Raw genomic sequence first — 144,179 nt, forward strand, 5'->3', positions numbered from 1 at the left:
AGGCAGCTACACACAATTCACAGTACCACCTCCTTATGAGGCGAGCACACCAGCCTCGACCAGCCCAGAAATATACCCAGTGCAAGCAGCAGCTGTAGGATATAGTAATCCCAGGTATGAATCCCCTGATGAAGAAAGTGATGAAAATAGGAAAAGGGGAAAAGTGGTAAAAGGAAAGGCGCCATTAGTGCAAGTGGAGAATGAAGTATGGCACAGCTCAGAGACACAGTTAAGGGATGAGGAAGAATATAGAGGGCTACATAGCTTAGAAAAGCAGTTAAGTTGAGAGGCATGCAGATAGATGGTCACCGTGCAAGAAGCATACCCATAGTTAATGGGGATAGTGGAGAGACCATGATGGAACCAGAGAAATGGGTGGGAGGAAGTATCTTGTTCAATCTCGATGGGAAAGGCACTGAAAATAGTTATGTGAAGGTAGTGGAGTATGAAGAAATGAAGGAAGTAGCCAGGGAGGAAGTCAGAAGGGAGACGCAGGAAGAGATAGAGCAAAATGCACAAAGGGGGAAGGGGAGGGAACAGAGAGAAGCAGCAGAGAAGATGCAGAGAGAAGAACAGGAAAGACAAAGAAGGAAGAGGGAGGTAAGAGAAAGGGATGAGAATGTGAAGAGGCTAAAAGAGAATAACAGGAGAATGACAAGAGAAAAGGAAGAAATTGAAAAAATGAGGAAGGGGATGAACAGAGGTATGATGCCAGAGCTGTTGGGAGAAGGGAGTGGGACAATAACCCCAGAGACCAAGGGCAGAGATATGTTCTGCCAGAGATAATGAGTGGAACATATGTAAGGGGGCCTGTTAAGCGAGTGAGTTTTGATCTCATACTTGAGGATGACGAGAGTGGGGAAATTGACAAGGAGACAGATTGGGTAGACATGGAGGGTGAAGAGGGGAGAGAAGAGGCAGCGCAAACCCCACAAATGGATACCACGGGACCAGGCATGGAAGAGATAGCAGATTTACTGGGGCCAAACTTAAGCATGTATCCACCCCTCACATCAGTACTGCCCATAAATGAAGACCATAAATCACCATATTTCTTAAGAAAATTGCCAAAACACCAGCAACACCGTGTAGCTGAGACATTGAAAAGGAAAACTCACGTAGCATCACCTTTGCGCAAGAAAGGAGTAAGACAATTCCCAATGCTCCACAGGGGATTAGGGTAACCCCACTATACTCCATGGAATCAGATAGACAAAAATAACTTGATGGATAAGCTGCCATTACTGACAGCAGACGAGGACCATTGGATCTACAAGCTAGAGCGAGAGACAGCTGGGATAGCATTAGCTATAGGTGACATGAAAAGCCTATTTGCATCCATATTGCATGACCAGGAAGAGGACGTGTGGAAGCAAGCTGGCTATTTTGCAGTAACAGAACATAACACCACTAAATATGACGAGTCACCATTTAATAATTGCAGAGCTAATGTATGGAAGGCACTGAGGGAGCTATTTCCAGATCAAGCTGACGCCAATGCCATAATGACTAGAAAGATGGGGCCTACTGAGGACCCCACTGCCTATATTCAAGACATTAAAGAACGTTGGCGTTTGAAAACTAAAGACAATTGGGATACAAATATACCAGTGTTTTGTCATATTGTATGTCAGGGCCTACCTGAAGAAGTACAGAGACAGTTAAAAAAGATTGTGGGGATTGAGATTAGACCATGGCCAGCAATACAATTAACTATTGTCCATCACTGTAGGTTAAAGCAGGAGAAGGATCAAAAGAAAGTAAAGGCAAAAGGAGGAGGCAACATTGGTACAGAAGAAATTATCCAAAATGGCAGTAGAAGGAGCGATATTGATAAATGCAGAAGACAGGAATAATGGACAGGGAGTTATCATGCCACAGCAGGGCATGGGTGGTTATTTTGCAGGAGGAGGGGAGAGTAGTGTTTACCCCAGAGGAGGCAAAGGATTTTTTCACAGACGGAGAGGATTTGGGTTTGGTGGGGGGGCAGCCCCACTTTGGAGCACCTGGGGGAACTGGAACAGTATGTTGGACATGTGGGAAAATAGGCCACATTTCACGAGTGTGTAGAAGTAGAGAAGCAATGCAGCAAGGTGCAATGCAGTATGGGCCAAGAGGGGGATGGCATATCCAGCACCGTATGGTGCACCACAGCAAAACTATGAGCACTATGACTACACACAGTATTCACCGGATCAGACACAAGCACAGCAGGTGCAGCAACCACAAGGGCCACAGATAAAGCCACAGATAGTGCCACGACAACCACAGCAGACATTGACACAGCAACAACACAGTGCAGTGCAATCACAACAAGCAGTGACACAGTGGCATACCATTATTCTGCCACAGACACCATGGATAGGAGGAGTGACAGCGGTTGGGGGGAACACTTATATAGGGACAGGATTGAACATGTATTCCCAATAGGACAGCACACAGAATAGCTTGATATGCCCTATCCAATCAGTAACCACAGACACTGAACAGGAACAGAGGGTGGAGGTATCTATAGGAGATGAGACTCTTTCTTTCTTAGTTGACACTTTGAAAGCAACATCATGTGACAGTAGGAGAGTAGATGGTAGCTAACCCATTCGTATATTCCAAGAAGACACCCGTTAACATCTTGGGAAGGGAAGAGATGTTATGGCCAAACATAATATGTCAATATCATTAACGGAGGACAGCATAATATGCTCTACACCAGGCATATATTTTCAGACAGCAAAAGAATACATACAAGCCTTGAATTGAAAATAGAGTATACAGAGCTGCCACATCAAATAATGCTAGCTAGAAAAGTACCATCATTTATGGAAAAAGATTTGGCAAGGGTACCTGGCACACTATGGAAGACCAGTCCATATGCTGTGGGGGTGTTAAAAGGAATTGAAAGAGTAACAATGCAATTAAAGAAAGGGGCAATTTTAACTTGAGTGAAATAGTATCCAATCTTCAAAGAAACTGATGAGGGTATTTATGAAACAATAAATGTGATCATTAAGCAACCATCAGAATCTCCTTGCAACACTGCTGTATACATAGTGAAAGAATCTCAGGGAGGGTCGTGGAGGTTTATTTATTTAGTCTACATTTATAAAAAAGAACAAGACTCTCAAGCATCACGGTTAGCGAAATTAGCAAGATTGCCCCTGAATCCTTATGAGTTGGTGACAGGTCGTAGGATGCATGTACCCATTACCTCGCCAAAGCGCACGCAGACAGATGCCCAAAAAAGAACTGCGACTGTGTTTGTAAACATGTTACATGACTATTTGATGTCCATACCTAAATACCTCTCTTTTTCGGTACTTGACAGGAAAGGAAAGGCGGAGAGGAATCGCTAAAGGCACAGAAAATGACAAAACAGAATTGAATACTACTTTAGTTGTCAACAAAAAAAATTATATGGTTCAACATAGCCAACATAAGACGATAAAAGAGTGCTGCCTCCCTGCCCTGCTACCGCGATCCCAAGGGAGAAGAGAACGAAACCAGCCCCAGGACAAGAGCTCAAGTGCATGCTGAGAAGGAAGACCAAATGAATAAGGAACTTGAGAGTGAGAAAGATATAAATCACATTGCACCACTTGAGGAACACTGATGCAGACCTTTGCGGCTGATCTTTCACTAGAACAATAAGAAAGGAGTTGGTGCTATGACTTTACTTGACTGAAGGTGTTTTAAGATTTCTAACGCACATATCCCAAAGGAAAAAAGCGGCAAGCCACAGCTAGGTGCAGATTTAAATTACAATATGCAGAGGACCTTTTGAATACATCACCAACATAGTATTTCTGCTGCAGCTGATACTATTTTTCACAAGGACAATCATCTCTAACAAACTATTTTCTCTACTTTCCTATCTCAACATTGTATTGGGACTCTCATATGCAATTTTTCACAAGGACAATCATCTTTAGCAAATTATTTTCTCTACTCTTCACATTGTATTGGGACTTCTTTATTTTTATTTTTTCACAAGAGCATATATCTACAACGGACTGTTTTTTTCTACTTTTTTATCTTACATTTTTTGGGACTGTTTCTATTTTCCAAATTTTTTATATTTTTATGTTTTTGTCAGCACTATTTTTATATTTTTCAATGAACCACCTAATAGTGGAAGTGGTTTAAAAATCATCAATCAAATATCGTATTATTTTCATTGGATGCAAAATCTTTTGAACAAGGTATATACAGCTTGCCTCACTCCCTTGAAAAAAGACTGATTCATTTTGCCCGGTACTAAGCAAATCGTACAAATGTTTTCATATACTTATATACCTGACATCTTTATAACACCCTGATCAATACACCACAGGACACCTCTACAAACAATTGACAACATGGCTATTGCAGTACTTCTGTTTTCCCTTTTCTTTTGTTGTTTTATTTCTTATTTTATCTCACATTACATTTAACTGATAACATAAATGTGTCCCTATGGTATAATGTTAGTGAAGAAGGTAGAAAGCATGTAGATTTCCAGTTAGAGCAGCAAATGGTTTTTCCGCCCAGGTGTGGAGACATTAAGGGCAAGGAGAAGTATTACAGATAATGAGTATTTCATGAGAAGGTATTTTGATAATTCTGTAGAGGAGGAGCCAAGTACCCCCACTCCAACTGCCCCGTCCATATTATCTGCCTGCTGGAAACCAGAATATGAGACATCCACAGAGCAGTTGAACAGACAAAGAGCAGAGTATGGACTCTGTGCAGTACCAGTGAAAGTACCAATACCTAAGAAGATCTGGGAGGCAAGGTACCCATTGAGAAAACCGTACCTGCATACAAGAAAATATGATGGCCATTTGAATGAGATTCCTGAAGAAGCAGAGCAGATAAATGGCAAAGATGAATGTTGACGTCACACAAAATGGAGCTGACGTCTGTAGAAAAGATGCAGAGATCAGAGAATGCAGATATTCTATAAGGCATCAAGAAAGTATCAAGGATAAGTGACATCTTGGGATCAAGGTGAAAAAGCGTATGCCATAGAACAAGATGAAGATAGTAAGCTAGTTTGTACGTGTACAGATGCAAAAGAAAAGCAAGCAGAAGGTGTAATCTAGATGCTAGATTTATAGTAAATAGATTGCGGCAAGTGGCAATATATATATATGCATATGGACGAGTAAAGGATGGATGTTTCCACTGTGCATTATAAGCAGTGCTGGACATTACCAAGAAGGCCTCAATTAACTGTGTCTCAGTTAAAAAGCAAATTGAATTACAAAATGAATCTCAAGCAGAAGGAGTTAGATGAGCCAAAGAAGCCAAGGTCTTATCAAACTGGAGTGAACTGACATTGGATACAAATCATGTGAAAGAACAGAAACTTCTGTCCAGAAGGCATGATCAAAACAAAGGAAGTCAGAGGACTATTATAAAATAGTATTTAATACACTAAAAGCTCGCTTCCATGGTCTCCAGGCACATGGAAGGATGAAGTTGGACAATCGAGGTGGTCATACCTACGCACAAGGGCAGAGTGTGCCCACACTCCTTAAAATTTCTCAGAGCACAGTACAAACTCAAGGCTGTGTTCAAAGCCCTAATTGACATTGGACCATTGAAGTGATGATGGATTGATTTGCTAATTGGTGGGACGCAAGTGTTAAGACAAGCTCACCAGCACCTGGATGTTCAGTCTGCAAGCTGCTAGACGTAGGTGGAAAAGTACTGACGGGGGTTAGAAGCCAAACAATTGTAGAGGACCACGTAATTAAGGGTCCAATAGTTTGTGTAGTCAATGGGACGTTGTATATTTAGTGACGTTCATAGTGGCCATTTTAGTTGCCCCACCTGATGTTAAGTACCCTATCACTTTGCTTCACTGTTATGTACTGATATGGAACTTATACTCAGATATTCACTTAGAGCCTGTCACTTCCTTCAATAGGTTTTTGTAGTTTGCCACAGAGGGTGGCGTTAGTAATGACGCAGGTCAACACACCACTGATGATGAGTTGTTTTGATTATTGATGTATGAATACAATCTGCATCCCCATCCATCTCAAGGGTAATTGCTACTCATCAAAGGGGCTGAGATATCCAGTTCAATTCCATAAATACTGAACTCATAGTATAGGTCAATGGAAAAGGTGGGAAGAGAGAGAGAGATCAAGGGAAAGCTGTTTTGTTTGCTCACTTATCCCCTATGCCATGACAACCTCCCAAGCATTTATACCTCAAGAATTACAGAGCACACTGGTTGGTACATTTCGCAGTATGCCAGACCAGAGGACAATTTCAGGGACAATCGGCCATGATAAAGTATGTCACAGGATCAGAATTCCCATACGTAGACAACTATGTAAAAGAAGCACATATGATGGGGAGTATAAGAATGAAAAGTAAGGTTACTCAATTACATACTATCAGGTCCAAAAAGAGGAGATGTTGAAGTAGTGGGTCACCAAATATTAATGTGTCCAGATGTCCAATTTAATTTGATACCTCAAAGTGCCGGCAGACCACAATTACAAATAAAGTGGAAAGTATATTCCTCAGGAGGATGGGTTGATGGAATAATGGGATGCAAAGCAGAGGCAGTATGGACTGCATCAATAAAAGTGATTAAAAAAAGCAGGTAGAGTGTGCCATGAGGAATGGAAAGAAACTGCAAAATGTTTAACATGAGTGGAAGATGAAGCAGGACCACTACCCATAACCAAACTACAAGCAACAACATTATACTTTAGAAATAATGGTTCAGTAAAGCTTATTTAGTGGTAATGGACCATTACTTGTACTGCGGTGCAAGAGCTCATATGCAGCTTACACCCAACTGGAGTGGCATAGGTACCCACACATGATGAGGAGAATGGGACCTTGATAGAGGCCATATACTCCTTGAAGGAGCTGCATGATGTAATGGAGGAGGAAGTAAATGACATTGAGGATGATAGCTGGCTCAGTTATCTATTCTCCAGGATGCCTTCCTGGCTGACAGATGCATTAAAATTCCTGTTGGCAATTTTTGTACTGGTTCTAATGGCTTTTTGCATCTTGAGAATAGCAATACGCCAATGTAAAAAGACTGTCAAGCAGGCACTCCAAATGACAGTAATGGTTAATGTGGCTGACACTGTACATCAGTACACTCAAACTGATGATGAAATTCACTGTGTACCCAATGGGGCCGCCAACTAGACAACCTGGAGAATTGTTTAAATGCCCAAAATATACCCATAACTACAATGAGCACTGGATGAAATGTGACGACAATGGTGAGTGCTGGCTTATGACATGCAGTCCAGCAGAATAAGTAGCACAAGGAGGTAACATGAGGGGGTTTACCATAGTGTCACTGCCAAGGATGGCCATAATATGATGAGAAAAGTGAAGGTGTGGTCGATAACTCGACCAGAGGGGGGAATGTAGTGGAGTAATTGTTGGCTAGAGAGCAAGTGCCCCCTGCCTTCCCCAGAAAAAAACTGAATTACAAAATCAGAACAGACCCATTGGAAACTGCACTTTAAATCCTCCTGGAAATGCAGCTGGCACAAAGAATAGTTAGTTTGGCTGCACAGGTAGGGGCCAATGAGGCATTACCTTGCACAATTAGAGTGTTTCTTTAAACAGAATAGACTAGGGGACAGGTAGGCATGTACCCAGGATAAGGGATTCACGACACAAGTAGGGCAGCATTTCTATAGGTAGGAATGAGGTTGCAGAGTACCCATATGTAGAAATGTTATGTGGCAGGGATGCACCGGGACTCAGTAGACAGCAAATAAATGCAGAGCAAATGTGTCCTGGAGAAGAAACATAACGTGACAAGATGCCATTTAAAAAATTGCACCAGCAGAGAATTCAGCTTTGCTGCTTTAAGAAAAGTCCAGTTGAGCACACTTGAACAAATCAGGAAAAATGCTGTAGCCGGCTAGATGATAGCTACATTAAAAGCAATGTCAACAGCCCGTGGCCTTGTAGAGGAGTATTGCATAGCAGAACAAGAATGTATTGTGTGCGGTCAGCTGTCAGATAAATTGAGTTGCGAAGACATGGCAAACCATTTCAAGTTGATGGGACAAACTGGGCATCCCAGAAAGTTAGAAGGAGTTGGCAGATTAATGTTTCTACAGTCGGGTGGGCATGATAGAAGGACGCAAGAAGCCACTAAAGAAAAAACAACTAATACAGCAATAAGATCTTAGTAGGGTGAAAGCAGGATGACTCACAGAAATCATGAAAGTGTCAAGAGCAGGGTGGCAATCACTGTTGCGAGAAACATATCCTTGGGACTCGGCGATCATGGCATGGGAGATAAGATGGGCCATATAATTTAATTTAAATAAGACGATACACTTGTCTCTCTCGCTCTCTTTCCTACATAAATATGTCATCATGCAGCCATTTCATGGATAGTGTGACCACATTTTGACCATTGAAGCTCATGTTTCTTTTTTCACTGCAGAAGTAAAAATGCAAAAATGCATGTTGGGCGGAAATTGGTCCTATCATGACTATAAGTGGGGTGGACACAGGACCCCCAATACCTACAGTGTTTACTATGCCGTCAGAATGCTGTGTCAGGGGAAACTATGAAGCCTTTTTTTGTGAAGCATAATGCCACTGTATCAACCAAACATTAAACCTTTTGACCAGCAACAATGACTCAGCATCATATGGGGCTGCAGGATCATTCAATATAAGTGGTGCAACAAGCTCAGAGACCCTATGGCAATCCTAAACATTGGTCATAAGTAGTGGCAGTGGAGGCGGGGACATTGCCATCCTGCTTGGTGCAGCTGGCTGTCTGCCTCGATCATCGTACTAAAACCGATGTGGGAATTCGGCTTTCCAGTGCCCAAATTCTTTACAATAGTTGCACTGGTCACTGTACGTGTTTGGGTAATACCATTTAGTAGTATGCCTTGACTGAAATGACTGAGGTGCTCCTCTCTCTCATCACTGTCCCCACCCTCACCCTCCAAGAGCAGAATGGAACCCTCCCCTTCCCTAGGGAGGTTGTAAACTCTGCATTTGCAGCACCATGAGCTTGGTTGCCTTTTGTCTCTCAACCTTCCCATGGAAGTGCTGTGCAGCTATTAAAATGTCTACCAACCCCTTTCCTTCCCATCCTATCATCACTGCCTTAATCCCTTCAAATACCTTGGGTTACAACCCCATAACAAACTGAACCACCATGGCTTGAGGCGCTGTAACCGCGCCATCAACAATCTCAGAATACTGTTCAAAACCCTGTTTTAAGCATTCGAGATATTCCACAGGGTTTTCTCCTTTGGCGTGTTTACACGAAATCATGTTGGCACAGTTTGTCTTATTTCGAGAATATTTTGCATCAGTCTATCAGTGAACGTTTTCAAATTCCTAGCAATAGCAGGTTGTTCAGCTGGCCAATTTGCATACACCTTAAACAAAGCAAATGTATCTGTAAGCAGTACTGCTTGTAACAACTAATTCAAGTCAACAGAAGTAGGGTGATAGCAGTCGACGATGATCTGAAGTTCCTCCTGGAACTTAACAGGATCTTCTTGTATCTATGGGAATCTCTTAACCGTATTAAACACACCAGTGGCTCTCAATGGGGCATGTACTGTAACTAGAGTATCGCCTCCTCCCGAGGAGATGTCTGAGAAGATATGCACCAGTACTGGTATTGGCTGTCGAGTTTGGGAATCCTTTGAACGTGCCTAGGCAGGTTGAAAACTGGAAATCTGAGCTCGCATTTCAGGAGTAAATGAGCCAGTCATCGGGTTTATTTATTTAATATGCGCCATATCCTGCAGGCATTAGGGTGCACAAAAACACATGAGACACACCCTCAAGCTTGGGACAAACAGGAAATATGAAGATGGGCAGGCAGTTTATTCAAATATAAGCATTTTCAAGTGCTTCCGAAAAGGCAACAGACTTCTTTCCTGTCATAAAGATGGGTCTATAGAAGAAGTTAAACTATCTTCTATTTTGACACTACAACAATAGGAGTAGTGTAAATCTTTGCTAACTCAGTGTTCAATCTCCCCTTGCTTTCCTTCACCCACTGGAGTTTCATTTTGTGCTTTCTCTCCCCTTGCTCCCCACTGACCCTGGCTTACCTCCATGCTCTGCTTTCTTCACTTCCACACCAATCCTTATCCTGGGTTTGATGCTGGCATCCTGCTTTTTATGCATTACCTTCTGTGAGACAGATATAGTATCAAGAGAGACACAGACTCAAAGATGATGATTCAAAAAACCTTTATTTACTAAAGTTCCTGCGTTGGTTTAATGCCTAACTGGCCCTGCCACTTAAGGGATGGTTCCTTTTACTGATGTTTCTAAGAGCCTTCAATTTTACTGGCGCGTGGCTTGCCGGAAACAATGGGGGATTGCAACGCCGGTGTTCCGGGAAGTCAGCCCCCGTTAAATGTAAATCCCCATTCTTATGGGGACCAGGGAAGCACTGGCACCATTAAAAACGGTGCCAGTGCTTCCGTCAAACACTGAGGGTGGGTGCCGTTCCACCCGGCAGGTCATACTTTGCTGGTCTGGTAACAACGGTGCCGTAGGCTTACCAGCATCATTATTACTAGACTGACACAGTCTGAATGAGGCCCAATGTCTTTAATGCCCTGGGGTTCCTTCAATAACACACTGTGGTAGGACTCTTAGGGTTCCCTTCCCCAAGGTTAGGCCTCTTCCAAGTTCAAACACAAATACAATTCTTGGGCTTCTCAGGGTTCCCTTCCCCAAGCTCAGGCCTCTTTCAAGTTCAAGGACAAGTCCAGCTCTTAGGCCTCTCAGGGTTCCCTTCCCCAGCTCAGGCCTCTTTCAAATTCGAAAATACGTTCAGCTTTTAGACCTCCCAGGGTTGCCTTCCCCAAGCTCAGGCCTCCTTCAAATTCAAACAGAAATTCAACTTTTGGGCCTATCAGGGTTCCCTTCCCTGGTTAGGATACCTTCACAAGTGCAGGCGCCTCTTGTGCTAAAAAGAAAATACAAGCTCAGTTTGTCAGGATGTACCTTTTCCTTCATATACAGTTCTTTCAAAGGGGATGCATCAGAGACTTTTGAAAACGCCAGGTTGTTTGATCCTCTTAAGCACGACCGCTCCGTGCTTGAATCCCTCTCTTTTATTTCCCACTCTTAACCTTTTCCTTCAGGGGCTTTCTGCACCCCTTCTTGTTCCCCTCTGTTTTCTTGACTTTCTTTCTTGTGCCCACTTGCACCTTTCTTCCCTTCCCCTGCACACTTACCCTCTCATCTTTGTGTCCACTGGCACGTGTCTTTCCTTCTCGTGCACACTTGCACTTTCCTGTTCGTGCCCACTGGCACCTTTCTTTCCTTCTCCTGCACACTTGCACTTTCTTGACCTTTCCGTTCCCACTGACACCTTCCTCCTTGCTTTTCTGTGCACACTGCACTTGCTTTACCTCTCCGTGCCCGCTGGCACATTTTTTCAAATGAACCTCTTAGAAAACTGATTCAGTAGCCTAGTTTTTGCATAAACCTGGCCATATTTAATGGGCCATAATTAATTACCTCAAAAAACAGCACACAAAAGAATTATTTGTGTTTATATATAATTATTCATAATTTATTACGTAGACCATGAGTCCCACAACTTCAACCATAAAAATGCTAATTAAACCTGTTTGTAATTTTACAGCTAAAACAAAGCACAAATAGATAAAACACTGAAAACGTTCCTAGATTCACTCATTACCTATATCACACATCACATATTTTGCATTTAACAATAAACTATTTACAATCATATCACTTTTTACAGATTTATGAGCGAAGTGTGCAAACGACGGAGAACAAATCCCCAGTCTGGTAATATGTACAGATATAGACCTAGGGAAACCCTCTTAATCCCTAAAGAACCCTGCAAAGAAGAAAAGCTGCTGTACACCACTCACACCTATGCGGTCAAGAAGGTGATTAAGGTGATTAAGAAATGTTGGCCACTTGTCAAGTTGGAGCTAACAGGTGAACTCCTGCCATTGTTTGTAATCTCACTAGGCAGAAAAATCTCAGGGATCTGTTTGTACATTGGAAGCCACAGACATCCAGGAACAGGACCACCGGGTGGGATCTTCGCCCACCGGTTGGGCACTTCCCTTGTGGAGGGTGCTCGGTCTGTAGATATAGTAAAAAATAAAGGAGTTCGAAGTGAGAGACAGAAAATGGAGTATACGAGCACATACCAATTGCAAGACATCAAATGCCATCTATGGTGTAGAATAACCATGAGGCCTAAAATATGTAGGTCAAACATCTGGACCTGTTCGCTCAAGAATTGTTGACCACAGGTCTCGCATTAGGTGCAAGAACATCAATGCACCAATGTTATCTCAGTAAATGGGGTATGGACACACATCTGAGGATGTGACTTGCTGGGTTTTGGAAGCCCTTTCTAAGAATGCATGTACATCTTGCAATTTGAAGATTTCAGAAACGAGGTGGATGCACTGTTTGGACACCATAGAAAAGTGTCTCAATTAAATCAACCTACAACATTGGTAAATTGAGACATCAAGTTTTAGAGTGTTGGATATATGGCTATTTTCGCTTGCCCTGGTGATTAAATAGTAAAGTGGAGTCTGGGTTTAGGTTTCTTCACCCATTCCTTTCTTCCTCTCTGTATTTTCAGAGTGGTTTAGATAAGGTTAGGGTTGAGAAGCAGGTGCAATTTTGCCTCAATATATCCACATCTCCAACCCACAGTAAAAGGAAATTAGAGGCAAGGGGGTATAGAGTATGGAGTATGATACCAGTGTAATGATTTGATGGTATACCTATGGGGCTAAGATGCTATTTACAAAAGTGGGCTATTTATAAGCTGTAGCCAATATAGCTACACAGATAGTATGGGTAATAGGTTTTGTCTGAGTTCTATGGCATAACAATAAGAACATAGTTATTTGCCGTCTGTGTGGCTTTTATGATAAATTGTAGTTAGGGATACTATCCATGGATTGAGGTTAATTAAGCACTACAGGACCACAATCACACCCAGGAGACCACAGATGAGGGAGAAGAGCGTGTTTTCAGTAAGGATGTAATCCTATTTTCATTTCCATTACTCCCGCTGATGCGGGCTCACGTGACCGCTATGTTTGTTTCAAAAGCGGCTCTATGACGTAGAGTTCGGCTTTTGCATTGCTCAGCGCAGACGGTCGGGGAAGAAAGACCTGCAATATCTTTCAGGTAAAGGGACTTTATATCGCCTCCGCTTTACATTTTCCATTTAGCTTTAGTGGCATATGAGTTTTGCACTATATGAAGTGTGTACAGGCTCATGTAAAGAGCTCTATGTTAATAGAAGGGGGCTAGTTTGCTATGCATCGGCTTCCGCATTAAGGAACAATGTGTCCGTTTCGCTTTGTGTACGGTTGAGTCGCCTATTGCGAGGTAGAGCGGGACGGGTCTATAACATGTGGCGACTGGCAACACCCATTCCCCGCATGCAAATTAGGGCTGTCCTTATCATTATGTGAAGTTCATGTGTAAAACTTGCAGAAGTGTTTTTACTGTACCGTCCACATACTGCTAAGTAATTAGTGTCGAAATATAGCAAAATGCAGTAAGAATGTATCAATGGAGAATAAAGCAAGCTCCATTGATACATTCAAAAATGGCCTGGAATTGTATACATTTATTTGTGACCATGTCGCTTCAACTGTGGTTCGGTCCATATTAATGGACTTACCCAATGGGATGCTATTACTACATCCTTTTCAATTGGGGTGAGTAGCAATTTGCCCTTCTATACTCTAGTAACAATGGAGGATTGGAATCCTGACCGCTGAGAAAGAGAAGAGCTTTGTATATTAATATGCATGTGGTCTCATGGATCTTTTTTACTCTCAAATAAGAGATGAGATCTATGGAGTTGACACCTATTAAGCAGCAATTTTTCTGAGTCCCTCCACTGCGAGTGCACAGTAAGTTTTTTCCAACTATTAGCTTTTGTAGAAAAATCGGCTGTGGGCACTCTTGGGCTGTTCGGGTGGCACGATGGTCTCGCTGGCCTTCACTCCCTGCAACACAAAACTATTTTGAGGTTTGTTCCTTTCTTCTTTTCTGGTGATTGGCTTCCTTTGATATGGTTAGGAAATTTAGGTAGACATACATTGTTGGCTGGTATAAACCTTGGTGACGGCACACTTTATGGGAGAAGTAGTTTGTTTTAATACTATATTTAATTAAAAGGACAACAAATGTTAGTGTTTTGTTCCTTTCTTTTTTTCTTTCTTATTTGTATATTTCCTACTTTAGTATTTTAGATATGGATTTTAAAGGTTGTTCTTTATATGGTAGTAAAATATACCATATCACATCCACAGAGCTCCATTTCCCTTGGGGTCCTGATTAAGGCAGTGTTATTTTCCTCCTGCCGAAACGTCCTTTCTACAATACCGCGTCATCAAGCTCATCAGCCCGGTTCAACATCGATACTGGGGACGCAGACCTGGGATGTGTTTTTGGTCTTCAATAATGGTTTTTATACTTAGATTATCTGGCACCGGAAAATCGAGGATGTTTTGATCTATTAGATAGATAGTGCTAGTAAGATAGGATTCTACTGTGTCTCCTCTAATTGGATTTATCCATTGTGTCATCTATGTATGTGCCTACAAATTCTATGTTTTCATTTACTTACCAGACTGGGGATTTGTTCTCCTTCGTTTGCACACTTCGCTCACAAATCTGTAAAAAGTGATGTGATTATAAATAATTTATTGTTAAATGCGAAATATGTGATGTGACATAAGAGTGAATCTAGGAATTTTATGAAAAAACTAGGCAACTGAATCAGTTTTCTAAGTGGTTCAATTGGGGGACTCCCCTTTGTGTGTTAGGTGTATTACTCATTTGTCCCCTGGATGCCTTTTGAGTGTTTATCCCTCATGTGCAATAGCTTTTTCCACTCTGCCAGGTCGCTTGCACCCTTCTCTCTTGTTTCGGGTCGCTTGCATCCTCTTTAATATAGTCCTTTTCCTTTGCGTCCATTGCACGCACTGCTTTCTGACTTTCTCTCGATCTCTTCACATTTCTTTCAATCTGCTTTCTTTATTAGTTTCCTTTTCTTTCCTCTTTTCTGCTCCATGCTGCTTTATGAATTTCCTTTTGCCCGCCCGCTTCAATCAGTCACATGCTCCCGAATCTCTCTCTCTCTCTATCTCTCTTCCACGATACCCACCCGGGCAGCAGTGCAGTGACAAATGGTCCCCCATGGTTGTGCGGGCCTCAGGTCTGGGTCTCACCACCTGCCCCTCAGGCACCCTTGGGGCCGGCACAGGTCCCATGGGAATGAGCAATGTTCCAACCATCAACACCAGCCAGCCAGGTGCTTCACACAGGCTCTCTTAAGACACGGCTCCCTAGCCACGCTACAGCCACTCAGAAACACCAGGCCAGCGTCTTGGCACGCCATTCTTCCTTGAGCCATCGATACAGCTGCTCTCTGCTCATTTAACTGTGCAGAACCACACTTTTTACATTGCAAAAAGCGGACAAGTGGAGTCAGTTGTAAATGATAATTAGTAAATGCCTGACTCTGCCTGACCCTATCAATGGCACAACTAAAGTTCTATCTACAGCCGGTTCCCCTTGCACTCCCCATGTTATTGCTATGGGAAATCTTCACTACTTCCGGTTTTCTCTTCCTCATCACAGTATTTGTTGGAAATGGGGAGGGGGTGATGGTATGGGTTTGGAAATATCGCCATGAAAGCTGGCTATCAGTGCGGGAGAGTCCCATGTACTGCTGACATCCTCCGTACCATTCGCCAGCTGCGATCCCCGAATTATGTTTCCATTGTCGGAGGCATTGTGGGTCGGGGTCGAAAAAGACAAGGGCAATTTCCTCCTCGTCGTCCTCTCAAGCCTCGCCGCCTTTCTAGTCCGTTTGAACTGCCATCTTGGAATAGCTACTTCCTCATGCGTTTGGCCTTGCTCAGAGTGTGCTTTCGTGCTCCGGCTTTTATCCCTATGGGGAGGAGAAAGGGAAGTTAGGTGTGTGATCAAGGTTGATTGCCTGATCTCGTCTGGCCTCAAAACTGGAACAACCTGGCAGGCTTTCATAGGGAATTATATCCCTCGTATTCGCATGGGGATTCTTTCTACCTCCTAGTTCATCAACCCTCATCCTAGGGGGTTGGTAAATTCGGAAGGGTGAGAATTGTAGGGTTTACGAAATGACTGTGAAAAATCGGTAAAATAATAGTTTGGTAGTCTGCTGAGAGAAGGACCAGGATTATCATTGTGAAATCAGTAGGGCGAATTGTGTGAACTGTAGTGTTTTGTTAAAGCAGACTGGGAGTTCGGAAAATAATAATCAGAGATACGGGGAGAAGAATGACTGGGAGTACTTGGGTAGGCAACAGGAGAATAGGGATTCTGGGAGATGTAGTTTCCCACTGCAACAGGGTTTGGGTTCCTAATAGGTTTACCAGATGCAAAGGGGTTGTTGGATTCTGGTAAGGGAGATTAATTGGGTGGAAAGGAGGTTGATGTGGAACAGCTTATAGAAGCCTCAGCAAGTTCATCCTCCTCATCCTCTTCCCCAGTGTAATACTGTCTCACCTGGGGCATTACCCCAAGCATAACCCCAGGCTCCCCTACCCAGGTGATCCTCCCTCACTCGTCCACCACCAGGATTGGGATCTGAGAGCACAAGCACTTACCTGGCCATCTGAATAAGGGATTCTCAGAGTCTAATCGGGAGAAGACCCTTAGGTTTCTCGCACTATCGATAACTATGTGGTCAATGTATGCCGCACAGAAATCTGAATAAGGTTGGCGAATCTTATCCATCAACCTTTGGAAGCTTGCAGAGGCCTCATGCAACACAAACGGTAGGACTTTAAACTGATATACACCTATTGGGGTGGCAAAAGCTTTTTTTTCTTTGTCGGGTCCATATAATGGGACTTGCCAATAAATTACCCTTAGTCAAGTCTAGAGTGGACAGATAGACTGCACTACCCAATTTATCGATCAGAACGTGGAACCGAGGCATTAGGTAGGCATCAAAGGCTGAGATATCATTTACCTTGTGGAAGTCTATACAGAACCTCCAGCTTTTATCTGGTTTTTCTACTAGAATGATGGGTGAGGATCAAGGGCTGGTGGATGGTTCGATAATATTGGCCTCGAGCATTTGCTTAACCCCCTGGATGACAACAGCTTTGCGGGCCTGTGGCAGTTGGTATGGTTTCAGATGTACTACGTTGCCTGCATGGGTGCAGATATGGCGGAAAGTACCCTTCACCCTGCCAGGTTCTTCACAAAATACATCGGGAACTGTTCTAACATATCACTGAGGTTTTGTTGTTGGGTATTGGGGAGATCTGAGGGAATTAAGATGTTATGGCTCACCTCTTCTGGTAATAAACAAGCCAATAATGTGGCATTTGTCTCAGTTGTGTTTTTCTTCCATTCTTTTAGTAAGTTCACATGATAAATTAGCATCTTTTGAAGGAGGTCTGTTTGGGAGATTTTGTAATTGGGCTGACCTGTTCTTTCCATCACCTCATATGGCCCCTGCCATTTGGAAACAAGTTTGTGGGGAGAAGCACAAGGACCTTTTGCCCTATAGAGAATGACCTGAGCACAACTTTTTTTGTCATCAGATGTCTTTTGATGACTTTGGGCTTTACCAAGATTTACCAACATGATCCTGTACTAAAGCAGACATGTGTTATTCTAATTGGGTGGCTGTCCGGGAGTGGGGTATTGGAGCCTCCTCCCTTTCTTCTCACGTTTCTCAGAGCATGTCTAATGTATCCCAGGACACACGTCCATGAAGTAGTTCAAAGGCTGAGAAACCGGTGGATGTCTGGGGAGTTTTCCTTATTGTGAACAAGGCTCACAGAATCATTTGGTCCCAGTTAGTTCCATCTTTAGTAACTAACTTCGTAAGGATGGTCTTGAGGGTCTTGTTAAAGCATTCAACTAACCTGTGCATCTGGGGATGCTATACAGAGATCCTCAGTGTAGAAATGTGGAGTAATTCCTTGACCCATCCTATACCCCCAATGAGCTTACTCATCAAGGTGGTACACTGATCCGTTAGGATCTCTTTAGGAAAACCCACCCTAGAAATAAAAAGGAAGTAGATGTTTAAGTATTTGTTGAGTGGTATTATTGCGTGGAGGAAATGACTCAGGGTATCGTGTGGCATAATCAAGTATCACCCGTACAAACTTGTTACCCAATTTCAATTTTTCAAGAGGCCCAACAATGTCCATCCCAATTCTCGAAAATGGTAACTCAATAATGGGCAATGGAGTTCAGGGGGCTGGAAAGAGTAAGTGGGTGCTAGCGCATTTGACAGATCTTGCATGTTTGAATGTTTTTGGCATCATTGTGTATTCCTGGCCGGTAAAACCTGTTGGCCAGGTGAGCTTGTGTGTTAGCTTGAACCAGGTGTCCCCCTGTAAAATGGGAGTGTGCGAACCCGAGCACTATCTGCTTGTGGCCTCAGGGAACCAGTTGTGCCCTTGGTAAGCCTTTAGAAGTGACATCCCCTCTATATAGGAGTCCTTTCTTGAGAAAGTAAAAAGGCCCTCCTTCCTTCTGACCCCCAGCCTCTGGTTTAACTTTTAAAAGGGCATCAGCAAGTAATGGATCATTTTGCTGAGCAAAGGCCAGATCAGAGTGCTCATCAACAATGAGAGTAGGCTGGGAAGAACTTGGTTGACTATTAACCTCCTCAAAACCTAGAGTACCACTATCAGTAGTTTCTTTTTCTTTATTTTTTTCAGTAGTTTCTTTTTCAGCCTCCACTTCAAGTATAGGTAGCATCATCTGCTCGAGTATCCCTTGGGCTATATGATCTCCTGCCTGTATATGAAAGGGCTTGTCTCCATGATTCTGGAGTAACACCTTCACGTCCCCTCTAAAATCCGGATCAATCACCCCTGCCAGGACATCGATACCAAATTTCCAGACGAGGCCAGACTTTGGCAGTAATTGAATGTACGTGCCCGAAGGTGGTACAAGGACAAGACAAGTAGGCATAAGACAAGGAAAGGGGTGGGCCCTAGTGTAGAACACTTCCAGCATTTCGCTCTGAGATAGGGTGAGTTGGTTAGGTAGCAGCAAGGTCACGGATTGGTGGAGGTGGTGCCCTCACCCCCTTTAGTAACGAGTAGTAGGCAGAGTCCCGGATACCTTGCGCCTGTTTTTAGAAAAGATGAATATCCACTTGATTATTTGTGTGAAACCCAATTGTTTTTTTTATTCGGGTAAAGAAGACATGTAGTCTTGTGTGGTCAGCTGACACATGTTTTGACCTCTAGTGTCCTTTTCAAGGCTATTGTTTTTGGTTTGTATTTGTATTTAATTATTTGTAAAGCGCAGTCAAGCCCTGAGGCAACTGGGCGCTAGTCATACATGTTACATAAATATACAGTGGACATTAGAATTTACATGTTTCATGTGCATATAGACAACAGAACATATTGTGTGGACATGGAATTGCAAATCCCAGGGGTCCATGAGGGGCATTGAGTCAGAATTTTGCAAGGTAAGTATACATGAATCAATACACATGAATGGGCAGTCCATACAATGTGATAATCATAGCAAGCAGGGGATATACTGACAGTGTTCATGAGGAGTAACTCAAGCGATAGATTATTACAAGATACGTAATCATTACAGGTAAGCGGGTTTACTGACATTGTTCATGAGGAATAAACTAACAGATGGAGGTAAAGTATACAATGCTAGTTCGATGGGGAAAGGTGAGGTAGGTGAGGTTGATGCCCATTTAGGGTCCTGGGCTGGTACGTTCCTGCATAGGCCGTGGTATGGAGTTAGTCCGCCCTTTGTAGGTCTGGGCTGGTTTAGCGTCCTGGTTTAGCATCGAGGTCGCCTCAACAGAGAGCTGCAATATTGACTGACGGAACTAATCAACCAGCCTAACCAGTTTAGATCAGTCCATCAGTTTAGATGGAACCAATCCATCAGTTAAGATGGAAAAAAATCACGGAAGCAGGAGGTAGGATACATTTTGTTCAGTACCTCTTCCAACTCTGCCACAGTGACAGAAAAAAAAGAACATTCAGGACAATTCGGCACTTGTTTTGGTTCATTAAGATTAATTGGTGAGTCATCAGATGCTTCAACTTTAAGGTTCTGCAAACCGACGAGCACATCGTCTTTATTTTTTTCACGTGCGGTAGAGATGTTATCAGCAAAGGCATCAGAAAAGTTTTGTTGCATTCTAGCAAAGTCTTCTTAGGTGGGATTAAAGACATGAGGTTGGACTTTAGGCTTCTCTAGCATTTTTAAGATTTCAAAAAGCTTTTAGTTTTATTCACTGCACTGTTTATCTGCTCATTAAAGAAGTTCTTCATTGTTTCATAAATAGTGACAAGTTAAGAGATACCTCCATATTGACAGTGCTGGGGCGAGCTGATTGAGTGTCAGAAGCGGCTGAGTACAGAACGTTACACTGGTTGCTGGCTCGGTGTGGCTTGACACTCTTGGAGAAAGGACATCCGAAGGTTTTTTCCTTCAGTTCAGCTGGCTGATAGGAATCGGAGAGGCTAGGAGAGGCTGCGAATGAACCTGGTGTGCCGTTGGAGCTGTCAGAGCTAGGAATTATTTACTGCTTTATACCGTGCTACCAGAGCCAAGGGGAGCAGTGCTAGAGCTCTGAGGGAATGCTGCCATCCTCTTTGCTGTAGAAGGCAGGGGTGTTCCTAGGTCTGGAAAAGACCCAGGGCAGTGCCAATGTTGGAACTGCCCAGGATGTTGTATGGTGGTCTAGTGTTTTGTGTGGACGTAAGCGTCATGACTGTGTCATGACGCTCACTTAATAAAAGGGGCCCTGCTGGCGCTGCGAGGGGAGAGCAGCAGAGCCCCAGGAAGTGGCAACTTGTGTCTGTGCTTTTGTGTGTTGTGGGACTGCCATTTGGTCGTGGCCTGGTGTGCAGCGCGGACCGAGTGCCCTCGGAGCCGTGGCTGCTGGTGACTGGGGGTGACACCCCCACATCGTGAAGCTTGCACCCGGTGACGCCGAGCTCTGTAGGGTGTTCCCCTACCAGCGATCGGCAGAGCGCCCCCAGCGCATCCGCCGTGTCGGGTGATCCCAACAGCATCAGTGGCCCATCCCAGTGACCGTAGGCAGGCCGCCACAGGGACTGGGCTAGCTAGCCCTTTTGGTTGTAGCTCCTGAGATTCTATCCGGGTCTACAACCAAAAGACCAGACCCCTTAGCCCCCCCTAGCAACGCCTCTGGTAGAAGGCATCAGAGAAGGTAACAGGGCTGGGGGTTTGATGCTTAAAGGCTCGTAACTGAATGTCCTGGATAACAAGTTTGTTATCCTGCCCCTTTCCAGCACTCCTGTATAAACCTAAAGTGTTGTGAAGTGCGCCGGGGGTCCCGTGTGGTTCGCAATGTTGGCCTCTATTGAGAAGTGGAGCTTATACCAGTAAGACGTATTACGTCTATCCTTGTGTTTTCTGCTTGAAGGAAGTCCCAAGCAGTTTACCGCCCGTGATAGGTGAGAAGGCGATTGCAAAAGTACTTGATCGTGGTGAGTGGCCGGGCTCCTGTGCAGGAGGTGGAAGCTGTTGCTATACGCTGGTTTTGTGTGTTGGGAGTGCTGGATTTGATTCCCAAAAATAAGACCTTTTGGAAATTGAAATAGATTATCTCATTTTTATTTTAGTGCTTAGTGCTCATTCATATCGACATTTAACTAATGGTTGGGGAAAAAATGGAACATAAGAAAAAGGTTTGTGATTTGAAGAGTGGTAATAAGGGGGAACCTGTGGCACGCGGTTCTTTGCTGGAGGCCTCAGTAGCATTGGAGTGGGCAATTGATCTCCCACTAACTCTGTTCTCATTGGAAGGGGTAAAGGAGGTGCATCCTGTTACTGCAACTGATAAGGCATCTGAAGAGAGGGTAGATTAGACTGTACTGATGGGGACAGAGGTAACAGTACGTTCTGTCTCGTTAATTAAAGAGGTGACCAGAAGTGTGAAGGAGGTTTTGATTCAAAGAGCTGGGCAATGCCATCAACATACACAATGTCAACCATCTGACTTTACAAATGATATTATCACTGCTTTAGAGCCAGTGACCACTACACGATTCCCCGGCACTAGGTGAAAAACGATATCAACCTACTTCTATACTGAGAAGAGCTCGGAGTGCTGCCTATAGTAGAAGTCAGAGAGACTCATCTGAGGGGGAACTGAAAAAGCAGTATAAGGTGTTGGGGTTAGACCCTCCAAATGTAGTAGGGGGGTGGAGGGATCCGACTGTAGACAAATCCGAGTGGATAGTGTAAGGAAAGGCATGGTATCAACAGTAAGACAGACACAAGTGACCACAGTTCAAGGGTGTTTATTGAACTTCAACAAGGGTGTGATAAACACCTGTCTATCTAATCCTAAATCTACAGATGGGAGCAAGCTACGACCATCAAATAATAATAATGCAATTAGGAGAAACCGAAAGGTGTCTCCGTGACTAGTCACCAGGGATCTGTCATCCAGGTGGCCATGACACAGCTATCGCTATTGGATCTAGTTCCTGGTGTTGGACCAGTGAGGCAGGATCACCTGTATGTGGGATCTTTGGGGAGTGGAAGTGGACACCGATGGATGAGGCACGGTATCCCCCTACTTACAACACCTTTTCCCCAACCTACCACGTAGGACACTCAAACACTCTACCCCCCTTTTCCAACATGAACACTTTCGCACAGCACGAAAGAGGACAGAAAAACACCAGAGCCGTTTAGCTGACATGTCCCAACACAAGGGTCAGGCAATTGACCAGAATCACACACACCTGACATCCCTTTCCCTTCCCCACAGGGATAAAAGGTGGAGCACGAGAGCCCAATACGAGCAAGGCAGACCGCACGGCGAGCGAGCTAACTCAGCACGCAGTTCAAGAGGTGGAGAAAGACAGCGCAAAAAAGAGAGGGTGAAAAGGCGAGAAGCAACCTTGCCCTTTCCGGCCAAGGCCTGTGAAACCTCCACAGAAGGAATTGTAAGACTGCGAACAATAGCCAGAGTGTGTCGCAGCAGATGTCAATGGTACACGGGGCCCTCCTCCACTGATAAACAAGCCAGGGAGAGACGCTTGCCACTGTGGTACCAGCCTTGACCCCAGAGACAGGAAAATCCAACTGGTTCATCACAGCACTTTGAGTCGAGGGGAGAGCCTATAACAAACTGAACTGTGTTGAACAAAAGTAGCAAACTGAAGAAAATACAAAGAACTGTTAATGTGAGAGGGGAAAACCAGCTACAGAGGAGTCAGGCACCACGCTGGTGCTTACTCTGGAAACTCTAGGCGATTACAGTATTGTTGAAACTACTGTTACCAGAAGGCCTTGGGAAAGGCGAGAAGAGAGTCAAAGTGGTCATACAGGTGGGGGGGAGGTTTATAGTCAAAAAGTCGAAAAAATAATGTCGAATAGCAAAAATGTCGAAAAAAAAATGTCGAATGTAAAAAAGTCGAAAACACATACATATAATAGGAAAAGTCATAATTTCGAAAAAAAAATGTCGAAAAAAAAAATGAAAACCCAAAACACTTTTTTTTTTTTTTTTACCCAGATAGTAACATTTATTATGGGGGGGGTCCCACCCAACCCCCCCATCCCAAACCCCTACCCCAACCCCCCCCCTCCTCCCCATCCCCCCCATCCCCCATAGATATACCTTTAATTATTTAAAAAAAATCTTTAATATAATATTAAATAATTAATTAATTATTTAAAAAAACCATCCCAAACCCCTATCCCCAACCCCCCCCCATCCTCCCCATCACCCCCACCCCCCATGGAAATACCTTTAATTATTTGTAAAAAAAAAGTTTAATAAAATATTTATTATTAACACATAAAATCGAAAAAAGTCGAAAAAAAATCGACATTTTTGTAATTCGACATTTTTTTTTCGACATTTTTTTTTCGACATTTTGACTTTCGATATTATTGTATTCGACATTATGACTGGACACCGGGGGGGGGAATCCTCTATAGAGTCAAAAGTCTTTGACCAGCAGATGATCGTGAAGCTAAGACAAGTGGATCCTGCATCGTAAAGAACTGTTCAGGGAATGGTATGATCTGCAAAGTTGGCAAGAGTGAACCCGACGGAGGAATGCCGATAAAGAGGGGCAAAGACTGAAGTCCCGATAAATAGTGTGTTGACAAGAGCGAACCCGGCAGAGGGTTGTCCACAGTGAACTGTTTAAAAAAACATTAAGATTTGTGAATGTCACAGATGAGATTGTGTTAAAAGCCGTAGTGAACCCGACGGAGGGAGGCAAACAGTTGAGAAGGATCTGAGCCCAGAAGAGGGGGATCCAGGGTTGACAAATCATCACCCCACCAACACATGAATGCAACAGAGAAATCTTGTGAAGGCGAGCCAGAGTTAACCTGACGGAGGGATGCTGAGATTCAAAAGGGGTCTAAGCCCGGAAGAGGGGGACCCAGGATCATCCAAGTGAGAACAGAACCAGAACTTTTATTTGTGTTTTTGTAAAAAGGAACTGTTTGAGGTTCTGAGCCCGGAAGAGGAGGATCCAGGGGTGAAAAGGCCTCACCCAGCGTGCAAGCAGAAAGGAACCTTTTTTATTATTTTGGAACACATTAGGTCCTCAGACAAGAGACTTTTTGTAGAAAAATAGACTTAACCACTGACAGTCTTGATACCTGATAGCGGAACTGTAGTCTCATGCTGGGAAAGATTGAGCGTGTGCTGTTCTACGGAGTCCCGCATTGTCCTGTGCTCAAAATGTGGAGAAGGGAGATCCTGACTTATTATTTGTGTGCACTCCTTTCTTTCCTGTGAATCCTATCCCACACTGTTTGTATTGAGCGTAAGGATTGGCAATAAGTTTTTCTTAGTATAGGCCCTTTTATTTGACAAGATGCCACTAGAACTGCCTTATTATTATTTGATAGTTGTAGCTTGCTCCCATCTTAGATTTAGGTTTAGCTTAGACGTTTTTCTAACCTGCATATACAGTTTAATAAACAATCTTGAACTGTGATCACTTGTGTCTGTCTTTACTGTTGCCACCATTAGTTCCTTACACAGTCCTAGTGGGGTCTTGTCAAAATAAAAGGGCCTATACTAAAAAAAACTAGTGACCATCCTTACCTCTAAATACAAATAGTGTGGGGTAGTGTTTATGAAAAAGGAAGAAGTGTTCACAAAATGATATGCCAGGATGTTTAGGCTGTTGGCCACCCTTCCTAATGTTTTCAGCATGGGACAAAGCAGTTCACTCTAGCACATCACACTCTCTGGCTTCTTCAGCACGAGGATACAGTTCCATTACCAGCATCAGGGCCGTCTGTGCCCAAGTCCCTTTACTTAGCAAAGTCTCTTAATTCAGAGGGCCTGGTGTGCCAAAACAAAGAAAACGTTCCTTTCCTCTAAAACAAGTACTCAATTCAGGTGATTTACCCTGGATTCCCCTAAGCCGGGCGCAGATCCCTTATATACCACGGTCAGTACTTTGGATTCCCCTCTTACGGGCTCAGATCCCCTTTTCCAATGTTCAGAGAATACTCTTTCCCAGGTTCAACACGTATGCCCCTCAGCCAGGCTTAGATCCTTCCTCTTGCACAATGATTCTCCCTCAGCCGGGCTCTGACCAATTTCAGTTTGTATTAAATATCAAAGACTTTCAAATGTGCACAGGGTTTAACTTGACCCGTTGCAAGACCACTTCGATTTCACAATGACTTTTTACATGTGCCACCTCTCAGTTGGATACCTAACAGAGACCTTTGAATGAGCACCCACTTGGCACCGGACCACTCTGTATACGGTATCTATCTTAGCTTCAAAAGTTCAGTTGCTCCTTTGATGTTCAATTATATTTGTGCCGTTCATCACATACGCTTCACACACTGTTCTCTTCAGATTTCTCCATACAATTTTGCCGCTTGTAACCTTTGTTCTAACACAGACCGGTCTGCTATCAGTCTCCCTGACTTATTGGCTTTGCTGACTTTACTGGTGCTGCATTGTTGTAGGAGCCAAGAACGGTCCCACGGCGGCCAGCACTCCTCCCCGCCTTGGCTATCGTCGTGCGAGAGCCCTGAGTACCTCTGACACACAATGCAGGTTTCTTTAGCTTTAATTCCCAGTCTTCTGTTTCTGATTCTCGAAGGCTCGTGAAAATAACAGTTTTCCTATGAAAAGGTCAAGGGCACTTTCCTCCTTGCAACCCTCTCTGGTCTTGCCCTCTTCTCCTCGTATTAAACTGCCATCTTGGAACTGCTTCTTCCCGGTGTGCTTTGCATCACTCAGAGTGTGCTTTTGTGCTCCACCTTTTAGCCATGTGGGGAAGTGTGATGGAAGTCAGGTGTGTGTAATGATCACTAATTGCCTGACTCTGCCTGACCATTGTTTTGGGACATGTCACATATACGGCTCGGCTGTTAGTCTGTTTTCTCTCACAGTAAGCTGTCTGAGAGAATGTGTTTGTGGCAGGAACGGGGTGGGTGCTGAGTTCCTAAGTATCCTACCTGGTAGAATGGGGAAAGGATGTTACAGGGAGGGGATACCAGTGTGCTTTGCATCACTCAGAGTGTGCTTTTGTGCTCTGCCTTTTATCCGTGTGGGGAGGTATGATGGAAGTCAGGTGTGTGTAATGATCACTAATTGCCTGACTCTGCCTGACCATTGTTTTGGGACATGTCAGCTATACAACTCGGGTGTTAGTCAGTTTTCTCTCACAGTAAGCTGTCTGTGAGAAGGTGTTTGTGTCGGGAAAGGGGTGGGGTTAAGTTCCTAAGTATCCTACCTGGTAGAATGGGGAAAGAGTATTACAAGGAGGGGATACCCCATCTCACCATCCAGTGCCCCACTCCCACTCCTCGAAGACCCCTCATCCAGGTGATCCTCCTGCACTGGTCCACCCCCCGGGAACTAGATTCAAAAGCGATGGCCGTGTCCAATGTCCTGGCCACCTGGATAACAGTTCCCCAGGGACTAGTGGGTGAGACACCTTCAGGTTTCTCACAACAGTATCTTCTCGCATAACCACTCAGTTACCACTGGTTCTGAACTGGGCCTCTGTAACGCTCACCTGATTCTCGCAGAGGCGCCGGTCTTGACTGGGCGACTACCGTATCTTCAAAGGTGATGTGTAGCACCCGGTTGGCTCTTTGGGCTAGACCTCTGTGCACTGTATGCCTGACGTGTAGAGTAAGATGTCTGCAGATAGAAAATATGGGGTTAATGAACTGGGGTTATTGGGGTGTCCCTATCTCTTTCCTCTTCTCCTCTCCTGTAGACCCCCAAAGGTTAACGCTCTCACCTTAGGTAAGTGAATGCCGAGCTCTCCATCTGCCTCGGGGCAGGGTGCTGTAACCAGTTTCTTCACTGGATAGGTAGCGCAGGCCTCTTGACTTCAGAGGACTGCTGTCCGTCGTTTACTGCACGAACGGTAAGTTTCGAGTCATTCAAATGTCTTTAAAGTCTTTAGTAATGATGTCTCTTGTTTTGCAGGGTTCCGGCGATGGCGGATGACGGGCTGAAGTGAGTTGAAGATGGAGCCCGTGTGATGAATAGAAGCGCCTGGAAGCACGTAAGTAAGCGCTTGTTGCCTGCTTCACTATGCGCTCTAACTGTCTTTTTATTTTGCAGGTACGAGTTCGGAGCGGCTGCAGGGTGCCGGAATACCCACTGGATTAGATGTGGAAAGGAGTAATGGCACGTGAGTATTAAAGTTCCCCAATGTCTTTAAACGCACCTTGTTTTGTCTTTCAGATGCGGGATGCAGCGCCGAAGGCCTCCGGAGCGTGCGAAGAGTTGGTAAACTTTTGTCTTTCAGATGCCGGAATGCAGTGTGAAGACCTCCGGAGCGCACAAAGAGTAGGTAAGCCTTTGCCTTTCAGATGCCGGAATGCTAACCTGTTCTTTCTTGTCTTTATAGGTGTTGCTGAAGACTGGATTCAGGATGGTAAGCCTTTGCCTTTCAGATGCCGGAATGCTAACCTGTTCTTTCTTGTCTTTATAGGTGTTGCTGAAGACTGGATTCAGGATTGTAAGCCTTTTTCCTTAGGCCCAGGACCGGATGCAGAAGACACGATGAGCGTTCTGCTGCAGAGGTTGCAGAATAACGCAAAGCAAGATTCATCCACCGGGTGTGGTTTAAATAGCCTCCTGTAGTGCTTAGGTGTCTCCTTCCACAGCCACGCCTAAGTAAGAAAAGAGTTCCTGGTAAGAAAAGAGTTCCTGCCTTCCAGAAGAGTTCCAGTGTTCTGAATCTAGGGAGTGGCTCCAGCCCCACCCAACAGGAAAAGTAGTTCCAAACAGAAGAGGATCAGAGGCTCAACTGGCAGGCAAGTAAGCAGCATGGTCTGCTGAAGGTAAGTCCACCCAAGCATTATGAGCCCGGCGCTTCCAGCGCTGGGACTGGGCATATTTATGAGCCTGGTGCCACTGGCGCCAGGACTGGGTCCAAAAGGTCCCAATTGGGACTGGTTGGCACTCAGAACCTGGGTTATGGATCTGCTTCCAAGGGAGTTGGGAAAACCCTGACCTTTTGGAAGCAGAGATCATGACAGTACCCCCCCTCAAGGCCCCTCCCAAACCGGGCTTCTCCGGGGGTTTTGGCTTGTCAGGAAATGTTCGGTGAAATCTTTTGATTAGGCGAGGAGCGTGGACATATTCAGCAGGTTCCTAGGATCTCTCTTGGGGGCCGTAGCCTTTCCAGTCAATTAGGTAGAATAGTTTAGATTTGGAGATCTTGGAGTCCAGAATGCTTTTGACTTCAAACTCGAGTTCTCCATCCACTAGGATAGGTTTTGGAGATTTGGTTAGTCGGGTTTGAGGTTGCACGGGTTTTAATAGAGAGACGTGGAAGACCGGATGTATCTTCATGTGCGGGGGCAAGTCCAACTTGACCGCTACTGGGTTTACTATGGTAGTGATGGAATAGGGACCAAGGTATCTTGGGTTGAATGTGCGTGGCCCTTTTAGAGATAGATATTTGGTGGATAACCAGACTTGATCCCCTACTTGATAGTGAGGGGCTTCCTTCCGATGTTGATCTGCTCCTTTCTTGTATTGTTCTTTAGCCCTTTGAAGGTGAGAAACAGCTTCCTTAAAGGCTTGGGTGATTGTAGAATGCAGGTAGTCTACTGCTGGTGTTTCAAGATCTTGGAGGGGATCCAACTCCGAGGTTCGAGGGTGACTGCCGTACAAAAGAAAAAACGGGGTTTTCCCAGTTCCCGAATGGACAGAGTTATTGTAGGCATACTCGGCTATCCAAAGGATATCTTTCCAAGTTTTTTCAGTTTGTTGCAGCATGCAGCGTAAATACTGTTCCAGAGTTTGATTGGTCCTCTCGGTTTGTCCGTCGGTCTGAGGGTGGTGACTGGTCGATAGTCTCACATCAATTTGAGCCGACCGACAGCAACTTCGCCAAAAATGAGAAATAAATTGACTACCTCGATCCGAAATTAGAACCGAAGGAAAACCGTGCAGTCGGACAATGTTTTCGAGAAATTCTCGGGCCAGAGTTGCTGCTGTTGGCAAGCCTTTGAGCGGAATGAAATGCGCCATCTTGGAGAATAAGTCCACGATTACTAGAACTGTATTGTTATCATGCTCGGGCTGTAATGGTTCCAATTCCTGATCCCCCTGCTCCCACACCTCCTCCTCACCTGGTTTGGATTCCGGTTTTGCTCCGAACCTCTTCCTCCACAGTGTCTTTTCTTTGCTGTGCAGATAAGGCCGGCCGCGAGAGGAAGCCACCCTGAACCCGTTATTAGGAGGTTCAGGAGGGGCACTCATTCCGCAGCAGGCCGGTCCGGGGAAAAAGCCTTATGGCATAAAAAACCCCTGTCTTGTTGGATGGTAGAGGAGTACTGCAGGAATCAGAGGGTTCCGGTGGAGTAATTCCTTGGTCGTTCCAGCGGACGCGCACTGGGCGGTATAAAGTACGTTGAAGTCATACAGCAAATAAATGCGGAGATAAGAAGGAGGAGTAGGCAGAAGAAGAGAGAGGAGCACTAGAACAACATTGGCAAGGCGGAAAGCAGGAAGGGTGGAAGGGAAGCAAGAGCTAGAGGAAAAACAGCGTGTTAACCCGAAAGCCTAAACGCGAAGGGTTGCAACGCGTCGGCTTCCGGGTTGAACGCAAAGAAATAGGCTTGCGACGGCGTACTCTGAAAAAACTAGACCGTCACAGTACGGCGGATGGGAACGTGGCGGCAATATCAATGGCGGCTCATGCGCCAACGGGGCCACAACCGCCAGCTTCCTCGGTTCGTGACAATTGTATCCGGAGCATGGAGGTAGATCAGTGATGAAGTCCATAGAAAGCGTATGCCAAGGGCGAGGTGGGATGTCAATAGGGCGTAAGAGGCCTGCTGGTCTTTCCTTTTGACTCTTGTTTTGGGCGCATACTCCACAGGACATTATAAAGTCTCTGATATCTTTTTTCCAAGATGGCCACCAGAAGTAGCGCTTGATCTTTTCTGAGGTCTTGGCTATACCGGGATGACCTTCCATTAAAGAGTCGTGATAACAAAAGATTACTTTTTTCTGTAAATCTGTGCTGGGTAGGTATAATCGTTCTTGGAAATACAATAAGTTGTCCTTTACTGCAAAGTCCTTTCCCTGCAGATGCCAATTCTGTATGTCTGCTGGAGTTACAAGTTGCCTGGCTTTATCCTTAACTTCCTCTATGGATTCTGTGGCGATTACACCCAGAATTCTTTGTTCGGGAATGATTGGTACAGGTTTAGGGTTGACCAAGTGTTCTTCCACTCCCATCCGAGAAAGGGCATCGGCTTTACCGTTCTTTGTACCAGGTCGATAGGTAATTATGAAGTCAAAATCGGCAAAGAATAATGCCCAACGGAGTTGTCTAGAGGATTGGGCTTTTGCGGTCTTCAAATATTGCAGGTTTCGGTGATCCGTAATCACAGTAACGGTGTGTCGGGCCCCCAGCAGATAATGCTGCCAAGCCTTAAAGGCAGACTTGATAGCCAGAAGTTCCTTGTCAGTAATCGTGTAATTGATTTCAGGAGGCGAGAATTTGCGGGACCAAAATGCCACGGGATGCAACTGATTGGTTACCGGGTCCTTTTGTGATAGAACTGCCCCCATGGCAAGGCTTGAAGCATCAGTTTCCACGATGTAGGGGAGTTCGGGGCGAGGGTGTTTTAAGATTGGTGCAGAGATAAATTTAGTCTTCAAATCCTGGAAAGCTTGTTCCGCCTCGGTAGACCATTCAAAACGTTTGTTTTTCTTTAACAAGGCAGTGAATGGCTGGACTATTCGAGAGAATTCGGGGATAAACCTGCGGTAAAAGTTAGCGAAGCCTAACATGCTTTGCACACCTTTTACGGAGGATGGTGATGGCCATTTGAGAACTGTATCGACCTTCTTTGAATCCATACGCACTCCGCCAGGTGATAATATGAATCCCAAGAATTCAACTTCAGTCACGTTGAAAACACATTTTTCCAACTTAGCGAAAAGTTTGTGTTGACGCAATCTTTCGAGGACCATTTTCACGTGTTTCCGATGTTCAGATTCCGATGAAGAATAAACGAGGATGTCGTCAATGTAAACAACAACACATACATCTATGAGCTCTCTGAGGACATCGTTCATAAAATATTGAAAGGCGGCCGGGGCATTGCAAAGTCCGAAGGGCATGACCTGATATTCAAATAGCCCATACTTGGTGCGGAAGGCCGTCTTCCATTCATCGCCCTCTTTTACTCGTACCAAGTGGTAAGCTCCTCTAAGATCCAGCTTTGTATATATGCATGCTTTTCTGACTTGGTCCAGGAGTTCAGGGATCAAAGGTAACGGATATCTATTCTTAACGGTGATCTGGTTCAGGGAGCGATAATCGATACAAGTTCTAAGGTCTCCTTCCTTTTTTGGAACGAAGAACAAAGCTGAAGAAGCAGGGGACTTGGAAGGACTAATAAACCCATTTGCCAGGTATTGATCCAGGTATTGTCGAAGGTGAAGGTTCTCAGGCTCGGTGAGGGCATAAATTCTACTACAAGGAGGAGTAGATCCAGGTATCAGGTCTATCTGGCAGTCATAAGACCTATGAGGAGGTAGAGAGTTAGCCTGATCCTTCCGGAAAACATCTTGGTATTGTAGGTATTCGGGAGGTAACTGAGGGGCCTTGATCACATCGAACACGATCTTCTCATGGTGTCCATCTTGACTTACTAGCGTCACCTCTTGAGTGGTATGCGTTACTGGCCCGGAGGCTATCTCCGTACCATCCACCGTAGTAATGACGTCCTTTACAGCCTTGGGACAAAGAGTTAGATTCATCCTCAAAACCATTTCATGATCCACATAATTGCCGATGGCACCGCTGTCGACGTAAGCTTCAATTGCATGTAATCGATCCGGATTATCAGGGCTAATGAGGACCATAGGTATCACGAAATGCGAGGTCACGGAACTGGTTTTCACGCTCGGCAAGAGGACCTCTATTCTTGTCGGGCGAGGTCGTTTCCCTGCTCAGAGTTTGTAACTTTGGTAACTGCAGCTCCTACTGCCTTCTTGGCAGGTTTCACCGGACAGTCTCGAAGAAAGTGCCCTGAGTTTCCGCAATATAGGCATAATTGCAACTGTTTCCTCCTTTCCCGCTCCCTTTGTGTTAGAGGACCTTTCAGACCCCCTATTTGCATGGGTTCCCCGGAGTCTACTCCTTTGGAAGGAGTTGGCGGTTTGGAAAATACTCGAGCATCAAACTTGGAACGATCGGCCTTCCTGTTCTGCAGCCTGTGATCTATTTGAACGACCAAGTCTATATAATCCGAACAGTCTTGTGGGGGATTCACTACTTGGGCTAAAACGTCTTTGAGCTCTTCACGTAGACCTCTATAAAACAGCGTAATCCTTTTGTCCTCAGGCCATTGAGTTTCCACTATTAGTCTATTGAAAGATGCAATATAAGCCAAAAGGTCTTGATTACCCTGTCGCAACGAAAGAAGCTCATTGTCCAAGGCCTGCCCCTGTGAATGTCTTGCGAACAGTTTTTCCATACTAAGCTGAAAGGCTTGAAAATCATGGAGAACCGGATCATCTTGATTAACTAGAGGGATCGACCAGTCTGCCGCATTGCCACTAAGGTACGAAAGTACAAAAGCTACTTTTGCTTGATCAGTTGGAAAGGCTGCTGGCCGGCATAAGAAGTGCAACCGGCACTGATTGATAAATACTGCAAACCTCTTTGGGTCACCAGAAAATCGTTCGGGCGGAGCCAGAGGTACATTCCCAGGTAGGTTGATCTGCACTGGATTCATAGAGGATGTTGAAGGAAGATTTGCCCCTGATGCGGGTAACGGGGTCTGTCCGGCTTGTGACTGTAGCACTTGTCTAGCAAGATTGTCTGTTCTCTCCTTGGAAATAATTAGTTCCCTTCTTAGAGCATTCGTTTCCTGACGAGCTGCATGCACTTCTGCCCTTAGTTCCCCAAGTAACCGGGCTAGGGGGTCAGTATCCGAGGTTTCCATAGCGCCTGGGCGAGAGTTTTGCGGTAGGCTTTGCGTTCTGTAACGCTCACCTGATTCTCGCAGAGGCGCCGGTCTTGACTGGGCGACTAGCGTATCTTCAAAGGTGATGTGTAGCACCCGGTTGGCTCTTTGGGCTGGACCTCTGTGCACTGTATGCCTGACGTGTAGAGTAAGATGTCTGCAGATAGAAAATATGGGGTTAATGAACTGGGGTTATTGGGGTGTCCCTATCTCTTTCCTCTTCTCCTCTCCTGTAGACCCCCAAAGGTTAACGCTCTCACCTTAGGTAAGTGAATGCCGAGCTCTCCATCTGCCTCGGGGCAGGGTGCTGTAACCAGTTTCTTCACTGGATAGGTAGCGCAGGCCTCTTGACTTCAGAGGACTGCTGTCCGTCGTTTACTGCACGAACGGTAAGTTTTGAGTCATTCAAATGTCTTTAAAGTCTTTAGTAATGATGTCTCTTGTTTTGCAGGGTTCCGGCGATGGCGGATGACGGGCTGAAGTGAGTTGAAGATGGAGCCCGTGTGATGAATAGAAGCGCCTGGAAGCACGTAAGTAAGCGCTTGTTGCCTGCTCCACTATGCGCTCTAACTGTCTTTTTATTTTGCAGGTACGAGTTCGGAGCGGCTGCAGGGTGCCGGAATACCCACTGGATTAGATGTGGAAAGGAGTAATGGCACGTGAGTATTAAAGTTCCCCAATGTCTTTAAACGCACCTTGTTTTGTCTTTCAGATGCGGGATGCAGCGCCGAAGGCCTCCGGAGCGTGCGAAGAGTTGGTAAACTTTTGTCTTTCAGATGCCGGAATGCAGTGTGAAGACCTCCGGAGCGCACGAAGAGTAGGTAAGCCTTTGCCTTTCAGATGCCGGAATGCTAACCTGTTCTTTCTTGTCTTTATAGGTGTTGCTGAAGACTGGATTCAGGATGGTAAGCCTTTGCCTTTCAGATGCCGGAATGCTAACCTGTTCTTTCTTGTCTTTATAGGTGTTGCTGAAGACTGGATTCAGGATGGTAAGCCTTTTTCCTTAGGCCCAGGACCGGATGCAGAAGACACGATGAGCGTTCTGCTGCAGAGGTTGCAGAATAACGCAAAGCAAGATTCATCCACCGGGTGTGGTTTAAATAGCCTCCTGTAGTGCTTAGGTGTCTCCTTCCACAGCCACGCCTAAGTAAGAAAAGAGTTCCTGGTAAGAAAAGAGTTCCTGCCTTCCAGAAGAGTTCCAGTGTTCTGAATCTAGGGAGTGGCTCCAGCCCCACCCAACAGGAAAAGTAGTTCCAAACAGAAGAGGATCAGAGGCTCAACTGGCAGGCAAGTAAGCAGCATGGTCTGCTGAAGGTAAGTCCACCCAAGCATTATGAGCCCGGCGCTTCCAGCGCTGGGACTGGGCATATTTATGAGCCTGGTGCCACTGGCGCCAGGACTGGGTCCAAAAGGTCCCAATTGGGACTGGTTGGCACTCGGAACCTGGGTTATGGATCTGCTTCCAAGGGAGTTGGGAAAACCCTGACCTTTTGGAAGCAGAGATCATGACAGCCTCGATACTTGCATCACTCTCTGAATGACCGCATTTGACGGCTATCTCGTCAAAAGATTTGGATCAGGTGGATTTCAGTATAAGAGGAAGGACTGATGGGGTGATTGTTGATGTTCACTCTAGAATTGTTGACAATTTGATTTTGAAGGAGGTCAGCTTCTTCCAACAATTGAGTTCTGAATTCTCAGGAGTTACTCGCCCGTTGTTGCGGTCTCCAAAAGGAGATGATGGAGTATTCGCAAGTATCGGTCATCCATTGAATACACAAATTACACGTAAGTGGAATTACTCTTGGGGAACTCAAGAGTGGGAATTAAGAGTGAACATCTTGAGAGATATGTTTGAAAAAGAGAAGTTCATTGGTCATCTAAGGAGGCTGCTCATACTGACGATGATTTAGGCAGTTGGGTATGGATGTCAGCTGCATTTCATGATTCTGCTAATTACTGGCAGTGAGGTTGATACCTCTACCCTTAAGATGGTGTCATGGAATAATTGTGGCCACATGTATTTGCTTTTTGATTGTTAATTGGGAAAAATAGTAAAAGGATTCTATTGCAGGAGATGTGGTTAGTGGAGTGCCAGATGATGGACGAGTTTAATTTTTTCGCAGGCGGCTATAAAGGGTCTTCGTGGCAGACCATCAGGGGGACTGCTGACTGCCATCAAATCGACAACGGTTATTAAGGCTAGTCAGTTGATAGCCTCAGAAAAGATTTTTTTAGCAGTTCCAATCTCTCTGCTTCATGGTTCGAGTCGCAACATTTTAGTAATTAATGTTTATTGGCATTCTAAGGTCTGCTTATTAGAAGAAATGTTAGATAATCTGTCTGTTTGTATATTAACATGGCTGGGAAATGTGGCCTTATATTGGTGGGAGCTGATTTGAATTCAGCATGTTTTGGGATCTCTGCAAGGAATGATAAATAGCCTACAAGTCTCTCTGCCCACAAATACATGAATGGTGCCAAATGGCTCTTGTGTATGAAAGAATTCGGGCTCGATTGTTTTAATGGTGCAGTGTTAGGAGACATCACGAGTCACCCTACTTGGTCCAGGGGTGGTAAATCTTCGACCCTTTATTATATGTTTACTGATGAGGTATTATTTGGGTTCTGTTCACACTTCCAGGTTAAGACCTGTAACTGGAGTAATCACGATATGCAGTCAGCGACATTTGAGACCTCTTCAGAAAAACAATATAACGAGATGACAAAAGGTTTAACTGCGATGCAAGTGGGAAATCGAAATAAGTGGTTGCAACATAAGGTGGGATTATTTAACACCAATGTGGAAGAGTCTATGCAATCTACCACATTTGAATGGAAATTAGATACCTTTAATCTGACGTCTTTTTACCACTTTATTGATGACCACTTGAGGGGACTGTCATCTAAAATCCCAGATGTAAACATAAACATCATTTTGATTTGATGGTGGCTCATGAAAAGTGGATAAGGAGAGCCAGAATCAGAACCATTAGTAATACATATGGGAGTATTAGGGGGCCTGGCTATGAATACATTAAAAAAGTCAAACAGACCTATCATAATTGGATTAGGAGCTACAAAGCGCAGTTACTCCAAAAGGATTTACAATTAATTATGGATCTATTATGTAGAAGTGGCTCGTCTTTATTTTGGAAAGTGCTTAGTAATTTAGTTAGATACCAAGTTGATTTGATGTTGAACCCAATTGCCGTAGTTACATGGGCGGAACACCTGACTACAATTTTTGGGTTTTTAAATGAAGAGTCTCGCATTGAGTCCATTTTAGAGGGAATTAATACAGCCTAAAAGACCTTGGAGGTTGATCAAGAAATGATCCATACTATCATTATAAGAAGCTCCTTGAGAACACCAGGACCTAACAAATGATCAAATTATTGCCTCCCAGACGCTACCTAATTCCTGGCACACTATTTTTAAAAGAGGTGTCCGCATAGAACCCACAAACTATAGAATGATTGCCATTCTGGATGCGATTCAAAAATCTTTGCGGCACTGTTTCTGGAACATCTAACAGCGTGAGCCTTAGCAACAGGAAAACTCCAGAAATGGCAAACAGGTTTCCATAAAAGGCATTGCAATAGTATTAAAGGTTTTCTAGTGAGATCGGCACTGAATTTGGTGAAGCTTAAAAAACTGAACTCAATGTTTGTCGTCTCATTCGATTTAACCCAAGCCTTTGAAAAAGTGGATAGGAACCTACTTTGGAAAGAATTTGATAAATGGGGACTACCATGGGGTCTACTAAGTCTAATTGTTGCACTTTATTGTAATTCCATGGTTACGGTGACATTGAACAACCAGGGTGCTCTATCTCGGGAGATTCACTCTTTAACAGGGGTCAGGCAGGGATGTCTCCTGGCTCCCTGCCTTTTTAACCTACATGTTTCTGGATATAGGGGATTCCCTGGATAGAGGTTCACTGACTTCTCCCAAACGAAACAACCAGAAGTTGATATGGTTATCCTATGCAGATGATTTTTTATTATTTGATTTAACCGCTTTTGGGCGTCAAAGGTTAATTCGCGCTTTAACTGTGTATGCTTCTCAAAATTTCTTGCAAATTAATACCAGGAAAACCAACTTAATGCACTGCAATTTAAAGAGATCATGTGCTAATTATAGTTTTGGTTGTGGGGGTAAAATCTTGACTTGGAAGCATGGTTTTTGTATTTGGGTTGCAATCAAATGGTTAAATAAGTTGGGAATTATGGCAGGTTTTTAATACTAACTTTGGTGAAATTTTATAAAGGCAAGATTGTGCCAAAGCTTATTTATGGAGTTGAACTCTATGAGTTTGACTGTTTCGATAGGCTCTCAGGTGTTGTAATTTTAATTGGTTATTTATAACGCACTTAATATCCAAAGGTTTCTAAGCACAGACCTGGGGGTCGAACCTGTGTTGCTCCGAGTCGTTTTGCTTCCAAGGCGAGCGCGTTGCCCCTGAGCTATCCTCTCTAGCCATGCTCTGAAGGTGAATATCTAAACTACTGTATTCTCTACCTGCAGTGGCAATACAGTATGACCTGGGACTGACATCTTTAAAATGCTGCAGTGTATGCCGATTTTTTTTAAATGTTGGTACATTTTTAACTGATATCCCAGGGTCATTATATGAGGACTTGAGGTCCACTGCCGATAATTGTTTGTGAGAAAGTTTAACTATAACACAATTTGCTTTGTCTTGTGATACTTTATTGTGTGATATTGGTTCCTCTTGTGAGGAGTATCTGAATAGGCCTAAAAGCACTAAAGATAGCCTGGAATGCTGAGATTGGATAATGGCCGTGGAGAAAAAATGCACAGCATGGCTCCTTGTCTCATCTGGTGGGCGGCTATAAAAAAGTGGGTCTGTTGGCCCCTTTTTTGTCAATTTACCCTGGAAAGGAGGCACCTGTACTATTTATGAGATTTAGATGGAACTGTATTCTGACTAAGATAATCGTATACAAGTAGAAGAGAATTCTGTTAGAAGAAACTATGTGTAGATTTTGCAAGTCAGATTCAGAAACATTGTGCCATTTGCTACTTGTTTGTTTGTTTGTTGGTTTGTTTGTTTATTCGTTTGTTATGCGCACCAGACTCGTAAGTAAAAGGGTGCAGCAGTATGGAAATGCAAAGCTTACAAAGTTATGAAATGAGCACAGGATACAGTATTTACATGCTTACCAGGGATACACAATGTACAAAATAATGGCAAAGAATAGAAATGGCCTTTATAATTACAGAAGTAAACAATAAGCACTGTACAAAAATATATGTTACAAAGGTAAGGCCCTTCGTATATCACTTAGGCTCACAAGTAGATTAGATTACGCACAGGAAGACTAGATTGCACATGGTCTTCAAATGTAATATACTGTTAATGCCGGGTAAGAGGTCTCTTCAGATGTGGGCAGGTCCACAGCAGGTACAGGGGGACTAGGGGTCAGTGGTGATGATGTATTCTATTACATTTTTTCTGAAATTTAGGTAGGGTTGGTCAGCTCTCAGATCTTGAGGCAGTGAGTTCCAGAATTTAGTAGCTTTTACAGTAAAGCTGTTGCCACCAATAGTATTGAGTTTGTATTTAGGTATGGTCAGACAGTTAGCATTCCCTGTTCTGGTAGGTCTGAGAGAGGTTCTTCTCTGGAATTTATCTGTGAGGTAGCTAGGGGCTGCGTTAATAAGGGCTTTGTAGGTCAAGGAGAGGGTTTTTAGTTGTATTTTATTGGATGTAGATAGCCATTTATGCTGGCGTCTCAAAGAGGAGATATGGGTTTTTTTATTTACGCCTAGGGCTGCTCTTAGGGCATTGTTCTGTAGTGTTTGGAGCTTTTTGATGGTAGATTTATTAGCCCCACTCTACAGGCCATTACAGTAGTCAATTCTGGAGAGTATTAGGGCTCTGGCCAGGATCAAGCAACTGTTGTCGGAGAGGAAAGGCTTACCAGCTCTGATTAGCTTGCAAGTGTAAGCTGCAGAGGAGGTAAGGGATTTGATCTTTTTATCAAAGGACAATGTGGAGTCCAAGTAGAATCCAAGAGTTTTTACCTCCTTAGAGACTTTAATGGTGTTCCCGTCAATATTCAAAGAGGAAAATTCTTGGCCTAGTTTTTTAATGTTGGCCTGGGAGCCCAGAATTATTAGCTCAGTCTTGTCATCGTTCAAGCACAGACCATGAGTAGCCATCCATGCTTGGATGATAAGGTAAACTTTGTTCACTAATCCCGTGTCTGTAATGTCCTCCCCAGAAAGCGGGAGGAGAATCTGAGTATCATCTGCATAGTTAGTATAGATGATACCTAGATGGTCCAGATCGTCAAACAGTGGCTTAGTGAAGATATTGTAAAGGGTTGGTGAAACGCAGGAACCTTGGGGAACGTCACATAGGATGGGTGTTGGGTCAGCGGCTGCCGAGGGGGAGAAGACTCTCATAGTTCTCTCACTCAGGAAGGACTCAATCCATTTGGTGGCTCCAGTGGAGAAATGGGCCGCGGAATCAAGGTGTCGGCATAGGACCTTGTGATTGACCAGATCAAAAGCGGCAGAGAGATCAAGTAGGAGCAAGAGTACTGGCCTTTCTTTGTCTCTCTGCTCGTCAATTTGGGACTTTAGGTCGATTAAGGCTGTCTCTGTTCCGTGTAGTGGCCGGAAACCAGATTGTCTGTTACCTAGGAGTTTGTGCATTTCAAGGTGTTTTTGAATTTGGATATAAGCAGCTTTATCCAATATTTTGAGTAGAAATAGGACCGCAGTAATGGGCCGGTAGTTAGTGCGAATAAGAGGATCTAATGACTGTTTCTTGAGGAGGGGGAGCACCCATGATTGTTTAAGGTTAGCAGGGATGGTACCTGTGGCAAAAGAGGCATTTATCAGTTTCGTAATGAATGGGGATAGTTCTCTGGCATCATCTTTTATTAGTTGTGCTGGGCAGATATCACCTTTGCAATTTGAAGGCTTCAATGACAGGATAATTTTTTCTACCTCCAAGGTGGACATTTTAGAAAAATGGAAGGTACTATTGTGTGCCAGCGGTGAAACATTAGGCAAGAGGGTATTGGGCGAGTGCTGCAAGTTCAGTACTTCTTTTTTTTGTTGAATTTTATTTTGGAGTGTGTTAATTTTATTGGCTAGGGCATGTTGGATGTCTGTACACCAGGATTTGTCCTTGGTGCAGATATCAGCTATAGCAATTGGGGACTCTAGTTCCTTGAGTATGGAGAAGAGTTCTTTCATACTGGAATTAGAGTATGCAATACGCTCATCGTAGGAATTGCGTTTTGCCCGGCAAATTTCCTTCTTATAATGTGAGGAGAGTGAAGTTAATTTAGCTTTATTCTCACTAGAGGGGCATAGTCTCCAATTGGTTTCACTTTTATTCTTTAGGATGCGGAGGTCTTTAAGTTGCGGTGTGAACCATTTGTTTCAGTGGGCTATTGGTTTACTAGGTCTGAGTTTGACAGGAGCAATTTTGTCCAGTTTAGTGAGCATGATATTGTTGAATTCCTGAACTAGGATACTTGGATCAAGATTTTCTGGCAATGCATTGAGTGTGGGCAAGATGGCAGGGATAACTTTCTCTACAGTAATACTTTTTTTGCTTCTAGTTGAGCATGGTGGTGCTAATGGCTGAACCAGTGGGGTGGGTCTTATAGTGGATAGGTGGAATGACACCAGAAAGTGGTCTGTCCACGATAAAGGCAAGATAGAGGAGATAGTAACTGAGCAGTTAAAGTCCACTATCCAGTCCAGTATTCTTCCTTTTAGGTGGGTAGGTTCATTAACTTTTTGGGAAAGGCCTAGTGCGTTGATTGTGTTTACTATATCTGTTGCATTTTTATCCGTTTGGTCATTAAAACCTAAACTAAAGTCTCCTAATAAGAGTAGTTGCAAGGTAGGTTTAAGGTTGTTCGAGATTATATTCTGCAGATCTTCCTCAAAGGAACCCAGAGGGCCAGGCGGTCTATATATTAGGTGAATCGTAAGTGATTGTGAGTTATTTATCTGGACTTTGGCAGTAAGAACTTCACATGATTGAGACAGATGGGTGGGAGCTAGTCTAAGTCCAAGAGCAGTTTTAGAAATAATGGCAATACCGCCACCTCGGGAGTTGTCTCGGTCTTGTCTACTATAGTGTAGCCATCAGGGATAGCTAACATAAGTGTGGGTCCTGCTGCATCATGGAGCCATGTTTCCGTAATTGCTAGGAAGTCCAAATTGCCTTCAGTGATTAGGTCGGCAATATCGGTAGCATGGGCGACAAGCGATCTTGCATTGAGAAGCGCTCCTTTGAGGGGGGGGAGTCTCAAATGCTTTGTTGGCTGGGATGGGTTTGTCAGAATTATTGTTGCAGGACTTGGGTTTATAGTTATTAAGCTGATGGGTATTCAAATTCGAGAAGGCCGGTGGAGGAGACAACTTTAAATGGCTAGGTCTCAGGCTAGGTTTATGGTTGGTTTTAAGGTTAGTGGCCGGTAGTACTCTTCGTAAAGGTTTGTATAATTTAGTTAATCTAGCACGGAGTCTGTTATTTCTATTGGACGTGGCACATGGTAGAGAGGCGTAGGATACTGTCTCTAGGGCTCTGTCATATATGGATGGGTTTGTGGGCGCAGTATTAGTAGGAGTTGGCAAGCTAGGGTCTGGGAAAGGTACTTGCGACTGGGCAATGTGTTCTTGGCTTCTAGAATTCACATACGTGGCAACAGCCATAGTGCAAAGCAGTATTGCTAAGTTTAGCATCCTTCCAATTCCAATATCAAGTAAAATATAGCACATGGGTAACTCAGTTACAGCTAAGTGACACAGATTGGTAAGTAAAACTAGAGAATGACTGGCATGAGTCGGTCAGCAACATTAATTAGAGCATGGCATGAAGCAGGCTGATGTCAGGGTAATGATAAGGCGGAGGTATGGAGATTGGCAATATGGTATGCAATAGGGCATGCTGGGTACTGATATTCAGTTCAAAGTTTTAGTACAGTTGGTAATGGGAGGCAGTCTACTACTTTACCTTGAGAAAACGTATGCATACAATCAGATGTCAAAGTGGTACAGGTACATAATATATATAGCAGATATCATGGGGCAATTCAAGCTAACCTTGGGGACAAGGAGTGGATGCAAGTGAAAGTTATACAGTGTGCATAGTATTGTGGCGCATTTGGAGGCAGCATTGTTTAGTCATACGGGCCGTATTGCAGGAGAGGCGGGAGTTACCTTACAAGCTAGCAAAAGTTCAATCATATCATGGATCCTAGTAAATTAGCAGAGGTGGTGCGGTAATACAGTATGTATCTGTGTTATCAGAGACCGACACTGAAAATCTGGTCAGGCAGAGTTATATATGGAAGAAGCCTGATAACATCATAACATTTGTCAGTGTTCGTTCTAGCAATTGTCAATTAACCAGGTGAATGATTTGGAGATGGGCCTTATACAGTGTAGCAGTGGGTAGGTGGCTTACCAGCATACGATATCGTTGTCCAAAGATGTCAGGCAGCAGTAGTCGATGAGGGCCGAGTGGCCATACGGCAAAGATATGGCAAAGTTCAATATGGGCAGCGTCGCCACGGCGTCCCCTGGCGAACAGGGGAGGAACAGGGCCTTTTCCCTCAGGCCTTCTCCCGAAAGCCGGCTTCCGCCTACCGGTGTAGGGGATTGGCTGAAGATCAAGCAGGTTGCTTTGCAACAAATGGCAGCCTCGTTTTCAGGCCGCACTGCGACCGCCATTTTAGGGTCAGGCAGCATTAGCAAAGACAAAATGGAGGATCGGCACAAAGGTAGTATGCAGGTACGCCGGAGGGGCTATGGTGTGCAACAGGGCTCGGAGGGCAGGCCCAGTAGGGGTGAAGGAGGCTATTCAGCCATACGATTGCCTCACCAATGCAGTTGCTTTTGTGGATGCTGCTTCAGGTAGGTCAGGCAGCACGAGTGCGGGATTCCATTGGATTCTTCTAGTATGCTCGTGAGGGGCAGGGGAGGGCTCCAGCCCTCTCACCCTTCCAGGTGAGCTGATGTAGCAGAGTGGGGCTCACTGGGGAGAAACAGGGCCTTTTCCCTCAGGCCTTCTCCCGAAAGCCGGCTTCCGCCTACCGGTGTAGGGGATTGGCTGAAGATCAAGCAGGTTGCTTTGCAACAAATGGCAGCCTTGTTTTCAGGCCGCACTGCGACCACCATTTTAGGGTCAGGAAGCATTAGAAAAGACAAAATGGAGGATCGGCACAAAGGTAGTATGCAGGTACGCCGCAGGGGCTATGGTGTGCAACAGGGCTCGGAGGGCAGGCCCAGTAGGGGTGAAGGAGGCTATTCAGCCATACGATTGCCTCACCAATGCAGTTGCTTTTGTGGATGCTGCTTCAGGTAGGTCAGGCAGCATGAGTGCGGGATTCCATTGGATTCTTCTGGTATGCTCGTGAGGGGCAGGGGAGGGCTCCAGCCCTCTCACCCTTCCAGGTGAGCTGATGTAGCAGAGTGGGGCTCACTGGGGAGAAACAGGGCCTTTTCCCTCAGGCCTTCTCCCGAAAGCCAGCTTCCGCCTACCGGTGTAGGGGATTGGCTGAAGATCAAGCAGGTTGCTTAGCAACAAATAGCAGCCTCGTTTTCAGGCCGCACTGCGACCGCCATTTTAGGGTCAGGCAGCATTAGCAAAGACAAAATGGAGGATCGGCACAAAGGTAGTATGCAGGTACGCCGGAGGGGCTATGGTGTGCAACAGGGCTCGGAGGGCAGGCTCAGTAGGGGTGAAGGAGGCTATTCAGCCATACGATTGCCTCACCAATGCAGTTGCTTTTGTGGATGCTGCTTCAGGTAGGTCAGGCAGCACGAGTGCGGGATTCCATTGGATTCTTCTGGTATGCTCGTGAGGGGCAGGGGAGGGCGCCAGCCCTCTCACCCTTCCAGGTGAGCTGATGTAGCAGAGTGGGGCTCACTGGGGAGAAACAGGGCCTTTTCCCTCAGGCCTTCTCCCGAAAGCCGGCTTCCGCCTACCGGTGTAGGGGATTGGCTGAAGATCAAGCAGGTTGCTTAGCAACAAATGGCAGCCTTGTTTTCAGGCCGCACTGCGACCGCCATTTTAGGGTCAGGAAGCATTAGAAAAGACAAAATGGAGGATCGGCACAAAGGTAGTATGCAGGTACGCCGCAGGGGCTATGGTGTGCAACAGGGCTCGGAGGGCAGGCCCAGTAGGGTTGAAGGAGGCTATTCAGCCATACGATTGCCTCACCAATGCAGTTGCTTTTGTGGATGCTGCTTCAGGTAGGTCAGGCAGCACGAGTGCTGGATTCTTGTATTCCTTTAAGCTCTCTGCGTTTTAGATATTTTAATACGTTTTTTAATTCCCTGGATTTTATTGATAGTGACTGCTTTTGGGAAGGATGTCTCAGGGGCTCGGTCATGTCCGATGTGGTGGCAGTTGTTGGTTTTTTGGGTGCTTTATCTTTGGAATAATTATAGTTAATTAATCTTTTGGAAAGTATCTTCTTTAGGATTTTATGAAATGTCAGGTCTTTTTATTGCTTAATGTTTATAGTATTGTTCCCTCTTTTGTGGAGGCTCTATGTGTTTATGTTCTATTGAATGTTTTGATATCTGATGATTTAAATATGTATTCATGTATTATAGAAATGTATTTGTTAAATGTTCAAATTGAACTAAGAATAATAATATTAAAAATAAATTATTGCTGACCTATAAACGTTCTCCTGGATTTTCCATGCTGTTTTGTGAATGTCTGATTTAGAGTTTTGCCATGTGCATTGCGCCTGCCTTTTCTTCTTTTTAAGATCTTAAAGAGTTGTGGTTAACCAACTATAATGACAGTCCATCCCTTCCAGTTTTTATTCTCACAGGTACTACGTGATCCAACATTTTTCTCCGCCGTATGGGCCTTCCCCCGGTGAGGAATTCCATCTACCTGGAGGCTTCATTGACTTAAAATCCTATGGCCTTCACCTGCTACATCTTCTTTGCCTCTTTTGTGCTTGAAGGAGGGCCTGACTGGCCGGGCGGCCCTGAAGAGTGTTGATAGAACATCATCTGCCCGAGTCTATTGGCATCTGTGGCTGCAAGGTCGCCTGGGGAGTTCCTCATGCACTGTGTAGTTCCTCTGTCTGTTTATCTCTCCCTATCTCCAAGGTGCTCTCCATCTCCCCTATCTACTGTTATTCTATCACCTATACTACCTCTCTCTCTAAGCCTAGAAGAAAAAGGCTTAAGAAAGCTCTCGTGGTCTCTAACCCAGGCCTTCCCTTTGCTGACACCTACTTCAATGTTTACTCCTGGCAGACTATCACTGACATCCTCTTTACCGCCCCCTCTCCGGACCTATGGGCTTCCCACATAGTCTCAATCCTCTCCCCATGCTCTTCTTCCCCCATTAATGGTGGAACCAGATGGGAAGTACTCTTGGCACACTACTCATCCTCTAGGTCAGCGGTATTCAAACGGGCGCGCCCCCGAAGGAGTCCGGGGTGCATCCCTGGGGGGCCCTGAGAGCGCAGCATGAAATGTAAAAAAATATATATATATTATTTATTTATTTTTTATTTGAAGAAATGGCAGGGGCAGCTCACATGTTCAGACTGAAGCATGAAACGGTCTCAGGCAACAATGAAAAAGTGGCCCGCAGTTGTAAATGGATATTCATTCCTTTAGTCAGAGGGCCTCATTACAAGTAGGGCGCAAAGGGATACCGGGCACCGGTAATGACACCGGTGCCGGTAATCCCTTTGCGCCCTACTCCGAGTTCCCTTTGCGGGTCCTTCCTTAACGCCTGCTTTTAACAGGCGTTAAGGACGGGACCCGCAAAGGGACACCAGGGTCAATAACGGTACCGTAATTTACAGTACCGTTATTGCCGCCTTCCCCCTTCCCATTGAGCCCTATGGGGGCTCAAATGGGAATGGGGAATGGCCCTGGTGAATGGGGAATTACCGGTCCCTCCGATTTCGGAATGGACTGGTAATTACTCCATTCACCAGGCCAGTGTCGGAACGATTTTGGAGTCAGCCATGCCGCAAATAGCGGCGTGGTTACCTCCAAAGTCGGAATGAGGCCCAGAGACTGTTTCAATAGTACCCAAGGGGGTGCTTTGTGTTAAAATGTAAGTAAATGGTGATGTTTAAAGAATATTTATTCAGCAACAATGGTCAAAATTACTAACTGCATAGTGAAGTAACTCATCAAATTGGCCCACATTGGACAAAATGGTGGCCCATTTTGACTGACCCACACTATCATTTTGCATTTTTGGTACAGGCATTGCCCTATTGCCCTACAGGCCAGCCGAGCCTGGTGGCTCACCCATAATGGCGAGGGGGCGCCCACCCAGTGGCCCCTCACCCATTATGGAGTAGCTAAGGCGCCAGCCCAGTGAAACAGTGAGCACTCCCTCATCTGTTTTTTTCAGCCGAGGGAGGGCTCCTGGGCTGGCTGAACTGTCAGAGGGAAACAGTGTTTCCCTTTAACTGTTCAGTTCAGTTCCCCAGCCGCACATGCTCACTGAGCCATGCACGGCTGGGGCGTTTTGCTTCACCTGCATTGCATAGCTCATTGGAAATGCTGGCTGGGGCATTGCATGTCTGTATGTGCGAGGGGGGCTCCTGCGCCTCCTCCCACATACGGACAGAGTGGCCTGGAGCATGGTGTTTCAGCACTCACACGCAAGAAAATGCAGAAGGTACGTTTATGTTCATTTTTTTTTTTTAAACATGTGTATGGATGTGTGTATACTTGTGTTATGAGTGAGTGTATGGTGATGGATGCTCTTGTGAATGATAGAGTGATTGCTGTATGAATGTGCAGCGCCTTGCATACACACATAATCATGTTGATTGTGTTAGGCCCAGGGGACAGGGATGGTATCTTTTTACTGGACCATCTATCATAGATGTCTAGTAAAAAATGTCATGCCTGCCCCCTGGATCCCCAGCACCAATTGCAAACTGTGTGGCTATTTACCCTTTAGTTTTTTAAAGTATGCTCTACAATGCAATATTTTAACACATTATTTAAAAATAAGTTCACAGGGGGAAACCCCCCCTGAATCCCCCTTTATTGGTTCTGGTTCCCTCACTGTGCTCGGTCGCTATGGCATTTTTGGGGGAAATAGTTATTCCCCTCCATTTAAAAGAAATCATCAGCCGCCACTGGCCCTCGGACTGTGTTGGGAACGGGATGGTGGGAGCCCAGGGACTGTGGTGGGAGCACGATGGGTGGGAACCATGGGATAGTGGTGAGAGCAGAGTGGGGAGAGCCCAGGGTGTGTGATGGGGAGGGGAAGAGACCAGGGACTGGGTAGGAGTGGGATAAGGGAGCCCAACGACTGTGAGGGGAGCAGGTACGGTGCGCAATACATACTGTCTATTTGGCATTTCTAGGGGGGTCCCGGCCTGCTCACATTTTTCTCAGGGGGGCCAAGGCCAAAACAGTTTGAAGACCACTGCTCCAGGTGTATCATTCATTTCTATCACAATGGCTCAGGGTTCTCGAACCAACCTCCTCCTTCTTGATCGGCATCTTCTGTCTCTCATTAACTTCCTTCCCTCTCCTGCCATTCCTGAAAGGGGCCCTTAGGGGTCCCTCGCGATATGGAAACAAGGCAATAACCATACACGAAAGGATGCGACAGACACGAGGTTCAAATTCCCAATGCTAGGGTTTATTGCAAGCAAAATAGTCCCAATTGGCCAACTGTGGTCTCACGCCCCGCGACGTGTATTCTCTAGACCTCGAGGGACGCAAGAGAGCGAATTACGTACATCAGTTACATATATACAAAATGCATATCATACAACCAGCTATGTCATGTTTTACACCCCCCTTTTATTGAGTTTCTTTGAACTCGAGATGATGATGGACATTTCCGACGAGTATGACAATTATGACACTTTCGATGTCTATTCTAGTAACAATGTGCAATTTAGAAAGTGCGGAGGCATCTTTTATTTGTTGAACAGAACACGGTGCTTCTGTTCTTGGAAGCAAGCTGCACACGGGGGAAGAGTCACATTCCAAGCTTTGCTATCTATGAGGTGCTATTCGTGTCCTGGGAGCCGACACGCTCTAAAGGGTTTTGTGAAGGGGCCGTAAGAAGAACATAATTCAAGCCTTTAGCTGCTTTATTCTAACATATTCTATCACAGTACGAGACTGGCTGGCAGCTGTGAAATGATTAAATGCCCTACAGCTCTCCCTCAAGGCTACAGAGAGGGAGCGTGGGCATTCCTTTCTGGGCGGCTCATGAGGAGTTTCAACGAACTCCTCAGTCCTGCGGCCTTGCCCTTTCATATTCAGACAACAATGTTAACAGTTGAGCAGAGTAAGAAGAATTCGCAAGAATTGCAAGCTGCAAAGCAGTTTAGACAGGAAGCAATGAGCAATGGTTAACAAGCAAAATGGAGATTCTTGCTACGTTTAAAATGGCCGCTTGTTGGTCAAGCATAGCAGTCTGTATTTCTATAATTCTGTGCATAAGACGATTGGCCTTCGGCCATCAAGATGCGTCTATCATCCAAATGAAGGCTATTCATTTGTCCAGATTGACATTCCTCCTGCTGCCTTACCCCTGGCTCCTTCCCCACCACCGATGGGCATACCTCACCCCTGTACCCCTCCTCGGAAAACCTTCAAAGGTGGCAACCAGCTTCACTTACCCACCCTGAATGCTCGCTCTACTGTTAAAAACTCCTCTGATATCTGTCTCCTTCTTCAAGACTTGAACCTTGATGCCCTCGCCCTTACGAGATGTGGTTCAATGCCAACTCTGTCACTTCTCTTGACACTCTTCTTCCTGAAGGCTATAAGATCCTCCCCAAGCCAAGGCCCAACTGGTCTTACCTGAATGGGTCCCTGCAACTATCATACCCACTCAATCCTGCTCTTCTTTTGAATGCCTTGTTTGCAGGCTTGGTGTCTCTCCTACCCTCTCGCTTACTCTTTCCACCATCTACAGGCCACCTGGCCTGATCTCTCTCTTCCTTTCTGAATGGGTTGACCTCACCTCTTCTCTCTTGACTTCTACCACCAAGCTTCTTCTTCTCAGAGACTTTAACATCCATCTTGACTTTCCTGAAGCGGCCACTGTTCTCTTCCGCGACCTCTGTGACTCTCTCCCCCCCACCATTCTTCCCTCTGGACTGACCCACTCAGCCGCACACACCTTGAAGGCGCTCATCTCAGCAGACATCCCTATCTATAACCCGCTTACTACACCTTTCTCGTGGCCTGTCCATGCACTCTTCTCCTCCCACCTGGAGCTCATGGGCTCTCTGGCTGAGCCGGTGCCCGCACTGCGTGTCTCCTTATCCATCATTCGACTGATTAAGCGAGTGTCAGTTGCTGCTTTTCCGCCACTTGCATCCCCCCTTCTACTCTTGCTATTGACTCTCACTGACACAGCTCTCGCTAAACTTCACCGTTCCATCGCCAACACTCTTAACACCCTTGCCCCTGTCGTGAGGATCTGCATGCATGAAGCCTGCCTCTAAGTGCAACAGCTGGTATGATTCCGAACTAGCATCACTGAAATGAAAGTGCAGAGCTGCTGAATGTAAGTGGCAGACTGGCCTGTCACCTGCTCCAAAGGCAACAGCGTTTCTTCATTTCTACCAAGAAGAGGGCCCATGTCCAAGCATGTATCTCTGGAGCCTCCAACAGCACGGCTGAATTGCCCAAAATCTGCAAGGAATTTGCTAATCCTACTGCAGTTTCCACCTCTCCTCTTCCAACGAAGGCCCTCTGTTCTGCATTGCCTCCCATTTCACAACCGAAACACAGAACATCCTGTCCTCACTCTCCTCTACCCCCTTCTCTACTCCTCCAACTGCTCTCAGGCCTCCCTTGACCCCCCAATCCCTGTTCCACACACTCTCCTCCTTCTTGCCCATTGCACTGGATGCTGTCTCTAAAGTTGGCCGCTCTATGTAAGTTTCCTCAAAACAGGTGCTCCCCTGCTCCTCCAGAACTATCAAGGACAATATTTCCTCTATTTCTCCTGCCTTAGCTGATTTCTGTAACCACTCATTTGCAACTGGCTCCTTCCCTCTACCTCTCAATCATTCTTTTGTGCACCATCTCCTAAAAAAGCAGTCTTCCGGCCTTTCCTGCCCTGCTAATTATCGCCCTATCTCCACTACCCCCTTTTTGGGCAAACTTTTTGAGAAGTTGGTCATATCCCAACTGATCCACCCCACTGAACTTGTTGGCTGTCTCCATGACCACCAGTCTGGCTTCAGAGCATCCAGAGGCACAGAAACTGCTCTCCGGAACACCTGTGAAGACCTGCTCTAAAATCTTGATTTTAACTCTCCCTCCATTCTCATTCTCCTTGATCTTTCCTATGCTCTTTGACACGGTCAATCGTTCCATACTAATAAAACATCTCTGAGATATCCTTGGCATCATGGACCTGGCACTGGAATGGCTGACCTCCTTCTTATCTAATCATGCTTCCCAGGTGCAACTGGGCTCCCCTTTCCTATCCTACACCTCACTCTCTACCTGTGACGTTCCTCAGGGCTCTATCCTATCTACTCTGCCCCTCTTGCTCACTTGGTCTCCTCCTTTTCTCTTCATTTCCAGTGTTATGCTGATGACACACAGCTCTCCTTCAAGCTTCCTTCCACTACCTCCTCTTCCTCCTCTCTCATTCATGATTGCCTATTGTCTCACTGCTATTCAGGCATGGTACACGACTAATGAGCTCTGTCTTAATGCCAGTAACACTGAGACGCTTCTCACTGGGACTCCTGTCTGTTCTCCACCACCCCCACTCTCTGGCTGCCCTCCTTGGGTCCTCTCCCCTCACCATCTTGTGAGGCCAAAAATCTTGGTGTCATGTTTGACTCCTCTCTCTCCTTCTCCCCTCACAACAATGACCTTGCACTTTCAGCTTCGCCTCCTTAGAGGAATTCTCCCCTTCCTCTCCTTTCCCCGGAAACTCAATGTCTCTAGAGCTCTGGTCCTCTCTAGGCTGGACTAGCCTCCTCCTCAATCAGCCTCTTTCCTCCCTTCACCCCTACAACTAATCCAGAATAGAACTGCAAGACTTATTCTTGGCCTCAAGCCCTGGGACCGCATCTCTTCAGCTCTAAATTCTCTCCACTGGCTCCCAGTGTTTACGAGGATAAAATCCAAGACCATCTGCATCACCCACAAGGCTTTCTGGGGCCTGGGACCCCACTATATTCACCTATCTCTCCCTAGGTACCTCCCTGCTAGTGCTCTTCGATCCTCTAGCTCCAACTTTCTGCAGATCAGACGTTTTTCCAAGCAGAGAGTGGAGGTAGATCTCTCTCTTCGGCAGATGCCTCCCTCTAGGAATGGCTTATTCGCCCCTCTCAGACTTGAGTCGGACCTCCTTAAGTTCCAGAACCGTCTCAAAAAACCTGCCTTTCCCTACTTCTTTACCTCTCTCCCTTCCTTGATAACATCTCCATCTGCTGCTACGACTGGCGGCCTGGTCCTCTATGAGTCTTACATGTTGCCAGGCCCCATTGACCAGTCTATACCATCACTCCCCCATATCAGCACTGCCCCTCTCAGTCCCCCTCCCTGACCACCCTGGGTGGTTTGGTCCTCCCTTCCTGATTCACCCCTTCCCTCATACTTAGTTAGTGGTCCTGAGCCCCGGCACCCCCAGGCACTTACACCCCCCTGGGCGCCATTCAGCACTTGCCTAGACCTTGGGCCTCCCCCCCCCCCCCTCCACCCCCTTTTGTCTTGTGGCGCCTGGAAACACCATTTGCTGTATAGGCGCCTTATAAATATTCAATAAAATATGTAATTAAAATAAAATAAGTAAAATGGATGTTCTTTATGACGCTGCCAAAGTATTCAGAGTACCCGAGTCCGTAGTAGCTTCAGAAAGAGTTTAGATGCGCTCAATTAGATAACAGGTTTTAATTTTCTTGTAGTTCCTGCTAAGGATTTTTTAGGTAAATTAGTTTACACTTCAAGTATTCTGGAAGGCGTAATTGGAACTTCACAAATGTGTGTTTGGACCAAATGTACGCTTTGGTTTAAGCCATGTCAACATCCAGATTTCGTGTAGCCACCCAGTCTAATATTTTACCTTTGATGTAGGTAGGATTTTTGTTCCAGACTAAGAATTCAATATTTTCAAGTTGTGTTCGAAACATATTGTTTCTTTATCGGTGGCGTATCCGCACCATCAGTTTAAATCCCTGAGCACTAAGGTAGCACACTTTGATTTAGCACAATTTGATTTATTTAATTATCCTAACAGATAGATAATATCCTCATTGAAACCGGGCATATCTTATGGGGAGCCAGAGAGAAGAATATTGATAGACCTATTATGATTCAGATTTAGTTTGAGGTGTATCATTTCATAACCATTGCAAGCACATGGTACTTCAAAGAGCTGCAATTCTTTCCTAGCTATAATGACAACACCTGCTCCATTACGAAGTTTCCAGTTTTGGGAGAAGAATCTTTTAGCCAAGTTTCTGTTAAACATAACAGATCGATATCATTTTTCACAATGTAGTCATGAACATCAAGAGCATGTTTGTTTAATGATCATCTGTTTAAGAGGGATGCTTTAAAGATTTTACATCTAAAGCATTTTTTGGCAAAGGAGAATCAGTCAGGGGCCCAACTTGATCTGTAGTAATTGTAGCCGGTGGGGATTCCTCGATACTACACTCGGTATCCATGTTAATATCTGCTTCATTAAAGCCGACCAGGAAGTGACTGTCTTACACACCATATAAAGCACAACCCAACTTGTTGACTGAATGAAGTGAGATTTGCTTAGCTAAAATAGGTAGCAAATCTGTCTCTGAGGTAGAGACAGTAGGCCTCATTACGACCCTGGCGGTAGGGGGTAAACGGGGCCGGTAGAGCTGCCGACCCCGTCAACCCCTTACCGCCTCATTACGAGGTCTGCTCGCGGGACCCGCTAAGGACGCCTGGTAAAACCAGGCGTCCTTAGCGGGTCCTGCGAGCAAACCAGGATGCTTACAACGGGCCCGTCATTAACAGGCCCGTTGTTAGCATCATCCCCATTCCCATTGAGCCCTATGGGGGCAGAAATGGGAATGGGGATGTACCGAGTCCGGGTTCCCTGAATTGTCAGTCTAGAAATCTAATTCGAGACCGCAAACGTATTTTGGTGGCCGTGGGCCAACCGTCTCATGCACGATACGACAGAATATAGGTTTTCGAGTGTTCTAATGAACAGCCATTTTGATGTAACAAGAATCGCCATTTTGTTTTCTAACATTGCTCATTGCTTTCTGTTCCTATTTGCTTCGCAGTATATTTTTCGCTTACACTGCTTGACTGAGGAACAATGCTGTCTGTATATGAAAAGGACAAGGCCACAGGGCCGAGAGGATAACAAGAGTTTCGCTGAAACACAAACGTAGGCAGCGCCAGGAAGAATGCCCGGCTCCCTCCTTAATGTAGCCTTGAAGCAGAGCCGCAGGGCATTTAATCATTTCACAGCTGCCAGCCAGTCTCGTTATATGGTAGAATATGTTAGAATAATACCACTAAAGGCTTGAATTATGCTTTTCTAACGGCCCCCTTTGCTGAGCCCGCTAAGAGCATGTCGGCTCCCAGGACGCGAATAGCACCTGATAGATAGCAAGGTCCGGAATGTAACCCCCTCTGCATGTAGCTCGCTTCCAAGAACAGAAGTGCCATGTTCTATTCAATAACCAAAAGATGCCTACGCACTCACAAATTGCAAATTGGTACTAGAATAGATGTTTGAAGGTGTCATAGTGGCCGGAGATGTCCATCGTCACACCAAGTTCAAAGAAACCCAATGAAGTGGGGTGTTAACCATGACATAGCTGATTGTTTGATATGCATTTTGTACATATGTAACTGATGTACGTAATTCGCTCTTTTGCATCCCACGAGGTCTAGAGATACACGTCGCGGGGCATCGAGACCGAGTTGGCCAACTGAGACTTTTGCTTTGCAATAAAACCCTAGCTTTGGGAATACAACCTTGTGTCTGGCATCTCTATCGTGTGTGGTGACTCGCCTTGTTTCCATAGACGTCAGGGTCCCCTAGGGGCCCCTTTCAGAATGGGGAAATACTGGGCCCCCCAAGGTCAGAATGGCCCGGTATTTCCCCATTCAGGGAACCCGGACCCGGTACCTGGAATGGGGGTATCCATGCCGCAAAAAGCGTAGATTTGTGCCATTGTTCCAGGTACTTGCATGCTTTTGGTGAGCAGTGAGTAAACATGAAGTATGCTAGACTTCCTTTAGGAGCAAGGGTCACTTGTCTAGATTTCCCTGAACCCATTCTCACAGGGGTAAGACAAGGTATGGTTTATGACGGATCCATGTCCGTTCGGAACTCCGTCTGCATCAGGACATTATCATGACTGGCGGCTTGGGTACAGCTCCTTAGCTTAACCACTCTGGTTAAGTAGCAAAACATAGCCAATGGCAGCCTGAGTCTCTGGCGAAAGTGAATTCCCCCCTCGATCAGTGCACCCTTCTCTTATACCCAAAGAAACACATGAGTTTCAGTGGAAGGGGCACACACCCTCAGGGGTGGACTGGGAAATAAAAGAGGCCCTGGAAATATTTACTGGGGACCAAAAGAGGCCCTGGAAATAATGTGCAAAGTGGCCCCATATGACACATTTTCAGCTAGCCCAATGCTTTTCCTATGAGAACATTTCGAAATACCACAGAAAAGAGGGCCAGGGTGCAGAGGCCCACCGGGAAATCTCCAGAGTTCCCTATAGGCCAGTCCACCCCTGCACACCCTCATTATACAAGCCTTTGGTGCCAGCTACACTCTGCTGAGCTAGTTTACATTATCAAGGAGGGAAGCACAGTGTAATATATCTCAAGGTGAATATACTCTAAAGATTAGCACCCGCTCTGAGGCAGGCGAGAGCGCTTGCAACATGATTACTTCTGCTTCCTAATGCTGCTTTTCCCAAGAAAGCAGGAACATAAAACATTCTTGCGTTGGCCAAAAGGGAACTACGTCATACGTGGGAACTCTAAAGGCGAGCGTTCCTACATGCTAGGAAAAGAACTTTCATGGCAAAGACATGCGCAGTTCAATCTACCGCCTCACCTCACACAATCTGGAAGCAGTGGTTTAAAAATGGCAGTTTGCAGTGTGTGCACAACGCTATGCGGTGGTTATATGCTAGGGGAGTGCATACAATTTTCAGTTCCCAAACATTGTGCAAATCCTAATTTGCACATGTTTTTCAGTGTTAAGATGTACTTAACGATTGTATGGACTTTATTTAAGTACTCTTTGCTAAAGTACTGAGCCTTCTGAAATGGTGGCATCACCATCTTAAAATGTTCTGTACAAGTACTCAGGGACAAGGAATAGAAGAAAAGTCATATGGAAACAGGTAAAATCGAGTAAACTGCACTCTGCGCACACTCTAATAGGCCTCACTAATGAATCACCTTGCCTCCTCCATCCTTAGGGTTACAGCTTGAAAGGGTTTCATTCTCCAAGGCCTTGGACAGGTACAAGTGGTAGGATGAGGCACACGATCACAGAGCATAAAGGGGAGACCTGAGGGTGTCCACCCTCCTGGTCTCCCCCAAGCATCACCATTACGCAGCACACAATGAAGGTATGGATGGTCTGTGACATAACGGACTGCAGCGCTATAATAATTCCAGTATCAACAAACGACTCCATGAACCAGAGCAACTTCCAGAAGTCCAGGTTTCATGGACATATACATGCGGCTAGGACATGGGTCCTAGCTAAGGCATATCACAGCTTCTGGTCAATGTGCACTTTGTCCCTTGGTTGAAGCGCACTAGTCTCATCTCCCGATCTACCGCAGATGTAGAGCACAGACATTCAATATCACTGCTATCTGTTCCATAACCCGAGTTATTTGTGAATAGATGTTCAATAACACAACCAGAACTAATTAAGTCATGAAATGACTAACTCACATGCTGAATAACAAATGCATGAATGGCTAGCATGGTAAACAACGCATGCAGTAATTAACACATTCCCTTTCATTCATGCAGTAATTGTCTGCCTCTTCAACTGACGGTGACTCCTAAGATTGGTGAGGTGGTTATATATTAACTGTGTCTAGTAACATACAAAAATGTTAACACTTCACTTTTAATGAGGTCCTATTCCCATAAGTTGTAATGACCAACAATATGCAGAGTGGCCTGGGATAGGCATAGGGGAGCAGCGCCTCGATGCCCACGGGCTGTAGTGCGCTTTACAAATCCAAAATAAATAAATATGAGCAGAGCCAAGCAGAGCTAGGCCTATTCAGACTCCACTGTGCTCTTTGGTCAATTGTCTGTCCCTCTTGGCACAGTCATCAGGTTGCAAGGGCGTGCAAGGAAAGCACAATAAATAAATACATTGTAGCAGGCAGGCGAATGGGATGACTCGTGGCCATTAATTGCCATTAGTATCTCTGTATCTAGCATGTGCGCCGAAGTGGTCTACAAAGCAAACATTGAACAACTGTCATCCTAAATGAAGGGCCTACTCTGATGTGACCCGCCCTGTGATGCGACCCACTCAATAGTTTATAAACCATTATTGAAAATGTTTGATTAAGTGACATCTGTGCGGGTGACCTTCAGTATCTTTCATGAAACTGGAGAATAAGTCTTTGAATGGCGACTCATTAAGATTCTCATTGAATTGATGGCATTCAGGGGATGAGTCCATCCAATGCCCCAATGGATAAGAAGCTGCCGCTCCCTCTTTTGTCTGGCTCTGAATGATAACACTTCTGTGGCCTCTTGTTACCTTTGACGCGGGATCATGCAATGTGAGAACTAGCAATGTTAGTCGGACAAAATAAGTAGGCAAGCAAAACTCACTGGTTCCCAAAAGAAGTGTAACTCATCCTTTGAAAAATAGGAAGTCGCCCAAGCGAACACAATGTTCCGTGCAATATCTCCACACCCAAGGGAAATGTGTAAATAAAAAGAGGAGCATGAAGGGACGATGGGAAGAATGGCAGTCAGCAATGGAGCAGGAGAATGTGTGTCACAGCTTCTAAAATCGTGGAAAGGCTCTTGCAGTGTTTATCAGTTTGTAATGTGGTGCACTGAACCCATGCCATATCAGAATATACTAAATCAATAGAAGCTATGTTATTCTGCACGGAACTGTGTGAAAGGACCAAAAAAAAGGTCAAAATGCATACCACCAAAGGTTTGAATACCAAAAGTTCAAACCTTTGCGGGCATGCATTTTAGGTAAGTAAAAAAAAAGATTGCGGGGGCTGCGGGGGTGTCCCCCACAACATCCCGCTCACCATACTATAAAGTACAGTGAGCAGGGGTTGGGGGGAACACCCCCGCTTCACACCCGACAACGGTGTTCCAGCCACACCCCGCTCACCATACTGTGTGGTATACTGAGCGGGGTGCTGTGGGGGCCCCCGGGGGAAACCCCTGCAGCTGCCCATAAAAAAAAGAAAAGGACCCTGCGGCACTGGTTCCCGATCACGGCGCCGCAGGGACACAGCGTGAAGAAAAGGTAAGTAGGGTTTGGTTATGTTGGGGGTGTGGGTGGGGTGTGTTGAGGGTGTGGGAGTGGTGTGTTGTGGGTGTGGGTGGGTATGAAGTGGTTTGCAGTGTTGTTCGCATGGGAAATGTACGAACCTCTTGAGGTGCGTACATTTCTCATGCAAACTTTTCCGTCACAGACTTTTCTGTGACGGAAAAATCACACAGATCCATTCTGCACACCATTGACTGGAATGTTCTGTTAGCACCTAGGCTGCATCGACCAATCAGGCTGCAGGGAGCATAGGCAGAATCCCCCAGTGACCCCTTAGTTTGAAGGCAAGGTATTACAGTAGGAAAATAGTTTTGGCTTTTTATTAGAAAGGCAAGGTTTTAGGAAAGGAACTCAATGGGTAAATCGTTTTAGGCTTTTTATTTGAAAGGCACAGTTTGGGAAAGGAACTCAATGGGAAAATCCTTTAGCACTTTTTATTAGAAAGGCAGGGTTTTGGGAATCTGATTTGGGATGCAAGTGAATACATGTTGTTTTGCACACTCTGCATTCACTTGAATGGCAGAGTTTTAGGGTTACTTATTTTGGGATAATGGACCCCCCCACCCCCTTCTGTAAGGATGTCAGGGGTTTCAGAAAGGTAGAGTCACCCAAACACTTTATTGACTATGATGGCTATAACATACTGGGTATGAAATTTGATAATTTCGAATTGTAACAAAACTCATCCCGTGATCTTTTCTATATGGGAATTCATTGAATGAACTTTAATTAAATGTGCTAAGGGTCTACATGGTTTAGCCCTCCCCCGACCCACAATTAAATAGACAGGATTAAGGCAGGTAGTTCCCAACACAATTCATTTTAAATGGATAGGTTTTTTTGATAATTAATTGAGTTATCTTTTTAGTCAAATATGGTAAAGGTCTACTCAGTGTTCCCCCCCCACCCACTGATGGAAAGGGATTAAGGCAGGTAGCTCAGGACACAATTGATAGTTTTGAGATATATCTACTTACATGGGAGATCTCTGTTCTTAGCTCAAAGGGACAGCCGGATTCCTGACCTTCTTTTAGGAATAGGTAGGCAGCTCACAGCTCTGCTCTCTATTCATAACAAGGTCCCACCAGCCAGATCTTAGGCCTCTCTCTCAGATAGGGCTCCCGGATTCCAGGCAAAAGTCCCCAGCAAGTGTCCCAGGGTCCCCTGTCTATCTGCTCTCCTGGGTGTCAGCCTTCCTTCTTTCAGCTCTCTGTTGTTGTCAGTCTGCTCTCTGCTCTTTTTTCCCTTCTGTCTCTCTGTCCCCCTATAGATTGAAACCGATATTACATAGTGCTGATGACACATATTATAAATATTCCCATGTTACGGATTGGATATCTCTCTTTCTCCCCTTCCCACTAATCTGCCCACTGCCAGATGGGAGGGAAAGGAGTTTAGAGGTCTGTATTATGGATAATGGGGAGGAAGAAGATGCATCATTTTAAAATGACATGTTTTAGCATTTAGTTTTTTACATAAATTCTCACTACATGGCAACTACCTTAATTTTTCAGATAACTGCAAGGACATATATATTTTGGAATTCTACATTTTATGGCGAATCAGTGAATACTAATTTTATTTTGTCACCGCCTTCCTGGGAGGAGCTATCATTTTTCGCGATTTGCTCCTGAGCCAAAATAGAGAAAAATATGCCACTCCACCATTCAAACATTAATTTCGCATTCTATCAGTTCACAAACTTTCTATTTCCTCTCTATTAAGAGAAGGTCAGGATCAGGGATTCTTCCTAACTCAAATTCTATACATCACAGAAAATTAAGAGATACATAGAACTGATGGGCATTCAGTGATCTTTAATATGAATCCTGGATGAGTCCTGGATGAGCTCACTACAACGCACAGTTCCCCTGTTATTAAGGAAAAGTTGACCAATGTTAATCAATAGCAATGTGTACATAGGTAAGGTCATAGTTTCATATTCCCAACAAAGCCCCTCATGAGTTTAATTTCTCCCAGACATCTGCCTGGCTCAGGTTATTCCACCCTGCTATTAAGTGTCTTCAAAGGTCTCTGTTCGAAGCTAATACACAGTTAATGGGGAGGCCTGACCTCAAAGGTAATTTCTGCTGGCTATTTTATCTGTACCCGCCACAATTCCGATCTACTCTTTATATTTCTTTGTATTTTAAGCTGAAAACAAGACCTGCTTTCCCTGGTGGGCTCAGCCCAAAGGTCTTGTGGTTAAAGTTTCAGAGTCACAGACCTTTCAGTTCAGTGGTGAAAACCAGCTACATACATAATTCTAACAGAATAGCATTTTAAATTGAAAAGATGTGTTCAACATGACATTTTGTATCGCACCTTGTCCTGCTGTTTATAACTACAATACAATATTTAAACAGATATGAGTTCACTTTTGGTATTAATCACCCATAGACCACAGTTAACATAGGAAACTATTGTTCTTTTCTACAAAAAGTAGGCCTTTCTATTTAATGACAGTTCATTTGTGGAAAGTAAGTGTCTTTCTCCATGTCAAATGAAATATGTCACTTGGCTTCACTTTTTAAATGTAAGGCCCTATTCCTCCTGGGAAAAGGCACATTTTGACAGATTAAAAACTGTAGCAGTACACATGGGAAAGAAACATTGAAATGCTGTGCAAAAATACAAAGTCAGCATCTGCAGCACCACTTGTCTTTTTTGGAATCCATAGGACATTGCTAGCAATATTACAGTTCTGAGGCACACTCTCCTTCAGCTGAGTGCTTTTCCATTTTGACAAAGTTGAGGCATGCCCATTTTCGTTCCCTCACTAGCCTTATGTTGGAAATCAAAGTTTTGAACTGGCCTGCATGTTCCAATGGGTTTCAACATCAGCCAGCTTTATTTTCACAATAGGGCCTTTCATGGCCTCTCAGTCTCTTTCACTCTGGGGCTGTATTTTCACCCCACAATGCCCCCACCACCTGGGTCTTTGACGCAGGTGACCCATAGAAAAGAGCAAGTGAGAGTGTTTTTTTCCTTTCTTTTTGCTTATTATTTTCAGGAATTTCCTTATTGGAGCACGTTCACTCTTTCCCCATCCTGAGGGAGTGGCGCTGTGATCTGCACTCCACTCTTTTTGGATCTTGGGGTTTAGTCCTGGAACCCCTCCCTTTTTGGAATCTCCTACCCACAGGCTGTGAAGGTAAGGAGTTATTGGGTCTGCATAGTGGAGTAAAGGAGAGGTTAAGTATATTATACAGTACTTCTTTCCCTGGTAAATAGGCATACAATTTGAAAAACAAAACAACATCACATAACACATTGACATTTATTTCCCTTACTTGAACATTTGTACACACATTATTTTCTCATCTTGATTTTGATATATTCGTTATGAGTATTCATCACTTTACTCCCTGTATATGTATACAATTCGCCATACAGGTTTCCATTCTTTCCTTTCATTCTTCCAGTGATTCCTGGGCTCTGCCCTCACTGGGTTCTTCAATTGGTCATAAAGCCTTCTAGGGTTACAGCTCTTCAACTGATTTCTATGGACGCATTTCCCTTCGGATATGTTGTCTATTAGGAATGCAGATCTTATAGGCAATCGTAGAAATGTTATCGATGATTTCAAAGGCACTGTGCCAAGAGGGAAGGAACTTCCACTCTTTGGTCTGCGATCTTTGAAAAGGGTACAGGTAGATCCTGTCTCCTAGTTCGTACTCCTTCTTGGTAGTTTTTAAGTCATAGTAGGTTTTCATTCCTTCTGCCGACTTTTATAAATTGGGATGAGCGTAAGCAAAAGTGTGCTGAAGATGTTTTCTTACATTTTCAATGTACTCATGGGTAGTGGACATGTTTATAAGGGTTTACTCTTGAGTTCTGAAGAGCAGATGCTGAGGTAGCACCATCTTTTGTCCAGTCATGATCTCAAATGGAGACATTTCTGTTGCAGAAAACAGCCTGGACCTAATGGCCATCAGGACAAGCGGTAATCGGATGTCCCAACTAGTTCCAGAGTCTGCCACGAACATCTTCAAGATGTCCACAATTGCCTTATTGTATCTCTCAAGTCTCCCGCTCGAGGCTGATGGTAAACAATGCTGAATTTTCTAATTTACCCCTATAATCTCTCACATCTTGGTCATCACCTAGCTGGTAAAATGACTTCCTCGGTCCGACTCAATCCTTTGGGGTAGGCAGAAATGAGAGAAAATGTGGCTGATCATTAGTGAGGCAGCTGTCTCCGCCTTACAATTCAGGCTGGAAGACATTCTACCCGCTTGGTAAACAAACATGTTACCGTCAAAATGTATTTGTTTCCTCTAGAGGAGCAAATCAGTGGCCCGATGAAGTCGACTTGAAAATCCGCCCAAGGCAGTGTCATTCACTTTTTCTGTAGGGAAGCCCCTGTGTGGGAGAGAACGTGGCTGAAACTGAGCACACACAAAACACCCCTTTAAGTAGATGTCGAGGTCCTGACCCATGTGTGCCTAGAATGCCACCTCACGCAAGATTTCTGATGTCGTATGAAACCCCCTATGACCGGCAGTGGCCGTGTCATGGGCGTGACTCAACATCAGGCTTGGGAATGAGGTAGGTACCACCAACTGGTCCCACCCACACAGTGATCTCCATACCAACAAACAGTCTTGGATTCAGAACATTTTAAAAAACGTCAACACCCAGCGATCCTCTTTTCCAGTATAATCCGATTCTGTCAGAGGAAATTTCACAAGGTCTTCAATGTGTTGATAACATGTCCCAATAATCGGGTCCTCTTTTTTTGCCGTAATCAAATCTGCATCTGGGGTTTCTTTACTCCACTGGGCAGTTGAGAGTTCATTATTGGCATGGGTTTGGGACCTGGTGACAGCAGTGACCTGGATTTCCCCCAACAGGGATTCAGTTTCTATGAGATCCCAGTGAATGGCTCTGGTTTTTGCCAACTTGTCAGACACGTCATTCCCAGTCTTGTCTGGTCCCTCTATTTTGGAGTGACCTCTGATCTTTTTCCAAAAGATGGCGGTCTCATTAGAGGTTACCAGATCATCAATTGATTGAATTAATTTCCCATGCTTTAGCGGTTTATTGTTTGCCCGCAGCATGCCTCGATTTTTCCAGTTAATCAGGTGTTCCAAAAACCCATTCCTGATATAATCTGAGTCAATGATTATGACCAGTTGTTTGATTTGTTGGTGGTGTGCATCAGTGAGGATGGCTTGATGTACTGCCATCAACTCTGCCACCTTACTTCTTTGGGGACCTATTTTGTACCCAGCAGAGGGTTCTTGGGCATTATTCACACATGCATTTCCAGTGCCAGCCTGCTCGGAGCCCCCATCCACATAAACTGTGGGTATCCCCTGACACGTGTCTTCCTCATAGACTCTGTGCGGGAAAGTAAGGTACCACTCCATATTGTCATTGGTCTGTAGACTTTCGAGCTCAAGGCTGTTTTCTTGAGCACAGTCATGCAAGTCAGCCAATCCTTGCGCTGAGGACTCTTCTTGTTTTGACCTTAACTGACCGCCACAGGAAAGCCTTGCATGGACAGAATCCAGGAAGTAATTCTAGAATCACTTACATTCCCTGTTCGGATTTGGTCACTTTGTAAGTATTGCAAGGGTTTGGTGAGGAGTCTCCACAATGATGTGCTCCCCTTGGATGAATGGGCGGTAATTCTTCAGCGCCCACAACGTTGCCAGGAGTGCCTTTTTGTAATCATTGAATTTTTCCTTCACAGAGGGCAAAGTCTTGCTCACGTACGAGATTACTTTGTTGACCTTGTTGTGCTTTTGGTCCAATATCGCTGTTAAGCAAGCATCAGAGAACCACCTTTCCAAGAAGAACTCCTTGTTCTTGATGGGGTAAGACAAACAAGGGGCTTGGAAAGACTTCTCTTTAGTTGTTTTACTGCCTCAGATTGTTCCAGACCCCCCCTCCCAATTGACCCCAGCCTTTAAAAAATGGACCAAGGGTTGAGCAACCTCTTTGTAGTCTTCAATGAACTTTCTACTATAAATAGTGAGTCCAAGAAGGCTTCTTAATCTTTCAATTTCAATAATGCTTCCACCTTTTTCACCTGGAGACTGAGACCCTCAGGGGTGATTTTGTGCCCTAAGAAGTTCACACGGGTCTAACACCACTGTGCCTACTAGAAGGACAGTTTTGCTCTGGCTTTCTGCAACTGGGTCAGAACATAGCGTATTTCTGCCATATGTTCCTCCACAATTGAGCTCTTGATTAAGACATCATTTACATAGGCCAGATTTCCCCTTTTGCCCAAATCGGGCATGGCCTTATGTAGGAAGGTGTTAAATTAATTGCCAGAGTTTATTTATCCAAAGGGGGTTTGGGTCCATGTGTATTGCTGCACCCCGAAGGTAAAGGAAAGCTTGTACTGGTCTTCCATACTCATGGGTACTGTCCAGTAACCGTTGGTCAGGTCAGTGGTGGTGAACACCTTTGACCGTTGGATCTGGGCCAGTCCATGATCGATGTAGGGAAGTAGACCTGTTTATTGTACTCCCTTAGTTCTGCACAAAGTCTCCATTTGCCATCAGGTTTGAGTATCCCCAGTCCCGGTTTGTTAAAGGTACTGTGGATTGGACAAATTATCCCACAAGGATTCTAAGCTTTTAATGATCTCTGTGAGTGACTCCATGCAAACAAGAGGTAACCAGTATTGTTTGGAGCCATCTCGGGGTCCGTGAGTATGGTGGTTTAATGTATATCTGTGTGTCCACAGTCATATAAGTACACTGAAAAGATATCCTGAAAATCTAGAAACACCCATTTCAGCTTCTGTTTTTGCTCCTCAGTCTCACAGACATCAGCAAGAATTATTCGTTCTTCGACCATCTGCTTAAAGCCTGGAAAGGCCTCAGGCTCTGCAATTTCGGCGGTATCCTCCAGTTGGGTGGAGAGATTTCTTGTTATGGTGTTGGCCTGGACATGAGGTTTCAAGGATGGGAGATAGTCACTGTTGACTCGGAATACCACCTCATTCTTCCTTATGTCACAGGTCACCTCTTCCACTCTAAAAGGTAGGAAGAGTACACCAAGAAATTGCCACTTGTCTGGTGAAAATCTTTTCAGGGGGGATACCGTTGTAGATATTGAAGCAGTCATTTGGGATTGGTCCAATGATCTCATTACCTAAATCAATAGAATAATGTTGGGCATCAACCGCCATTCCAATAAAGGTGTTTGTGTCCAAAGTGATACTACGAGGATCGCTGTCACCCACCAATATTCAAATGGTGTCGTGTTCTAGGTCAACTAGGGGAGTCGGATGTAAATACAAACCTTGTTGTTGGAGATAACTCAAATTTATATAGGCGTCCTGATTTTTGAGGTTCTGTTCTCCCTTAATTTTTAGAGGAATTGTAAAATGTTGCACCTGTCCTCTTCTCTAACTTGAACTTCAACTGCATAATGCAGCAATTGAGCTGACTGAAATGCTTTTTCAGTATTGTCAAAGCCCATGGGGCTACCCTCCAGTCGGGACCAGGCTTTATAATTAATTGGTCCAAATTAATTGCGAATCGATATAGAATGTCACTGCCTAAGTACAAGGCGGAAGAGACTTTTCTCACAACCCAACAATTATGTTCTATGCTTTTGAACCAATGGAAATTTTTAACAGACACCTGCTATGCAGGAGATATTTGGAATTTGTGGTTTCCATTCCTGCTTCCCATTTATCAATCAATTTAAATGTGGGAATGGTCAAATCTTTTGGGAGTTCCCTGAATAATGCTTCTCTGATGAAGCATCTGCTGTTCATCAGGCATACTTGGGCGAGAACAGGCTCCTCCCCCTAATTTATCTGAATGGAGAAAAACTGCTGTTCACCCTTTATCTGGATGTCGGTCAGACTTTGAGCAGATTTTTCATCATCTTTTGCCATGGGATTTGGGTTTTCTGCTGATTTTGGATTGGTATAACATTTCTGAGTATTTCTCTCCAGTGTAGAATGCCACTTAAAACTGGGAGGGAGGTTGATTTTCAAGAATGGAGAAGGTTTCCCATCACCAATTTGTTCTCTTACAGAGATAACGGTGATGTCTTTGATTTGATTGTTCCTGAAATGGAATTCAATTTTGTCAGACCATTGTTCAATCACAGGGGAGTTGCCATTCAAACTCACATAATTTGTGCTTCGTTTTTGTAACGCCCACCTGGTTCCCACGGGGGCGCTGATCTAGTCTGGATTACTGCGGCCTCTTCTAGCGTGATGCGCAGGACCCGGAACACCGATTGGACAGGACCTCCAAATCGTGCTTCCTTGGCCCGTAGGAATATCCTTCTGCAGATGAGAAAGGGGATTAACAGTCTGCAGAATGGTGTGCTAGCTCCCCCCTCCGTTCCTCTCTATTCCTCCAAACCCGGTTTAAGCTCACCTTATGGTTTGGAAGGTTGAACTCTCCATCCTGCTTCTGGTGCAGGGGCGCGCGTTCGTCCAGTTACTTCACTGGTTTTCAGAATGGCGCTGGAAAAATCCACTTGACTTTCCTGAGCGATGCGCCGTAAGTATGAAAGTTCAAAGTTCAAGTGAGGCCCCCTTTATGCTGTCTTTCTCACCTGTGATCTGTCCTTTATTTCAGGTGCAGAATGAAGGCAATGCGTCGAGGGGTTAACCTGCCGAGGTGAGTAGTAATGAGGGCGATCCCTCTAGATGTCCTTATCATTCCTCTGAAATGTCTCTAGTCCTTTCCCCATAGGGGCCGGGGTACGGTACCTGCCAACAGGGCGGCGCCGACCCGAAATGTGGAAGAAAAGCCGGTAAGTATTATGGCTGTTAATCAGGCTTTCCTTTTGTGTGTCCTTCTGCTCACCTTTTGTTTCTTCCTCTCTCCCCTAGGTGCAGAGATGTGGCGTCCGATGCTGACAGCCGCGATGGAGCCGGGAGATGTCTCGAGGACAGGACAGGTGAGTGAAGCGTGGCGCTGCAGCGAGCAACGCGATGCTTTTAAATTGAAGTCTTCCTTCAGGGATGCTGGCGAGAAGATTCCGGATGCAGGTAAGAAGCTTGAAATAATCCTTGGTTTTCACCTTTCTCTTCTCTTCCTTCCTTGCAGGTCTTCCAGGTTCAAGACTGGCGTGGCTGTAGTCCAGGAGCAGGAGCAGACACGGTGAGCGTTAAGCTGCAGGAAGCAGAACAACGCGAAGCATGAGCTGCTGTCTGGGCGTGGCTTAAATAGCCTCCAAAGAAGTCCCAGGTATGTATCCTTCTCCAACTAGGTATGTATCCTTCCCTGGCCACGCCCGAGTGAAAAAATAGTCCCTATGAAAAAATAGTCCCTTTCAGGTCTCAGGGAGGCCTGAAGCGTGCAGCATGGTCTGCATCAGGTAAGTGCACAAAACACCTCCCTTTATGAGCCTGGCGCCTATGGCGCCAGGACTGATGTCCAACATGAGCCTGGCGCCAAAGGCGCCAGGACTGAGTCCAAAGAGTCCCTATAAGGGGCCGCTGGACTTTTACCCGAGGGCATGATGCCTGCTTCCGGGGGTGCTGGGCCTGGCCTGATGCTCCGGGGGTAGGCATCATGACAGTTTTAGTTTGATCGGCCGGTTAGTCTGGGTCCAGAGGACCTTGTTCACACAGTCAATCAGGGGTGATTACCTCCGAAGGAGGTCATTCCCCAATAGACAAGGTGTACCCTCTGGAGTCACGACAATCACATGGTGTTTCACCCTATGTCGCCCAATTTTTATTTCCCGATCCACAAACCCTTTGACAGAGATATCTTTGCCATCAAAGATTTGGAGTTGTCCGGGAAGAGGTGTGAGCGGAATTGGGTGACTCTACCCCATTCCTGAATTTAGTTAGTAGAAGGCCTTTTTGGACAGGAGGGTGGCTTGGGATCCAGTATCCACCAGCGCTGTTAATGCACACTGACCCTGTACCTTGACAGGAGCATAACATTTCCATTCTCTCTCCTCAAGGGGGCAAAGAAAATGTGCATTATGTGCCAACTTGGCGGTTGATGTTTTAATATTGAACTCCCATATTTTGTGATCTTGGACAGTTTTCAGTGTTGGAGTCCGGGAATCTATAAAAAAGATTTTGCACCCAAAAATAGATGGGATTGGGAAGTTCCCTTGTTCCCCCAATTCTTTGCTGTCCCCCTTTCCTGGAGACAGTCCCCAGAACCTGTTTGGGGGAGAAAACCTCTGTGATTTCTGGGTCATCTGGGTGACATTGTTTGGGTTTAAGAACTTTTTGCTCTGGTTTGGGCTCCATACTTACCCCGTCAAAATAAGTGCCCCCTCCTCAGGAACCTTTTGGTTGTCGAGATTGTCTTCCAGTCACTTCCCCCCCACCTCGAGGCCTCAGACCCAGATGTTGGGTTATTCTGGGCAGCAGATTACAGTTGAGGGTTCCACTGAGCACTCAGCATGCGACCCAGATCTTGGGTTAATTGTTGGACTTGTCGCTCCAGTTATGATACTTTTTCTGGTTGGTATGTAGGTCTTGATTCATACCCTTGCTGCTCCCGGAAAGGGCAACTGTCCCTTCTCCCAAAGTAGTTTGGGTATTGGAAGTTTCCCTGATAACTTTCCATCCCAGGTCTCCCTTCCCCCGGGTTCAGGAATCTATTGTCCTGAAAGCGGAGAGAGAGAGGACGATTATTCTGGAAATTAGGGTTCAGGGGTACCTGGGAAAGAAGTTAAAGTAGGGAAGTGGATTATTACCTCCCTCCAGAGGGAAGTTTGGAGGGAGGTGTCCTGGGTAATACTTACCTGATTGGGCCCCCCCTTGTGCCAGAGGAGCCCATATATATCCGGGTATAGGTTGTGTACCTTTGTATTTTGGACTTACATAGTTGGCAGGGTCAGATGGGTCATTTGTCTGGTATCCTTCCTGACTCCCCATCGATTGGGCTGAATCCGAGGGTCTCCTCTGACTGTCATTCTGCTTGTTGGCAGACAGAGTATTTTTAGGCCCCCCATCTCCAAGTCCAATGGAGGGGTATTGTTCACCTCTGCTACCGTTGCAGCGGCAGGTGTGTTGAATGGTTTGGGGGTTTTAGGGTTGTTTTATTTTCGGAGGTGGCCTGTTCAATAACTCACCCATTCCAGGGTCCTACGCTCATGAAAATCCCTAATTGGATCATAATATATTTCAGGAGCGCATGAAAGTATGTATTGATGAACTCACTTCTATTGGTGTTCACCCACCTAGAAGTCTGGCCAAATGCTTGTTTCAGCTCATGCACAAACTCTCTAGGAACCTGGTCTTCCCCACACTGCAGGTTGTATACCACCTTGCAGGCCTCCTGTGGGTTTCTATGAATGGAGAAGTGTTTTAAAATGGCCACCTTGTAGGTGGACCATTTATGTTGATCCTGGTCCTACAGCCCTGCAAAGAAGCTGTAGTACTCAGGGGAGCATGTCCACTTGACAAACTCCATACAATTACTATCATTTTTAATTCCAAATGATGTCAAGCTTTAAATGCTCCCATACCGAATATTTGGTATTCTTATTGTAGGAAGTCATGAACTGCTTTATGGCCTTTATCTGTCAAATTGGGTCTTCCAAAAGACCTTTCTTCTGTTTGGCAGACTTCCTTTTCTGCTACACCTGAGTCCATTCTCCTTCTGACTCAGAGCTGCTACTGTTGGGGGTCCATTCCTAGTCTTCTAGGTGCTCGCCACCTCTACGAGACTGGGAAAACCTCCCAGAACAATGGGGTCTGGACTCTTCTCTCCTTTGGTGCAATGAACTCTCAGGGTTATTTCCCTTGGAATTCCCTTTTTCACACAGGAGAGTATTCATCCTCTTCATCCCTCCTTCCAGGTATGCTGGGGAATTCCCCACATCTCCCTGAGTGTGTGGAGGTTTTTAAAATACTGTTTTGAGGCCTGACCTCTGGCTCTTCTCTCTCTGTAAAGCAGACTAGGGGGTCCCTTTGGAGCTTCATTTTCTGCCAGTCCAACCTCCTGGTCAGAAGTACTTGCTATGGTATTTTTGATTTCCCAGAGCCCACTGGTCCTGCCACCTTCTCTTCTGCTTGGTGACCCTGAATGCTCATTAATGTCAGATAAAGACTGGCCTTCTGGAACAGTTGGACTAGTCCTGGGTGAGCCCAGCTGCCTCATGTTTCCTTGTTCTTGATAAGGGGTATGCATGAGGTTACCCAACATCTGAAGTGGATAATTGACTGGAGGTCCCTGGTAGAGTTGTCACCACTCTGTGATCAGAGGGTGCTTTTCCATACCCTCACTAGTCTGGGTGCCTCAAAGCCTGTTTATATTTGGTTATTTCAGTGTCAACCTCTCACACCTACTTTTTATGACCCCTATCTCTTGGAGGGATGCAGTGACCTGAGTTTTGACTTCTAAAACAAGTGCTTGAGTGACTTCTAGCCTTTACCATGGGCAATCAATCGGTCTCTTAGTCCATTGTTTTCTTCACAATGGGACTAATTTTCCTTTTGTGAGTCTTGCATTGTGTGCGTATATTCACATAGTTTCTTTTTCAGGAGACTAATATCTTCCTCTTGCGCAATTCTGCCCTGTGTTGCCTGCACTAGATCAATCTCTGCTTTCCTCACACGTTCCTTTAATTGTGAATTTTCAAGCCTAATGTCAGTCAGTTCCTGAGAACATGACTCTCTATTTCAAGCATCCATCCTTAACTGACGCACTTCCTGAAACAGGGCCCTCTTAGTTTAATGTGTCCTTTTCTTCCCTCAACTGCTTTCTCTGTTGTTTCAGTGTGTTCCGATCCTGGTGCATCTGATCAAACTCACCCTGAGAGTTAATCCCTTTGATAATTATTTGGCTGTTTTCAGCTTTCAGTTGTTTTATTTGTGATTGGGATGTCCTCTAAATAGACTCTATTATGAACAACCTGATTGTTTAATTTGTATTGCAGTGCGCCCAGATTTTCCACCCACTCTTTGTGCTCATCTTGCAGGGCAGAAAACCACATTTCACGGTCTGCATTTTCTTGTTGCTACATTTTTAATTAATCTTTTAGCTGTTCAATTAGACTTTCCTGCTTTAACTCCATAATGTGCCTCTGTTGCACTTTAGCTTCTAATGGTTTCAGCTCTTTCTGAGCTTTATTCAAAAGCTCAGCCTGGTTTTGCACAGAGGCCACACTATTCTGATGTTGTTCTTCCACTATTAGCAAATGGAAGTACATATATGCTGTGAGCTGAGCCATTTTAGTCTACTCATCTTTAGTAGTTTGTGCCATATAAAAGTCTATCAGAGCTTGATACAACAGACCATTATCCTGCCACATGTCAACATTTGAAGAGTTAAACTCCTGCATCATTCGGCTTGCCACATTTTATGTTCTTCCTCGACCCATTTACCTTTGATAAATAATTTGGGTTGGAGGTGCTTCCTGGCCATATTTATTTCTATGGTGCTCATTCTGAAATGTGTTCTGCAACCTTATATACTCTCTATGCAGGGGAAAAATCTCAACCCTGTTCCTGCTTATTCTCTACTCACAATGTCAACTCAAGATAGTTCTACTCAAATCTGTTTTCTCTCTACACCTCCGTGGGACCCAGGGTACAAGTCTGAGTGGCACCTTGATGATGCAAACACAACTTTCTATCCACTGCAATGCAATTCCACCCAAATGAATAGTCTGCTGTGACTGCATATGTCACAAGTGAAAACTCTCAACCAATTCCTGGCCACGAGCCCCCAGTTTTGTCACGGTTTATTGGACGGTCACTCTCAACTCAGGGAGTTAATTTGCCCCTGATGAAGGTATCGCACAACAAAGTGCTTAGCAGATTCAAATTTGGTCTGGCCTCAAAGCTGTATGACACCTTTCAGCAGATACCCTCTGCATCACCAATAAGCTAGAAACCAGGCCGGTGAATAACAGTGCATAGTTATTTACATTTCTTCACTGAATAGCACCAGTCACCAACTATGTGGCAGAACACAATAATTAAAAATGCAAATTACTGACATCAATTGGCTGACAGGTATTTCTTAATAGACTTTCAGTTCCCACAACAAACAGGTTGAATTTGAAGACTTGAAATCAAAACACACATAGGATTCCTTTGCAAATTAACACATAGGAAATGTTAAACAACACCCATTGATCGTTTGGGTTATCACAGTGCTGTTTTCTCAGAGCAACACCCACCCCAGGCATCAGTTATATATGGCCCCTTAGTTTGAAGGCAAGGTACAGAGATTGGGAATACAGTAGGATAATCGTGTTGGCTTTTTATTATAAAGGCTGGGTTTGGGAAAGGAACTCAATGGGAAAATCGTTTTGCACTGTTTATTAGAAAGACAGGGTTTTGGGATTCTGATTTGGGATACAGGCAAATAAATGGGAAATTTAGTTTTGCACACTCTACGTTGACTTGATTGGCAGAAATGTAGGGTTATTTATTTTGGGATTGTGGACAACCCCTTTCTGTAAGGAAGAAATTTGTTAGTTTCGAATTGTAACAAAACTCATCCCATCCCGTGATATTTTCTATATGGGAATTAATTGAATTAACTTTAATTAAATGTGCTACAGGTCTACACAGTTTTAACCTCCCCCCCATCACTCACAGTTAAATTGACAAGATTAAGGCAGGCAGTCCCAACAAAATTCAATTTAAATGGATAGGGTGTTTTTCTATGAGGAATTAATTGAGTTATCTTTTTAGTCAAATATGGTCAGGGTCTACCCGGTGTTGCTCTCCCCCACATACTAATGGAAATGGATTAAGGCAGGTAGCTCCCCACACAATAAATAACTTAGAGATATATATGTACCTACATGGGAGATCTCTGTTCTTATCTCAAGAGGCCAGCCGGATTTTAGACCCTCTTTCAGGAATGGGTAGGCAGCTCACATCTCTGGCCTCTATTCAAAGCAGGGTCCCTCCAGACAGATTTTAGGCCTCCTTTCACATAGGGCTCCCAGCTTCCAGGCAGAAGTTGACGGCAAGTGTCCAAGAGTACCCTGTCTATCTGCTCTCCTAGGTGTCAGCCTTCCTTCTGTCAGCTCTCTGTTGCTGTCAGACTGCTCTCCTCTCTTTTGTATCCCTTCTGTCTCTCTGTCCCCCTTTAGATTGAAAACTGATGTTATATTGTGCTGATGATACTTACATATTATGAATATTCCCACGCTACGGATTGGACATCTCTTTTTCTCCCCCTCTGACTAATCCACCCACTGCCAGATGATAGGGCCAGGAGTTAAGATGTCTGTTTTATGGGTAAGGGATCATTTCAAAATGACATGTTTTTGCATTTTGTTTTTACATAAAATCTCACTACATGGCAACTACCTTCATTTTTCAGATAACTGCATGTACACATATGATAGGGCAATTTATTATTATTTTTTTATTATTTATGTATTTTTGAATTCTACATTGTATGCCGAATCAGGGAATAATAATTTTATTTTGGCACCGCCTTCCTGGGAGGAGCTATCATTTTTCATGATTTGCTACTGAGCCGTAAAAGTGAAAAATATGCCACTTCACCATTCAAACATTAATTTTGCATTCTATCAGTTCACAAACTTTTGAATTCCTCTGAATTAAATTCAGGTCAGCATCTTGGTTTTCTTCCTAGCTCATCAAATTAAGAGATACATAGAACTAATGAGTCCTGGATGAGCTCACTGCGACACACGGTTCTCCTGTTATTAAGGAAAAGCAGTCCAATGTTAATCAATGGCAATGCATATGTATGGAAGGTCGTAGTTTCATATTCACAAAGTCCCTCATCAGTTTTATTTCTCCCCGGTCAAATGACACAGACATCTGCCTGGCTCATGTTATTCCACCCTGGCATTAAGTGTTTTCCAAGGTCTCTGTTCGAAGCTAATGCACAGTTAATGGGGAGGCCTGACCTTAAAGGTCATTTCTGCTGGCCATCTTCTCTGTACCCATCACAATTCTGATCTACTCTTTATTTTACTTTTGTATTTTAAGCTGAAAACAAGACCTGCTTTTTTTTTTTACTATTGGGAGCAACCCAAAGTCCTTGAGGTCAAAGTTGCAGAGGCACATACCTTTCAGGTCAGTGGGGAAAACAAGCTACAAACATAATTCTAACAGAATAGCATTTTAAATTGAAAAGATGTGTTCAACATGACATTTTGTATCACATCTGGTCCTGCTGTTTATAACTACAATACAATATTTAAACAGATATAAGTTCAATTTTGGTATTAATCTCCCACAGGCCACAGTAAACATAGGAAACTATTGATCACTTCTTCAAGCAGGCCTTTCCATTTAAATGTCAGTTTATTTGTGGAAAGTAGGTGTCTTTCTCTTTGTCAAATGAAATATTTCACTTGGCTTCACTTTTTAAATGTAAGGCACAATTCCTCCTTTGTATTTTTCAAATGCACAGCATTTCAATGTATCTTTTCCCCATGTGTACTGCTGCAGTTTTTAATCAGTGAAAATGTGCCTATTTGCAGTTTACACGAAGTCAGCATCTGCAGCACCACATGTCTTTTTTGGAATCCATTGGACATCGTTAGCAATATTACAGTTCTGAGGCACACTCTCCTTCAGCTCGAGTGCCTTTCCATTTTGACAAAGTTGAGCAAGGCCCATTTTCGTTCCCCCACCAGGCCTCATGTTCTAAAATCAAAGTGTTGAACTGGCCTGCACATTCCAATGGGTTCAACATCAGCCAGCTTTATTCTCACAATAGGGCCTTGCATGGCCTCAAAGTCTCCGTCACTCCACACACAACTCGCTGTAGCAGAGCATGGTTCACCAATACCCCCAGCAACATATTTTTTCCTGCCACGTGCCTGAAGGGATGCGTACAGACCCACGAGGACCAGATTGTTAACCACGCGTGAACTGAGACAGTCGTCAGGAGCCGCATTTGGTGAAATTCCTGCCCGCTCCCCTTGGGACGCCCAGCAGACCAGAAGGCGGAGTGGCAGATTGTGGGAGTGGCGGTGTCCGAGGGCTTCAGTGAATCCACAGAGTGTAAGTATGAGACCAGCAATCTGACAAATACATGGGGGAGGGGATTGTTGTACATAAGTGTGGGGGAAGAGTTATGATTTGTTATTTGTTATTTATGAGATGATCTCTGTTTCCAGGCATTAGCTGAGGTTACAGGAGATGGCACCTTGCTGAATACTACAGAAAAAATAAAAAGGCACATAAAGCAAAGAAGGAAATGTTATCCCAGGCTAGGGCATAGAAGAAGGGCCATGCCCTTGAGAGGGCACATTAAAAGATGATCCCCTGTCAATATAAATAAAGCAGAAAGATGGTCATGGGGTATTTAAGTGGGGTACTGAAGTGGGATGTTGGGGGTATTTTCATTATTGTGGTGGCCTAAGAGTGCATGTATATGTTTTGAATGCATTGTGGTTGATGACATCAGAAGGAGTTTGTGAATAGGACATAGCACATTGGCAGAAGATTGTAAGCATGCAGTGGGGGCATGGAGATGTTGGTGAATAAAAGAGGGAAAGGCTTTGTTTTGTAGTGATGCAAGGTGATGATTTAGAAGTGCAGGACTGGCTAACTCAACGGTTTGAGGTTTCTAAATACAAAAAGATTGTAGTACCATTGGATTGGACTCTGGGTGCACTTGGAGGTCTGGATTGGCCTTTAAGGGTGGAGGTTAGAGTGTGGCCAGCTTTTGTTATGCGCCCTCATTGATGTTGGTGAAGCCCGAGAGGCTGGCGGAAAATATCAGAGATTATTGCATTTTGGAAGAGTTGATGTATTGCTGACAAGAGCTGCAAAAGTAAGATTGGTATCATCTGAAATACACAAAAATCCTGCTTTGAGGTTAAGTAAATATCAGCATTTAGAAGGTGACGTGTCATCATGAGGGCACTCCCCTCAGATATTTGTGCAAGTCCCTTCCACGATATAAGGATAACATATACAAGTATAGCTCTGAACGGACTTGTGATACAGTGGGCAAAATGGTGAGGCCATGACCCCGGGAGGGCAGTCTTTCAAAATCTGTACTGCAATACATGACCACATATTTGCACGCTCCATACAAGGGAAAGAAATTGAGCAACAAATTAGTGATATTGGAATTATGGAAGATGTTCGAGGACGGATAGGCGGGCCCACCCAAGAGGGAGTGAATACTCAGCCAGCATAACGTGGGGGTTGAAGAGCCCACAGCTCCTCCTCCTCCTCAGACAACTGACCCACTGACAGGAGGACATGGATTTTACCCCTTGAAGGAATTAAAAGCAGCAGCATGTTACATTAACCCTGTGCATTTACCTCCTGCATATAGTAGTGAAGACGCACTTATTGGATATAAGCTAATGAATCAGAAAGTAGGATACCATGATGGTTGATTGTAAATAGCACAGCGAGCTGCAGGCTAAGTTGATGGGGGGGGGGGGGAGGTGAGGAAGTGACCCATAGATAGAAAAGGACTAAGAGACGGCAGTCCCAACGAATTAGTGGATGGGAGGGCAAATATTGCTTAAACTAGATGGAAGGGGTATAACAGAGCTTGAGACCCAGAGGGGGAGGCCAGGAAGTGAGGGGGGAAAGGAGGAAGAGGATGAACAAAAGAAAACAGAGAAAGAGGAAAGGGATTGGTTAAAACTAATGGGCAAAGCAAAGACAAGAGAAAGAGAGGAGAGGAGGCGACAGGAACAGATGAGGAGGGAATTAGAAGAGGTAGAGAAAGAAAGATAAGAAAAGGAAAAGAGGAGGAAACAGAAGAGAGGGCAACAAGAAAGGCTGACTAGGAAAAGGAGAGACAGATACAATTGAAAAGGGAGAAGAGGAGAGCAGAGATTGAGAGAATTATCAAAGAACTATGACGAAGAGAGGAGGAGGAAAGGGATAAAAACACAGCAGTGGGAAAGAAAGAGAAGTAGGGAGAGATGCCTCAAGGAGGTGGAGGGCATAATAACGGTTCCCAGACTTTCGGACGAAGATGGCAAGTGGGGAAGCGAAGGAGGATTGGGACACTTTATCGAAGCAGGAGGGATAATGCTGGTGCCCTTAAGACAAGCAGAAGCACAGCAGGATCCCTGCCGAGAGAGAGAAGAGACCCATTGGTTAGGGACTTTGAGGATGAGGGAGGTGAATCTGGTGGTGGTATTCTTAGTCTAAAGTTGTACCCATGCTCGTCCCCATTTTTTTAAAACACTGCTTTACTTGTTTTTGAAACTTAATTTTACCCCCTTTATTTCCGAAAACAAGGAGTTGGTAACGTATGTTACACCACCCTTATGCATGAAAATGAGGTTGGTAACTGAGTACCAACTTCAGTTGGGTGATAATGTATGCAAATATATTCTCTGTAAAGTGCTTTGGTGAAAGCACTATATAAATAACTGATCATTCATGTTTCCTTTCTGCACCAGTTATTTCCCAGTTCCCTTCCCCTCCATCTCTAGAGAGTGACAAATGACCGAACAAACAAAGCCCCTTCTGACCAGTCCTGCAAGAAAATAACTTATAATTTATATAGCGCTTTTATCCAAAGCGCTTTACATAAAACATATTTACATGCATTATTACTCAATCGAAATTGATACTCACTTTATCGACCTCAGAAGGATGAGAGGCTTAGTCAATCTTGCCAGGATGTGAACCTACGACCTGCATATCAAGCACAGATCACAGCAGCAAGCACTCAAACCAGTTAGCTACCTTACTGGTTATAGGTCTTTAGATCCTTCTTCACTTCTTTTATCAGCTCGAGCCCAGTGCTCTGTGTCAAAACGTTGCCTCCCACATGTATCATTCACGTAGCTGGCCTGCCAGCCATATCACGAGGACAATCACCAAAACGGACACTGGCACAGTCAGCAAGGACTCTTGCACACCCCGCAAATCCTGGAGGTACTGCGGCTTTGTTGAACACTCAGAAAAAGCCATTTGTCTGTTTAAATACTGCCACGTCCGGTTCTATAGCATTGTATGTACATTTGTGTCCATGTAAAGTGCCATTTAAGATACATTTGTAATTCTAATTCCGGAAACTTGCACTATATGTGAGAAAAGGTGGCGCTTTTACAGAGGTTTATCTTCCAGTCAGTCATGGAAACGCAGCATTTGGCTGAGAGACGTGCCTTTTCAGGAGAATGTGCCTGTTCAGGACTAGAAAATGACTGCCCTTTTAACATAGTGCTAACTCATAGTTTGAAAGTGCTTTAGCACACATTTCTGTTTCCTGCTTTGTGATTTCCATTCGAATAAAGCTAGACATCACTGTAGTTATGATGATGTCTAGACATTCCCATTATTCGTGAGCTAATTTATAGAATTATCTGTCATCGGCACAGCCTTCAGTCAGGGCCTACAGACACTGTTTGCGCTCCTCTAGGTCCACCCACCCTTTGGGCCCACCCATAAACACCAAAAACATTGAGAGGGAGGAAAAAGGGCACCCTTTCCCTTGAAAATCGAGGACGCACATCTCCTAGATTTCAAGTGGAAAAAGCACCCCTTTTCTGCATTTTTAGGGATGAGCATGCGTACCATAAATATTTTTGAGTGCCACCACTGGGGAGGTGAATGGAGTGATGACAGCTTAGGGACAATGGGGTCAGATGAGGAACAAGGGGAAAGCGATGACGGCGAAGGAAGGAGGAGTTTGCACTGCTCCTCCAAGGGAGAGAGCCGAGAGAGGAAGTCACAATTGGGCGAAAAGGAGGAAATAGAAAGAGGGAAGCTCGAACCTGAAGGTCACACCAACTGCCCAAAAGGCTGAGCACATAGCGGAGACAAGGTTACTCCATACGCTCAGAGGTTGAGAGAGTTACCAGGGCAGAAGAGAGCTAGCATGACTGGATCATTTACAATGATGAACGACATAAGGAAACCTGAAAAAACATGGGGCTGCAGTAATTGCCACTGTTAGAAAAGGATGAAGGACGACCACAATATATACCATGGCAAGAAATGGGAAGGATAATCTGAGATATAAATTGCCATTGTTGAGTGCGGGGATGGGAAAATAGATTAATGAGATAGAAAAGTTGACAGCAGGGACAACATTAGCAGTGGGTGACATGAAGTGCTTGCTCTCTGCCATTCTTGAGGAGAGAGCTGAGGATGTTTGGAAGCAAGCAGGGTATCCTGGAATGACAGCACAAAACACGGCGCATGACGCAGCACCTTTCAACATCTGTAGGGTGACCATATGGCAGGCCTGGAGAGTGCTATCTAGATACATGTGACATAAGTGCAATTATGGCAAGCAAAATGTGTGAGGACGAAGACCAAATTAATTCAATATATATATATGAGATACAAGAACGCTGGCGTCTTGAGACTCGTCAACCGTGGGACAAAACAGTGGTTCTGTTTTATCATATATTGAGTCAGGGACTACGAGATCAAGTACAGAAACAGTTAAACAAATTAGTGGGGATGGAGGCAAAGCGGTGGACAGAAATTCAATTGACTGTAGTGCACTATTGTCAGTTAATGCAAGAGAACGCGAGAAAGAAACTCAAGGAAAGGAAACAAGAAGAAAAGTTAGTTCAGAAAACATCGTCAAAGTATTCAATGGAAGGGGCGATGTTGACAAGTGGAGAGGGAGTGGTCACTCAGAATGTACAGCACCAGCAGCATATGGCAAGGGGGAGCTTTGCAGGAAGAGGGGACGCTAACTGTTGTCCACGAGGAAGAGGAGGCATGCCCAGGGGTAGAGAAGTGGGGTGCTATGCCCAGCATGGAGGGGACGGATTCAACAGGGAACAGCCCCAGCACCTAGGACCACCCTTCCAATGTTGGGCAGAAAATAGAACACATAGCCCGAGTATGTAGGGGAAGAGGAGGGATGCAACAGAACCGGAAGGACCAAAGAGGGGGGTCAGCGTTCTCACCCAAATACTGCACAGAGCCAACTGACTATTATGCCCAAGATCACACACAGCCACTGGCCTACACACCACAAATGGCACCAGCACAACAAGCACTGGTGCAGTCGCAACAACCCATGATGCAGACACCACAAGCACCCATATACACACAGCAACCGCAGGCAGCACCACAAGTACTGGCACAGCCGAACACTGTAGCCACCAGGAATTTGAGAACAGCAGTATAGACTCCTGCACCAATTTTAGGAAATGTGGCCATAGTGGGATGGAATCCTTTCACAGGGACCGGGATGAGCCTATGCCCACAATAGGACAGCCCACAGACTGACTCGATGTGTTCAATCCTATCTGTTACGCCCAACCCAGACAAGGAACCAAGAGTGGGCATAGCCATAGGTGACAAGACTTTCTCCTTTCTCACAGATACGGTAGCCACCACGTCCTGTATTAGGGAGGGGAGATACCCCAAGTCTGGCATTGGCATGAATGCTCAGGGTTTTTCTGGGGCCACAGATATGGTTCCATTCACCATCGAATTGCGATTCACTGTTGGAGAGCACGACCTTACCATGCCACTGTTATATTCCCGCTGGACCACCAGTCAACATAATGGGAAGGGGCATGATGAATAAGCTTAACATGACCATCTCATTCACTGATCAGGGGATAGTGTGCTCAACCACAGGAAATTTACTATATGAATGCACAAGAATGTATCTAAGCATTCTGCGGCCAAACTGTACAGAGCAGGGGTGCCCCTAGATCCTGAGATATTCCAGTACGTACAGGGTGAATGTATTGTTAGCATGGCTCCCAGGGATACAGAGTAAACTACTCCACTTACCAGACGATAGTTGGTTCAGACTAGAAATTAATTCCCATGGATGAAGAGAAAGGACATACATTTCCACTAGAATTGGAAACAGTTATAGTAAGGGAAGAGACAATAGTTATTCATGGGACTGATGATAAAGGGAAAGCTTGGAGAGCAGTAATCGCATTAGCTGAAGAACATAGACTGACTGTCTTGACTGACGAAGAACTGTTTTGGGATGACTATACAGATTTTGAGACAACGTTTTTCATGAGCATTACTTACTGGATGAGAATAAAGTACAGGGAGGTTCCTCAAAGAATGGCCTTGATGAAAAGGACACCACCAGTTCTTGAGGACGATCTAGCACAGGTGCCAAGTATTTTATGAACCAATATCCGGTATGACGTTGGGCTGTTGAAAGGGGTAGCATCAGCCAAAATCAAGCTAAAGCCAGGGGCCATCCTACCAAGGGAAAAGCAATACTCCATGTTTAAGAAGGCAGACAAAGGCATTTATAAACAATTTCCGCGTTAGTACAACAGGGAGTCCTAGGTCCATCAGGGTCTCAATGCAACATGGCAGTGTACCCAGTGAAGAAGGCGAACTGTGGGTTGTGGCGTTTCATTCACGCCTTGTGCTCTCTGAATGATATTGTTGAAGCAGAGTTTCCCTTATTCCCTAATCCAGTGACAATATTATGTAATATCCCACCAGAAGCCACACTTTTCACAGTGATTAACTTGAAGAATGTGTTCTTCTCAATTCCCCTTCATGAGGAACCACAAGACTTAACCTATTTTCTATATAGAAATAAAAAGTGGAAACATACAAGGTTACCACAGAGGCATTGTGAATCCCCTTCCATATTCAATAGGGCCATTTAAATGGACCTAGGGAATGTGCATTTAGACTGCACAGTGGTGCAATACCTGGAAAATATTCTGGTATATAGCAGTACAGAAGAGCAGTGTCGAATGGACTCAATACAGAAGATGACAGACTGGCAGAGAAGGGGTACATGGTGGACAAGGCAAAATTACAATACTGCCTGGAAGAGGTTCTATACATTGGGCAGTTGATCTCACAGGAAGGCACGAAGGTAACCCCTTAAAGGGCAGAGTCGATTAAGAAAACACTGCAGCCAAAGACTTTGAGGGAAACGCAGCAATGTTTGGGATTTTGTAATGAATGTAGTGCCTGGGTGTTTGACTACAGCGCATACACTAAATGGACTCAAGGAAGCTCAAAGGGATGACAGCAATCTAATCTGGACAGTTGAAATTACAGAAGCATTTGATGAATTGAAAAGGGCAATATGCATGACCCCAGTTTTGGGAATCTCTGATTACAGTGCAGCATTTTACTTATTCTCGCACTCAAATGGAGTATTGATGACAGAAGTACTCACGCAGAAAACTACCTTGGGGCACAAACCGGTAGTCTACTACAGTGGGCTTATGGATCCAGTGATGAGAGGCCTTTATCCTTGTGAACAAGCATTGGCTGCAGCTGCCTTTGCAGTTGAGAAATCTGCAAGTATCACAATGGGCTGCTGCCCATTCTAAGCACTCTACAAGGAGCATGCACTTTTGCCATTCTTAGGAAACCCAAAAGCACACTGACCACACAGAGAGCATCTGGATACGAAGGGATTATCTCAAAGATGGCAATAAAAGTAGTGAGATGCAGAGTTGGAAACCCAGCAACATTCATAGCAGAGCCAGTAGAGGAGGGAGACTACGTACATGACTGCACTAAATGCACAGAACACTATGACGATATCCCAAGGGTCCAAGAAAATGCACTTGGGGAAGGGGAACTACTCTTTATTAATGGTTACTTAATGATTGAACAGACATCAGTGGAACGGCACACTGGGACGGCAGTGGTAAAATTGAGACAGTATGGAATATTTGAAGTAGTGGCAAGCATGAGGTTGCCCTCACATTTCTCAGTGAAAGCAGCAGAATTGGAAGCACTCCTAATAGTTGACCATCGCGGCAGTGGTGACGTGCCAAGCCCAAACGAGGGAGGAGGACATGGTTTCTTGCAGCAACGAAGCCGCAGATGCAGAAAAAAGAAAGGCAGCGTCCCTTCCAGAGATACATGAATTTGAGACTCCTCCCAATAGACACACACGAACACACAACATGGTAATGAACAAAGGGTTTAAATCATTGTCCATTACCCAGGTAATGTAGTTACAGGGATGAGCACCAGTAGAAGAGAAGACACTGTGGAAAAGGAGGGGGTGTTCAGTATTCCCCATTGATGCGATGTGGTGACAAGAGAGTACCGGAAAGCCTTTCATGCCCCTCAGACTAATCCAGACAGCATTAGTGCAGTTCCACTACCCGACCCGTACAAGTCAAGAGAGTCATGCAGTGCAAATAGCGGAAGACTGGTTCTGTCCCAACCAGTGGAGCACATTGCTGCCTCCATGTATAACTGTATTGTGTGCCAATGATTCACAGCAGGACACTCGTTGCGGGTAGTGAGAGGAGCAATACCCCGCCCTACTGGGCCCTTCCAACATTTACACATAGATTACGTGGACATTATCCAGAATTGCAATGGCTACAGGTATATGCTAGTGGTCCTATGCCTATTTTTTTGACGGATCAAAGCCGATCCATGCACCCAACCCGAGGGCACATGTGCAGCAAAATTCCTTGTTAGAGAGGTATTCCTATGATGGGAGGGGTGCAAGGTCCTCCGGTCTGACAATGGACCGCACTTTGTAAACAATGCGTTCAAGCGTATCAATCCTATTGGGGATTAAGCACAAGTTTTTCTGTGCTTATCACCCACAAGTGAACAAGATCTGTGAACGCCTCAATGACGTGCTCAAAGAATAGATAGCAAAAGTGAAAATGACTCTGAAAAAGGGGTGGCTTCATTGCCTACCGTTAGCCTTGTTCGCACTGCGTGATCAGCCTGGCTCTGACCACCATTTAACTCCCGATGAGGTGGTGACAGGACGACGCATGCATCTCCCACTTGCTCCTCCTGCTAGAGTGCTGACGGATGCGGCTGTTTTGGGAAATTAAATGCATGAATATCTCGCTTAGATGATGTCTAGTGCTTATTTTATTTCTCATAAACTACAGGCTCTGCAAGGGAACATCGAAGAAGAATGATGATGACGGCGCATCAGTAGAACCACAAGAACTGCTCAAAGCCCCTCCCATCTACCCAGGGGATCTGGTCTGATTACGACATTTGAACAGAGGCTGGCACAAGCCTTGCTTCAATGGTCCATTCATTGTAGACAAAGCCACTGGGAGAGCTGTGAAGCTGATAGGGTGCAAGGCTTTAATTTACATACGCGACATCAAGTCCTGCAGAGGTGAGACCCACCTTGCCCAAGATGCAGATGGTGCAGCGGAAGAAGAAGAAGAGTGACAGATTCAGACAAGGACCAGGACTAGACAGTAGCATACAGAAAACCAGTTTAGGCACATTGTCCTTTTTACATTAAGTAACCAGCATAACTGAACGAACAGAGTTTCTACAAGAATTTTCTGTACTTGCACAATACTGTCAGGTTTCCCTGCCGTCCTGGTACAGTAGCAGGGAAAGTGCGGGCAGTAGCAAAATACAAGTGTAGGCACGCCCGTAATCGCATGCTTTTGCACAAGGATGCGGCTCGCATCCATAAAACTTTCTGCTTACCTGGAACACAGCCTGGCGCCTGGAAGGTCGCTTGGCAACGCTGGCGTCCTCTACACCGCAGGTTGGCCCACCCTGCGCTGACGGCAGCACACAATGCAGTCACATGATTCATCTTTCTTAAGCCCGTTCCCTGAAGTTGCCGGCGCTTCTGAACAACCTTCGGTGGCGTTACGAACCTTGCTGTTTGTGTTTTTGTAAACATTCTGTCTGGCCTTCCTCGATATGACCACGGACTGCTAATAGTTTTGCATATCTGGATTCTGATTCTGCTTTTGTCGCCTGCACCCTGCCTGACCACGGACCGCTGCTGTTTTGCCTTTGGATTTCGACTCAACTCTTCGTTGCCTGCCTCCTGCCTGATCACTGACCGACTTTGGGTTTATCTTTTGGACACGTTTGAGTACCTTGCCGCCTGCACGTTGCCTGACCCGGAAAACTCATAGGATTGTCTTTGGATTTTGTCTTCCTTACCTTGCTCACCTTGCTTCACGGAACTTTGCACAGTGCCTGGAAATAAGATTGTATTTGGGGACTAAGTACACGGACTAGAGACTTCTGGGTGTACGTTTTGCCATCAAAGGAACTTGCCACGCATGTCAGTTGCTCTTGAACTTTGTTTTTTCCGTTAGACAGGAGTCCAATACGGTAAGACTGTTTATTCTGCTAATTTGACTCTGTCATGTTTCTGCCTTAGCCAATTCCTAATTCCTGGTTCCCCTCTCTGTGAATTCACTTGGCTGCTTATCATTTTATTGGGTACATTGTGTTGTGTTTCCCTGGTTAAACGATATTGACTATTGCCTTGTCTTCAGCTGGGGGTGTGTACTTCAGCCTACCTTGTGTCCAGTTCCACGACGCCAGTGGTGTGTACTCCTGCCTACCTTGTGTCCAGTTCTACGACGCCAGTGTCATCGGTCTCCTGTCTTTCCATTAATAGACCATTCTGGTTGTGAATTCTAACAATCAGACGGGTACATTATTTGGAAGACTTCTTCGTCTACACTACGAGGCAACTCGCTCCATCTCAAGTATTCAGTTGTTCTGACAAATACAACAGAGAAGCATTTTCAAATATACAGGGACATGGATCTAATGTTGCCAGTAAAACTCTTTGTTTATGCTTTCCTTTTCTAGGTTGCAAACAGCTATTTGATACTTAAAAGAAGTAAAGTGCCTATGATTACTTTTCTTAGTAACCCTAAAGTTTAGTTAATTTTGTTGCCATATTAGTATTGTTCTTTAACTAGAGAAGCTGACCATTTATGACAAGGTTGTCCAACCTACGGCCCGCGGGCCACAATGCGGCCCTCCGAGCCATTTCATGTGGCCCGCGAGGCTGAACAAACAAACAAAGGAAATACAAACAAACAAGCCGGCATGGGTTGTGATTTCCATTTGCTGAGAAACAGCCAATGGAAATACTGTTGTCATGCAAGGTACGTCACATTAAAAAAAAGAAAGAAAACCTTGCATGGTCACAGTATTTCCATTGGCTGTTTCTCAGCCAATGGAAATCACATACGTCATGTTTATGGGCGGAGTGAAGGTAAGGTGCGGTGCCGGCACCACCTTCACACTTCTTTTCCAGCCCAGCCCAGCCATGCCCAGCCCAGCCCAGCATCACGCCGGTGACCAAGCGAGGCCTGGTAAGTTTTCTTTCTGTGTTTTCTTTTTTTTTTTTTGGGTACGCCACGGCCCAGTTTATTTATTTATTTGTTAAACATTTGTCGGGTCCGTGGACCCGATTAATTTATTTATTTCAGCAATGTTGGTTCAACATTGCGGAAATAAATAAATTAATCGGGTCCACGGACCCGACAAACATTGAATAAATTAATAAATAATGCGGGCCTTGGCAGCGGAGCACTGTGACTGCCTCTGGTGCCCCCTTACAGGGGGCACCAGAGGCAGTTACAGGCCCAGTGCATTTTAGGCAGCACAATGTTTGTCGGGTCCTTGGACCCGAATTATGTGCCGTGGTGGTGGACTGTTACTGCCTCTGGTGCCCCCTGTAAGGGGGCACCAGAGGCAGTAACAGGCCACGGCCCAGTTTATTTATTAATTTATTCAATGTTTGTCGGGTCCGTGGACACGATTAATTTATTTATTTCCGCAATGTTGGTTGGGCCCAACATTGCGGAAATAAATAAATTAATCGGGTCCACGGACCCAACAAACATTTAATAAATTAATAAATAATGCGGGCCGTGGCAGCGGAGCACTGTGACTGCCTCTGGTGCCCCCTTACAGGGGGCACCAGAGGCAGTTACAGGCCCAGTGCATTTTAGGCAGCACAATGTTTGTCGGGTCCTTGGACCCGAATTATGTGCCGTGGTGGGGGACTGTTACTGCCTCTGGTGCCCCCTGTAAGGGGGCACCAGAGGCAGTAACAGGCCACGGGCCAGTTTATTTATTAATTTATTCAATGTTTGTCGGGTCCGTGGACCCGATTAATTTATTTATTTCCGCAATGTTGGTTGGGCCCAACATTGCGGAAATAAATAAATTAATCGGGTCCACGGACCTGACAAACATTGAATAAATTAATAAACAATGCGGGCTGTGGCAGCGGACACTGTGACTGTCTCTGGTGCCCCCTTACAGGGGCACCAGAGACAGTTACAGGCCCAGTGCATTTTAGGCAGCACAATGTTTGTCGGGTCCTTGGACCCGAATTATGTGCCGTGGTGGGGGACTGTTACTGCCTCTGGTGCCCCCTGTAAGGGGGCACCAGAGGCAGTAACAGGCCACGGGCCAGTTTATTTATTAATTTATTCTATGTTTGTCGGGTCCGTGGACCCGATTAATTAATTTATTTCCGCAATGTTGGTTGGGCCATGTCCATGTCTGGACTAGCCAGGGTACCTTAGGGTGAAGCCTTAAGTCCCCAAACATATATGAATCGGGATAAATATTCACTCTTGTAGTTGCAGTGTTCCACTTAGTGTCACATGTGTTTTGTTAGTTGGGACAATCTTGAGCCAACATGTCCAATTCAACCTGATATATTTCCATATGGTAGCATTTCCAAGACCACCAGGTTGCCCCTGTGCTATCCGCCGTTTTCCATTGCTCCGTTATCGTGTTGTGGGACACCTTGATGGAACATGCATTATGGCACCATCATGCACCTTCAGGGTATCATCAAGGATAGTGATCAAATCATGCAATGTTCACATACCGAATCAGTGGGTGTAGTTGGTAATTTCCATAATATGGTAGTCTTGAGTAATTGGTTCATGGACTGCACAAAGGTGGACCTTGTACCAACCAGTGCCAGAGAGCAGGCCCTCAGAAACAGACACATGCAGCGCCTCAGGGAGATGACAGGTGTACAGAAGCCTACTAGCAGCCTGTGTTGGCCTGGGTATCTTCTGGAACTTGTTTTTGTTTCATTTTGCTGTGCAGTGTTTCCCTTTTGATTAAATGCATTATTTATGGAATGGGAGACTGCTGGAAGGGGGTACCAGAGGCAGTTACAGGCCCGATGCATTTTTTTAGGAGAATGTAGGTCGATAAATCAGTACCAACACAGGTTGGGTGATATTGTATGCATATTTGTTCTATAAAAAAGAGTTTTATTGTAAGTGCTATACAATAACATATTATCATTTGCCCTTGGATGTCTGCTTCCACTCATAGTAATTTGACAATATGGATCTATACACAAAGATATTAATGATACATATGGTGATCCATTCTTGTAGGAAATGTGTTCAATGTTTGTGGGGTACGTGGACCCGAGTTATTTTATTTCTGGGCCGGGGCGGTGGACTGTTACTGCCTATGGTGCCCCCTGGACCAGTCACCTATGGTAGCAGACATATAGGCTGAAATGGATCTAGTTGCAGCTCACTAATTGTGCCACCTGCTCCTCATGAGTCGCCATAGTTGGTCAATCTAGTGGTATCATCAGGAATAAAATTTAGGAGGGGCAAAGAGGGGGCCACCAAAGGCAAAAGTAGGGGACATGGGCTTTGGTCATGGTCATATATACTTTGGGAAAGAAGCATTGTGAAAGAAATTGTGCCTCCCCACTTATACAATGACATTATGTGTACTGGTTAATAGCCTTGCCTTTAATTTGCAGTACTACAAAGCTGGAAGATTCTGGCAACTAGCACGCCGTAACAAATAAAAGATGTTGTTCTCCTCAACAGGCATAACTTGTTGGCCACCTCCAACTCTATCAGCTCGCTGCAGCAACGACTTTTCCGGTTTACCTGATACTATCGCTGACCTCCCTCTCTGTCCTCCACCAGGTAAGAGCACTATCCTCTGAGTTTATCTGCGTTAGAACAAAGCTGACAGAGCAATTACTAATTTTTCAGTGGCATTTTAGTGTTTTATCTCCCTCTGGCTGCCTGCCACGTGAGAATAAGAGCATTCCTTTGCATTAATTCATATTTAAGTAGCATCACAAGGGTGCCACAGCCTGTGTCCGCACCCACCCCCACCCCCACTGACTTGTATATCACATGCCAAACACTGCTTCTCTACAGGCATTGTTATAGATTTGTGGGACAATACTATGAGTGAGGCTTTTTTAATCATGCCATACAGTGTGGCCCAATGTTCTGCCTATATTAAAACCACAAAATTATTACTTAGTAATACAAGTAAGTTTGAATTGATTTTATTGTAATGGGCCTGTGACAACGTAGCTTTCATATGACTAAAACCTACCCAACTCTCAATAGATAGATGGCGAATCAGAAGAAAAGAAAGATTGATGCTGAATGTCGTGTTTTCAAGGATAGTTGGGCCAAGGATTTCTTTGTGTGTGAACAAAAGGGGAACATCTTGCGTCTGATTGGCCAGGAAAAAGTAGCTGTCTACAAGGAATACAATGTCAAGCGGCATTATACTACAAAACATGACACTGAATTTGACAACCTGATTGGCCAGATTAGGATTGATCGGGCGAACTCGCTGAAGCAGGCCCTGATCGGGCAACAGTCGTTCTTCAAAGCTGGCAGACAGAACTATGAGGCAGCAACCAAGATAAGTTACTTGATATCCGAGGCCAAAGCGAGGAGAGGGAAACCATTGTCCGATGGAGAATTTGTCAAAGATTGCTTGGGAATATTGACATCTGTGGCATTCCCTGACAAACAAGCAATGGTGGAGAAAATCAGTCTCTCACATCAGACAATTGCTAGACGAGTAGATGACCTATCATCAAACATTGCAGACTCACTGACGAAAAGATTGGGTGCCTGTCAGTTTTACAGCTTGGGGGTGGATGAAAGCACAGATGTGAGTTATACCGCCCAACTGGCGATCTTTGTACGAGGAGTGACCAAAGAATTCCAAATTGTTGAGGAGCTACTTGACCTATGTTCAATGAAAGGCAAAACAACAGGACAAGACATTTTCAATGAAGTGAAACGTGTCTTGTTGAAATTCAATCTGCCAGAGGACGAACTCTGTGGTCTGACAACTGATGGGGCCCCTGCTATGATCGGCAAACACAATGGATTTGTCAGTTTAATGGCAAAGTCAGTTCCCCAGAATGTCATCACGCATCACTGCATCATTCACCAGGAACAACTGTGCGCAAAGGCCTTGGAGATGATGCATGTGATGGAAAAGGTTGTTTCTACGGTGAATTTCATAAGGGCAAAAGGGCTTAACCATAGACAGTTCCAAGCATTTCTTGCGGAGATTGGAGCAGACCATGATGATGTGATCTACTTTTGCCAAGTTCGTTGGCTTAGCAGGGCAGCCACACTATCCAGATTCTGGTCACTGCTTAATGAAATTAAAACATTCATGACGAACAAAGGGAAAGATGTCACCTTCTTGGATGATGCGAGCTGGTTGAATGACTTGGCATTCCTTGTTGACATAACAAAATATCTTTCAGACCTGAATATAAAACTGCAAGGGAAGGAACAGTTTGTGAACAAGCTGTATGAGCACATCCAATCCTTTGTTCATAAACTGGAATTGTTTCAGAAACAGCTGAATGAAAAAAATGCTACTCATTTCACAGTACTGACGACTAGATCTGCTCACAGCATCAACCATGACAAGTATTCGGCACTGGTTTGGAATCTTTTGAATGAATTTAAACACCGATTTTCAGATTTCAGGGAGCACAGTGATGAGCTGAAGATTTTTGCAGATCCGTTTGGTACTAATGTCACCAATGCTCCTGACATGTTTCAAATGGAATTAATTGACATGCAAAGTAATGGTGACCTGAAGAGAGCCTTTTCTGAACATACCCTACATACATTTTATAGTAAATACATTACATGGGACTCTTTCCCAAATCTGTCTAATCATGCACTTCGGTTCATTGCACTTTTTGGCAGCACGTATTGCTGTGAACAGCTTTTCTCAAGATTGAAGAGCATAAAAACAAAATCAAGATCACTTTTGACAGATGGACACCTATCTGGAATACTCCGCATTGCCACATCAAGTGTGCCAGCGGATATTGAGCATTAGTGCAAGCAAAAACAATGCCAAGTGTCACACTGAAAATATGTGCAGTGTTAGAACTATTCTTAACTGTGCTGAATGCTTTACAAGTTGCAACTTTACAAGTGACTAATCATGCAATAAAAAAAGTCCTTCATACTTTTAGATTGGGCTCGCATCGCGTTTCTTCAATTGGGTTCACCTTTGGGTGATCAATTTTCCACATTTTATCTTTTGAATGGGATTATGCTTCTTTCATTACCACAGAAGTAATGAACGTTTATTACAGAGATAAGCTGCCATATGTATTGGGCACACTGCACATGCTCAGGCAGCATCAATCATGCTTTGTACAGGACAATGCTGTCCTAAATTGGGAACAACTAGCATAGACATGTTGCTACAGAGGCATATGTTGGCCACAACCAGCATGCCAATGTGTTACATCAGTGACAGTGCTGTCTTACACTGAGGACACATTGATCATTAAAATGTGGTGTACTACAATGTTCTTGTCTGCTGTTGGTGACATGGAATGTACATGTTCCCCTTTAGAACTGATTGTAAACGTATGGCTTTTTGGCCACTTTTCCTGCTGTAAAATGCACCATTTCATCCCCATATTTGGAAAAAATTCTTGAGGGGGGAACCCCCCAAACCCTCCCTAGATCGTTATATCTCCCTCGCTACGCTCGGTCGCCCCCACCGTTTCAGTAGAATATCACACACTGGTGGAAGAAATCACAACCAACTAACCTTTGATCACTGTCCCTGACACATCTTTGGGACTGCATGGCTATCACTGCCTGTGATGCAATTGTGTCAAAGGTCACACACCATCGATTTTGAATATACTGCTTTGGGTGAGGGTGTTGACTTTTGGCTCGCCGGCCCTCCGGCACTCCGGGTGACAAAAAGTTCATGCTTCGGCCCCACATTCAAAAAGGTTGGACAAGCCTCATTTATGACAATGCTAGTGCCAAGGATTGTACATTTTTGTTAAACACCAATTCCGAGCTCATGGACAACGCCAAGGGCGTCCATACATGCAACAAATGGACAATGCGGCGAGAGATATTGTATTGACATTCTTTGCATTCTGCTGTCTCTACCTTTTTGCCCTCTTAGCTCAGAGAGCTGCATTATATTACACACACACCCAAGCATATGCCAACATAACACACGTTCCATCAGTGACCGAAGCTATGACTGAACTGGTCACCAGTGCCACCCAAGCAGTAAAAAGGCTCAAGCGAGGGGCTAACACCAATCTCGAACATGTCAATGCTTATATGACAAATTCAGCCCATATCACCAATAACATGTGCTACCAAAGTGGGGAGAGAGACCTCATGTGAGAGCTGTTACGTGTGTTCTTTCATCCCCTTCACCATGAGCACCTCCAGGACATTTGTAGCAACATACATTTCAGCAGCCAGAGCACAATGCCTTAGAGCTCTGCATCACAAGAAGCCAAGTTTCAAGGGAAATGGGCCACACTGCGATAGATGTCACAAAAGACGTTCCCCTACGAGGATAGCTATATAAAGACTCAAACAATGATAGAAGATTATTGGCGCTCAGATGAAATGATACAATATATACTGGACGGCCCAAACCAAGGGGAAGCTAGAGTAGTAACACAAACTGAGATGCAGTGCCCAAAAATAGGGAAAAGGGAAGTATGGGGAATGCAGGGGTGTTAGGAGAGACCTCAACTGTTAGTGTATGGACACGTTTTCACAAGAGAAGAATGGGTATAAGGATTGACAGGATGTAAAGCACAGTCACTCCTGATGGTTCCAGTAGAAGTGGTACAGAAAGAGAACCACGAATGTCTCAAGGAATGGGCAGCAAGTGCTATACTGCTCATGTGGGTTGAAAGCAAAGCATTCCCTCTGCCAATAGTATCACTTGAGAATGCCTCACTGTGTTTCCAGAATGATGGTCCAGTAAAGATTGTGGTGACCAGAGGCTGCAAACAAACATAGAAAATACCTGGTATGAAGGTCAGCAAAGCAGTACTAATGGACCAGTTTTGGGCCTGTAGTTCCAAGGCATACATGCAACGCCCACCAAACTTGGGAGGGGTATGTTCTCTGGTATTGCTGAATACACCAACCTTGGTAGTTCCCCAGAAAGACATGCAAATAGACTGATTCCCCAAGATGGACACACAGCAGAGGAAGAGAAGATCAGTGAAATTGACCATAGTGAAGAGAGGAAATCATGTTTCGTTCAAGATGGAAGACGCCCTTAATGCAATATCACAGGGGCATATGCTGTTCAGCAGGACCTAGATGTTCTTCCCTTTCGATTGTTCCCAGGATCTAAACCAATGTGAATGTCAAGTGGCTCCAGATAAGCAGATGGGAGTTGTTACAGACAATCAATTCAATGGTTAAAGGGTTCAACGCTATAAAGGAAGAACTCAGAGAGTGAGACTCATGACTCTTCAAAATAGATACATCTTAGACCCCCTCACAGCTACGAAGGGGGGCATTTGTACAAATATTGGACCATCCTGTTGTACATATGTACCTGCCTATGATGAAGATAATGGGACCCTTACAGGGGCCATAATGCAGTTGCTGCACCTACATACCAAAATGGAAGAAATAACTAACACAGTGGGGAAGATGACAATTGACTAGCATATATCTTTTCTTGGATCCCGTCATGGATGGCCAATGAACTGAAAGTAGTCATAGCTGCCCTAGTACTAGTTGCATTCTGTGTTATTAGAATAGCTGTAGCACAGTGCAAGAAGACAATAGGGATGAAAATATTATTCGATGTGGAAACTAAAACAAATTAGCAAACACAAACCTTTGAAGTTCTACAGTCACACCTGAAGCAGAGTTTCCTTTTTCCTCCAGGCATGAAATTCTTTTATCCACCAGATCCCTGCAACTATGTGGGACGTTGGGTGTGGTGCAAACCCGGCAGAGAGTGCTGCTTTACGACCTGGAGTGTGGATGAACATGTGAAGTACCGTGATGAACATGAGGGGGGGTGATGAAATTTTTAACCTCAAAACTATGCATCAGAAGGGAGGACCTCCACAGAGTTGTGGTCGATATCTTGACCAGAGGGGGAATTGAAGAGTGGCAGATGAATGTGGTCCTCGTTACACTTGTCCCTCCCTCGTCTCGACATTACAGAAATGAAAGGTGTACATCGTTCTTGGCCCCCTGTTTCCCATCACCACTCTACAGCAAATGTGAGAAACACTATTCATTCAGTCAGCCATACAGACCTTATCCTGATGACATCGTAGAGGAGATAAACTTGCAGACAATGGAGCAATTGGACTGACTGTGACCGTGAAGGGGGCCAATGACCTCACGACTAGGACGAAGACATAGATGCGTTAGACATGAAGCACATACTCCTTCATCACAAAGGTACACAGACAATAGGCTGCATTGCTCAAAGACATGACGAACATGCTTTGACCCACTAAGAGTGAAGACATATACTCTTTTGCTATGCTGAAACATATGACACACCAGAATGAACTTGAAGCTCGCATAATGCAGAACGCAATTAACATTTCACATCATAAGAAACAAAAAGCAAGATGTGCCGCATTGGAGTCGATGTAGAGCACTGGGGAGGATCGACCGAGGACAGAGGGAAAGACCTGACTCACTGATTCAGAAGGAGAACGAAGACCAGACTGCTCATGCAGCCAGTGCACATATTATTGCCAAGGCTATCAAGGGAGGGAGAGTTTCACATTGGCACCCGAAGGTACAGGCAAGGGCAGCTGTAAGATAAGTCTTCTTAGATTAATAAAAAGCAAATGTTGCTGGAAGGACAGGGAAGGTATAACAACTATATGTATAAAGGCTAAAATTCCTCATAAATGTTAAGAAGAAAAATCAAGCCAATGGATCTGAGATGGAAGGACAAAGCCTATTCATTTGAGACAGACAGCGACCTTCATTCCCATCTATCTTAAGACAATATGATACAAAGTAATCCTAGGTTGAAAGCTAAATGTTCTGACTCAAGGCCTAGAGGATCGGAGATGGTAACCTTATTGGTACAGACAACACTGTTGGGGCTGTTCTCATCAGCTTGAATTGTTGCTCATGGGCTGGTAACCTTCCATTGCCTCAAGGCTGAGAAAACCCTCACTGACCAATCCCTACTCGCCTCCCGCACGGGTTCACACTTTGTTGCATCAACCAATTATAATGTACTATCCTGACATGCCTTTATTTACAACATTTACGAGGTGGTGGCAGGTGGAGCCAATCAAAGCACTAACCCCATATGAATGCTATATGTAGCTTACCCCACTAACCAACCCACGTCTTCCTTTGATTTTGTGGAATAACCTGTCATTTCTGACATCATAACCCTTTATATACTGTTGACAAGCTTGTAACCAGTCGAGAGCATTGGAAATCCTGAGATGTGCATTACTCTCCCAGTTTTGACAAGATCTTGTTAATGAAGCAATGTTTTTGACACATTTCTGGACTTTTCCGTTTCTTGGGCATGGGGATTTCCCCGGAACCAGACCTCTTGCTTATCCATTCAGGACTTTCCCACCCCTCCAGTACAGCACCATTCATTTGTGGCAATGGCGGTGATGCCAGGTAACGAGGTTTGAAGGTCAGATAACAGAGGTTTCAGAATGCAGGATGGGCGACTGAAGCTTTATGGTTCTTACCAGACCAATTTAAGAGAGCCCAACACCATTTTATTGTTGTTGAACCTTTGATATTGTTTTTCCTTTTGACTACCAGCTGACTGTTTACATAGGGCAATGAGATTAAAGGTATGGCGTATTCAATTGATTCAATTCCCACGTCATTTGCAGCTTTGCCAATGGGTTTGCTATGTTGGTTCATGTGTTAGGCTCCAGATGGTTTAATTTTATGTGCAGCAGCCCGGAACACCTGTAAGTGTAACATATACTCGAGATGTAGGTGTGTGCCCGAAATCTTGTCTTCATTTTCTTTTTCTAATATGCCTTTGCTGATATATAGGAAGTGCTTTGACCCAACTTCAGGTTTTGTGCCAACATGAAAAGACCAACCCTATATACAGCTAAGAAACCATTAAACACGCACACAAACAGGTAGTAGGGCAGGTGCAAAATCAAATGATACTAGAAGTTTATGGAAGCTGCTGGGAGAACGTCTAATACAAATTGTGTCAACCCCTTCTTTTTTTGTTTACAGGAGGACTTTCTCACAAAATGAGGAACTACTTTTAGAAAAAACCACACTGTGAGTTATCGGCTACCCCTCCCTTTCTTGTGCAAACCAAGTAGTGTGAGAAACCAGAAGATGTCTCACCCGCTAGTCACCATAAATCTGTCTTCCAGGTGGCCAGGACACAGCTATCGCCTTTGGATCCAATTCCTGGGGTTGGACCAGTGCGGGAGGATCACCTGGATGAGGGGTGTTCGGGGAGTGGGAGTGGAACGCCGAATGGTGAGACGTGATATCCTCTGCCCTGTAAAACCTATACCCCAACCTACCAGGAAGGATATTTAGGAACTCAACCTCCCCCCTTTTTACAACATGTGCACTTTCTCATGGACAACACGCTCTGAGAGAAAACGGACTAACACCCGAGCCGTATACCTAGCATATCCCAATACAATGTCGAGGCAACGTCAGGCAATTACTGACCATCACACACACCTGACTTCCATTACACTTCCCCACGCGGATAAAAGGCAGAGCACGAGAGTACACTTTGAGCAAGACAAAGCATACGAGGAAACAGCAGTTCCAAACTGCCCATTTAACAAGAGGAGAAAGATGGCAAAACAGAAGGGGATCACATGGAGGGAACGTCCCTTGACCCTTTTGTTCTGCTTAATTCATGTTTGGTTCAAAATGGCGCGGGTGCACATGAAACTCCTTTGATGCGATTAATGACTCCTACTTCAACCGAATTCAGTCAGAGAAACACTGTTATACTGGGAAATTACACCAGGTTCTTTAGCTCCCTATCGAGCAGCTCCAGAGTCAGCAGGGGTAGACTTGCATTCTAATGAAGAAATCAGATTAGATCCAAGAGGAATAGTTGTCATTGAAACAGGGATTGGAGTACAGATTCCCCCAGAGCATATGGGATGGATTGCCCCTAAATCTGCCCCTAAATCTGGCCTAGCATTGAAGGGAGTTCAAGTGTTGGGAGGGGTAATTGATGCTGATTACCAAGGCGAGATTAAAGTCATCCTAATGAATAGTGGGGATCAATTGTTATCAATCCACAAGGGTAATCGAGTGGCCCAATTGATAGTCATTCCTATTAAGTTGTCCTTGATTAAGAAAGGGGAGTCTCCTACAGTGTTAACTATCCGTGGGGATCACGGTTTTGGCTCTTCAGACAGCATGGTACCAGGTGTGGGTGGAACAGCCAAGTGGTCCACCAGTGCCAGCAGATGTCATTGCATCAGGCAAAGATCAAGTGGTTTTAGTAATGGAGCCTGGTAGAAGGAAATGGCAATATGTACCCACAGACAAATGTTACCTAAGAGAGTGATGTATAACACTGATATCTCTTTTCTGGATTTGCTTTGTAGATCCTGGGTCTGGTTGGTGTGACTGTGGCACTATATGGACTCCATTTGGACAGGTTAAGAAGTCTTCTGTCACCAGAAAAAATGTCACATCTGTGCCAGTGATCAAGGGGATACTGATAGTGATGAATAATGTTGTCCCAAAGCAACCCTATGCCAGTGCCGACAAGCCTGCCAGACCAATCTGTGAATTGCGACAAACACATCAGGTGCAAGTGAAAACAACCTTGATGCCAGTTGCGCAGGAGCCCTTTTTAGGACAGAGAAAACACTCTCCTATGATTACTCAAGAAGAAAATATGTGGACCTATTTAGCACAGCAAGTGCTGAATATATCACACTTTTGTTTATCTGAGGTGCCCAATGCAGAAACTTTATTGACTACATGTTTAGTAGCGGCGCCAACAACTGTTCTGGTTTTAAAGCATATTTTCGGCATCACACATAATGATTCTTTAGTTCAAGACTCAGACATTAGACAATCTTTTTCAGTCTACGAGGATTGCCGATTCTGTCAAGAAACCGACAAGAAGTGGAGAAATTTGACACGTGTGATCACGTACAACGTAACCCAAGGTGATGTGTGTTATATTATGACGTGCAAAGCACAAGAAATTGGTAAATGCAGACAAATAGAGTTGACCGATCAATACAATCATACCACATTTGAGAGGAGACTGTGTTCACGAATGTCAGGCAAATGCACCAGTGTCTTGCAATCATACAGTGATAACTGCTAGTCATTTGAATCATGTGAAACTTCCAACAGGATGGCTCTTTTCATATGGTAACATTACATATACTTATATTCCAGCTAACATTTCTGGAGGTCCATGTGCTTTGACTCGATTAGCACTAGTGATGTTCCCTTTACACTCAGCGATAACTCGAGGTAAAAGGTCAACCTTTGAATCTATGGGACTATCTCCTGACTGTGATTCACATGTACATTTGCTATCAGAAGCTGAGGTTTTAGCATTAACCCTTTCATTAGTAGGTGTTTGGGGTTTAGCTGCTGGAGGTTACAAATCTTTAATGAAATTAGCGTGTTTAGTAGTTAAAAGTCTTAACCACACTTCGCAAGCTTTAGAAGAATTACTCCTTGATAGTCAAGTTATTAGAAAAGCTACTTTCCAGAACAGAGCTGCTGTTGATTACTTATTGCTGAAACATGATTTAGGGTGTAATGCCTTTGAAGGTATGTGTTGCTTCAATTTGAGTGACCACTCACGATCCATTGAAAGTCATATTCGAGGTTTGAGGGATCTCATTTCTCAAGTGTCTCAAGATCAAAACAGAAACTGGTGGGATTGGTTATTTTCATGGATACCTGATATTGGGGGTACACTACGTTATATTTTTGCTTGCATTTTTATTATTCTGTCTATTATAATTGCTTGTTGTTGCTGCCTTCAATGTATTCCCAATTTAGTTTTGACATTTCGTAGGTTTCAGAGACCAGTTCCAGTGCCACCTGGCTACGGAAGATAAATATCCAAAGGGTGGAAGTGTTCTGCTTAATTCATGTTTGGTTCAAAATGGCGCGGGCGCGCGTTGCATTCTGGGAAAGCTCGGAGCCATGTTGGATATTTACTTCACTCCGCAGTGAAAGGCTGCACACATTTTGCTGAAGTGTTAGATTAACAGTGCTGAGACAAACATGCTTTTTCAAACTTTGTATGCAGTCAAGGCCATTTCTCCTGGGAAAAGCTAACGTTGTTATGACTTGCTACTGTTCTCCGTGGAGCATGTTTTTAGAGCAGGGTGGCCCTGCGTTCCTTGGGGGGAGCTCTCGATTGACCCAGCTGGCAACCGACGGCTGTTCCTCAACTGCGCAGGTGCAATTCCAGAAGGTTTGAGAATTAACTCCCCTTTTGTGGAATTCCTATATATGCGGAAACCCGGAGGGTTCAGGTGAGACTTCAGCCAGAGAAGGACGCTCCGTCTGGCCTTCCTGTGAGCTGTAGCACTCTCTTCCTGGCTGCCCCCGGAGTCTTCCAGCCGCTTCTGGATGAGATGAGGACAAGAATTACGCTCACGGTGATGTATTTCTTTTGACTTCTTGACTTCTTCTGCGATCTATGTCCAGGTTAGTTTTATGAGTTATTCTTATGTACTTGCAGTTTTTGAATAAATAGCCGTAAAGAGCTGATTATCTTCTAAAGAGTGCGTGGCTGTGAGTTATTGTGTCTGTCTGTTTATGGGTTGAAGTATTTGCTCTATAATTGCATTGGTGATTTATGGTTGTTCCGTGCACTTTTCAGAGGAGAGCAATACACCTTTCTACAAGGAAACGTTACTTTCACAAAGCCTCGAGAATAGAAAGCGTAACACCAGGAAACTAGACTGAGGAATCCTGCATTGTGTGTCAGAGGTACCCGGGGACCTCCCGCATCGATAATCAAGGCCAAAATTTGCAAGCAGCAACATTGTATGGCGAGCACTGGAAAGAACATGGTATGAAACGCATGTGATAACCACACAAGTAAAGTTGAACTGGAGATGAGTAATTGAACTTTGAAACCAAGATACAATACCTTTGACAGAGTGGTCCGGCACTGCATAGGTGTTCAATCGAAGGTCTCTGTAAGGTATCCAGCTGAGATTTTACAAAAGTGAACGAGTGGCAAAGGATTGTGAATCGAAGCAGTCGTGCGACAGGTCAAGCAAAATCCACCGCACAATCAAAAGTCTTCGATGTTGATACAGTAAAGAAAGTTTATAACAAAGAAGATAAAGTTGGTCCGAGCCTGGCAGTGGGAGATCAATTGAAAGCTTTGGGTTAAAGCATGTCTGTGTTACAGTAGATAAATTGGACTGAGCCCGGTGGAGGGAGACTGATTGAACGTTTTTGCGTCAAGTGGATCTGAGCCCGGCAGAGGAGGATCCGGGATGAACCGTGAATCACCCGAGAAATTGTATACGTGAAAATCCTAAGAACATTGTGTTAAAGTGAATCTGAGCCCGGCCGATGTGGATGCGAGATGAATAGTAAATCACCTAAGAAATGTGTGTATATGTGACGTACAAAAAGGAAAGGAACTTTATTGTTTGCTTGTTCCATCAGGCCCTCTCAAAGAAGAGACTTTGAATGGCAAAGAGACTTTGGCAGAGAAGGCCATGATGTTGAAATTTTTAACTGCACCCTCATGCTAGAGAAGCCAGAGACTGTGCTGAGCTCGAGTGTGCCGTCTTGTCCCGTGCTGAAATTGTGGAGCAGGGAAGCTAACGGCTTTAAGATCCTGATATCATTTCTTGAACACTTTTCTTTTGCGTAACATTGTTTCCTACACTATTTGTATTTAGTGGTAAGGATTGGTAATATGTTTATTAGTATAGGCCCTTTTATTTTGACAAGCCTTCACTAGTACTGCGTTATTATTATTATGGTGTAGCTTGCTCCCATCTTTAGATTTAGGATTAGATAGGCGTTTGACAAACCCAATTGAAGTTCAATAAACACCCGTGAACTGTGGTCACTTGTATCTGTCTTACTGTTGAAACCATGCCTTCCTTACAGTAGCCAACTCTGGAAAATGTGCAGAATTTGTTTAGTAACTGCACTATTGGCAAAAATTGGCAGGTTGAAAACATCAAAATCCCCAGGCCCAAATGGAATAAATAGCCAGTATAGTGTTAAAATGTGACCCCGAATCTTGGACTAATATTTTGGAAATCCTGTTGGCCAAGGTCATAAGTACAGGCAAGATCCCACGATCCTGGCAAACGGCGATCTTTAAAACAGTTTAGAAAAAAGGTGATCATATGGTACCTGGAAACTAGAGATTCTTGTCTATATTAGACATCACAGGCAAGATATTCACCTCGTTCATTTTTTACAAACTCCAGAAATGGGCTGAGGCATCTGGATTAGGTGAAAAGTTCCAAACAGGATTCACATCGGGGTCATCAACTACTCACAATTTGAGGCTCATGGTTTTTTTGGAGGAAAGAGCCGAGATAAAAACAAATCGAGGCCTGTATGCTCTTTTTATTGATGTCCAGGCGGCCTTTCACTCTGTGAGCAGAAAAGACTATGGGCCTCCTTATAAGCTTGGCTGTAACCTTGCTGGAAATTACTGGGGAATTCCGACCCCGCCAGACCCGTTATTTGCCCATTCAAGGGCGCTGGAAAAAAGATGCTACCCATTCCCATTCGGCCCCATGGGGCTGAATGGGAATGGGTGGTTGGATGCACTGGCACCGTTTATAACGGTGCCAGTGCATCCGACATGCTGTGCTCGCGGCCGCCGCTCTGCCTGCCAGGTCCAACCTGGCGGCCAGAAAGGCACCCGCAAGCACAACTTGTAGTTTGCCGGTCCAGGAACTACGGTACCGGCTAGCTTACTGGTGTTGGAGTTCCCAGACTGGAAAACTTATAATGAGGTCCTATGGCTTACATTGGAGGCCTGTGGATGCCCAAACTACATCATGCTTTTCTTAATGCAATTCCATCAGGGTAATGCAGTCCAGGTTAAGTTGGTTAGGTCTGGGGCTTTGACAGGCAATAACAAGAGGGATTAAGCAGGGCTGTGTCCTGACTGCGCTGTTGTTCAACCTGTACCTGGCTGACCTCTCAAAGTTTTTACTTAGAGTTTCAGGCTGCCCTCCAACAATAGGAGCTCATCACTGTGTATGCCTAACGTACGCAGATGATCTGGTGGTTTTTGACCACACTTATTCTGGGTTCTCTAGAACAGCCAGAGAATTGTGAAAATATGCTGAAGTAAACAAATTAAGCATAAATAGAAAGAAAACCCAGATCATCAGGTTCGCGAAAAGGCAGAGAAGGAGAACTAGGTTAACAGTGAGGGGAGATAACATTGATTATGCCCACTCTTATAGATACCTGGGTGCGGAGCTAGAGGCACGTCATCGGTATGCAGAATGTATAACTTCTGGTAGTAGAAAGGCATTAATACTCACTGCTCTGCTAAGGAAACACACTTGGCACACTGGAGGTTTTACGTTAAAAGGTACTAGGTACCTTTATAAACAGTGCTTTAATCCAGCGATTGTTCAAGGGTTAGAAATCCTCATTATAGCTGATATGTCATTGTTGCAAAGAATTGATGGTCACTTTTGGAAGCAGATATTGGGACTCCCAAAGTGTATTTCAATGGAGATATTGAGACTCGTGTTGTGCCTTGTTTCCATGGAAGCCACTGTTATGAAGAAATTAGACCTATTATACATCAAAGCCATGACCAATCCCAAATGGCAATTGTTTCATAAGCTTGGCTTAGAGATGAAAACAAAGGGAATATCCAATTGTGTCAGGCTAACCCTATAATTATTTATCACTGTCGTATGGCATCCAGACTGCAACAAAGATTACTTTGATTTAAAGACAATTTGAAAGAAAATTGGAGCACTGTGATTGGTGCTGAAATTTCACTCATTTAGCATCACTAAAATCTTGCCTACATGTAGCAGATGTGTTATCCACATATATGAAACCTCAACCATACCTTGTGCAATTCCGTCCAAGAATGTACATTGATTTGTTCTACTACTTCGTATCAATAGACTTCCCTTGCTTTCAGTACTGGGACCTGCTTCAAAACTGCATGTTGCAGATAGCGGTTGTAAAATCTGTAGGATACCAAAGATACTAGAAAAGGCTAGGCATGCATTAACAGGGTGTTGTAAACTACGGCCAAAGTATATAAGGCATTTTGGAGAATAGGTTTATGACATATTAAAGATACAGCATTCTGGAGACTATCCATGAATACCACAAGCAACAGTATGCATATAGCAGATAATAAAACGTTGAGTAAGACTGGTTGTCAGTGCGCTCTAGTCCTAATAGTAGAATAATGGGCATGCTGCGCAGCTAGTAGAATGAGGCTCTACTCTTAGCCTCACAAGGTATACATGATATAATGGATAAGTGCTAGTAAATTGTGCTCGGCCCAACAAATTGTATCAAGAAATATTGGGCAGTGATCTTTTTCAAAAATGGATGCTTTAATGTAGCACCCTCTTCTGCAAATACAGCCCACACGTGTTTCGACTTTAAGTCTTTTTCAAGGCATTGGCCACTAAGTGCATGTCCACTTATGCCTTGGCAATTTCTTCTGATTATGATGGCGATCTGGTTTGCCTGTTTTAAAAATTAATGGTTTTTGTTTGCTGGAATTTCAATATACGAAACCGGTAGTGTTGTGAACATGTTGTTGGGGCGAGCGCGATTTACTAGCACTTATCCACTATAGTATGCATATAGCAATGTATGAGTATGGTTGATAGCCTCCCAACTCTTACACGTAGAATATAAACTGACCATTGAAACCAATTGATCATGAATATGGAGCAACAGAGCTGTACATTTCTGTGAACATTTGTGAGAAATTATTTGCACTGTTTTGCACTTTTCTTCTCTCGAGTTATGAGCTGTGAGTATGAATTTGTATTTGAAATTATGAAATTTAAAAATGTGTATTTGGAAGTTATATGAATTGGTTTTAAAAAGAAAATATTGAATAGTTGGCTTTAATAATATTTTATGTATAAAGTTTTAAACTATAACACATTAATAGTAACAGAGAAAGCTAATTATTTCTGAGAAACTGGAGATTAAAAATAATGTTTTCAGTGAAAATAATAGGACCGTAACGAATGTTGAAAATGGTAATAATGCTGAATAACCTCCACTGACCACCCGCATCTAATTTTAACAAACCGTTTGTGGTTACTCGTGGAATGACGACACAAAATACTTGTCATTGTATATTCACTTTAAGTCCTTTTTCTCTCCAAAATGGAAATGTAATTCTTCACATGGACATCGAGGCATTATGAAAAACAAATTCCTCTTTCATATACACATCATGCTAAGGCGTTCTAGTAACGGGTGTCGCTGGACAAAGATCAGGCACCTTTGGAAGCCCATTGACAACATCACATGACTTTTCAAGACATCTTCATTTCCTTTTTGTTTGAAACATTGGGGAAAGCTCTCTAATGTGTAACCACAGGGTGGGTATGCTGTTTATTTGGTACTGTCCAGCCTTGTATTCCACTTGTACTCCCCTAAAGTGTTCATATTCTTGAATCAATCTGCTGAGGCCCAGGTCTCCAAGGACAACTGAATCATGGGTACATTCAAATCTTTTAAAAAGTGTTTTTTGTGAAAGGGTTTTACCAACACAAATCACAGCATTAGAAGACGTCTGGGTCAATCAAACAATTGAAACACAGTTAAACCGTACAATGTCCTGTGCACCTCTCCCCCGCACCTTTACTTTGTTTAATATCTCTTGATATATATAAAAATATACAACCTATATGTAATAAGATCGTCAAAATTAGGGTGTGCCTAGTGTGTTGTCCACGTTTCTAGTACTGTTTACCCTCACGGGTTGGTACCATAGCCACACACGAGCACCCACGAACACTAGAATGTCATTCTCGACTATCAGCGCTTTAACAGACAAAGCAGCTACAACTTTGGCCTTCTCAGGTGATGAGGAGACAAGAATACTGGGTTTAATATCAGATACTAGTAAAGATACACCAACTGGAGAGAACCCTGAACGGCTTATCCATAAATTAGAACGACTCATCAGACGAGAGATTTCTCAAAAATTACATGCAACAACCCTCGCCCAGTACTATAAGTGTAAACGGATTCGAAGAGGACTTAGAGTTTATCTTAGACCTACCCTTTGCAAAGAGAATAAAGATTTCGTCATCAGATGGGAGCAAGTCTTGAACAAGTGCTCACTAGACCTAATATTGTTAACCATTGAAGAATTGGCAAAATCCGTTTCCAACTTTAAACAAGAGATTGATGACATCACATCCCAACTGGCTAGATTCAAAACTGCAACGGAATTGAAACAAATTTTGGAAGACACTAATACAAAACTTGACAGTTATAAAAAAGACATCGAACAACGAAAAATAAGAAAGTTTAGAAGGGATACACTAGACTACGCGAGGGACATTGTCTACTCGTGGCAGGAATTCTACACGAATAACCGACCACCACAACATAGGCCACCAAGACAACCGCAGCCCACTAACAACACAGAGAGCAGTGAAGCGGAGAACTGGAAGAGATTCCATCCACTAGCAAAAGCGGGCCTACCGCAGCATCTCAAGTGATACCACCTACGATACCTTCCCAAAACCAACCGTCTACACCTTTTTTAGAGGGAGGAAGACAAGAAGAGGAAAGAAGAAAACCAAGACAGAAGAAGAAATAAAACAGAATCTGGTCATTAATATTTCCTTAAATCACTGACAACAACACAGATTCAGACATTGAATCAAGGGGTCTCATTTATTCCTACAAACAACACCTCTTTCTTTGAAGACGAAGTTAATCTTTTCAAACTCATCCGCAAAATGGAACTGAAAGTTTTTTTCCACAATATCGAAGATACACTGCAACCACAACCAAAATCTAAATTTTTAGAACTCAAAAACAAAAGCAGTTTTCATCCTCAAGTGAACCATCCTTTGATTAACTTGTTTAAACAAAAGACTACAAGAGATCTCAAACGACTAAAATATGGCCAGCCAAACAAAATGAATATTCGTAAACATCAGATGGAAGCCATTAAACAATTGGTCCAGGACAGTAGTCTAACATTAAAACAAGCAGACAAAGGAGGAGCTCTAGTCCTAATGGATACCACGATGTATAACATAGGATGTCAAAAACTCTTAGACGATATTAGGACATACATACAACTAGATGGAGACCCGGTAAATTAAATCAAAGAAATTATCAAGAAGGTGGTTGACAAAGCATCAGACATGGATTGTATCACAGACAAGACAGCTGAATTTTTGATACAAAAATTTCCAGTGACTCCGGTTTTCTATGGATTACCTAAAATCCACAAAAATGCCACCGACCCTCCCTTCAGACCCATAGTCGCGGGGACAAAAAGTATCTTTCAGCCGTTAGCCATATATTTGGACACGGCACTACAGCCAGCTGTACAAAGCACCCAAACCTATCTAAAGGACACACCCAGTTCCTGAACATCATCAACTCTGTTAATCTCACAGAGGAGAGCCCAATTCTTTTCACAATGGACGTGAACAGTCTATATACCTCAATACCACACAGAGAAGGGATAGAATCATTAGAATGGTTTCTACTAGAAAACAAAAACGTCAACATTCACAAAGTACTAGCTATAGAATTAATCAACATCATTCTATATAACAACTACTTTAGACATAATGGAACATTTTATTTACAAATTTCAGGAACCTCAATGGGTTCATCAGTGGCACCTTCGTATGCCAACATATTCATGTACCAATTTGAAATGAAATTTGTACTACAAAACCAACAGTGGAAAGACAAAATTAAATGCTGGCAATGATACATTGACGACACTTTTGGAATGTGGCTAGGCACAGAAAGTGAACTTCTCCAATTCTGGAAATACTTAAATACCTGCAATGAAAGAATCGGGTTCACAATTGAAATTGGGAAACCTTCAGTTAATTTTCTGGATGTTACAGTGGAAATACATGGACCAGGTCTTAAGACAAAAATATACAGGAAACCAACAGATGTTAACAGCTGCTTACATCATAGCAGTTTTCATCCGAAACATTTAAAGGAGAACCTCCCCTACAGCCAACTTTTAAGGGTGAAACGTATTACATCTGATATTACCACATTACAGATGGAATATGAAACCATGCGGAATCGATTCATTGAAAGAGGTTACCCAGGAGAAACATAACAAGAACCGAATCACAGGAAAGAAAAGAACTCCTAGCAAGCAACAGTAAACCAGTTCCCAAAAATTTGATTCACTCACTGAAATACTCTAGACAAAGCTTTCAAGTCAAAAGAATAATACACAAAAACTGGGACCTGATTAAGTCAGATAAAACCTTACAAGAATTGTTTCCAGATCCCCCTATGATGGCATACAAACGAGGAAGAAATCTACGGGACCAACTCATTAAAGCAGAAAGGCCAAAAAAAACACTGCAAACAACATTTTCTAAACAAAAAGCAGGCACATTTCCATGTCTCCACTGCCAACATTGCAACAACATCATTAAAGGAGAATATGTACGACATCCCAATACAGGTAAAAAAAATCAGTCTGAGATACTATGCTACATGTGACAGCAAAAACGTCATCTATGCCATCCATTGCCCCTGCGGAGTCTATTATATAGGAAAAACCAACAGAAAAGCCAAAGAAAGATGGACAGAGCACAAGTCTTCCATAAGAACAAAAAATATCAAATCTCCTGTATTTAGACATTTCCGAGACCATAACCACAACATCTCACAGATGAAAATGATCATATTGGAAGTAATACACCCACTTCGAGGGGTGGCGATTTACAAAGACAACTTTTACAAAGAGAACTTTTTAGGATCCAACGGCTTGACGCAATGACACTGTCATGATGCCTACCCCCGGAGCACCAGGCCAGGCCAAGCACACCCGGAAGCAGGCATCATGCCCTCGGGTAAAAGCCCAGCGGCCCCTTATAGGGGCTCTTTGGACTCAGTCCTGGCGCCTTTGGCGCCAGGCTCATGTTCGACATCAGTCCTTGCGCCATAGGCGCCAGGCTCATAAAGGGAGGTGTTTTGTGTACTTACCTGATGCAGACCATGCTGCACGCTTCAGGCCTCCCTGAGACCTGAAAGGGACTATTTTTTCATAGGGACTATTTTTTCACTCGGGCGTGGCCAGGGAAGGATACATACCTAGTTGGGGAAGGATACATACCTGGGACTTCTTTGGATGCTATTTAAGCCACGCCCAGACAGCAGCTCATGCTTCGCGTTGTTCTGCTTCCTGCAGCTTAACGCTCACCGTGTCTGCTCCTGCTCCTGGACTCCAGCCACGCCCGCCTCGAACCTGGAAGACCTGCAAGGAAGGAAGAGAAGAGAAAGGTGAAAACCAAGGACTATTTCAAACTTCTTACCTGCATCCAGAATCTTCTCGCCAGCATCCCTGAAGAAAGGCTTCCATTTAAAAGCATCGCGTTGCTTGCTGCAGCGCCACGCTTCACTCACCTGTCCTCGAGACATCTCCCGGCTCCATCGCGGCTGTCAGCATTGGACGCCACATCTCTGCACCTAGGGGAGAGAGGAAAAAACAAAAGGTGAGCAGAAGGAACACAGAAGGAAAGCCTGATTAACAGCCATAATACTTACCGGCTTTTCTTCCACATTTCGGGTCGGCGCCGCCCCGTTGGCAGGTACCATACCCCGGCCCCTATGGGGAAAGGACAAGAGACATTTCTGGGGAATGATAAGGACATTTAGAGGGATCACCCTCATCACTACTCACCTCAGCAGTTTAACCCCTCGACGCATCGCCTTCATTCTGCACCCGAAATAAAGGACAGATCACAGGTTAGAAAGACAACATAAAGGGGGCCTCACTTGAACTTTGAACTTTCATACTTACGGCGCATCGCTCAGGAAAGTCAAGTGGATTTTGCCAGCGCCATTCTGAAAACCAGTGAAGTAACTGGACGAACGCGCGCCCCTGCACTAGAAGCAGGATGGAGAGTTCATCCTTCCAAACCATAAGGTGAGCTTAAACCGGGGTTTGGAGGAAGTTAGAGAGGAACGAAGGGGGAAAGGGGGGAGCTAGCACACTATTCTGCAGACTGTTAATCCCCTTTCTCATCTGCAGAAGGATATTCCTACGGGCCAGGCAAGCACGATTTGGAGGTCCTGTCCAATCGGTGTTCCGGGTCCTGCGCATCACGCTAGAAGAGGCCACAGCAATCCAGACTAGACCAGCGCCCCCGTGGGAACCAGGTGAGCGTTACAGACACCACTAGGCATGAATGAGGACTATTACCTTGGACCATTCCTCTAAAGTTTAAACATCTATGAAAGTAAACCAATTGCTGCTACCTGATTAAACCTTATAGGTTACTATTGCTCCTTTGTTTTTAAATAGATTCTCCCATCAAACATAGCCTAGCATTACTGGGGTATCAAATATTTGATTAAAAACCTTTATTTTCTCTGCATATGAGTGTTTTAGTCACATTATCTGCTGTCAATTCACTTGTGATTTTCATCTTCAAGAAACTGCTTTTAGTGATGCTTTTGCTTTAGATTGTACACCCATACAATTGGGGTAGTGTTAACACAATGGCCTATATTTGTCAAAAAGGTTCACAACATGATAAAAAGTGTATAATGGTTTACACAAGGTCCTAGATTTGTCAAATAGGCCAATCACATGTTTTAATGTGGATAATGGTCGACACTAAGATATCCATTTCTTTAACCATTAATAATCAGGCAGGTACTCCATGACTATTTTGCGTCTATGACCATGTGACCATGTAGGTGATTCTACTTATTAGGTTTAACACCCTCATTTACTCAAGCATGTCCTGTGGACCTTTGAAAAGCAGACAAATAGACCTCACATTTACATCCGATAAAATTTAATTTGTATTTTTAGTCAAACGTGTAAAGCATGACGTTAGTTAAAATACAGACAGCCATTTGCACCAAACCTATCACTGGCTTATCTTCTTCATTCTCCCCTCTAAGTGTTTTAACACACATATAGAGATTTAACTTGGTTGACGTACAACGCAAATGTGCGATTGACGTCACTAAGTTAGAGTCATTACCTATAATGTGACATGCACCTTTTCCACCTTCATTGGAATTGTTTCCCACTTATTTTCTATCTGTAACAAGACGACATGCCCCTTGGGGCATCTGATCGCCTAATATTACATGTTGATTACATAGACACCTTTATTTTCACGTTGCACGCGCACGCGCGAACAACGTCACTCACTCAATATATAAACAACAGTGACGTCACTCGCGCATGCGCGAATGACGTCAGCTTGTCCGAAAGGTACATAAAGACGAGTTCCATCACAAAATGGCAGACGCCTCCACAGCCTTCGCCGGTCTGGATGTTGCTCCATTTTGGGACCTGTAAAATAAGAAGAGAAGTAAGTTGACTTGGACTTTATCACTTTTTTGGTATCACTTAGTTATGGAGAATCGAAATAAGATACTTACTATTTTCAATCTGGCCACATAGCCTTAACTTGTTCTATGCCAGGTACTTTGGGGAATAAAGCTCTGCTTCTTCCAAATACTTTTATGTAGAATCATAATAAGAGACTAACCTTTTCCATTCTGGCCACATAGCCTTTACTTCGTCCGTGACAGCTTTTCTAAAAAAATACCCTGCTTCCACTATACTTACCTCTACCACCTTGGTTTTTGTGACCTTTGACTGGTCAGCTCTACCATAGGACCAGTTGTTCAACCTAAGACTTGTAAGTGTGTTTTCACTTATACATATACCTGACAACCAGTTACCTATATTCTTGTCATTAAGACAGTGTATTTCTCCTTATCTGAATATTGCTTCTTAGACCAGATCTCACGACAGGTCAAGAACAAACTTTGCGAAATCATCTCAGGAACACTTTCATCTATGGCCATACAAGACACTCCATCTTTTTTGGCCTATTTTAAATAGGTAAGAACAACTAGCTGTAATTGTTCCCTATGTGACAACTTCAGTTTATCCATTTTTGTTCAAAAACACTTAGAGCATTGAAGTATTCTCTCCGTGAATAGCATATACAGGCATTTAACACCAGTAATAACCTGGTTGTACGAAAAATGTATCTGTTTGATTCAAATTAAGAGATTTAAGTTTTTGTCAATTTTTGATAACGGTTTCACTCTAAAGGCTGTTAGACACTCTAAAATAATTCAGTCCATTTGAACTATGCACTGTACACTTTAAGTCCAGGATCTGAGTGTTGACATGTAACTCAGAGATGTCCTTGAATTGATGTTGTTTTGAAATTGTTGCTTTTGAAATTGATTATTGACTAAAAATATTATATTGTTTAAATTTAAAATGTTTCTTTTCTTTATAGAAATGTTATTCTTGAAAAAATGCCCCTGATGAAGAGTTGTTTGCTACTCGAAACGCGTTGGGCCTACCATCCTGTATGAATAATAAATCGTATTGTTTATGAATTTATCCTTCAAGTTGTCAAAATTTAATTATTTGGTGAAATTTTGAATATATATCTAAAATGCCTTTAAAAGACTTTTCATCTTTAACGATTCTCTAATCACCATTAGGCTTTGGCCTTTTAGATAGTGTGCAGGGGACGAAGCTTTCCTAATAGGAAAACACTCTCTTTTATCCAATGTCCTGTCACAATCCAGATATCCATTAATTTGTGGCTGGTAAAAATGAGCAATTGTATTTAATAAATTACTCAAGGAAAAGGATCTGTGCTATTTGATTTGCATGTAATTTTGCTGTATGGCTAGGAAGGTGAGCAGGAAACCTTTTTTATATTTTAATGCTTTTTCTTCATTGAATTGTTCAGTCAAATAGTTTACAGTGGAGTCACACTTCCACATACCACTGTGCTCAGTCATTATCTGTTCCCTTTACATCAAGGGACTGGGACGCTCCCTTACCTTTAGATTGTATAATGGGAGAGCAGAGCCGTCTAGAGATGGTGGTTTGGGGCAGGGGCAAAAGGGTACACTGCCCTGGGGCCCGTTGCGTTCTAGTGGCCTCGGACTGGGCCAAACCAGAGCAAACGCCTATTGAAGAATCAGCAATTTTGAGAGGCGAGTGGGCCCCTGTGCTGCTTCATAAAGAAGCATCACCTCATAAAAAAATGCCCAGAGTTCTATGTGGGCACAAAAGAATGTGCCTGTTAGATGTTTCATTTCTTGATCTCTTGCTGAAACACTGGTACATTAACAGTGATCTCAAGCATTGGCACTCGTGAGGCACATTGACAGTGATTACCAGCATTAGCACTGAAGTTGCGTCTGAGTGTTGCAGCACACAAAACCTCTGAGATGCTAAGCAGTGCTTTCTTCCCATGGTCCAGAATGGAGACGATGTCTCAAGGCACTTTGAAATGTAACGCTTGTGAAGTGAGGGACTTCCAGGAGTCAAGGTGAGTTTCCTCAAAAAGGCCTTTATTTTCATGAAAGACAGAAACCCTCCTCCTGCAGATGAATCTCAGCATCAGGAGAGTTGCTCACATGTGTGTACAGACAGTGGAACCTTGTGAAGATTCCAGATCTCCGGGGAGACTACAAAACATGTTTGTTGTGATTTGTTTCAGACATGGCAACAACAGCAAGATGCAATTTCAAATAGGGCACGAGGGCACAACATGTTTATACATACAGTTGGTGGAAGTACCACAACATGTTTATTTACAATATTGTGTATGCCCATACATGATAATAGCATCATAACAAGTTTATTTAGAGCAGTTACAACTCTTAAAACGCATCTCAATTAACAGATATCAATGTCCATATAAGGTAGATATGTATTTACCTTAATATCATGCTAACTATCACCAAGCTCTTGAAATACATTCCTGTCCAGAAGCCTTCTGACTGCAATACACAATGAAAGGTTTCAGGGCCAGAGGGAAACATAGCCCCTACTTTTTCTTCGTTTCGCATTGCTTGTTCTAAATAATACAAGTAGTCTTGATAACATATCTTTGTCTGGTTTTGGTAGACTTTTTTTCTAATGCGAGTCCTATGGCAATCCTGAGTACAACGTTCTGTGCAGTCCCCCAGAAGACCTGGCCCTACTATACCTCTGTGTACAGGCCCTGGGCACCACCTTGTAAGTGAGTTCAATCTGGCACTTCACCTAAGTAAATTCCTAGCATGGGATGCACAACTGAAACCCTTAATTATTTATTTGTGTCTATAAGTTCTTTTATTCAGAACGATGTACCACTTATATCACGCCCCTCTCATTTAACCCCCCCCCCCCCATCCCTCAGTCACACTGAACCAGGAATCAGGCTGGTTTGCAAAGTTAAAATATTTATTATGTATTGCACAATATAGATCACACTATTTTTAGAAATACTGAAAATGGTTTAATTCACTGAAATTGTTGAAATACTAATGGGAGCCGCTTTGTATGGGTTCAGACAAACACTAGCAATGATTTGATAGTAATAAGCAAGTTGAAAACTTAATTTTGAGGTCGAGTGCAATGAAAAGCTATTTTACACGTTATAGATTTTAGCCAAACGAAAAATGTGCGGCAAACTTTCCATGCGCTGTAAGCACGATTGAGGAACAACTATAATGAGTTAGTTCAGATGTAATGCTTAGGATGTTAGCTACACGTAGACACTTAAATTGCGTTTCTAGCATAAAAGATGAAGTTATGGGCGTTTTTGTGGAGGTCGTTTTTTCAGAAATAGGCAAAATGTAAAACAAAGATGCGCTTTTAAAATACAAACAAGGTTTCTTTACACTAGGGATGGACTATGAAGATACAAACTACACGACAGCACAACCACCAGACCAGGACGTCTCCGATCAGGTTTTTGCACGGCGAGACGCTTGCCTTCTTCAGATGAATATGTCAGCGCAAAAATGATTTTAACAATATTATTACAGAAGGACTATGAGGTAAGAGAGAGAGTTCAGGCAAGACGAAAAGGATTTCTAGCAATACAGTTCTGGATATAAGATTTGATTTGATTGTGATAGGGATGACTATGGACAGTACATAGGCTAGTGACAATCCTGTACTATGGATAATCACTACCAATGTTTTGAATGGAACCGTCAAGGATTCTGGTTCTGGTCAGGGATTTCTGGGACAGTCTGATGGGAACACCAAACTGGTCTGGTTCAGCGATCAGAAAGGCGCTCTGGACACCGCATGGCAGGACTGGACAGCAAAGCGCTCTGGTCTACACAGCACAGCACAGCCCGGCACCAGATTGGGATTTAATCTGCCCTTCTGGTTATGAAGATAATTCTTTGGCAGGAAAGCAGTTACAGCACAGCCTGGCTGCTTCTTTGGTTTCCCCTTTAAGTTGAGGGATGGGTTCTGGAAGTTAGGTCCAGCTGAAAGTGGTTCAGCTATGCTCTGAGCCTTTCTGCTTGCAAAGTTTTTGGAGTCTGGAACAAGGAGTATGGATGGATCTCCTTCAAAGTGCTTCGCCAAATTCGGGATGGTGGGTGGATCAGTGTGTTTTTCTAGGTCCTCAGCTGTCTCTATTTATGTGTTTGATAAAGGGGTGGGTATGCTGAATTATCCTAGGTGCACCCCCTAGGTACTCTATTGGCTAAAGTCTGTTCTCTCCCTTGATTGGAGGAGAAAACAGAGTGTCATCATGATGATGTGGTTTATGAGGCAAAACACCCCCCGTTTGCCTTTTGCTCATAAAATCTATTTTTGATATAATACATCTTTACATGTGTACAATCTTTATACCAATAACATACATAGATCACATATTTTGTGGAGCAAACCCTCTTCCAATCCTCGTTGCGGTGGGATCTTGGGTCTGAATTTGACAAATCTTTGCACTTTTTGTCCAGGACACAATATCTGATTTGTCCAGAATTTTGTACATATGTGCGCATGATATCTGGGCATAATCGTGTAAAGTTTTGTGCTTCTGACATAAATACAATTGCTACAAAACCAGAATTTTCACTGTGCCTTCTCAGAACATCACACAGATTTCTGGCACCTCTTAAAATGTGCACAAAAAAATCACATTAACACTGCTACTAATTCTATAATTTTTACAAATTCGCACAGTCCTTTATCAGTCTTTTTAGAAATATGCTTTCTGTCCTTTGTGAATCAACAAAAATGTCTGTCTCTGTCTCCATCTTGCAGATCAAGAGCAATCCCCGCCTTCTTCCTCTGGCAGACGCCACTGTTGACACTTTACAATCTGCATATCCTTTCAGCCAAAGAAGGTTCATTGTCTCTCCCAGGAGCAGCCCCAGTGCCCCTCCCCTCTTAATCAACACCTGAATGTGAGTTCCTGGTCCAGAGAGCAGAAGGGAGGTGCCTTGCCCAGTGGGGGGAGTTGCTTTGTAGTTTTGGCTTGCATCAGGCTTACTTTAAAAGTCACTTTGTTAAATTTTTCTTTGTTGAAAATAAACTTGCAATTTTAAAACGGGCAACCAGAACTCTAATTCCAGCCTCTAAACCATGGAGATTAAATAGTTGCAACCTATATTACTTTTGATAGCAGGTCACTTAATTTATAGACATTTTATTTCAATTGCACAAGTTTAAGCTTCTGATGCAACTAATGACAGCTGTCATACAGGCGGCCTCTGGTAGTGCGCCCATATTTTGACAGATTTTCACAGGCAAGCACACTTTACTGTGGATATTTTGATGATAGATTCTGCTTTTCCTGACATTGTGTGTTCATAATGATTCCTTAAATGAAGTGGCAGGTAACACCAGCAAAGATATTGGATGTTTTGTGGTGTTTTGGTCCGGTATTTTGTATTTTCAGCAACCAAGAAAAAGGGATTTAAGACCAATTTCTGGGTTTCTTTCAATAAAGCACTGTCTTTCCTGCAGTGTTCATTTTTACTTGGTGGGCAGCCCAGTAACATGTTTCAGCAGTGAGGTCTCCATTTCACCACTGACAACAGGCAAAATAGATTTGGCAGCCATCTTTCCGTGTTTCAAAGCGCAATTTCCAGGGGTTTTGGCGCGCATGGGGTTTTCGTGGCCATTTTGCTGATTCTGGTGCCACCAGCACACAGTGATGCCGCAGGGCAGAGCAGAGTGGGTTAAAACATCCCACAACCTGAAGACGGCATAGGTCATAATTGTATTAGCAGGTAGACCTCCCTCCAGTTAGATGATGTGGACTCCCAAGTTTGTGGCCATAGATGAACAGGAGAATTAATTTGATTGAGGTTTGTTACTTATCAGTGGATCCTACTTTTGTTTGCTTGTATAGTTTTTGCAAGTTTGAAATAAATAAAATTCAATTCAAACAAAAATTAAAAAAGAAATAATAAAGTGAGAGTGGAAGATATAACACACCTCCCTTCCTCTACAAACTTGTTATTTAGGTCGAGTTGCTATTCTGCTTTTATTCCAGGTCCGCCCATAACTTTATATGATGGCATCATCCAAAATCTGATCCACCTTGAATGGACCACTGAATTAATTTTCCTCCTTAAGTACACCTACTAGTCTGCGGACCCATACTTGATCACCATGTTCTACCCTTGATAATCTTGTGTTGAATGTTTTATTGTACCACTCTTTTGCTGCCTCACTTTTCTTTTGAACTCTTTTCCTTAGTTCTAATTCATTTCACTCAATAAATCTCATACTCCCCAACCATGTGGGACAAACATGAGTGGCTGCATTTATTCTTCTTAGTATCTGAAATAGGATTAATCCTGTTGTGGCATGTGGTGTCAACCTATATGATATGATATGAAATGATATGATAAGTCATTTATAACGTGCCTGTACACAAGTGTTCCTAGGCGTGACAAGACAAGGATGAGAAGACAGAGGGAGGGCAGGACAAATGATCTTACTAGGCCTTCTGTCATTGAGATCCTGCAAGTGCGACAAAAGCAAAGTGCAGGGGGAAGGGAGAGGGGGAGGTGCGAGGGAAAGGGAAAGGGGGAGTGCAATCGGGCTGCATTGCTCTGAGTAAGTGCAGCCAGGGCAGAGAGGCTCTGGGTAAGTGCAAGGAGGCAGGAGACTGTAGAGGTAACAGTTAGAGCCCCTAAGTGTGCAGTAGGACCGGAGGCAATGCAGGGGAGACTGATCATGGAGAGGCATGGTACGCAGTGAGACTCTGTGGGCAGCCAGCAACCGGTCGGTGCAGCAGACAGGTAGGTCAGCAGGGGAGGGAGAGAGAGAAAGCAGAGGAGGAAATGAATGGCTTCAGCTTCTTCTGGACCTTCAGGTGGTCTGGCTCAAGTTTGAGAGGGGCAGGGAGGCCATTCCAGAGGGAGGCACCTGCAGAGGAGAGAGATCTACCCACCACTCTCTGCCTGGAGAAGCATCTGACCCTTAGAGAGTTGGAGGTACCTGACCGAAGTGCCCGAGAAGGAAGGTATTTTGGAAGAGAGAGGTGTATGTAGTGCAGGCCCTGGCCCCAGAAAGACTTGTGGATGATGCAGAGGGTTTGAACTGGGATTCAGTAGAGAGATTTCAGGGCTGGAGAGATACCGTCCCTGGGCTTGCGGCCAAGGATAAGTCCTGTTCTGGATTAGTTGCAGACGGCGGAGAGTAGATGAAGGCAGTTTGAGAAAGCGGCTGTAGCAGTAGTCCAGCCTAGAGAGAACTAGGGTTCTGGAGACAGTGAGCTTCTGGGGAAAGTGAGAAAAGGCAGGGCACTTCAGAGGAGGTGCAGCTGGGAGTGGACCTTCTTGGAAATGTGAGGAGAGAAGTAGAGAGTGGAGTCAAAGACGACACCACGGTTTTTTGCCACACAGGAAGAGGGCCCAAGGAGGGTGGCCAGAGTGAGAGAGGGAATGCGGCGGCAGCAGTCCCGATGAGAAGGTTCTCCGTCTTCCTGGCATTAAGGCAGAGATCGTTGGAGGTACACCAATCCTGAATCGCGGATAGACAGTCAGGAATGAATGAGAGAGGGGAGGAGGCTGAAGGGAGCCTGAAAGAGAGCTGTCATCCGCATAACACTGAAAGTTAGAGGAGAAGGTAGAGATCAGGTGGGCCAAAGGGGCCAAGTAGACATTGAAGAGCCTGGGGAATACCACATGTGGAGAGAAGTGGTGGATAGAAAGGACCTAAGTTGGCCCTGGGAGGGTCGGTCCAGGAGGAAGGAGGTCAACATCTCCAGGGCCTGATCCGTGATGCCTAGGTTCTCACAGAGTCAATTAATCAGGATGGTCTGATTGACCGTGACAAAAGCAGAGGAAAGGTCAAGGAGGATGAGGACAGAAGGAAGGCAGGAGTCAAGATTAGAGAGCAGATCTTCACGGGTGTTCAGGAGAGCAGTTCCCGTGCCTCTGGTTGCTCTGAAGCCAGACTGATGGTTATGGAGATAACCAACAGATTTAGTGTGGAGGGTAAGCTGGATAATGGCCAGCTTTTCCAGGAGTTTGCCCAGGAAAAGAGTGATTGAGATTGGGCGATAGTTTGCCGGACACATAGATCAGCTGATGGCTGTTTAAGGAGGGGGTGCACAACGGAGTGCCTGAGGAGAGAGGAAAAAGATCCAGTGACAAAAGAGTGATTGCAGAAATTGGCCAATGCTGGAGCAAAGGTGTCAATGTGGTCCTTGATGGTTCTGGAGGAGCAGCGGAGCACCTGTTTGGACGACACTGTCATGGATCAGACTTGTCTAGAAACATTGTCAGGAGTTGTCGGAGAGAAAGAGGAGAAAGGAGGAGGAGAGGTTGAGGCGGCCGAGGGGGGCCGAGAGAGGTAGAGGGAGAGGAAGAGGAGAGCGAGGACAGGATGCCCTGAGTTTTAGTGAAGTGAGAAGCCATAGCCGTATATGTTAAAGCAAGTTTATCTATATAATTTTCCCAGTTTCTTCCACACTGGATTGACATGCAAATGTCTTGCATCAACGTTCTGTTGAAGCTCTCCACTATAGCATTGGTAGAGAGATGACATATTGCTGATTTATGATGTTCAATCCCCATAATATCCCAAAAACATTTCATAAGTTCAATGTGAATTGAGCACCATTGTCCGGAAGAATTTCTTTAGAGATGCCCTCCCTTTGAAGTGAATCATCAAAAAATGCAATTACTGCTTTTGGGTCTGCCTCAAATATCGAGCTTACCGCTACTCATTTGGAATATAGATCAACCATTACTATCAAATACTTTTTCTGCCCTTCCCTGGATGACAAGGGTCCCAGAATATCTACTGCAATTTACTCCTGCAGGGTAGTGGATAATTCTATGGGTTTCTGAGGTTGTACATATGTTTTAAGTACCTTGTCCGATGAGGAACATGTAATGCAATTTTGTATTCATTTCTCAACTTCCGTATCAAGTCCTGGTCACCAACAGTCTGCACCGAGAATGCCTTTGGTTCTAGACATACCCATGTGACTTTCATGAGCCAAATCAATTAGTTTTTTCCTTATACCGCTTAGGGGAATGATCCTCCCTGCTCTCAACACATGTATGCCTTCTAGGCTTAGTTCATCTTTTATTTTATTAAATGCTCCTAGACCTTTGTCAGGTGCCCACCCAAACCATTAATTAAGAACATATTTTTTTTACTTTTTGAAGCTCTAGATCATCAATCCCCATTCATTTATTGGAATTTTTAAAGCGCCAGAAGCCTGTAGGCCTCAGAGCGCACACAAAACAATACAAGGCGTGGACAAACAAAATAGAGGAATACTGAGCAGTTCAGAGGGGAAGGGAGAACTCAGCCCAGTGCGCCATTGAAAAGACAAGCCTTGAGCTTCTTTTTTAAGTCATTCAAGGATTTGATCGTTCTCAGATTGAGTGGGAGAGTGTTCCAGGTTGCAGGGTCCCGGAAGTCGAAACCAACACCCCCAAAACCAGCCAACCTAAATCTGGGCTGGAGAAGTGTGGTTTGATCCTGGGACCTGAGAGTGCGAGTAGGCGGGTACACCGTCAAACGATCAGTGAGATATATGGGAGCCTCGCAAGTCCAGCACTTGTGTGCCAAAGTCACAATTTTGTGAGTAATGCAATGTTTCATGGGTAACCAGTGCAGCTCCCTTGTGGGGTTGGTAATGTGATCCTGCCTGGTAAGACCAAGAATGGCTTGCACCGCCCAATTTTGGATAACTTGTAATGCTGCAATGTTTGCTTGGGAAGTACCAATAAGACGACTGTTGAAATAGTCCAGCCGAGAATTCACCAAGGTTGAGGCTAACAGAGAGCTGTCGCTGTGCGAGATAAATGGGCGAATGTGGTTGAGTAATTTATTAATGAAACCACAAAAGGCCTGATTATGAGCGACGTCCTGTTTCATGGTCAATTTGGCATCCAGAATGACGCCCTGATTCTTCACACTCTTTGCCACAATGATGGTGCGTTCTGCGATATTAAAGCTTTTGTAGTCTGAAGCAAGTTTATTAAGCTTAGGCCCAGACGCAAACAATCAAGAGCTCTGTCTTGTCAGTGTTCAGGGCCAAGGAACTGACTGCCATCCAGGCTTCGATGGCAGCATAGATAGTATTAATAGCCGAAGTGTCCTGTGAATGGATGCTTGAGAGCTTCATGACGACCTGGGTATCTTCTGCGTAATTGGTGTAAAGGACACCCAGGTCGTCAAGGAGCATCAGGAGTGGCAGGATGCAAATGTTAAAGAGGGTGGGTGAAATACAGGAACCCTGTGGAACCCCTCAGAAGATAGCCGCCGGCATAGAATTAGCATCATCAGAGGCCACTCTCCTATTGCGGGGGCCTAAGAAGGACGCAATCCATTGTGCTGCCAAACCCGAACAGTCAATCATGGACCCTGAGCTGGCCACCAGTGGTCGGCCAGGCCAAAAGCCGCAGAAAGATGGAGCAGCATCAGAAGGGCTGACTGGCCTTGATCCACGATGCTAGAGAGACACAGATTTAGCAATTTGTGGTTTTAACTTTGCATTTTTAAATTGCATGAAACCATCAAAACATTGTAATTTCTAACCCACCATAAGCACTGGCTCTAACATGTGATGGTCTTAAACTGACATTGATAAACTTAGATTGCTAAGTATCCTTATTAATTATGGTACAGTCAGAGCCAGAGTCAATAAGCATTTTGACAGGAGTTTCATTAATAATCACTATTGAGTGTGGTTTTTCATCCTTACTACACCCAGCATTGCATACTGACCATGTGACCCCAGAAGACTCCTCTTCAGAGGATTGTCCGTCTGAAGCTTCATTTTCAATTTCTTTTACAACCTTCTTACCCGGACTTTGGCAACATTCTGTTAAATGGCCCTTTCTTCCACATTTCTCGCACTGTGCATTTACCGCAGGGCAAGATGCATTATTGTCTAAACTAGAGGGTCTGCCACACCTAATACATTTCTTGATGGAAGAGGGTTTGGGATCAGTTGGTTTTTTGTCATCAGTCCTGCTTTTAGTTCACAAATGTAATTCGTAATGCCTGCAACGATCGATATAGGTTGCTTCGTTGGTTTCTTGTTTGCCCTCTTTTTCCAATTGTGAGTAGCAGTTAGTAAATTAGCACAAGCAGCGTGGTCAATGGAGCATAAAGGGTAATTGCGATTAGTTGCTGGTATTTCTGATTAAGCAGCCAGTTAGAGTGGTGAATTGGCACAAGTGTTCTGGAAAATCATGTGGAGCGTGGTACATGATTACCGAGGCTCAAAGTTCAGAGCCCCGCAGTCACATCATGTAATTAGGCCAATGTTACTGGCTCCTCCAGGGTTTATGCGTTCAAATAATGTGCCACTTTGCAATAAAGACAAGAAAAAAGGTGGTCGCAAAGCTGCTCGCTGACCACCAGATCAGTTTCACCACATACTAGCAGCATATCCAGAAACCACTTCTCGTCCGCGCCCCGCGCCGGACTGAGGTAAATATAGGAAAAGCAGGCAATCCAAGGCACAAGCTCCTCCTCACCACATGGAAATGGCAAACAGACTTCACAGCAAAATTTCCCCACAGCAACCACTTTGCTGCACTTCTCATCTGGGCCGCTCTCCGTGCCGGACTGAGGTAAATGTTGGAAAAGCAGGCAACCCAAGGCACAAGCTCCTCCTCACCACATGGAAATGGGAAACAGACTTCGAGGCAACATTTCCCCACAGCAACCACTTCGTTCCACTTCTCATCTGCATCAATGCTCTGCGCCGGACTGAGGTAAATATAGGAAAAGCAGGCAATCCAAGGCACATGCGCCTCCTCACCACATGCAAATGGAAAACAGACTTCATGGCAAACGCTTCATCCAAAGAGGGATCACCCTTTGCCCATATTTCCTCCCTAATTTTTTAATTCTTTCACTTTGAACAGAAATTGATCACATACGCTCAACATAAGATGGCCAAAGTTGCAGGTATTGGCCAATTCTCTGAGTGCTGTAATAAATGACTCAATGGATTCATCTTTTGCATGCCCTTGTGCAACTCAATGCTCATTCGCTTGTCATAATGTATATCAAGTTTTTTGAGAATTATCTCATACGGAGTGGATGCATCTGACCCTTCGGCAGCTGCTTGGGTGAAGGACGGTAAGTCTGGAAGACTTTTCAAAATTCTTCTGCCTTCAAAGCCCAAGCGTTGCATGAGAAGTGCTCTGCGCTTTTCTATGTTAAAATTTGTGCCATGTATGGCAGTAACATAGTCTAAGAAATCGTTGTTAGGCGGAAACCTGTGCAGTTCCCTCTGGTACCACTGCAAAAGATTTAGGACTACAGGTGTTTGGCAGTAAACCCACTTGGTAGCAGTCTGTACCACACAGATTCACTTGGTAGCTGTGGCTGAGCAGTCAGACTTCCCTCAAGAAGAGTTAGGCAGTATGTGGAGTATACAAAATAGGGCAATCTACACAGTAGAACAAGCAAACACGGAACAAGGCTTTGGTGTTAAGATATAAAGGTATTTATTTCTAATGACACATCTATATAAAACACTCTGGCACTAATACGGCAAACAACTTCAATCGCAATTACTATGGGAAAAAGATCAATCGCCCTAACAATAGTTCGACAAGTCTAGGTTCAACGGCATCACTTATTTGCAGACAGAGGTGTATGCTTTAACCTAGATGGCACTCTAGTATTTGTTAGGACGGGAGAGAAAAAGGCGGGTTAAGAAATCAACTCGGTACCAATACGTGTAAGAACAAAGATGCAAGGCAGGAAGACAAGAACCACTGTAGAGTCCAAAGTTCAGAGGCCAGGCCCACTCGGAGAGAGGCAAGGCAATATGTCCCAAAAAGTATCTTAGTGGAAATGCATTCGAGTCTTTGTAGCAAATTGTTATCGGCAGATTGGACCAGTTCAGAACAACACGCTAGAGAAAGCTTGGAGGCGACCCTATGGAGAGGCGAGGATTAAGACACCTCACTCTATCCGGCAACAAGGGAAGCCAGGCGGACACAGTACCTTGATTGTGGAGAGACAGCTCCGGCGGGGGCAGTTGTTCCTGGTGGTGAAGGCACGTCTGGTCTTTGCCAAGAGAAGAGATGATCTCGTTGTCGAAGGAAAGTTGAAGATCGTTGCAGCACCAGGGAAGAGACCAGCCGCGGAGTGCTCCGTCACAAGGCACCACATTTTGGTCGCGGTGCAGGGGTAGTGGTATCCGGTTGCCGAGGTGCTCTGCACGGGCAATTCGACCACTGCGTCCTGAGGCGAAGAAAAAGCAAAGGGGACTGGTTGTTCCCACCAGTCCGGGGAAGAGACTCTCCGGTAGGGAGATCTCCTCTGTCGTCAGGAAGTGGTGAGTCGGTTCAGCAGGGCTCCACCGGAGGTGTCGTCGTTGCAGGTCGGCTCAGCTTTACCCTCGTCGGATTCTTAGGTCCTGTGGCGACTTCTGAAGATCCAGTCCCAAAAGCCCTGCTTTTATGCAGAAAACCCCCATTCATTCAGCCTAGCTGTCACTCAAACACGCTAAGTGGTGAACGGGGAGGCTCACCACTTGGGCCAATCACACCAGAGTGCGACCGGAGTTGGCAAGGCAACTCGGTCCAGGGTGCCTAAACCCCCTTCCACACCCCTGTGGTAACCCAGACAGAATGGCACCACTTTGGAGGGTCTCTGTACAGAAGCCCGCCAAAAGTGGAACAAAGGACTCAACCTTTGGTTTAGGAGTCACAGAGACGAACACAAACGCCATTTTAAAAAGCCGAGTTCTGGCAGAAAATACCATCTGATAGACTTATTTAAGATAAGTAGACCGGTGGTATGTTAGAGATTAACGAGAAAAAGTATCAATCTCCAACAATGGGACGAATCCCGTAGGGTTACATTCGGGGTCGAATATAACAAGTAGTTTCCACTGCCACCAGCCAAAACTCGACGAGGGGGGACGGGACAGTGCCCCCTCGAATAACAGACCCAGGAGTAATCGAATTACCCCTACTAGTACGTCCACAATAGGATGGTTTGTACTAGTTCTGTTAGTAAATTTAGGTCTAGTAAAGCCAATGGTGACTTTACATGCCCGGGGAGACAGTAGTCAGTCCCCGGGTATGGAGTCTATGGTGGAGGTCCGCTAGGACGCCCCAGTGCTACGGCACAGAGGGTGCGGTGTAACACACATAGCAAAACTTATGAGACCCTATGGAGTAAAAGACCCCATAGCCCATAGAACACATTGACATTCAAAGGAATTACACACATTCATATCCAAGAGTGGGAGAAAAAGAGTCTCACTCTTGGCAGGATGGAAAAAAACAAACTCCAGAAATCCAGCAAAGCTGCTTGGGGACTCACTAGGTTAGGAAATTCAGCCTAAACAGAGAATTCTCCCTAACACTCGCCCCCCCCCCCCAGACTAAGGGACAGGAGGATTTAATCCACTCCTGGATGAATCTCATACCTCTAGTCGATGACATACATCCTAGAGAGACCATCAGCATTTTGGTGGTGACACCCTGACCTGTGCTCAATGGTGAAATCAAACCCTTGCAAGCAGATCGACCATCTCAATAGTTTTGGGTTTTCCCCTTTCATTTGCATTAACCATCTCAAGGGTTGGTGGTCAGTCTGAATGACAAAAGTAGAACCATACAAGTACGGCCTAAACATCTTCCGAGCCCACACGATAGCAAAGCACTCTCTTTCGATTGTTGCCCACCTTGTTTCAGGATCCTTCAGCTTGCGGCTGATGAAGCAAACGGGGTGCTCCCTACCTTTCCCATCCAATTGACTGAGTACGGCACCTATCCCTACATTGGAAGCATCTGTCTGCACAATGAAGTGTTGGCAGTAATCAGGAGCTCTGAGTACTCGGGCTTGGCAAAGAGCCTTTTTCAGGTTTTCAAAAGCTTGATTGCACTCCTGATTCCATCTAACGTTTTTAGGAAATTTGGGCGAGGAGATGACATTCAGTGGAGAAGCTATGGTCCCATAGTTCTCTATGAAATTCCTGTAATACCCAGTGAGGCTTAGGAAGGCTCTCACTTGGGTTTGAGTAGTAGGTGTTGTCCAATTTTGCACAGCTTCAATCTTACTGAGCAAAGGCCTTATTTCTCCACCTCCTACCTCATGTCCAAGATAGACTACCTTACTCTGTCCAATTTGGCATTTACAAGCCTTTATGGTCAGATTGGCTCATCCAAAAGAGCCTGCAAAACATCTCTCAGGTAGGTTACATGTTCTTCCCAGGAATTGCTGAACACTGCGATGTCATCCAAGTATGCCATGCAGAAGTCCTCCATCCCATTCAGAACCTGGTTTACCATCCGTTGAAATGTAGCAGGTGCATTCTTCAGTCCGAAAGGCATTACCTTAAACTGGTATAAGCCAACAGGGGTAGAAAATGCAGTTTTCTCCTTGGCATGGTCTGTCAGGGCTATTTGCCAATAGCCTGACGTCAAGTCAAATGTGCTGAGGAACTTGGCGGCGCCAAGTTTATCCACCAACTCATCTGTTCTTGGCAAAGGGTGGGCATCAGTCTTGGTGACTGCATTAAGGGCTCTATAATCCACGCAGAATCTAAGCTCTTTAGATCCGGCCTTTGGTACTAACACAACTGGGCTAGACCATCGACTAGTAGAGGGCTCTATTACCCCGAGATCGAGCATCTTGCTGACCTCACCTTTGATGTGGGTTCGTATGTTCTCTGACATTCGGTATCCTCTGCTTTTGACTGGCAGACAGTCACCAGTGAGTATGTCATGCTGGCCCCAAGGGGTCAAGCCTGGTGAGAGCGAGAACAGAGGGGCAAAATGATTCAACATGGATTTGCACTCTTCTTGTTGCTCGGGTGTCAGATTTGAAGAGAGATTTACTCCTTCAACTTTTTCGTCCAAAGGTAAGCCTCTGAGGAGATCCGGAAGAGCTTCACTCTCTTCTTCTTCCTCGGATGATGCTAGAAGCAATGCTCCTACATCAGGTCTTGAGAGATACGCTTTGAGTCGGTTGGTGTGGAAGACTGTCGGAGCCTCCTTGGGATTGCCCAAGTCCACCAGATAGTTGACCTCTCTGAGTTTACCCACAACTCTGAAGGGTCCCATCCATTTGTCTTGCAAGGCCCTCTGCCTTGTTGGGATCATAACGAGAACGAGCTGGTCTTGAGTGAACTCAACCATGTTAGCCTTTTGATCGTGCCATTGCTTGACCAATGCTTGTCCAGCTTTCAAGTTATCGCTTGCTTCCGTCATCATGTGCGACATTCTCCTCCGGAGACCTATCAAGTAGTCAGTCACTCTGACTGGCTTGGGGGAAGGAGCACTCTCCAACCCCTCCGTAATCAGGGCCAATGGACCTCTGACGGGATGACCATAGAGAAGCTCGAAGGGAGAGTAACCTACTCCCTCCTGAGGGACTTCTCTATAAGCAAAGAGAAGGCATGGCAGTAGAAGGTCCCACTTACGCTTAAGGGGTTCCTCTAAAGCACCTATCATGCTCTTCATGGTTCGGTTGAACCGTTCTACCAACCCATTGGTTTGTGGGTGGTAAGCTGTTGAGAACTTGTAAGTAACTCCACAGGTTTTCCACATGGCTTTCATGTAGTGGGACATAAAGTTTGACCCCCTGTCAGAGATTACTTCCTTAGGAAACCCGACCCTAGTAAAAATACCAAGGAGGGCCTTAGCCACAGCCGGAGCTGTAACAGTCCTCATAGGAATTGCCTCAGGATACCTAGTAGCATGGTCTACTACAACAAGTATAAACCTGTTGCCTGAGGAGGTTGGAGGATCAAGGGGACCAACAATGTCAATCCCTACTCTCTCAAATGGGACTCCCACAACTGGGAGAGGCACTAAAGGTGCCACATTCTTGGAGCCAACCTTACCAGAGGTCTGGCAGGTGTGGCAGCTCCTGCAGTGTTTTTCCACTTCGGCCCCCATCTTCGGCCAATAGAAGTAGAGAGAGAGCCTTTCCTTAGTCTTCTTGAAACTCAAGTGACCAGCCAAAGGAATCTCGTGGGCTAACTGCAAGAACTGTGGTCTGGTCTCTTGGGGTACTACAAGTCGTTTGTAGTCTCCAGGTGCAGACTTGGTCGGTTCACTGTAGAAGAGGCCATCTTCCCAGTGCAACCTGTATTTCCCAGGCTCTTGCCCTTCAGCCTGAGCTTCTGCCTGCTGGCGAAGACCTTCCAGAGTTGGACATTCTCTCTGTCCCTTACTGAAGTCTGCCCTGCTGGGTCCACCTTCTGCCAGTAAACACTGCAGCTCAGGATGGTCAACAGGATCCAGATCTCCAACGAGTTCTTGGCCTTCCATTAGCTCTTCCTCAGAGTCTAACTCTACCACACAGGGTTGCACCTCCCTCTCAGCCTCAGCTGGAGGTGGAGTTATGGGTGTAACGTTGGACAACCGCGGGGAAGTCCTCGTTGGCCGCACTGAAGTGCTGGCTGCTGGTTTCGGGGTAGAAGTTTTAGGTTTCCCTTTCACTTCTGATTTCTTCGCGACAGCTGCCGACAATTCTAGCGGAGCAGGAGTGATTTCTTTCTTCATCATCTCCCGGAGAGTACCGCGCATGGTCCTCTCTCTTGCGGGTCTGGTTAGCTCCTGTAACCGTTTACTAGGAGGTCTGGGAGTATGCGATACAACTCCGAGAGTTTTCAAATCGTTACCCAACAGTACACGTCCTGGTACCTCACTCTGTATGCTGACAGGTATCTTCACAGTCATGTCGTTACACTGGATGAGAACTGGTAATTGGGGAAGCATCTGCACAGGCCCTGCAGCTAACTTGGTGAGGCGTTTGGGTGCCTTAGCAACATCCACAGCCTGAAAAAACGATTTGTCCACCACAGTTATGCTGGCCCCAGTGTCCCTAATGGCAGGAGTCTCCTGACCATTCACCTGGACACTGTCCTTATAATACTCTTTAGTATTATCGGGGATATAATTATAGACATCTAAATTCTGTTGTTCCCACAACCCCAGAGATACTAAATTAACGCTGGCTGAGACACCGATGGGTTCATCAGCTAGCAGTAGAAAGTTTCCACTTGCCATTTGGACTTCCTCCTCTGGAGCGAAGGCTAAGGAGACAAGCTGGACCCCTGAAGGTTTACCCTTACATCTGGGATCTCCTTTCACGTGGTCAGTCGAGCCACAAACAAAGCATTTTTTCTGAATGCTTTCTGGAATGGTGGCTTGTTCTGGCCTCCTTCCGGTTTGGCACCAGAAGACACACTATTCTGCTGCGGTTTTCCTTGTGGCTTACCCTTCTGGTTTTGTTTAGGGCCCTCTTTGGAATTTGAGTTATTCAAATTCTCTTTTGAGTCTCTTTTAGGCTGTTTTCCCTCATCCTTTTTCTGAGTTGCCCCAGAATCCTTATGAGTAGCCCGGTTGGCAACCCATAAGTCAGCAGCCTTAGCCAGCCTCCGGGAATCCAATACCTTCGAATCAGCCAAGTGCTGTCTGAGCTCAGGAGAACAGGCATCATAAATAGACTCCAACATAAAAAGATTCTTCATACCCTCATAAGTGTTCACTTTGTAACCCTTAATCCATCCCTCTAAGTTTTTCAACCCTTCACTCACCCAGGTAGCCCAAGGGGTACCATCATGCTTTTTGAGGGTTCTAAACCTCTTAAGATACTGGGAAGGGGTCTTCCCGAACCTAGCTATCAAAGCTAGTTTCACACTTTCGTAATCCGTCTTATCCGCCTCCCCCAACTCCATTACCACATCAGTCCACATCAGGGGGGAGCCTAGAGAACAACCAGGGAAGTAAATCATTCCCGGTGATGTCCTGGAGCCCATGATTGTACTCAAACAGTTTTAACCAATCCAACACATCCAATCTCGGTTCATACATACCCACTAATTCCTTCGGCATCCGGGGTCTTTTGGGACTGGAGCTCCTAGAGGAACCAGAGGAGAGAGAAGCATTTTCCACAGACAACTTTTTCATCTCTAACTCGTGATTAAGTTCTATTTCCCTGAGTCTTAACTCAGCTTGCTTCTGCTCAGCCTGGGCATTCATCCGTCTGAACTCGAGCTCTTGGTTTCGTTCAGATTGAGCCAAGAACCGTTTGTATTCTAATTCGAGCTTCATTTTTTCAAGTTCAAAATAAGCAGGGTTACATGTGGGACCTGGTATGGGCCCCGTAGGTACAGCTGGTAAGGCAGGCAGAGGAGCAGGGGAGACAGTTTTGTTAGCCTCTCCTTCCTCTTCAGCCTCTTCATCACTATCATCAGAATTATGATTTAGATCAACACCATCACTGTTATCTACATTTACTGGAGAAATTGGTTCATCTGAACCAGTACCCAGACTTTGGTTCGCCAGCAATCTCTCTATTAGTTCTAACTTCTTGCTTCTTACAGGAAGATTCTCTTGCCTACAGAGAGCTCGTAAACTCTCAGTATTTTCACCTGACAAGGATTCTTGACTGTAAGCTTCCATAGTAGACATGTTTTTGAAAGTTGCTTTTTAGTGCTAAGCTTTGTGGTTAGTTATCCTAAAGTGTCGAAAAGCACTCTAAACTGTATACTCGATACAAATCCCACCGCTGTACACCTGTGCAGTTCCCTCTGGGACCACTGCAAAAGATTTAGGACTACAGGTGTTTGGCAGTAAACCCACTTGGTAGCAGTCTGTACCACACAGATTCACTTAGTAGCTGTGGCTGAGCAGTCAGACTTCCCTCAAGAAGAGTTAGGCAGTATGTGGAGTATACAAAATAGGGCAATCTACACAGTAGAACAAGCAAACACGGAACAAGGCTTTGGTGTAAAGATATAAAGGGATTTATTTCTAATGACACATCTATATAAAACACTCTGGCACTAATACGGCAAACAACTTCAATAGCAATTACTATGAGAAAAAGATCAATCCCCCTAACAATAGTTCGACAAGTCTAGGTTCAACGGCATCACTTATTTGCAGACAGAGGTGTATGCTTTAACCTAGATGGCACTCTAGTATTTGTTAGGACGGGAGAGAAAAAGGCGGGTTAAGAAATCAACTCGGTACCAATACGTGTAAGAACAAAGATGCAAGGCAGGAAGACAAGAACCACTGCAGAGTCCAAAGTTCAGAGGCCAGGCCCACTCGGAGAGAGGCAAGGCGATATGTCCCAAAAAGTATCTTAGTGGAAATGCATTCGAGTCTTTGTAGCAAATTGTTATCGGCAGATTGGACCAGTTCAGAACAACACGCTAGAGAAAGCTTGGAGGCGACCCTATGGAGAGGCGAGGATTAAGACACCTCACTCTATCCGGCAACAAGGGAAGCCAGGCGGACATACTACCTTGATTGTGGAGAGACAGCTCCGGCGGGGGCAGTTGTTCCTGGTGGTGGAGGCACGTCCGGTCTTTGCCAAGAGAAGAGATGATCTCGTTGTCAAAGGAAAGTTGAAGATCGTTGCAGCACCAGGGAAGAGACCAGCCGCGGAGTGCTCCGTCACAAGGCACCACATTTTGGTCACGGTGCAGGGGTAGTGGCTATCCGGTTGCCGAGGTGCTCTGCACGGGCAATTCGACCACTGCGTCCTGAGGCGAAGAAAAAGCAAAGGGGACTGGTTGTTCCCACCAGTCCGGGGAAGAGACTCTCCGGCAGGGAGATCTCCTCTGTCGTCGGGAAGTGGTGAGTCGGTTCAACAGGGCTCCACTGGAGGTGTCGTCGTTGCAGGTCGGCTCAGCTTTACCCTCGTCGGATTCTTAGGTCCTGTGGCGACTTCTGAAGATCCAGTCCCAAAAGCCCTGCTTTTATGCAGAAAACCCCCATTCATTCAGCCTAGCTGTCACTCAAACACGCTAAGTGGTGAACGGGGAGGCTCACCACTTGGGCCAATCACACCAGAGTGCGACCGGAGTTGGCAAGGCAACTCGGTCCAGGGTGCCTAAACCCCCTCCCATACCCCTTTGGTAACCCAGACAGAATGGCACCACTTTGGAGGGTCTCTGTACAGAAGCCCACCAAAAGTGGAACAAAGGGCTCAACCTTTGGTTTAGGAGTCACAGAGACGAACACAAACGCCATTTTAAAAAGCCGAGTTCTGGCAGAAAATACCATCCGATAGACTTATTTAAGATAAGTAGACCGGTGGTATGTTAGAGATTAACGAGAAAAAGTATCAATCTCCAACAATGGGACGAATCCCATAGGGTTACATTCGGGGTCGAATATAACAAGTAGTTTCCACTGCCACCAGCCAAAACTCGACGAGGGGGGACGGGACAGTGCCCTCTCGAATAACAGACCCAGGAGTAATCGAATTACCCCTACTAGTACGTCCACAATAGGATGGTTTGTACTAGTTCTGTTAGTAAATTCAGGTCTAGTAAAGCCAATGGTGACTTTACATGCCCGGGGACAGTAGTCAGTCCCCGGGTATGGAGTCTATGGTGGAGGTCCGCTAGGACGCCCCAGTGCTACGGCACAGAGGGTGCGGTGTAACACACATAGCAAAACATATGAGACCCTATGGAGTAAAAGACCCCATAGCCCATAGAACACATTGACATTCAAAGGAATTACACACATTCATGTCCAAGAGTGGGAGAAAAAGAGTCTCACTCTTGGCAGGATGGAAAAAAACAAACTCCAAAAATCCAGCAAAGCTGCTGGGGGACTCACTAGGTTAGGAAATTCAACCTAAACAGAGAATTCTCCCTAACAATCGTCTCTCCAGTCTCCCAATGGATTGTGGGTTCACCTGCATTCTGAAGGAAGTCAGGAAGTAAGTTTGTCATTTTGAGTAATTGGGTACCCAAATAAACCTGTAATAATATGTAGGTAAAAGTACAGTGCTTGACAGACACAGTATAACACTGGGCTGATTAGCAATACAACAATTAGGCTGAGTAGTAATTTGGTGTAGGGTGGGGTTTAGTGGGCGAGTACACCACAATCCACCTGGGTGCAAACCTAGTTGGGGTAAAAATAAGTTGTAACTGTTGGGACAAGTGCCAGAATACTGCCAAACGATAGGTTGCCTTGATTGCATTAACTAGAAGCACGAAGGAAAACATTAGTGAGTTACAAATGCACAGGCAAACTTATAATAGAAGATTGGCTTGGTGCGCGTGGGTCCTTTCCTTCGCAGCGGGAACTGCAATGTTGTATTTGAACTGATGAGAAGGTTCCTGTCAGCTGAGCAGGTTGGTCATGGTTGGAGCAGTCAGAGCATGGGAGACCGGGACCGCGGCAAAGAAGGAGCAGCCGAGTTCACACAGTGGAGGGAAGGAAGCACACAGGGGGGGCTGCTGGGGAACCAAAAGCTCTCTGAAGATGCCGCAGAGGGAAATGGGGGGCGCCGGAGGAAGAACCGTGAAGGTGAAGGGAGTGCTGAGAGGAGAAGCGCTCTTCTGTCGAGGTGGTGGTGCTGAACAAGCGGCAAGGCCGCCCCAGGGTAGTGGAGGAAGAGCAGCCAGGAAGGATGAGAAGGGAATAGGCAAGAAGTAGCAGCCAGGGAGCCAGGTGAGAAGTTCAAGAGGGCCTCTAGTCATTTTTAGCTTGCCGCCATTCTGAAGCGAGGGACTTCCAGGAGTCAAGGTGAGTTTCCTCAAAAAGGGTATTTATTTTCATGAAAGACAGAAGCCCTCCTCCTGCAGATGAATCTCAGCGTCAGGAGAGTTGCTCACATGTGTGTACAGACAGTGGAACCTTGTGAAGATTCCAGATCTCCGGGGAGACTACAAAACATGTTTGTTGTGATTTGTTACAGACATGGCAACAACAGCAAGATGCAATTTCAAATAGGGCACGAGGGCACAACATATTTATACATACAGTTAGCGGAAGTACCACAACATGTTTATTTACCAGATTGTGTATGCCCATACATGATAATAGCATCATAACAAGTTTATTTAGAGCAGTTACAACTCTTAAAACGCATCTCAATTAACAGAAACCAATGTCCATATAAGGTAGAGATGTCTTTACCTTGATATCATGCTAAATATCAACAATACTATAAAAGTGAAAGTGGAAGATACAACAGATTAGCTACGATATGTACTTTTGCTTTGTCTAGCCTCGTGAGCATGAGGCAGAAGTTCATTTTATTGAACAAAAACCAATGCAGCCGATGGATTAGTCTTTCGCTGTACAATGGTCACAGTGGATTGGCCAGCTTGCTATTTGTACCTCAGAGCCACTGTTGCAAACACGAATGGATGTCACACGAAAATAGGTCTGTCTGCACAGGAGTGGACATTGTATTCTACAAGGTGACTGATCTGGGGTGTGGGTAGGTGCCCGCGTGTGAGCTAGAAGTTCCTGGGAGCGGCAGTGTGTTTTATTGCTGTTAAAAAAAAGAATGAAAAGAGAAATGCATACCTGCATCCGTGCCATTAGTAAAATCACGTCAAAAGTGGAGCCACTTTTATAAAAAAAAAAAAAATCAAGGCAGAAAATGCAGCGTCTGCCAATGGCCATTTTCTATCTTTCTACCTCATTTCATGGATTTTATTAAAATGTAAAACAGTGAAAGGATGTAACTACACTGGCACACTAGGTTTGAGAGATTTGACGACCCTTCCAATAAAATACGGCTCATTTTCTGATGATTGTTAGGTGGACTTGTATGTTCTGATTATATCTGTAATCGAAATTGAACTGAATCAAGTAACACACCCTTAAAACAAATGGGTAATCAGTGCCCATTTGTAATATATAAACATCTTGCATAACTGAAAGGTAAAGGATGACGCATATATAATTTAAACAGCTCCTGGGGGGGGGGGTGAAGTCATCATCATGACAGATAAAGCTTAAATGACGCGTCAATAATGAACCTTCTGCATGGTACATGTGTTAGGGATCCTAGAAGGATACAATTCTAAGACAGCGGATATATCAACCTGTACCCTGCATATTACATATGGATCTCAGAACCATGTACCCAACAGGCTAATTGAACATTTCATCACTTGGGTCTGAGGAGAAAGTGTCCTATTTGCAAGAAAAAACAGGGCGGAATGTGCATGATGTGTGTTTCTCTCGCGATGCCCCAGGATTTAAGTGAGCCGGGGCTTTAGAAAAAAAGGCTTTTTCTTCCATAATTGTGGCACTGACTCACAGCAGGCATCCCTTTAATTAAGAGATGCTCTGCCCGGAACCACCATTAAGAAAGAAAAGGCAAGGCCGATGGGAGCCGAAGCCTTTTTTTCAAAGCTTGAATCTCTTGCTCATCTCTTCTAGCTCCCTTGTCTTTTCTTTCTTAATGGTGGTGCTGGCCTATTCAAGGGATCCCTTTAACTAAGAGATTCAGTGATCCAAAGGTCTGGTGCTGACCCCCGCTAGGCGTCCCTTTAGCTAAGAGATACAGCGATCATCAACCTTACACACATGGAGAGAGGGTGGTGATCACTACAAAAGGATGCCTGGCGGGGGGTCGGTGGTATTTACCTAAGACACCTGCTACCTTTAAGGCCACACACCATTTTAGGACACACACCTTTACCGCCCCCCTCCCTCGCTTTTCCATGCCACTTAAAGCACTGTGGTACCCAATACATGGGGAAGCACAGCCAGTTTGATTCTGCTGTGCTCTGTCACCCTGTTTAACATTTCGCACCGACAGAGAGCAGAGCCCAGATACAATTCACTGCCTAGAATGCATGATGTGACTTGCACCGAGTGCATCTGTCCTGAGGAGTAAAGAAAGGAGATATTTCCTTGCACAGATGCCACTCAAGGCTCATGATACTATCTATGAACTCTCCACAGTAACTGCATGGTGACGTTTACAAGTGCCATCTCTTTCAGCTAGTTCATTTTCTCATCCATGCAACTTTGATTGTGGTTATACCCAGAGGACTGTTGCAGCAGCTAAATTAAAACAGAGAATAAGCACAGAGTAATCTGCAGTTTTGATAGGTTCCAGTGACTACAGCAGAAAAGCAGGGTGCAGCATGTAGTATCCAGAGAAACCCTAGCTCAGTCCTATATAATGTGGTTGCTGCAGTAGTGTCATGTGACCATGCACAACGAAGTGAGGTAGCTCCGCCACGCCGTAATAAACGGGCCGATTCCCGTGCGAGCGCCAGTGCGCGCCCTGAGTCCGAACGAAGAACATTGTGGGCCTCATTATAAGGTTGGCGGTAAGGCAAAAACGATGCCGGTATGGTAATACCGGCATCGTTTACCGCTCCAGTGTATTCTGACCCTGCAACCCGGTATTAGCGGCACCCTAAATAACGGTGCCGCTAATAGCGGCATGGGCACGAACACGCGCCCCTTCGGGGAGCAAATACCGGCATGCCGGTAATAGGGGGACATCCCAACCCACGCGGACATGCAAATACCGGCATCACGCAGCCGGTAATCACGGGCTGCACAATGCCGGCCATACAGGCATCGCGGACCACCCGCAAACAGCAATCAGGAAACAAGCCAACTGCCACAGGTGCACACAATCCCCACAAATCCCCACAGGTGGAGGCAATGGAGGCTGGGCCAGTATAAAATGAGCACACCCACACACCCCACCCCTTCCAACACCAAAATGCCACCACTAGCTGTTGCAATCATGGCGCTGGAGGACATGCCAATACTGCTACAACTACAGCAACAACACCAACTACAACAACAAATACAGCAGCAACAACAGGCAGCACAGAGGAGACGCAGGAGGAGAAGGAGGGTTAGACAGGCCCAGCAAATACCACCAGTGCAGCCAGCAGTGCCTCGTAGGCAGCCACCAATCCCTCGCACCAGACCCAGCCCATTCAACCTAACTCCTGAGCAGATCCACACCCTGTACCGGTTGGACCACCATAGTGGACATGCTACACAACGACATAGGCAGCCTCATAGAAATACGCATTGCCATCCCCCCGCTACTAAAGGTGGTGTCCGTGCTCCACTTCCTGGCCACAGGCACCTATCAACACACAGTGGGGCAGCTGCATGGCATTTCACAACCACTTTTTTCACGCATGTTGAACCAAGTGCTGGATGCCCTCCTGAAGCACGCAAGCACCCACATATCCCTACCACGGACTGGCCAGGAGATAGCCGACACCAAAGTAGGCTTCCATGCACTGGCAGGCGTGCCCAATTGTGTTGGTGCCCTGGACTGCACCCATGTTGAATTGGTAGTCCCCCATGCCATAGAGGCGGTGTACCGCAATCGCAAGCAATACCACTCCGTCAATGTGCAGATGGCATGTGACTCCAGCAAGATCATCACACATTGCTGCGCCCGATATCCCGGATCAACACATGATGCCATGGTACTGCGAAACTCCACCCTACCCCGTCACATGGAGCTACATGCTGGACCATGTGCCTGGCTGCTTGGTGACTTGCACAACTGGGCCATGGCAGTGCTCTGAGGTACTGATGTGTAGGGATGCATACTCCACCTGGTTGGGAAAGGGGTGGGGGGATGCATACCCCGCCTGGGTGGCAATTGTCGGTGATTGGAGAATGCATGCAGAGCTAAACACTCCAGACCTGAACCTCACAAACGGAACATGACACATCACTGGCACAAATTAAACAAATAATGCATATCGATGACAAGTAAGAGGCACAACCAGGCCACCATGGTGATGGCAAGCAATGCATGACTGTACAGGATTGCAACTGGGCCAATATGGCTAGTGTGACCATGCATAGAACTAACTGCTTGAATGGGAGGCTGAACATTGTCGTACTACCACAGTACATCCGCCTCAGCGTGCATGATTACACCCTGTATCATCTATTGAACGCCATCCAGACTACCACACCTCATAACAGTTTAGAATGCATCTAGGTGACAATTTTGCATAAGTACAGGGACATGTGCATGTCCACACCAAATAGCTGCCGCCATGACTGTGCTTCCTGAAGGTGCCAGCTCAGAGTGACACACACCTATTTGTATTTGTTTGCAGGTGACGGAGGATATCCCTTGAGGCCGTGGCAACTTACCCCTGTGCGGAACCCGCAGAACAGCCATGAAGAGGAGTACATTTGTGTGCACACCCGCACCCGTGTTGTGATAGAGCAGACCTTTGGCCTGTTGAAGGCGCGTTTCCCGCTGCCTTAGCGGGTCTGGTGGGGCACTCCTATATAGGCCTGAGAAGGTGGCAAAGATCACCATGGCCTGTGTCATGCTGCACAACATGTGCGTCCGGAGAAATGTACCACTGCCACCTGACATTGACATGCATGCCCCGGGTGAGGATGATGAGGATGGAGACGGAGGTGAAGTAGCTCCCCTGCTAGTACATGATGCATGGGATGGCCATGCAGTACGCCAAGCACAGATTCACGAATACTCCTGACCCACATGGACTATGAAAGACATGTGTCAGATACTGGGCCAATGTGGACATGCACACAGGGAATGTTGGGAGTTGGGCACTGAACACCATAACACATTAAATGGATGCACACGAAAATAACAATGTCCAGCCATGGATTTTTCATATCACAACGTGTGTATTATTTACAACAGCAAAAATGTGCCCACTCCCCCCTCCCTAACCCCCCCAACAAACTCCCAGACCCCCCAACAAACTCCCAGACCCCCCCAACAAACTCCAAAACCCCCCCAACAAACTCCAAAACCGCTCAACCAACACCAATACCCCCAATAGACTCCACAAGATGCACCCCTTCACCCCCAACCTTGTGTCCCACTCCCATTGTCCGCCCACACTACTTCCGGGACTTCTTCCTGTCCGGAGGCGGCATTTCAGTGTGCCTTGCACTCCTACGTGTCTGGCGCACTGGGCTGGTGGGGACAGATGAAGCTGGTGTGGAGGTAGTAGGTGAGTTGCTGGCAGGTTCCACACCTCCTGCAAGCCGTGGCCATTGCATATGGAGCAGCATTGAAGTCAGCACCTGTGTCACCGCCTCCAGGCAGTCCCTCATTAGCCAAGCCAATGCATTAACAGCGGCTGTGTTGGCTGCGATGGCCGCTGTGGTCCCCGCAATTGCTGTGGCAATACCCCACCTGGTTTCCTCCCCGTCCGCTATGTACTGGCGGAGTAGGTCTAACATGGCCTCCTGTCGGGCCTCCACCATCGACAATCGTGTCTCCAGGGTTTTGGAGGGGAATGAGTGGTGGGTTGTGCAGTCACGTGGACGGCATTTTCGGGACTGTACTCCTCAGAGGTGGGTAGGTCACAGTCACAGAGGCAGGGATCAGCTTCACTGCAGGTGGGTGAATGCAGGTGTTGGGGCAAGGGGGAGGGCACGGGGCTCGGGGTGGCCGGGCATGTCACCTCGGGGTCTCCCTCAGGCTCCACACTGGCATCAAGTTCTTCCCCAGTGGAGGGGGGTGCTTCCAGGACTCCCCTTCGACAGGTGTCGGTGTGGCCTGCTGGGTCAGTAGTGTGTCAGGCACACTGGCAGCAGGTGTTGCTGGCTGTGTCCCAGCGCGCACAGGTACTCTGGCAGTGGCTGTGGCCTGCTTGCCTCCAGCGGAGGTGGTGGTGGTAGCCCTCTTCTTAGGGTGTGAGGTGGATGCCTTGCGGTGGTCTCCTGGGTTGCTTCTTCCTTATCGGTGCCTGGGGGGTAGAAGAGATGCAGGGCATCCGTGATGGTGTGACATGGCAGAGGCATACGATGGTGCTGTTCATTATTCATTTGATCATGCATTCATGTCTTACAGGTGTGTCACTCAGGGTATTCAGAGGGGGCATGTTAGCATTCACTGCATGGCAGGTGGCATGCCGTTGATATGGGGTTTGTGTGTTGGGTTACATGGGCACAGTCCAGGTATGTTGCCCGTGTGTAGGTTATGGGATTGGCACTCAGCATGCATTTCTGTGTGGCAGGGTTTGGGCCGCAATCTTGACTTGGATATGTTGATGTGGGTGTAGGGACATGCATTGCCTTGCCTAGTCTTACATCCACGTCACTAGTGCTAAGTCATGTTTTCCCCTACAGGGATGTGCAGGGTCACTCAACTCTTTCTGTGGATGATGCCACACCGATTTCCATCTCTCCGAATCCCTCTATTGACTCAAGATCAATAAAAGTGCTGGCAGTCTCCTCCCAGGGCATCAGCTTAGCAGGTGAATGTGGACCCCCACCTGTCTCCATGGCCACCCTCCTGTTGCTCGATAGGATGTTTCGCACCCTCAATCGCAGGTCGTCCCACCTCTTGCGGCAGTCACGCACGGTGCGTGGGGTGGTCCCCACGGCCGACACCTTCCGGGCAACCTCCTGCCAGATTTCCTTTCTCCTCATCTGGGCTTCTCGCTTCATATCATTGCTTTTTATTATGGCTGCATGTGCAGCCAGAGTGTCAGCAAGCATGTTGAGCTCAGCGTCTGAAAAACGCTTCTTCCGCTGCCGGGTGGTCGTCTTCCGGCTGGCCTTGGACATCCTCAAGGTTTTCCAACACAGCACGACACGAAAAGACTGGTGGTTAGGGAGGATGGCAATGGATTGTGTTTTTAAAGATGGCCGCCGGCCCATTTCCCGTTCCTGCGCGATGACGTAATTTCCGGGTCCAGTTTTGCGAACCCGGTATTAGCATGGTGGTATTACCGGCCCGGTATTTAGGGGTTGCTCTGAGACGGTGCCGGTATCGGCGGGTCCCGTGATGCCGCTATCGGTGGGTTGGAGGGCCTTTAGCGGCATGCCGGTATTACCATTACCGGCATGGGGGTTCGCGCGTGCTCCCGCACTCGTAATCACCCGCTAATAGCGGGTGATTACGAGCACGGACCCGCTCTTACCGGCATGCCGGTAATGAACCCGTTTCTACCGGGCGACTCGTAATGAGGCCCTGTGTGAGTGTTTCCTCTGTGTGTGGGGGTGGTGTTCACAGACAGAGGCCCGCACCAGCAGCACGCTAACAGTTGCCATCTTGGAATGTTGCACATTCCACCGTGGCCAATGTTGTAAACCTAAACTAGTATCATGACTTGCCTTGATTCCACATAGAGGCATTAAAAGGCACAGGAGCCAGAGTAACTAAAGTACTCCTACTTGGAAGCCGAACCTTTATTGACAGGCTGTGATGTAATCCCATCACAGCCTGTGCACGGTGCTTGGCTTGCGTGACTGTGTGTCCCAGCATAACGGGTGTCAGCGGGGGAAAAGTAATGCCATTGAGCACAGAATATCCACTTCAATGTGAATACAAAACCATCACTAACATACCTGCACTTTAGAAAAAAAAATGTTTATTTGTGATTTGGTTTACAAAGAAAACCTTACACAAAATACCAAAGAAGAGACAAACATTTTGATTAAAACCATTAAAACACATTACATTAAGGTGTAAGAAGAACTCTTCCATTTGATTAATTCATTAATTCGTTAAATATCTAAAACCTACATTTCTTGACACATCAATTAAATTTCATTTAAGAATCGAACAAGCAAATTAGTTAGGGATAGATTGTTACCCCACATAAGACAAGACCACAATAATTATTTAGGAAATTCTGTGGCAAAGCTATACAGTTCTTTCTCAAAGCACTTTATTCTGATCACACTCAAAGAGTAGCAATCTAGAATCCAGTGTCTCAAATTCTCCACCGTAGAATTTCCTTTACAGAAATGACAGACAGCCACTGCGCATGCCCCTTCTAAGTCAGATGTATACCAATTTCTAGTACGTTCAAGAGTATGGAATTGCTTCAACCTGAATTTAAGGTACACCTTGCGGGACTTCAGACATGGAAAACATGTAAGATATTTTGTAAACTGGCCTAGCCTTTGTGGAAACCTAGCATATTCTCGGCAGGTAGAGTAAATGTTCATGGATTCTAATGTAATTCTCCAGTCGTCCCTGAACAACTTAGCATTAACAGCATCAGGATTGCTTTTTAGCTCAAACACATTAGAGCCAATTCCTTCCAGCAATTTGTTCATACTATCCCGAAACCCTTTCACAAACGAAACAGAACCTCGAAGCATAATGTGATTTAAGTACATGTACAGTGAGTTGCTTGGCAGTCTAACTTAAAGTAAGATAATAACTGTCTCCATTGAAATCTAGTCTGTAGTGAGATCAAGTCAAGTTCATGCCTAATAATTCCATTTGGCACTGATAGGGCAAGCCCTAGCACCTTTTTCCAGATGGTTACTTGCATGGCATTCAGACAAGCGCCAAGCTCTACAGACGCCATATCTAGCCCATACAGCAGTACCGGCTCTATCTTATCCAAGTAGTATTTAAGAGCGGGCAGAATAGAGAACCTGCATTATTTCCCAAAAATACGCCTCATGTGGGAGAGTAACGGTGCCAACTTCACCTTCAGTGCACATCTCCACATTTCGTTTGACACAATGTTGGATAAATTGTAACCCAGATAACGCATGGGTGGCACCCTTTCTACAATTTCCGCCCCCACACACCAACGCATCACCTTGGGGTTCTTGAATTTCAAAAAGATCACCAACTTAGATTTCGCTTCATTAATGGCCAGATTATTCAACGTGGTATAAACTGCAAAGCTATTGGGTTTACTCTGGAGGCCCTGTGGAGTCCAATAAAAAATTATGTAATCCGCAAAGGCCACCCAGTGGATTCTCAAATGCCCCAGCCTTACGGCAATTAGATCCTGTCCTTCCCACAGGTGTTCTATGTCGCACAAGTACAAATTAAAGAGAGTCAGTGCCAATATACACCCCTGTCGTATCCCAAGGGAAACCCCAATGGGTTTAGTGACAGCCCCCTCCTTATTTAGGCGAATCTTAACAGTGGAGTTATGATGCAGTGCTGCCACAAGACAGACCAATTTATGGGGCACTTTCAATGAAATGCCGAAGAGAGATCCACGGAGGCCATATAAATATTGCCCCCTTGAGATGCCTTGGTACTAAGCAACAGATGTTTGAATAGTTTAGCATTAAGGGGAGTTCAAACCTGCTGACTGAACCCTACCTGAAACCAAGATAAATATTTGCTTTCACTAAATGGGTGTTCTGGTCTCTATGCAGCAATGTGAAGAAGACCTTACAAGTGGAGTCAATCAGAGCAATGGGCCGATAGTTAGCCAGATCATGAAGGTCTCCTTTCTTGAAGATGGGAATAACAATGGACTGCGTCCAAGAAGTCGTCACCTTGTGAGTGGCATAAATAGAATCAAAATAGGGTTTAAGCCGGGCTGCCCATGCAGTCGGGTCCTTTTTAATCAAGAAAAGGGGAAGCCCATCCGGACCTAGTGTCCTCGAGGGCTTAAGTTTATTAACAGGCCATACTATGTCTTCTATCGTCCAGGGGCAAGGGTCCTGACTCTCAGTGTTATCATACTTAAACTGGGAGCATTTTGCACCCAATGAAAAGTTAAATTTGACCTCAACAAAGGAGACCCAAGTATTTTCTAGTATTACATCAGCCCCAAACGAGGCCATAGCATCCCCTTTGGAGTTGATGGTCTTCCAAAATTGTCTATTATCAGCCTTTAAAAGCAACCTCAACATATGTTGGTTATCTTTTAAGTGGAGTTTGTATGTTAAGGTTTTCACAAGATTCCTGTGACGTTGACACTCACGCCTTTTGAGAATAACAAACTCATCTGCAGTGGCGGCTGACTTTAAAAATGTTCTAATGGTATGCCTTTTCATCCTCTAAGAGTCTCTAATTCTTCTATCAAACAAATGGGGATAGGGTCCATTAACTCGCCCAACTGTTTCAAAAATAACACTCTGTATACATTCCCCGATGCACAGGTCTAGTGGCCTACGACCCAAAACTACCCTGGAACCCCCACATCTATCTTCTCTGCTACGGTGGGCACTCAGCAGTAGGTAATTCCTGAGTTTGTTATACATTTGTGTATCCCAGCAGCAGGACCACCCATTATTCAGAGGTATTACCAAGGCCAGGTTATGTCATATGCCGGACCTACAAGTAACTTGACTCATTATAAAATGAATGATGAGGTGATCACTTACCCCTGCATCATACACGTGCAGATGAGAGGACCTCGCCTTACACGGAGCAGAGACAAAAAATTATCCAGCCATGATTTAGAGAGGCCCCTATACCAAGTAAAAAGGTCTTCCTTTCTAGGATGTTTCACCTCCTATAGATGCATATCCCAGGCTGACATAAACGTAACGCAACTCATGACCCACATGCAATTTCTGTTTCCCCACTCCCGCCTAGCATAGACAAGTTGTGCAGTCCCCTCGGCACAGTAGACGTTAAAGCCTCCGCCCCCACAATCATAGCATGTTGGTGACCCGCCGTTAACCATGAGTCAAACGTCTGCGATAACAAGGAGTGAAAAGCTGAGATGGATTGTTTTGCCGGGTTCCAGTACATGTTAACAAGCAGAACATCCCCAATCCCATTCAGAAAAGAGGCATGCATTGCCAAGATTCCCTCACCCACAAACCACAGTGAAGAGCAGATCAGCAAGCTGGTATTCATTGCAATAGCCAAGCCCCGCTATGCCTACCCTTAGCCCAGTGGTCTGCAAACCTTTTAGGCCTGGGCCCCCCCAAGCAAAATGTGGGCAGGCCGGGCCCCCCCCCAAAAATGCCAAATGGACAGTAAGTCCAAATGGCTATGAACTATCGCACACCGTCAATGCACCCTACTCCCAGTATAGTCCCTGGGCTCTGCCACCTGCTCCCATCACAGACTCTGGCCTCCCTCATCCCACTCCTAGCCCAGTGCCACCACAAACCCTGGGCTCTCTAAACCCTGCTCCCACCACTATCCCATGGCTCCCACCCATTCTGCTCCAACCACAGTCCCTGGGCTCTCCCGCACTGCTCCCAGCACAGTCTCAGGGCCAGTGGTGGCTGGTGATTTTTTTAATCGGAGGGGCATAAATATTTCCACCAGAGATGCCGTAGCGACCGAGCGCAGTGAGGTAACCCGAACCAATCAAGATGTTTCGGGGGGTTTCCCCCGTTATTTATTTTTAAATAATGGGTTAAAATGTTGCCTTTTAGAGCATACTTTTAAAATAAATTGGTAAAAAGCAAAACAGTTTGCAATTGGCACTGAAGGACCCAGGGGGCAGGCATGTTATTTTTTACTCTACATCTATGATAGATGTCCAGTAAAAATATATCATCCTTGTCCCCTGGGCCCACAGTGTCTAACACAATCAACATGATTAGGTGTTTAAACAAGGCG

At 44.9% G+C, this 144,179-nt stretch overlaps 1 long non-coding RNA gene across 2 annotated transcripts; it reads left to right on the plus strand.

The window, feature by feature from the left end:
• Positions 1-13,106: 13,106 nt before the first annotated feature.
• On the plus strand, positions 13,107-115,495 carry LOC138526239 (uncharacterized). 2 transcript variants are annotated; one of them, XR_011283525.1, is made up of 4 exons: positions 13,107-13,173; positions 88,457-88,558; positions 95,930-96,184; positions 97,288-99,444. It is a non-coding gene; the product is annotated as an uncharacterized lncRNA (long non-coding RNA). The 2 variants fall into 2 exon arrangements; XR_011283526.1 differs by lacking the exons at positions 95,930-96,184; positions 97,288-99,444 and adding exons at positions 113,581-113,734; positions 114,963-115,495 and having other exon boundaries at positions 13,118-13,173.
• The last annotated feature ends 28,684 nt before the right edge of the window (positions 115,496-144,179 follow it).

Source organism: Ambystoma mexicanum, chromosome 7p (genome assembly GCF_040938575.1).
Source record: "Ambystoma mexicanum isolate Mex_15411 chromosome 7p, UKY_AmexF1_1, whole genome shotgun sequence".
NCBI lineage: Eukaryota > Metazoa > Chordata > Amphibia > Caudata > Ambystomatidae > Ambystoma > Ambystoma mexicanum.